General features: G+C 37.1%; 3 protein-coding genes and 1 long non-coding RNA gene across 7 annotated transcripts; all 4 read left to right on the top strand.

Moving 5' to 3' along the window:
* The first annotated feature begins 14,470 nt into the window (after window positions 1-14,470).
* On the top strand, window positions 14,471-16,913 carry LOC145821024 (uncharacterized). Of its 2 annotated transcripts, none has more exons than XR_014363062.1 (5): window positions 14,471-14,822; window positions 16,007-16,080; window positions 16,186-16,281; window positions 16,358-16,453; window positions 16,826-16,913. It is a non-coding gene; the product is annotated as an uncharacterized LOC145821024 (long non-coding RNA). The 2 variants fall into 2 exon arrangements; XR_014363061.1 differs by having other exon boundaries at window positions 14,471-14,837.
* Window positions 16,914-17,041: 128 nt separating this feature from the next.
* On the top strand, window positions 17,042-19,811 carry LOC114307274 (FRIGIDA-like protein 4a). Of its 3 annotated transcripts, XR_014364033.1 has the most exons (5): window positions 17,042-17,270; window positions 17,390-17,565; window positions 18,165-18,713; window positions 19,283-19,375; window positions 19,483-19,811. XR_014364033.1 is itself a non-coding variant. In XM_082919919.1 (3 exons), exons 2-3 carry the CDS (start codon window positions 17,392-17,394, stop codon window positions 18,648-18,650), a joined length of 660 nt encoding a protein of 219 aa, XP_082776045.1. In that variant the 5' UTR covers window positions 17,042-17,270; window positions 17,390-17,391; the 3' UTR covers window positions 18,651-18,861. The 3 variants fall into 3 exon arrangements, 1 of the variants encoding a protein (XP_082776045.1); XR_014364034.1 differs by lacking the exon at window positions 19,483-19,811 and having other exon boundaries at window positions 19,283-19,392; XM_082919919.1 differs by lacking the exons at window positions 19,283-19,375; window positions 19,483-19,811 and having other exon boundaries at window positions 18,165-18,861.
* A 19,017-nt stretch (window positions 19,812-38,828) lies between these two features.
* Window positions 38,829-64,829, top strand: LOC145821574 (topless-related protein 4-like). The gene is made up of 7 exons (XM_082918100.1): window positions 38,829-39,117; window positions 63,251-63,324; window positions 63,430-63,525; window positions 63,602-63,697; window positions 64,070-64,197; window positions 64,280-64,514; window positions 64,634-64,829. Exons 1-7 carry the CDS (start codon window positions 38,829-38,831, stop codon window positions 64,637-64,639), a joined length of 924 nt encoding a protein of 307 aa, XP_082774226.1. The 3' UTR covers window positions 64,640-64,829.
* A 20,160-nt stretch (window positions 64,830-84,989) lies between these two features.
* On the top strand, window positions 84,990-113,317 carry LOC114273897 (topless-related protein 4-like). The gene is made up of 7 exons (XM_082918099.1): window positions 84,990-85,278; window positions 111,735-111,808; window positions 111,914-112,009; window positions 112,086-112,181; window positions 112,554-112,681; window positions 112,764-112,998; window positions 113,118-113,317. Exons 1-7 carry the CDS (start codon window positions 84,990-84,992, stop codon window positions 113,121-113,123), a joined length of 924 nt encoding a protein of 307 aa, XP_082774225.1. The 3' UTR covers window positions 113,124-113,317.
* Window positions 113,318-144,179: the final 30,862 nt, after the last annotated feature.

Raw genomic sequence — 144,179 nt, 5'->3', positions numbered from 1 at the left:
ACAAAATGAGCGGTTCAAATCATAAAAATAAGCCCATAATGCATTTCAAAATGAGACACAACAAAGGCACAGCAGTGACCCCGAGTCCTTTAAGGTCTCGTTTAGTTTTAAAGTCACATATTCTCAAAATTTGTGTCTTATTGACTTTTTTTTTTAATTTGTATAAAATAAATTAATTTTTTCGGCTCATCTAGTGTATAACAATTTAAAATGTAAAAGATCAAAAAATAAAAAAAAAAAGTTCACTAAAGGCAAAAAAAATTAAAAAGTAAAATATTAATTTAATTTTTTTGTCTTTAATAGACTTTTTATTTTTTGTTTTTTTTGGGATTTGTCTATTCCAGTAGATCCCAAGTCTAAATTTTTTAAATTTTGAAAAAAAAGGGCCACTAAAGATGAAAACAAATCAATAAAAAAATCAATTTCAAACACCCTCTAAATAGTGGTATCGAGTGCCGTATCGGCATTGGTCTCTAGGTAATGGTTTCTAAAGTATTGATCGATGCATATGAAGAATAAGGTGCTACAATTATGTTTTTTTTGAAATCATTAAAAAAAAAAAAAAATCTACCAACCGACTCATGTCCATATGTCAGATAAACGAAAAATTATTGAGTAATTTTAATTTGCCACCTCACATCTTACTAGCTCAACCAATAACATGTAATTAGAGCATTATATGACAATGCTCCAACACCACCCAAAAACTTGTCGAGAGAAACATGTCTCGAGTGAAAGCAATCGTGTGTAGCAGACAGATTGGTGGTATCGTGCTAGCAAACCAGTGAAACAGCCAGGTTGCAACCACTGGGTTAGACTAACCGACAAAGTCATAAAATGGTTTAAGTTATAGTTAGTTGCGGCAACAGCTAAAACTAGGGGAGAACGTGAGTAACAAGAATTAGTTAAGCAACTTATTAGTGTTTGGCTGTTGACCCTCTTTTCACAACCAAAAAAAAAAAAAAAAAAAAGTTTGTAACATTTTTAATATCACACACATTCAAAAATTCCACTCTAATCGATCCATGCATATCCATATTTATGAAACTAAAAAATGAAAACTAATAAATACGCCTTCTGAGATTTATTTAAAATAAATTATCTTATGTAGTTTGAAAAATTATAAATACTCTATTATTAGAATTTTTTATTTAACAAAATTTACTGCAAAAATAAAATTTCTAACAGTTCTCCTATGTAATAATAAAATTACATGAATTATTAATTAAAATAAAATTTTGACATTATTACAAATTATTAATTAACTTGATGATTTATTAATAAACCCAGTTGTTATGAAATTCGGAATGTCAATGATGGGATGTAATTTCTAGAACTATAAGGCACTACAACAAATGGCACTTTTGACGACTAAATTTTTAGTCCAAAAGTCAATTTTTAGTCACTGAAACTTTTTAGTGACTAAAAGTTTTAGCCTCCAGATTAGTCGTTGAGTAGTTGTCGGAAAAGGTAATTGGCAACTGAAAAAAGTTTAGTCGCCAAAAGTCCTCAATTGCCGACTAATTTCTTAGTCGCCAAAATCTTTCATAAAAAATTAATATCGTATTTTCAACGACTAAAACATTTCGTCGCCAAAAGTCCTCAATTGCCGACTAATGTTTTAGTTGCCAAAAACTTTCAAAAAAAATTAATATCGTATTTTCAGCGACTAAAACATTTAGTCACCAAAAACTGAAATTATTTAGGACGAAAAAAGTTTTAGTCGCCAAAAGGTTGTGTTGTTCACCTTATTTTTTTTAGCTACTAATGTTTAGTCACCTAAAGTCTAAATGTTTTTAGCTACTAAATGTTTTAGTTGCCTAAAGTATAATTTTTTGGTTTGGCTACTAAAGTTTTAGTCGCTTTTTTTTTTTCATTTTATTTATTTTTTAGCTACTAACTATTTCGTCGCTAAAAATATTTACTTTCTTTTTGGCTATCAATTGTTTAGTAGCCAAAAACATGATTTTAGGTCTTTTTTCTTCTTATTAATTTGTCCACAACCTATATGCATTCCATGCAACCTGTACCGTTTATATAAACAAAACAATACATATATTATTAACCATTCTGCAATTTGCATCCATTTCACTTCTAACCATTTAAAAAGGAATAACTTTTAATGTCAAGTTTCATAAAACAACTTGTACCATGTATACAAACAAAACAATACATATATATGCCAGTCGCCAAAGACTAAAAGTAAAATTATTGCTATTATTTGACGACTAAATTTATTGTAGTCGGAAAAAATTAGCATACCACAACTAAAACAGACTTTAGGAGCCTAAAAACTAGACTAATGCCAACTAATATTTGTTTTGGTTGCCTATTATGGCATATTTAGCGACTAAATTTTTTTTAGTCGCCAATAAATAATATACCCCGACTAAAAAAATTTAGTAGCTAAATCCTAAACCAACGCCGACTAATACATTTTTTTGTCACCAAAAATTGCACTTTTGGCGACTAAATTCGTTTTAGTCGCCAAATTTAATAGCTAAAAGTGAAAATTGTTGTAGTGAGGGATAATTCATATTTTAATCAAACCTATTTATAATTTACCCCCTCCCCCCCCCCAAAAAAAAAAAAAGAAAGAAAAGGAAGGTAAGTTTGTATTGAGTAATGTAGATCTCCATAAGTACAAGATTATTGGGTCCAAAAAGTGGACTTGTACATTATTTTTTTTAATTAAGTTTGAGTGTACAGAGTATTAAACACATAATAGGACATATGTCTCATAAGGGCTATACATGATATGAGACGCACATGTGGGACTCACTATTTGTGAAACATTTGTATTCGATTTTGTGTTTAATATCTTTATTCCTAACATTGTTGTACTACGCATATTATGGCTTATTTTGAAAGGAAAATGCTATCGGCCCTAAATTTTCTACTAAATAAATGACCACATGTCTCACATGGGTGTGGGGCTCATTTGGTCATTTCTCACATAGGTGTGGGGTCCATTTGGTCATTTATTTTCTTTTGTGAACCCCACACCCATGTGAGACATTTGGTCATTTATTTGGTAGAAAATTTGGTATCCCTAGCATTACTCATTTTGAAAACTTAATATTTTAGTTTAAAAGTTAAAAAGTCACTACAAAATTTTTCTCTCCAATTTTTTATACGTCTTTTCGTAAAAAATTTTAAAAAATTATTAGAAAGTCAATTTTGAAAACGACTAGTTGGGAGGGTTTTGTAGTTTTCTTTAATTATTATTATTATCATCACCTTTAGATACTGCAGCAATTACGGACATAAACTTCATTTTAGAGTAAACGACATAAATCTTGCATTATATTAATATTTATGTTTTTCATATTTCACTGTATGAGGGAGAAATATTCGTCGTCTTACGTAAGCCTTGCTACCAAGCTCGTCTCATTTTCGAATGGACTCTGATTAACTAAGAACAAAACAAGGGTGAGCTACCCAGCAGATGGTTTTGTTGAAAAACCCCTCCGACGACCAAGTTAGCTTTCTTAGAGAAGAAGGGAGAATGCAAAGCACTGTAGAGAGAGAGAGAGAGAGAGAGAGAGAGAGAGAGAGAGAGAGAGAGAGAGAGAGAGAGAGAGAGTTGTTAAAGTTTGCTTACCCCCTCAGAGTCTGTTCGCGCCTCCTTATCTAGGCTGGCCATGCAACTCCAGATTGTGCACGCACTACCTTTGTTATCCTTCGCTGGACGCGTGTTAGTGCTATCCTCTCCATTCCTTACGCGTGTATATGTCAATATTGCCAAACAACATCAACAAAAGGCCAAACGGTATTGACACGTATTATTGACGAGTTTTCCTCTTCGCACTCCAATTGGGCGACGTAGTATACGGCCGCCTAGCTACCTTCGACTGAGCTAATTTCAACCTGTTAAGCCCTAGGCCGCTTCATGTCCAAGCTAGCTTTGGCCAGTTGGCTCTCGAAGAATTCTACAAGCACAGTCCGTTGTGCTCTTCTCAGTTAAGCATTGTTTACTCATTGCTCGAACAGACTTTGCACTCTTCGCCTTGACTAAGATTCTCAGTTCAGTCAAGAGTCGCCCTCGTCATCTTAGCTTGGTCACTCTCCACTATGCATACTTAGCTCGATCGAGATCCTTTGCCTTGTCTATGTTCGATGTGTGGACTTATCTCGGCCGATAGGACAAGTTCATTCAGCTTGGCTCAATGCCCATTTCATGTTAACTCGGTTGCACAGTCAAAGGCCCACATGGAATTTAGGTCAGTACAAATTACCCTCTCACTCACCTATTCTGAATAAGTGTTTTGCGATTCTCAATAAAAAAAAAAGTCTTGAAACAAAAAAAATAATTAATAAATCGAACACAACTTTCTCATATCCAAAACCATTTGGATCCATGGTAGAGAGGGTAAAGGATGTGATAGATTCCACAACCAAGAGCTGGAAGGTTGAAGTGCTCAGAAATTTGGTATCCGAATTTGAAGTCCAAGTGATTAGTTCAATCCCTATCTCATTAGTTCCTAAAGGCAATACTTTGATTTGGCATTTTGAGTCAAAGGGGAATATTCAGTTAGGTCTCGGTATCATGTTGCCATGTCTCATATGCAAGACGCGCTGGTTCAGAGGCTATCTAGCTCTTTCTGTCTTCCGAGCAAATTTTGAAAACTGCTTTGGTTCTCAAAGTGCCTCCGAAGATTCGCCACTTCTGATAGAGGGTATGGAAAAGTTTGTTAGCATCGAAGAACCTGTTTCATAGAAAGTGTGCTCACTCAGATTTATGCCCAATTTGTCAAATTGAATCAAAGTCAGTGGAACACATTATCTTTAGTGTGGATGGGTTAGAGCTGTCTGGTTTGAAAGTGATTTAAACTATAAAGTTGAGTGTGGTGTAATTCATTCGGTTGTGAAATGGTCTTATAATGATTTAATAGATCACTTTAAAAATGATAAAGAACGTGTTGCTTGTCTTGGCAAGGTGGCATGGATTGGATGGTTTATTTGGAAGGAACATAATGATTTTGTTTTTAATCATCATCCCGTGGAGCCCTCATTAGCTTGACATCGAGTTCGAGTGGCTGTGGCAGAATTTGATAATGTTGTTGTTCATTATATGGACATAAAAAAAAAAATTACATACTTGATAATGAAAAAATTCAATGAAAAAGATGATTAGAACCTCCACGTAACCGCCATCTACAACTCCCCTAGTCGTTGAATGGCCAGAGGTCTTCCGACACCCAAGTTAGTCCTCTTATATTATAATAATATTTAATGGACAAATTAAATACATAAAACAATGTACTTCAACCCATGGGGTATTGCCTATTTATAATATCAATGACTTGCCTATTTATAATATCCCAAACAATCTCCGGTTGTTTAGAACTTCTATATCAATAATATTTCATCTGTTGATGAGTTTTGCATAACATAAAACACTAATGTAGTGTTTGACAACTGTCATACACGTGATAACTCATAATTCTGCCACGTGGCAATTTCGGGATCCAAAAAATTCTTGTCGTTATTTTTATTCCCTTTTAATTACCCCCAAGCTGTCATTCTCTTTAATCCCGGTGAAAGAGTAAAAGCTTTCTTTTGTTGGTCTAATAAAAAAAACTGTATAATACTACTTGGCTAGGGCTTTTTTCTTGGCAAGCAAAATCAACTTAATAAGGAATCTCAAAGTTGGACAAACTACTAACTTCTTCTTGACGAGCAAAATTAGCTCAGTAAGGAATCCCAATGTTGGTGAGCAAAACCAACTCGACAACTTACTTTTTTGTCGAGCAAAATTAGCTCAGCAAGAAATTCCAAAGTTGGACAAACCACTAACTTCCTTCTTGGCGAGTAACTTCCTTCTTGGCGAGTAAAATCGGCTCAACAACTTACTTCTTGTTGAGCAAAATCAACTCGACAAAGAATTTCAAAGTTGGCAAGCAAAATCAGCTCGGCAACTAACTTTTTGTGGAGCAAAATCAGTTTAGTAAGGAATTTCAATGTTGGACAAATCACCAACTTTCTTCTTAGCAATAAGAAAATCAGCTTGACAAAGAATCCCAAAATTGGACAAACCACCAACTTTTTTTTTTTGGCGAGCAAAATAAACTCAGCAACTTACTTCTTGTCGAGGAAAATTAGCTTGGCAAGGAATCTCAAAGTTGGACAAACCACCAACTTCTTTCTTAGCGAGCAAAATTGGCTTGGCAATGAATTTCAAAGTTAGCGAGTAAAATCAGCTCGGCAACATACTTCTTGGCGAACAGAATCAGCTCGGTGAGGAATCCTAAAGTTGAAAAACCACCAACTACTTAACAAGCAAAATCAGCTCAGTAAAGAATTCCAAAGTTGGCAAGCAAAATTAACTCGGTAAGAAATCCCAAAGTTGGACAAACACTAACTTTCTTCTTAGCAAGCAAAATTACCTTGGCAATGAATTTAAATTAGCGAGCAAATCAACTTGGCAACTTACTTCTTGGTGAGCAAAATCAGCTCCGTAAGGAATTCCAGAGTTAAACAAACCACTAACTTCCTTCTTGACAAGCAAAAATAGCTTAACAAGGAATCTCAAAGTTGGACAAAGTTGGACAAACTGCCAACTTCTTTCTTGGCAAGCAAAATCAACTCGACAATGAATTCCAAAGTTGGACAATCCACCAATTTAGTCCTCCGAGCAAAATCAGCTTGGCGAGGAGATAAAATTTAACCAAGAGATGGCGTAATTCATCTTCATGTGATCCATAAAGTACGGACTCTATCTCAGCATATTTGATCAAAATAATTTATTGAGACATATTCTAGCTTATCTACTCCTCAACCCTCAAATTTTAGTGTTCTATAATCACGGTAAAGTTTCTTACTCTACCAGTTAAAAGATTGCTAGGTAATCAACTCCACTACGTGGCTGCATTATATGGATCACTTAATTACCATCCACGAACCCCACACAAAATGCCACTGTTAATAACATATAACTGAATATAATTCTCATAATTGAGGAGCCTTTGATTTCTTTGTGGTAAATTTGTAAGTCATGAGAAGTGGGTTTCCGACCAATGTCTTCAAGCTCAACCCACACAAACCAATTGAACTCGATGAAAATGATTTTTGTAATCGATTAGTCTACAGCATTGCCGAGCTCCACTTTGTCAGGCTCGCACGAAACTTCATTTTTCATTGCGGTTCTTAATTGAATTTGTCGTTTAGCAGTGGTCTTGCGGTTGCTGTGCAATCAATGGTTTGCATGGTTAGTTGTTATCATCTAGCTCAGTTGGAGAAATATGCCTAGTGGTCAGCTCACTACAAGAAAAAACACATTTGGCGACTAAATTTTTAGTCCCCAAAAGTCGATTTTTAGTCGCCAAAAGTCGATTTTTAAGTTTCTCTGACTAAATTTTTTAGTCGCCGGTTTGGTCGCTGGAAAACAGTCGGGAAAGGTATTGGCGACTAAAAAACTTTTAGTCGCCAAAAAGCAAGTCTTTAGGGACTAAAACTTTGGTTGCCAATAGTCAATTATATTTTTTAAATTATACATTTGGCGACTAAATTTTTAGTTGCCAATAGTCAATTATATTTTTTTAAATTATACATTTATTGACTAATGTTTTAGTCACCAATACTCAAGGAATCGGCGACCAAACAGATTTAGTCGCCAAAAGCTCATTCCGAAAAAAAATAAAATTTACACCCTACTCTTGTGGAGATTTGAACCATCAACCTCCCACACCATAAACCTTATACAACACACTCTTTCCACTACGCCTCCACAACATCATATGATTATATATGCAACATATATTATTTATATAGTACTTAGACCTGTATTAAACATAAAAGTATATATATAAACATAATTATTTTTTATTGAACATAATTTATGTAAAAATAAATTATTTAGTAGGAAAAAAAAAGGACACCACTTTTGGCGACTAAACATAATTTTAGTCGCCAATTCTATATTTTTGGCTACTAATTATTTTTTAGTCGTAAAAAAAAATTTCCCGCGCTAAAATTACCACTTTTGGCGGCTAAACTTCTTTTTAGTCGCCAAAAAGCGTCACTTTCGGCTACTAAACATGTTTTTAGTCGCCGAATGCTTCACTTTTGGCTACTATTTTTTTTTGGGTAAATTACATTTACCTCCCCTCAGGTTTCTGACAAATACAGGAACCTCCCCTGTAGTTTGAATAATTACAGTAACCTCCCCTACTTTACCTGACAATGTCAAGATTCCCCCAAACCGTCAATTTTGCACAAACAACGTTACTTTCCTATACAAAATGACCATATTACCCTTTTATTTAAGCGCGAAAAGACAAAAATACCCTTGATTGTTAACTATCTCTTCACCATATTCAAAATTTTTTTTTAATTTGTTTTTCGTTTTTGTTCTCTCTCGTCAGATCAAAACGAGAGAGAAAAGCTCCTCCTCGCCGGCGCCATTGGGGCATCTTCCTTCTCTTCTCCTTGCCGTCGTCTGTCATTTTCTATCCTCCACCTCCGCTTTTCCTCATTCTCCTTCCTCCACTCCCTCTCCTCCGCCGTTCGTCGCCCACTTTTCTTCTCTCTCTCCTCTTCTTCTTCTTCTTTCAAAACCCTAATCCTAGATCTATGGTTTTGAGAGTGGTGGTGGGCAGTGATAGAAGCAGTGATGGAAACATTGTTGGGTCACAATCTGGGTTTGTGGCAGTTGGTTGCAATATGGATTGGGATCAAAAAAAAGAAAAAGAAGAGGAGTAGGAGAAAGATGAGGAGAGAAAGGGGGTAAGTTGTTTAACAGATTTGTGTGGTGGGTTTAGTCATTTATGTAATATATATATATACATATATATATGTGTGTGTGTGTGTATGTGTGTGTGTGTGTTTGATTGAATAAAAAAAAAAAACAGAGAATTAAAAAAAAAAAAGAAGAGTTGAATCAATATATATATATCAAACATATATTTATCACACACCTATATATACATAAATATCTTACATATATATACCTTTATGTATTTATATATATATATGTTTGATTGAATAATAAATAAAAAAAAACAACAACAGAGAATTGAATCAAATATATATATATATATATACTTCAAATATGTATATATATATATATATGTTTGTTTGAATGAAAAAATAAAAAAAAAAGCAGAGAATTGAATTAATATATATCTCTCACAAACACACACACATATATATGTATACATAAATATATGTATGTATATATAAATATCTTACATATATATATATATATATATTCCTTTATGTATATTTCTGATTTTGTGGGAGGTGTTGTAATGGTGAATGGGTTGTTGTAATGCTGCTGTTGGAGTTGAAGGTAAATTAGAAGGTAATGAAGCTGTGGAACTTAGATGAATTAGAAGGTAGTGAGGGCATTTTTGACATTTCATAATTTATAATGAGTGACATCAGCATTATCTGTTAGATCTTTTAACGGCAGTCACGGTTTGGGGGAATCTTGACATTGTCAGGTAAAGTAAGGGAGGTTACTGTAATTATTCAAACCACAGGGGAGGTCCCTGTATTTGTCAGAAACCTGAGGGGAGGTAAATGTAATTTACCCTTTTTTTTTTAGTCACCAAAGGGCCTTACTTTTTGGCTACTAAAATTTTTTTAGTCGGTAAAAGCCTCGCTTTTGGCGACCAAACAGATTTTTAGTCGCCGAATGCCTCACTTTTGGCTACTAAAATTTTTTTAGTCGCTAAAAGCCATATATCGGCGACCAAACAGATTTTTAGTCGCCAAAACCTATACTTTTGGCTACTAAATTTTTTTAGTCGCCAAAAATCTTTACTTTTGGCTACTAATGCATTTTTAGTCGCCAAATACTATACTTTCAACGACGAAATGTGAATTTTTAGTCGCCAATAGTACTTTTTCTTGTAGTGGCTATTGTTTTAGTTTTCTGAAGCAGCCATTGATTGCTCCAATGTGTTGCGGCAATGCTCTAGCGAGAGAATGTAGAGGCTGAACGACATGACCGTGAGACATTCTAACTTTTTTCGGCCAAAAATTCATGAATGCCTCTTAATAGCTTGTAAGTTAAAGCTCCAAGGTTGGTGTGTATTTGCATGGGTCCAAGCCCCAAATAGATGAAACTGTGTTGACTAGATAGAGTCTTAGTTTCGGCGGCGATATCGGGATGCAGAGGGCCTTCCAATATAATTAGTCTGTTGGGCATGCAAATAACCATGAAAAAAAGTCTTCTGAGATCGAAGTAGTAGCTCGATGATTGAAATAATATCGTGTGGGCTGCTCGGCTACAACAATGATGCTCTATCAGTATGTTCTTTTGTTGTTGCTCGGTCAAATCATCTCACATAAAAGCTTGTGCCGAGAAGCACTCATAATAAAAGATAGGGCAAATTACATATACACCCCTTCAGGTTTGACAAAATTACAGATACCCCTGAGGTTTGAGAAATTACGAATTTTCTCCTGAATGCTATATTTACATAAGAAATTATGGGGTAATTTGTTATGAAATATAAACCTCAGGGGGTAAATTGTTATGAAAATACAAACCTCAGGGGGCGGGATGTAATTTCCGAAACCTCAGGGGTATTTGTAATTTAATCAAACCTGGAGGGGTGTATATGTAATTTGCCCTAAAAGGATATGACTGGTTGAGAATTCCATTGACCGAGCTACTAGTCGTGAATTTTGTTAGACCAATTAAACTGTGGTGTCACAATGTACAGAGGTAACACGTTTTTGAAATTATCAATAATAGTTTATTCAGATATTCACGTCATGGGTTTATATACATAAATCTATATATGGCACCATCATACATGACAATCATTGAAAAATCTTTGATCAGAAAACTCAAGCGAATGAAATTAATAATTATCAAAAGGATATCTTATCTTATTGATGTGCTTGTTCATTAATTTATTTCGTTGAGATAAGTTGATTCTCATATACGGCGTCAATTATACAGACATAATTTTTTTTTTTATAAACTTGATGATGAAGAAATCTAAAAAATAGATAATCAGAATCTTCATGTGATTGTCATCTACAAGATAGAGAACTCCCTCAGCCGTTGAACGGTCGGGAGTCCTTCGACGTCCAAGTTAGTCCTCCAATATTATAAAAATATTTAATACACAAATTAAATACATAAAACAGAATACCTTAACTCACGGAGTGCGGCCTATTTATAATATTAGTGACTTGCCTAGCAAGTAGTTTAAATGTTTTAAAAATCCTATCCTAAACAATCTCCGGTTGTTTAGGACCTTTATATCGTTCATCTTTCAATGAATTTTGCATAACATAAAATATTAATGTAGTGTTTGACAAGTGTAATATACGTGATAACTCATAATTCCGCTACATGGCAATATTAGGACTCACATAATTCATGTGATTATTTTTATTCCCTCTCATTCATCAAGGAGGTGTAAAACCCCAAATTCATGCTAGGGACCAATCTAATGTGGATTTGTGATCCTCGAGGTCCAGGGAAGTTCAAAATTAACTGTTATGTTGCTGAAAAAAAGGTTCGAACAAGGCATCTATTGCGGTGGTTTTGACACATTTGAGAATGGTTCAAAAGCAAGTAGTTTAAATTATTTGAGTTCGATTCATATTCAATTAAATTAAAACTCATTTGAGAATGGTTCAAAAGCTAAATAAGATAAACTTAAACATAATTCAATTATATTTCATTCACATTTTTCATTTTTCTCTTTTCCTTTTAATTATTATTATTTTTTTTAAATTTATAATTTGTTATCTCAGGTAAGCAACTCAAGAGGGGAGTGAATTGGGTTATTAAACAATAATTTTACAATATTAAAAATAATAATCGAAATATTTAAATTTTAATAAATAAAAACTAGAGTAATAATTATCAATATAAAAGTAAGAGAGATAAGGAGAGAAAATCAAACATAGGGATTTGTAGTGGTTCAGCACGTCGGACCTACATACACTTCTCAAGAATCTTCCTTGAGAATTTATTCACTATCAAAATGAATCAATATACCACCAAAGTTTCACCAAACTTGGGATTTTACAGATCTTACTCTTATCTATTGATAGGGGTGAGCATGGTCCGGATTGGTTCAGATTAACTAGCACCAATCCGTTATCTACAGTTTCTGAAAAATTGGACCCAATCTAATCCATTTAAATCGTGGAACCCATCCGAACCAATCCATTTAAACACGGATTGAATCGGTTTAGGACTACGGATTCACATAATTAAATAACAAATATATATATATATATATAATATTTTAATTTCATAAAAATATAAACATAGTATCATATTAGTTTCACAATAACAACATGTCTTTCTATAATAGCGACATACTGTTCTAAAATTTAAATAATTGTAAAAAAACTGGTTTCACTATAAGTATTTAAACCATTATAAATTAAAACTATAAAGGAACAAACAAAAGTAATAAAAGAAGATACTATGCGGTTTTGGGTTTTATATAGAATAAGAGAAGATACTATATGGGATGATGTATAATATAAATATAAGCTATTTGTATACAGTCCGGATCGGTTCCAATCCGGAACCGTGGAGTTCAATCCGGAACCAATCCGTGGACTACAGATTTTTAATTTTTCAATCCGGAACCGAACCACGAATTTAAAAACCAATCCAAACCTACTGGATTGGACTGGATTAGATCGGATTAGGGATTTTCACAGATTTCTTACTCAGCCCTATCGATTGAGCCTCACTCAACAATAAATGTCTGACTCTTACAAAATTCTTTCATAAATTAATGAATAAAGATAAGAGGTATTTCAACCCTCTTTTATAATAATTTTCTCACAAAGGGTAGATATGAAAATGTAAAAATAAAGATAATATTTAGATCAAAAAGTAAAAGAGCAGAATGAAAAATGCAATCACAATTTCAAAACACAATTTTTTTTTTCTATTTAAATTCTTAATTTTTCTTCACACAAAACACTTCTATTTATATTAAAAATTCTTTCCGTCGAGGGAGACAGGTGTTTCTCGAGGCGTCGGCTGAAACCACGTGGAAGGAAAATCTACAATCTTGAAAATTTGAGCACTTTTAAGCTTTCTTGATTTAGTCAAATTTGCACTAAAAAAACAAGAAAAAGAAAGCTAATGGAAATGATAGGTCATGTATGCCTTTGCACATGTCAATATACATACATGTAACATGATATAATTAATATAATGTAAACTTAATCAAAAGTCTAATTATCCACACGGATAGGTTTCTATATTCCATTTATATTATATACATTATATATAATATTCTAATCAAATATTCATATATTCATACATATATATACAAGCATGCAGATCATGTTATTTGTTCACATGTCGGAAGAATTTTTCAAACAATAAGGTGTCGTTTGGTAATATTTACGTTTTCAGTTTATATTTACAAAAATTTAAAAAACTCAAAAAAAAACTTGTTTGGTAAATTTTCGATTTATAAATCAGTGGTTTCAGTTTATAAATTTGGCCAAAAAATATAAACTCAAAAAATCTGTTTTCGTTTTGAGTTTTTTCTTTTTTTACCACCCAACACTAGCTGCCATTCGCCACCATTTTCTGCCACCGTCTTCCCCCACCACCACTTACCACCACCCCCACCACCACTTACCACCACCACCCACCTGCCACCACCAGTCACCACCCGCCACCACCAGCCACCCACCAGCCACCTGCCACCCACTCGCCACCACCACCCACTCTTCTCCGCCACCACCACCACTACCACTACCACTACCAACCACCACCCACCTGCCATCCACCCGCCACCCGCCATCCGCCACTACCATCCACCGCCCGTCACCAACCCACCACCACCACTCACCAGCCATCTGTCACCACCAGCCACCACCAGCCACCCACCACCACCAGCCACCCACCCACTACCACCACCACCACCACCACCACCATCACCCACCACCTACTCGCCATCCACCTGCCTCACCACCTACCTGCCACCACCATCCACCCACCACCACCAGCCACCTGGCACCCACCCGCCGCCACCACCACCACCACTACCACCACCACCACCACCATCACTCACCACCTACTCGCCACCCACTTGCCACCACTAACCACCCACCACCACCTGCCACCTGCCACCCACCCGCCACAACCACCACCACCCATCACCACCACCACCACCACCATCACCCACCACCCACCTGCCACCACCACCACCCACCACCACCACTAACCACCACCACCATCACCCACCACCTACTCGCCATCCACCTGCCACCACCACCACCTACCACTACAAGAAATTAGTGATTTAGGGACTAATATTTAGAGACCAACTGAATTTAGTCTCTAAAAACCATCATTTAGAGACCAAAATAAATTTGAAGAAAAAATTATACAAACACCGTATATTCTTTTATGATAGCCCAAAAAAAATTATTTGAAGACTTTTAGGGACCAAAAAAGTTAAAGTTTATGTTGATTTGATCAGTTGACCCCGTATGTGAGGTAGGCAAAGCTAGAGACGAATTAATTTGGTTGCTAAAGGTCGTCAAATACGCGCTTCACTCAATTGATCCCTCCTTCAGTTGTCAAATACGTGCATTCTTAAGCTGGATTCCTTCCTTCACTACAATCGGTCTCAGTTAGGGCTCAATCAATCTCAGCTATTTCCTCTGTCTAGGACTCAATCAATCGATCTTGAGCTTCGATTGATCAATCGACTCAATCAATTGATCTTCAGCTTCGATCGATCTCAGCTAGGACTCAATCGATCTTCAGCTTCAATCCGAATCGATCTTTGTGCCGTCTCGTATCAGAATCGATCTTCACCTCATTTCTGAATCGATCTGAGTTCTTTGGCTTCAATCCGAAGGTAAATAGCGATTTGGTATGTTTTCAATCTCTTTCTCTCTGCACAGACACATCATATATACATGTACATATCTATATATATACTCCTCTGTATTCATTCAAATTGCTTGAATTTGAAATTCTGTATTCATTCAGAGCTATATAGGTACTTGATTTCATATATATATATATATATATTGTGGTACATGCATATGTATACTAGATTTGTGCTTTTGATTTTGGTGGTGAAGATTCTTGCTATAATATGTGACTGTCAATGAATTGTGGAGAAAGATGCTATGATGTTACATATAGAAGCTGAATAATGAAAACAATGGCAGAAAATAAACAAAGAAGAACAAGTTCTACAATTGTCACCAACTTTAATGAATTCTAAAGGAGTCCAGAAGTTTTTTTTTTTTTTTTTTTTTTTTTTTTTTTTTTTTTTTTTGAGAAGAATTTTTTGATCATACTACAACAAAGGAGAATTAAGTAGAAAAAAGAAAACTACTATACTCAATTGCACTAATTCATCTCTCCTAAGAATTAAATTATTTTCAAAAGTCTAGATAGAATGAATTGGGATTAATGCTTTCTTGAATTCAGCAAAAAAGTGAACAGTCATTTGTAATTGGACAATGCATATTGGGCCACAAATAATAAGCAAGAGTTTAGTATAAACATGCATGCATTTGCTTGATGTTTCTGTAGTTTAACGGCTCTACCAAAGGTATATTAGGCACTAAAGAACTTTGGACCATAGATATTAACACACCATAAATCATAACACATGCATCTAATGCATGACAGAGGGAAACAAGCCTTAATCACATGAGAGCACAAATTAGTAGATAAAGTTTGAAGAAAACTCAGGGACAGAAGAGATTAATAAAGTAAAGGGGGAAAGAAAAAAGAAACTTGCTCAGAATAATCATATGCAGGGTTTGAGAAATAAGAAAAACCCACAAAAGGAGTAAAAATCACCTCATTTTACTGGATGTTGAACATGAAAGAATATGTAAATTTCAACATTTATAGTTATCCTGACATTAAATGTAGTTTTGTTTCTGCATGTAAACTGTGTTTTCTTTCTGCATGTAAGCTGTGTTTTCTTTCAAGAAAAGATAAGGACAAAAGGGATGGAATTGTTAAGAAATATGTTGGGTTTAAGATATTCTGTTTTGATTGTTTCATCCTCTGTTCCAGGTGTCGCATACTCCAAGCATATTGTGCACCTATATACGTATCATGGTGGTGAAGATATACGGAATCACTTGGAGGTATACTTTGTGATTGGCGGACCTTGTATGCCTTGTGTATATTCCGTGTCTTTTTCTGTCAATAAAGGAAGAATGACGACTTGGTTGCCTTCATGGTTTTGACAGATTGATGCTCATACTGGTAATGTTAGCGAGTTTGCTTTCTCTCACCCAAACAAACAACTATGCGTTATAACTTGTGGGGAGGACAAGACTATTAAGGTTTGGGTTTATTGGGTATTTTCTTTCATGGAATGGTGAAACTGTGGACTGCAATCATAAAATCTCATGTCTGCAGGTCTGGGATGTTGCCACTGGTTCTAAGCAGTATACTTTTGAGGGTCATCAGTTACCTGTTTATTCTGTGTGCCCACATACTAAGGAAAACATTCAGGTATCCTTTTTGTTCAAGGCTTACTTTGTGACTTTCCGTACAAGGGACCTCGACCGAAAAAAGGGCTACCCAAAGAGTTCAAAGTTAGAACTCCTTAGTTCTTTTTTCTTTTTCTAATTCAGAATAACCCGTATTCATTTTTTATATTAATGAATTATTACTTCGTTTCAAATGTTTTGGAATTAGAAACTTTCTTGCATGTTTGAACTATTTTACAATGCTATTCCAATTTGTTCTGTAACATCTGTTATCTATCTAAAAATATGAGGAATGTCACACTCAAATCCTCACTTTATGAGTGGTGTTCTACGCGGTCGTTAGACCTTTCCAATCTGTTTCTTATAATTAAGGATCTTTCTTTTTCTCTATCAGTTCATCTTTTCGACGGGTATTGATGGGAAGATTAAGGCATGGTTGTATAATAATTTGGGTTCAAGAGTTGATTAGGATGCCCCAGGACATTCTTGCATAACAATGGCTTACAGTGCTGATGGGACAAGGTATATATAGGATAGGCTGTTAATTCACAAGAGGATCTGTGCTTCATTTGCATCTTTTCTGATCATGTTGAAAACTCTGTATGTTGTTCTCATGTGGGACTAGCAAGGAAGGAGAATCATACATTGTAGAATGGAATGAAAGTGAAGGAGCTGTCAAGCAGACATATCATGGTCTTGGGAAGCGGTCTGTTGGGGTTGTGCAATTTGATACAACAAAAAACAGATTTCTGGCTGCTGGTGACGAGTTTGTAATCAAATTTTGGGACATGGATAATGTTAACCTCTTGACAACTACTGATGCAGAGGGTGGATTACCGGTAATAATCAAATTGCATCTCTTTTAGATTTGCTTCCCATCTTTCTGGATTACCGGTAATGATAAAACTAGAGGTGAATACTGGAGGATTTATGATTGAATTGGAGTGCTTATGTATAGATATGATTGAAGAATTAATCAACAGGGGACAGCAGGTTGATGCGGTCCACTTTACTTTCGAAGTTGGTCTTGAGGGCAAGTTCCCCCCTGTTCCACTGCTGAAGGCTTTCCTAAATGATGCCAAAAAGGCTGCAGATTCCATTTTGGAGGATCCTAACAATTCTGATCGAGCTGCGGTATTTATTTATTTTGTTCTTCATGACTTTTTTTTTTGTTGTATTGGTTTATATGCCTATAACTGTATGTTACAAAAGCAAATTTCGTATATCATTTCCAGTTTTTTCTTCTTTGTGTTGCATGTGATATGCCTCTGCCTTCAACCCCCAACACACACACACACACACACACACACACACACACACACACACACACACACACACACTTGCTATGTTTCTGTACTAGTGGTGCATGGACATTTAGTTTAATTTTTTTGAGTAGCATATCTTTTTCAATCTGTGTGCAATTTCTATGTCCTGTTGATTGGCACCAAGTCTTGATCCACCACTACCTGAAAAATTTCAAAATATGATTTAATAATATGTTGTTCATGCAAAGGGAGGAGAAATATTTTCCACTGCACAAAGTTTCTCTGTTGAGAGAGAACTTGCATTTATGATTCTTGGATTCCTCACAATTGATGCATTATATCTCCCTATTTGCATTAAATGTCCTTACGGTGCTCGATCTTGTTTCTCACCAAAGGGTCCTGATCTTGTTCTCTTTGATTAAAGGGGTTACATGCTCTAAAACGCTGGTAATTCTTTTTATTTCGCAGCATCTTGCTGCACGCAAGGAGCAGTCTGCACTCCGGGCTGTCATCAAGTGCGTTGAAGAGTACAAACTTGAGGCCGAATTCCCTTCAAAAAATCTCAAGAAGCGCCTTGACCAATTAGAGAAATCCAAGACTGAGAAGAAAAAGCCAGCTGCTATCCCTGCCAACAAAAGAACACGAGTGAACAGTGGTGGCCCAATGCCACCAGCAAAGGTTGGCCGCTCTACAAATGCTTACGTGTCATCTTTCCCTGCGGCCCCCGCATATGTCAGGTCCCCGTCACATGCTCAATACCCTGTTGGCGTTCCATCGTATCCTGCTGGTCCTGCCATGTATGGCAGCAGAAGCCCTCCAACCAACCCTTATGCATACTCACCTGAAGCAGCCCCTCCTCTTGCTGGGTCTTATCAAGTAGCTCCAGTGAACTACTCTCCTTATGGAGGCTATGGAAACGTTGCACCAACTTATCAGCAAGCCTACTACCGATAGACTTGACTCTGGAGATGGTGAAACACTGATATGATGACCCTGATCTCGAATGTTCTCTAAATGGTTTGTAATCACTAACCTTTTAATGGTAGCAATATCTGTGTGTGTTAATCCTTAATACTGATCTTTAATCTGCATCTTGACTCTTGACTTGACTTGACTTTGTCAAGGACAGGTTCTCTTTCTAATGTTGATTAAACTTGTAGTACTAGGTGAATGTGGAAAAGTAATTAAGAAAAAAGCTTCTTAACAAAAGACATGGGGTACTAGTACTACCACTGATGTCATGTCATCACATGAGAGATGCTTAATATTTATTCATTTTTGTATGGCAGATAAGTTTGGGTTTTCTCCTTATTCAAAGTTTATTGTTATTTAGGTTGTATTTGGTGGATGGAGTTGGATAGGCATTTGGAAAGGGGAAGGGAAATGGTGTGAAATGTAGTAATATTTCACTTACTTTTTTTCTGTCTCTTTTTAAATTTCTACCTAAATCTATGAACAAAACACAAAGAACACGTTTCCTAATAACAATGTCACAAAAGTTGGATAGGTATATAGCTGCTGCTATTACTAAGCATTTGGGCATATGGACTTGATTTCTTTTGAATATATTTTTACACTTCATGCAGGAGAAATGTCAGAAAAACAAGGAAAATCGGTTTGAGCTTAAAGTCCTCCATACAGCTGGCTCAAAGGCATTTAGAAAGGTGCAATACGATGAGGTAAATAACTGACCTTTAAATCATAGGGTCTACATGGTACTTTTTTTATTTCTTTTATTTGGTGATGTATGTACTCCATAGGATACTAACTATAAAGGTTTTGACAGCGAGACAAGGATGGAAAGGAGCTTGGACTTGTTGATTCTTATTATTTGATTTTTCTTTTTGAATTTTGGATTGCAGGGATGTCCAAAGGGTGTCACACCTAAGTACAGCTTGAAGCCTCTTGTGCCAAGGCTGTCTGATATAAAGCCTGATATTGATGTTGAGAAAATGTTTTTTTAGAGATTCTCTTTGAAGAAACTATTGCTATTCTTCATTTAAATTGTTACTACTTTGATTTGAATTTGGAAGCTTTCAGTTTTAATTTTTGTAAAATTTTACTTTCTATATACTCATTATGGTTTGGGAATAGAGTGCGTTTGATATGTGAATGTCAATTTTTTTTTAATATGATTTGATGACATTTAATTTTGTGCATTTTAAGCTATGAGATTAAATGATTACAAAATTTTAATTTTGATTTTTAGCGACGAAAATATGTTGTAGAGAAAGTTATGTCTTTTAGCGACCAAATATCATTGTCGTTAAAAATGTCATTATTTTGTTTTTTGCGACCAAATTGGGACATTTTCTGATGAAGTATTAGCGACTAAATGTTTAGTCTTGTAAAATTAAACATTTTGTGACAATATAAAATTGGTCGCTAATTGTCATTTTTAGTGACATTTTCAAAAATTTGTCGCTAAAGACTTTCCTAGACGCACTTTTAGTGACTGTTTTAGTGACGGAATTAATTTTGTCACAAAAACTATTTAGAGACCAAAATAATAGTTTTAGGGACCAAAATAATTGGTCGCCAAAAGTCTTATATGTTGTAGTGTACCACCACCACCCACTACCCGTCACCGTCACCCACCCACCCGCCACCACCACCACCTGCCACCTACTCGCCACCACCCATCACCACCTGCCATTAGCCATCCGCCACCCACCTACCACCACCACCCGCCACCACCACCACCACCACCACCACCACCACCACCCACTCGCTACCACCCACTCGTTACCACCCACCACCCACCACCCACCTGTCACTACCACCCGCCACCAGCACCACCACCGCCACCCACTCGCTACCACACGCCACCGTCACCCACCCACCCACCACCACCACCCACCACCTACCCGCCACCACCACCCACTCGCCACCACCCCACCACCACCCATCATCCGCCACCCATCTGCCACCACCACCCACCACCCGCCGCCACCACCCCACTCGCTACCACCCGCCACTGTCACGCACCCACCCACTACCACTACCACTACCACCCACTCGCCACCACCCACCACCACCCGCTACCCACCACCCACCGTCACCACTTTTCACCACCGTCTTCCTCTGCCACTTGCCACCACTTGTCATTTCTCACTCTTTTTTATATTTTTAAATTTTTTTAAACATTTTGTCAATTACCAAATGCGTTTGTAGTTTATGTTTTTCTAAAAATAAACAAAAATCAGTTTATAAAATTTTGTAAATATAAACTGAAAACGTAAACGTTACCAAAGAGACCCTAAATAATTTATTATTTGTTATACATTAAAATTCAACGCTCTATTTATCAAGAAATCTGCATAAATCCAAAAGTAAAAGATAAAAATGACAAAGTGGATTCAAATGATGTAAGATCATGGCACATGACACATATAATTAAACTATTAAAATATACATACTAAATTTATTTAGTTTAAATTCGGTACAACATATAAAAGAAAGATAGAATATATTTTTATATTTGTGGGAGCCAGAAAAAATATAGATTAGCTTATTGGGGTTAACTTAAAGAAGGCCTACAATGGGTCCAACCCAAATAAATATCCCCCCATCTATATATAGGGGGCATCCCAGAAGATGGGGTATGCCTTATCTCTCTCTGCCATATATCACACAAACACTTCTTTCTCTAGAGATGTCTTCTCAGATTTCAGTGACTAATTTCATCATTAGAGTGTCTCCGGCCGGTAACCCCGGTTGGGTGGCGCCGAATACGTTCATCTTTGCAGATATACAGGGGCAAAGCTCATCTCTTCGTTGGATCTCTACAATCCATGTGAGAGGATTTTTCTGGCCTCACAATTGGCGTCGTCTGTGGGAAATGTCTGCAAGAGTTCAACGAAGAGATGAGCAAACATGTTCTTGTAAGTAAAAATTTGATCTTACTCTCTGCAAATTGGTTCTTGGATTAGATATACATATGTTTGTGCTTACAAAATAGAACTTTTTGTTCACCGTGCATCTCATCAAAAAGTTTTAAAACAACATGGAATTTATGGTCTACTTTTGCATCTCCATTTTCTCTCTCTACCAATGGGTTTCACTTTTCTTAAAAGAGGGCATCTTTTCGGCAATTCAACAAGGTTGTTCGGCCATATTCAATTTATTTCTTCTATCTATGTATACTTAGACTCACAGGTGTCCAACCTTTATTGAATGACTTGACCAAGTTTATAGATATATATGTAGATATTTGTTGCTTACATTTATTAAAAAAAATAAAAAATAAAAATAAATAAATAAATAAAAGATAAATTAATTAATGAATATAAATCAACATAAAAATAAATAAATAAAATCCAATACAACAGCCGTGAGGACACCAAATTGTTCGGCACACTCAAGGATGGATGCATCAAATTTGCCTCTGCTATACCATCAAACTTCTCTATTACCTACATTGAATCAGCTCGGTATCATTATTCGGCCAACATTGCTTACCTGGCAAGACTTCTCGGTGCCTAATTATCTTCATATTTGGGCTTGCTTTTGAAGAAATATTGCTCCATAATTGATTATTTTCTCCCAAAAAAATTGAGATTCAACGGGTTGCAGTAAAACTCGAAAATTAACATTTTTTGGAGTTTGTTTATATATTATACATTGCATGTATTAGTGCTAGAGACTTGTGATAGTTTCTTAGAGTTCAAATAGTGTGGAAGATAATATGAACCAACATGAACCACGCTAATTGTGCCAAAGTGAGGCTCTGCCGAAGTAATGCGAAAGGAATCGCCAGAGCACCAAAGGATGACTCTGCAATTCGACAACATCATTACCAAGCAACATTACTCGGCACAATCCCTTACTCGGCATCACAATTGCCCAACTTGCCAGTTCATTGCAGCTCATCCATCGCTCTCGGCAGCACATTGGTTATTACAGACTTGCTGATCATAAGTTTACGAACAATGGAGTTGTTCGACAATTCAACGAGGCTGGTTGGCAGCGTTACAACGTTTGAGACCATGCGTATGCATCTCGGCACTGCCGCAACTCAGCACATTGCTCGACAAAGCTACGAACCTACTCGGTAGCTCTCTAACCACCGTGGCCACGAGAACGGCTTCAATTTCTCGCTGCCAAATGCATAGCCAACAATGTGCACCAAGCTCTTTTGCTAAATACATTCCCCTATCCATCCAACACATTCATTATTCATCAACATTATTCGGCTTCGGAAATTTATTTGGGAACACATACCATAATATTGCTGAACTTTGCAATTCGGCTTTTCATTTGGTATATTATCAATTGATTAAAAATTATCAACTTTGTATATTATCTACTTATCAACGCCACATATTATCAACTTGACTTTAGCAATATTATTCGGCTTTGGTAAACTTTATTCGGTACACGTACATTAACTGCAAACCACAATCTTGCTTGGCACTACTATCTCGGTGTAAAACTAGCATCTCGGCTTACCGAAATCCATATCTGAACCTACCACAGGTTTCGTATCAGCTCAAAAAGTCCAAAATCACTGACTAGAAGATACACGAACGAAACACAGGCCACCGACAATTGCGAAATAGACTAAATTTCCAGCAATTGACATTTTTCAGAATTGTCAAACTCAAGCTTTGACTATACCAATGTGAAGTCCTCGTCGAGACGAGTCCAACGTCACAAACCGCGTCAAAATCGGAGCTCAAACGAAGCCATACGAACCTATCAAAGTTTGCCTAGAAAATAAGTTACTTCGCTGGAGAAGACAACCCAGCCAGCCCATGCAAAAATTATCCTGTACTTCACGGCTGAATTACACCCTGTTGATCTGAGCTCTCAGTTTGATCTGAGCTCTCAGTTTTATTTTGGCTATAACTATGCCATCAAGAGTTCGATTGTAGCGATCCCATAGTCATTTCTAACTAGTTGGACCCTTCTGAACACATCCGTATGGTCTAATTCTGTAAATTTTGAGTCGCATATTGAGCTCAATACATCGGCCAATCGGGAATATTAAATGCAAAATCAACAGTCACATGACACTCGATCGGCATGCACTTTCAGTAGCAGGATCTTGGAGCTAGGAAATAATCCTCTGTCTTCCCCGATCACTCATTTCATTACCTTGGCCATTTATTGCCCCACTGGGACATTTTAGTCAATTTTCCGCTCTCTAATTGGGGCACATCAATCGATCATCATCTCGGCACCTTTGATATGCATGCATACTCGGCCAACTTGGTATAAACATTATAAGGAAATTTACTTGAGTTACAAACTCCCGCTTCTTTTCACACTGCTCCAAGCAAACGCCAGTTTTGGGGCAATACATTACACGCTTGGCAGTCGACCGTTTGCATTTGGCAATCGGCAATCCACATATTTCTGCGCGCCATCATTTTCCCAAAGATGAATCTTCCCCGCAACATCAGGCAATGGGCCAAGTCCAATCTGCATTTCTTTCAACTAACATTTGTCATTCAAAAGCAATAGGGCTAGTGTACATTGGACTAAACACAAACCGAGCAATGCTAATTGACCCAAATTTTACTCGGCAATTAAATAGTTGGCCCAATATCTAAAAAAATCCTTGCAATATTGGCACCTGATCGCCACTTAAAATCAACAAAAGCCTCCGAGTATAGCGTAATCTTCGCACTCGGCACAGAGCGCCATCAACAGAGACCTTCACCCTCACCTGGGGGTTAGAATACCGCGGCCTACACCTACGCCCAAAGGTTAGAATACTACGGTCTGCACCTACGCCCGGAGGTTAGAATACCGAGGCCTACACCCTCACCCGGGGGTTATAATACTGCAGGTCTACACCTTCGCCCGGGGGTAATAATACCGTGGTCCATTTTTTGGCTAATATATCTCCCTTATTTAATCTACATTATTTGGTTCAGGCAATCATTTTCGTGCTCGACACATAGAAATATCTTTAGCTCGGCACGAAAGTCCATATTTTGAAGCGCTCTTCGCGATTGGCAATATACTATACCCTCGCCCGGGAGTTATAATACCGCGGCCCACACCTTTTCCCGGGGGTCATAATACCGCGGCTTACGACTTTTGCCTGGGGGTAACAATACCGTGGCCTATCGTTATGATTTGTTTGGAATTCATGTGATATAATTTCATACTATGATCGCCAACATTTATTTAATCTCTCTTCCTTATATACAAATAGTTATACATATATTCGTACATTCATCCATACATACATTCCTATTTACATGCATTCATCCAGTCATTCATTCATGTTACTCATTTTCAAATGTATTATTTGTCATGAGATCTAACATCTATTTGAACAGCATAACTCGGCAATAAAAACTCTCATTCTTTCTACCGCAGACAATGAAAGTTTTGGGGCAATTGTGGGAGCCAGAAAAATTATAGATTAGCTTATTGGGGTTAACTTAAAGAAGGCCTACAATGGGTCCAACCCAAACAAATATCACCCCTAATCTATATAAAAGGGGCATCCCAGAAGATGGGGTATGCGTTATCTCTCTCTGCCATATATCACACAAACACTTCTTTCTCTAGAGATGTCTTCTCAGATTTCAGTGACTAATTTCATCATCGGAGTGTCTCCGGTCGGTAACCTCAGTTGGGTGGCACCGACTACATTCATTTTTGCAGATATATAGGGACAAAGCTCATCTCTTCGTTGGATCTCTACGATCCATGTGAGAGGATTTTCCTGGTCTCACAATATTTTATATCAAAATGTTAAAATATATATATATATATATATAATCACAATTTATTTCATAATATTTTAGATATTATCAAAATTAAATCATATGATTAACATAATCTAAACACAATCTCAACATCCAAAATATGTTAACAAATGGACAAATAGACCTCGAGGATACCAATCATATTGGTGTCGAATTATCATTTTGTACTTATTGATAACTAGCACGTTACTCATGCTATGCACGAGATAAAATAATATATTTTTTAGATAATTATTTTAATTTTTTATATTTTATCTCTCATAAATAAAATTATATATATAAGTTTAAGAGTTTTGTTTTAAATATTCCTTACCTATAATATATAGTACAGATAAATTAACATTATTGTATTGATAATTAACAATTAAAATTATTCTTTGCTATAAAAAAAATGACATAGTTCTAATACTTCACTATTTTAGAATAAAAATATATGAATTTTAAAAAATTGTTATATTGGTTTTTGAAAGGGAAATAATTAAAGAAATTTTAAAAACTTAATGAGTAAGAAAGAATTATCATAACATGTAATTTAAAATATTAAAAAAAAAATTAAAAAATGAATAAAGATGTGATTACAACTAAAACTAATGTCATATTTATTAATAAGTATAATTTTATTTGGATATCTACTTATACTTTAACATGCTTATTTAAAACAAAAATAAAAATAAATAAAAATATTAATAATTTTGAGTTTTAAAATATGATTTTGTGGACTTGCTATATTAACTTTTGAAAGGAATATATTGGAATATTTTTACAAAAATTGAATATTAGTCATTGAACAAATCTTATAAGATTTAAAATAAAATTTATAATAGGAAGAAATTAATGCTATCGCAACATATGTATTTTAACAATTTTAAATTTTGAAAAAAAAAAATAGATTAGGACTTTGAATTTCCATTATCGTACAATATTTTTATTTGTATAATAATATAAATAAGGATAGGTAATAGATAGATTAAAATTAATTATAAATATAGCTATATTTAAAAGGATATGATTTTGTATAGCTATATTTTAAATTCTAACATTTATTTTTTAATTTCCTATATAAAAAGATTCAAAATTTTAAATTACATAGGAGTATAATTTTTTTCTAAAAACATATGAACTCATAGTGGAGTATAGAGAGAAGTACCATAAAGGAATAGATGAGTTGCACATATTAAAGACGAATAATTAAATAATTGACTAATACCTTTAATCGTTTTGAAAAAATTGATTAGAATCAATTTTTTTTTTTATAGCTTTGAAAAATTATTATATGCTTTTGAAGTAATGATGTGCACCAACTGTCAATTAACACATATCATGATATCAAAAAAATATTAAAGAATATATTTTTTTAAAGTAACATACAAACATAAAATCAATGCAAAAAATTAATAATGATTTTTTTTGGATTTTGATCTATCACTGTTGGTTTTTTGGCTTTCGAAGGTTAATAATGTAATTTTAAGCATGCCAACAAGGATCAATTAGTCTTTACAGAATATTAATTGCCAACCAATTATCAGATGATTGTGTTATAGTTCTCTTAGCCTCAATGAAGATGACTTTTACTGGTGGCTTGTTTAGGAGAAATTAGTAAATAACAACAGGTGAAGAACAATTTCAGAATCTGAATTTCATTATGTAAATGAAAACTTACAATGATCTAACCCAGTCTCGTAGAGGTTCATAGCAACAAACTATTTGAAACTACTCCTAGGAAATGAAGTGTAGTACATGAATTGAAGTGCAGAAATGTAAAGAACTATAAAACTGAAAGGAAAACGAAGTAAATAAATTGGTTTTTTTTTTATCAGAGTCTGGGCCCTTCGTTTTGGGGCTTTCTCTGCTATTTATACTCTTCAATGATAATCGTCGAAGTGGGCTTCCAACCGTCGAAATGTCCTTCCATGATTGCTGAACATGCTCTTTCACAGTCAGTCCCACTATGCCACTCTATAAACATCCCATTTTTGACCGTCCTCGAAACTTGGACGTCATCGTTTGAACACTCAATGATTTTGTATGCTCGTGTTTGTGTTAAGTGCCCAAAGATCTTGGCCGAGCACCTCGTTTTTGAGCCTTCGAACCTTATTTGTTTTGTGCTTAGTTGTGGACCAAGAGCTTGTTGTTTCAAATCTGGAGGAGAGGGTGGCCTGTCGGCCATTCCTATAGCTTATCGGCCATGACTTGTGCCTATCGGCCACCAGTGGTGGCCGGTTAGCTACATTGATGGCCGGTCGGCCACATGTGGTGGCCGATGGCCATTTTTCTCATTTTTCAGATATTTGTTTGCCAGCTGTGCCAGTTGTTGTTCACTGAAGTGCATCTCCATACACGTGTATGGTAGGATAATTTCAAGCCTTAATCTTGTTTTTCTATATATAGGAGGTGCTCTCCCCTATTTGGAGGGGTTAGAAAATTTGGATCTAATTTCTCTCTCTCTCTCTCTCTTTAGAATTCTCTCTCTCTCTTTTTGTTTTGTGCCTTAAACTCTAGTTTCTCTACACTTTTGCACATGGAGCCTTAACCAAACTTGACCACCTTGGAGCTGAGGTCCCTTGGAGCCTAGTTTGAGCTTTGGAAGGAGGTTTGAGCCTGAAATTGTGGCTATTTTATGCTGTACTTCAAAGGTAGAGAACTTACCTTATTTAAGCTTGTCTTGACTACTCATTTTGCCATCTTTTTGTATTGTTTTTGAGCTGGTTTTCAACTACAAAAAAAAAAACTCTGTTTTTTTAGGCTTAACATGATGGTTTGAGGTCATTTTGTGTTAAGGGGTGAACCACCATTCTTGTTGCTTAATTATGTGAGCTTTTGTACCATCTTTTAGCATATTCAAATCAAATTTTTTGGGCCTTTAAATCACTGAAATTTAGAGTTATTTCAGTGGCAAAAACCTTGTTTTGAAGTCCAAAATTGGAGGGGGTAGCATCTCCTCCTTGTGTCTTGTTTGCATGCCTAGATAGCTTAACATGTGAGCTTGTTTTTCTAGCATTTTGTACCTTAATCTCAGCATGTTTTTGCTACTATTTTGACTGGTTTCAGCTCTGTTTTAGCTGGTTTGGTCCTTTGAGGCTTGTATTGTGTGGTTGTAGTGCGATTTCCTTCATTAGCTTAATGTTTTAGGCTTTTAAACATGAATTGCATGAGTTGCTTGCATGTTTTAATATCACTTTGAACTCCATTTCAGCACTGAAATCTCTGCAACCTCTCTCTATTCTTCACTCTTTCATTTGTTTTGAAAGTGGCTTTGAACCCCTTGAGGGCTTGAGTGTGAAATTGAGACATTCATGCCTAATGGTTTAATTCCTTCGGGAGTTCATTACCAACAACGTGAGGTCTCTTTCATGCTCAAGGTACTTGTGGTTTAGGCCTCATTTCCATTAGAGGACATTCACCTTTTGGACTAATCAATTAAAGAATGGATTGGTAAGTTAAAATGTATAAATAAAATGAACAAAGTAAAAGAGGCAAGATTAAGCATCTTCGTGTTGCATTGCATGTGTTCGGATCGGACGTTAATTCGAACACGAGAAAAATGGGACGTTTCATACTCAAAGTGATGAAACGTGTCACTTTTCTTGGTCACCATCAGCCTTGATCATGCATGATAGGGTTATGGTTTTGTCGAGTCTTATTTTGCATTCATTAACTTGTGCAAGCTTGGCTCCTTAGTCATCATGCATTAAAAATGCTTGGTTGATGGTTTGAGGGCCGAGAATTACACTCCTTTGAACTTGTGTAATGATAAGGAGAGTAGCAATGCACACAAACCTTGAGAATACACTGCTTTGCCTCTGTTTGCTCTCTGTTGCAGCAAAAAAGGAAAGTTTAGGGAAGGGGTGGCCGATCGGCCACTAGCAGCAGCCGACCGGCCAGAAACGAAATTTTGCACAAATGTGTTCCTAAGTTAGAGCAGAGGTGTTCTAGAAGTTGGCAGCACTGTTGGTGTTTAAGCATGTTCAAACAGAGACTGCAAAGGCAAGGTGGTGGCATTTTCAGGAGGAGATTTCGGGCATGCATGCGTCCCTCGCCCTCGAGGCCGTTTAATTGCTTTAGTTAGCTTAGAATAGCTAGTTAATTCAAATGCTGTAATTATTTAGTTAATTAATTCATTTTGTAATTAATTAGCTTAATTCGATCTGTAATATTTAGCTAGCTTAGAATAGTTAGTTAATTTGTTTCAATTGTTGTAATTGGTTCACTAGAGTAGTTAATTAGTTCTGGTTTGTAATAGCTTAGCTTAATTAGCATACCTAGTTAGCTTTAGCTTATTTATTCGGACCCTCCTTCGCGAGGGCATAATGTTGTAATAAGTGTGCGTGCGTGTGTGCATGTCTTCCAACCCCACGTCTTTCTCCTTTTTATTTAATCGCTTTTGATGGTTAGATTAGGGACATATTGTAATTAGCATACCTTATGCTTGCATGTTTGCATCCATTCATTTGTCTTGCATGCACCGAGGCTCGGCGCATCATTCAAATTGTATTGCAATTTCAATACTTCCTCGAATACGTGTTTCAAAGCATGCTATCAAAGTGTTGCAAATACCATGATTAAGTAGCCGAACCTATTTAGTTGCATTATTGCATGCGTTGCATTAGGCATCTTGTATAATAAAGATCATGCATTTTTCTAACTAGTTTTTGTTTTGACTTGGAGTACTCGGTAAGTTTTTATGCTTTAGCATACTTGCATGAGTGTGATTGCCATATTGCTATGTTTTGCATGCTTGCCATGAGGCTATGTGCTTATATGCTAAATTGCATGAATACCTGTGGATGAAGGCTTTGTTATTTGAATTGGAACAATTTAACAAGTGTATATTTTAAGCCCACTTTGCGAAGTGGCAAAACAATGTTTTAAGCCCACTTGAGGTAGAAAATCCGTATCTTTAAGCCCATTTGAGGGTGTCAAATTCAAACCATTTTCGAAAGCAAACACGAGTTGAGTTGTTCTAATTCTTGCGATTTAGTCTATATTTGCTAGTGCGCACCACATAGTAAGGTTAGATTAATAACCGGAATAAGAACATATAAGGTTTATAAAACATCATATCATGATTAGTAGAGGCCGATCTTTGATCGGGCGAGCGGGGGTGCTCATTTCAGGACCTTCCCCTCTCGTACCCAAGTTCCCAAGCCGAGGCAACTTTGGTGATGACAGACACGTGGTCTTTGGCACGAGTCAATGTTTTCTAAATTTTTCCAAAATAAAATATTTAGGTGGCGACTCTGTAATCTGGTAAAGCAGTCTAATTTTGCCATTATTTGATTTAAAATTGTTTTTCCAAAAAGATTTTTCGGATTGGACTATTTGGTGATTATCAGTTTTACATTGCACTTGTGAGACTAGATTTAGAACCGCGGGAGTCCGAACTGTGAGGCCTTTTTTTCAAACCCTTTTTCGAAAGGCAGGGGCGTGGAAAAAGGCAAGCCCACAGACTCTTGCAGTTAGGCTTCCCTCCTGATTTTGAATTTAAACTTTGTGAGTAACCGTTAGGCCATATCATCTTGTATCTCTCGATTGTTCCAGTGCTACGCAAATCTATTATTACCAATACAGACTATCACATGTTTGACTTTGGTTGGCAACTTGTATTAATTCCCCAAATTGACCTCTTCGTGCCATATGCTAAATTGTGATTGGCTTTTACAAATTATATAGCCAACATTGCCCCCGCACTAATATACCCAATACTTGGTGATATTAGTGAACTAGTGCAATCCACACACATTCTAGGACGTGCATGGACTCTGTGTATTCTGGTAGTATAACCGCTTTTTGAATAATGAAGCAGTGTACTTTATTAAATCCTTGTATGTTGTAGTTCCATTTTTTGAGTAGACGAAAAGACTGGTACATCCCCAATGTCCAATCACACTTTCTCTTATATTGATCGAGCATATGAGGAGTCTATGGAAGATGATTGCAAGCCTCGAAAGAACCTCAATACATTTATTGGTTACACCTATCCGCCTCTATTTATACAAGTCATGGAAGCTTTTGCAAATTACTAACCTTTAGACCAAAAATTTGCCAACTACAAACCCTTGGACCAAGCATTTGCAAAAGTGGATCTTGGAAGCTCCTTTTTTGCCCCACCACTCTCTGCATGGGACACAGCTGCTTCTTCTTCCTCCAGGTCTCCTGGGTGGGAAAGCTGGCCAAAACCTGATGAACCCAAATTAAGGGAGCGCATTCACCATCGATTTGTTAAATTCGATGATCCTATTTTTATTCCCCCTTCTGCTCGTAGCTCAGTGGTTTACCCCTATGTACCCATTGATCACTGACGCAGTCTAGAGGATAGCTTGCTTTTGGCATGGTATATGTCCTCCATGCCAACGAAGATAGTGTGAGAAACTCCTCATCCTAACGAAGCACAGGGATACAATCTGTCATTTTTGGCTAAGAGGGCAAAACTTTGCTCTTCTGACTGGCTCAAATGAGTGAATAACCCCCAGTTCCCCTCTTCTTTCGGGATGGATCCCTCTGCACCTCTTCTTCCTTAGAATCCTCATTGAATGGAAGAATTGAAACTTACTCTTTTCGAGAATCAGTTTCTTCCTTCCTACCAACCTCTAGCTCTTCCAACCACATTTGAGCGATACCAAGCTCAACTTCTGCTTGTTACCTTCTCTCACTTGCCCTTCAATGTTCTTGAAGATGAGACTCCTCTCAAGAACTTCCAATGGGCCTGTGATATTATAACTTGGGTCATGTCCTCAACCCCATTGTCCAGGCAGAGCTTCAAGGTTTTTTGGATCAACTCCCACTCCTTTTTCATTGGTACCAAATTTCTTTGACTACCAGTAACTCTTCGGACGAAATCTCAGCCAATCAAATTCAGACTTAGTACGAAATAGATAACCTTATTGAAGAATATAATGACTTCATGAATAAGGATTCAGCGTACTGGGATGATGTAGATATGAATGAAATAGAACAAGGCTTGAAAAAGATAGAGTTCGAAATGAAAGCTGAACAACTTTTTCACCATATAAGAGCATACCAGCTGCAACAACCTAGCTTTGATAGGATAGAAGATAGAATAAAGAAAGAACATACGTTCATTGAACACTGTTAGGTCAAATTTAATGAACTTGTTACATTTTTCATTCCTTACTTTTATGAAATCGAATTCGTAGCCAAGTAGGCTTTCTAATGTAATTACTTACATATCAATAAAACTAGGTTTTTCTTTCTCTATTTGGCATGATCTGTTTTTATGTTCCAATTGCATGTTTGTGACAATTTTATTTGCATAATTCAAATAAAATTAGAGCTTCATATTTACCAATTTTTTCTTCGAAGCCTGATTTGAACATTTCCAATGGAATACTTGAAACTTGATTTGAATATCTCCAAAATATGGAGTACAATTGACAATCTTTACCCTAGGTCTTCTCATTCCAATCGCATGGTCAATATAATTTTAACAGCTTTGAATTGACCAACCTTTGTATCAAAGTTACTTTCAAGTGCTTCGAAGTACTTTTAAATGTAACAATGCTGCTTTCCAAAAAGGTTTACTTTGACAGAGAATCCCAAAAGGAATCTTTCATGTTCGGGAAAGTCTTTTTGGATCTTGATCTTTTACTTGACTTAGTACAGGCCCTGCAACTTTGAAGTCTAAAACATTAAATAAGAATCAAATTCTAGCTACAGAATACTTCAAAGTTCACTTCGAAGGATTTTGTCCTTTATAAGAAATCTAAGAGCAAGTGCCCAATCCCTTTGAAGCAGACCAAACCTAAACATTCCTGCATTCTCAGGAATAAAATGTGCTTCGAAGTCAACTTCCTGCTCTTCAAGCCTTAGTTGGTTGTTTGACATCTGGCTTTGGAGCCAAATCTTGACTTTGAAGCCAAATATTTGTTTTCGAAGCCAATTTGATTGTTGAGATATGTTTCCCGCCCAAACAATCACCCTTGAGAGAAGTTTTTCATGTTGTACTCTCAGGACTCCTATGAATTTTAAGACAAAGTCTTAAACTCATATGGGTTCCAAAATCAGCCAAACAATTATCTCGGGTCTTTTTACCCATTTAGACTAATTGGGCATCTTTCGGGCAGAAAGGTTTAAAAAACCCTTTCCCTTCGCGCTTTTAACTTACTTGATTGCTCACAACATAAACCCTTCATTTCTATTGCTCTCTCATTCTCTTTACTTTTTTTCTTAGTTTTGTCCTTCGAAAGCTTCTGTTAATGGCTTCTTCTTCCTTGAAAGTACCAATTGTGGAACGTGTGAGCCCATCCGTAGCTTTGAAGAGGGTCATTGCTGAAGAGTGTGAGAAATACAAAGCTGGAGAACAAAGTGCCATCGATGGGCTCATTTTCATTCCCCGTCGCCACGAGCAACAAGAATATGTGCTTGGGCCCATTTTTAGGGAGGCTCCTGCTCAGCTTCTTTCTTTATACCTGCGTTTAGAGAACCACTGTCTCCTCTACGAAGGTGGTCTGGATTGGGGAAGCTGGAGGATGAACCGACCCTATCGCCAGAATAGGAAGAGTGGTACGATCGAGTTATTCCCACCAGGTCATTGGATCTCCAAGAACTCTGTCTCTTCGACGCCCTTCAACTATCCAGGTTCACTATTTCGGAGGATCCATTTGTAATATCTGCTGCTCTTTGTTTTTGGAACTCTGCTTTTAATTTCTTCCAGTTTAGATGTGTTATGATGGCCCATACTGTCCTTGACATCTGCCACCTTTTAGGGTTATCCCCTACTGGCACTCCCTTTGGCCCAGATTATCCTGACCTTAACGTTCATTTTTCTATTCCTCCTCTAAATTCATCCTATAGTGACTTTGTCAAATCTGAGAACAAAAGGGAAGGTCCTGTAACTGATAAGGAACTCTTTTCTTTTTTATTGTATTGGCTTTGTAAATTCCTCTTCTGTACCTCTTCTTAGAGGATTATGCCTGAGTTTGCCCCTCTCGCTAAAGTTTTTGTTTTGCATAAAAAGTTAGCTTTAGCTCCATATATTTTGGGTCTTGTCTACAAAACTTGCTCCCAATTTTGTGAAAAGCCCATGGATGCCAATCAAGGAGGCCCATTTTAAATACTCCAACTTTGGCTTTTTACATATTTCACTGACTTGCACTCTAAATGCCTAAGATTTCTATCGCCAGACCCTACCTCTTATGGCATGAAGTTTGCTAGGGTCTCTTTTTACCCTTCTAATTTTGCCTTCTACTTTTCTTTTTTCCATCAACTTCCACCTTCCCCTTCTAGCTTCTTTTTTTGTCCTTTCGAAACCAACCTTGGACCAGCCTAGCTGAAGGCCTTTTTGGGTGACAAATCCTACTCCAGGTCCCAACAAAAAGATATAGGGGCTTCTATTATGATTTCGAGGGAACTTTTCATTAGCACTATGAATCCTAGAGCTTACAAGTGTATTTCTGAGCCTTACTGCCCTGCCCAATTTGCTAGGCAATTTGGATTTACTCAGGGGATTCCTATCCCTCTCTGCACCCAATCCAACTCAAATCTTATAAGCAGAGACCTAAAGGTTCCAAAGTCCAGACTGGAGGAAACAACCTCAAAGTTGATCCAAGACTTAATTGATTTTGAATACTTACCCTTCATTCCTCAAGGTAATACATTGAAAAGATACCAGAATTGGTGGATGGCCAATATGGAGGTGCATTTGGCCATCCCTCCTCAAGATTTGTTAGTTGGGCTAGATGTGCCTCAAGCCAAGCCCAAGGGAACTAGGCTTGTTACTCCTTCTACTACTACTACTATCCCAGCTCCTACTCCTGCTGTCACAGAGACTACTCATGCTGCCACAGAGACTACTCCTATTGCCTCTCCTCCTTCTCCTAGAGTCACCAGGGCTGCTTCGAAGAGAGACATGAATTTTTATTTTTTTCCTTCTCTTCTCTCTATGATGCTTATAATGCCTTGCTTATCTACTTATGGCTTTCTTTTTGATGTAGGAGCTTCACAAGTAGAGTCTCCTCAAAGGGCTCAAGCCCTAAGCATTCTTAAAGACAAGCAACAACAGCAAAAGAAAAGAAAACTTGTGCTTGGTCTTGAAGAGGAGGTGGTACCTGAAGAAACACCACTTAAGAGGAAGAAGAAAATAACAGTCTCCCTCTCTGATTTCAATGATGACCCTACTCATCAGGCAGCCGCCAAGGCAGTAGAGAGGGACCAATCCAAGGAATTGGTGGTTTCCAGAGATAATGAAAAAAGGAGGCAGCAACAGATATTAATGAATGAAGCTGCTGCTGTTGATACACTTCAAAGGGAAACTACAAGGAGGCAACAAATTGCTGAACATTATGCTCTTCGCAGTTCTCCAACAATTACCACCACTACTTTGAGATTGGTAATTTTCTTTAGTTTCTATAGTAATTTCCTTTCCCAAGTTTTCAGCAATAAAACTTAACATTGCTTCTTATTTCTTGTGTTACAACAACAGTTACCTTACATCCTCCTTCGATAGTGGCTTCTTCAGTCTTATCTTGTAACGCCCTCAAAATAATAACATTAAACCCATCAATATAGACATACATTGATATATATAAAAGTTCCACATTCTTGTATTCATCAGAGTTTCATTACAACAAGTATTACATGTTAACGACAAAAGCAAATGCCCTAAAGGCCTACAGTTTTCCAAGCTAACACTTGGTTACAACAAAAGAGTACTAACTCATTTACACATTAAGCCCTTGGCTTGAATATACATGTAATACATCAAAAGGGAAAAGACAACAAAAGTCTGCCCGCCTCTAGCCTCCCAAGCTACGTCCTTGGAGGTGGCATGCTACCTATACCTGAAAATGATGTTCCCATATAGGGTGAGCCACAGTCCAGCAGAGACATACTAAACCAACTATGAGCAATGACTAAAAGATTAGCAATTGATAGATGGCCAACACCGAGACATCCGCATATATCACGTCATAATTTCATAACATACGAGTCTATGTCACTTTCCATTTTCCATCCTTATTTAATAGATAAGCATATTAGCTATATCAACACATCAACAGATAAACATCTTACGCATCAACAGATAAGCATATAAGCTGTATCCACACTTCACTAGACAAGCATATGAGCTGTATCTACACTTCACTAGACAAGCATATGAGCTGTATCTACACTTCTCAAAGATAAGCCTATGAGCTGCATCTTCATTTCTCTAGACAAGCATATGAGCTGTGTCTACGGAGTTCATCCCCCATCTCCTCCTAATCCTATCCGGTTTAGAGGTACATCCCCCATCTTCCCCTAAACCGCGGAGTACATCCCCCATCTCCTCCTCTACACACAATGCATATAAACACAAGGGTTCTATACACAATCAATCAATACATAGAATTAATGTATTCAATTCACCGTCATACTCTAATGACACATTCACTCGATTGGTTTTAGTTTGCCTAATCATCATGCATTGTCTACAACAATCAAGACTATCCTCCACCGATAGCCCAAAGAAGTTATTTCTAAATAGAAAATAAATGCACAAAATGGATATTAAATCGACATTTCAATTAGGTGAGCAATAAATGATCCAACCACACTCTTTAGTCCCATACATTCCCGATTTCAACATTCTTAATTCAATTCCTCATTTCCAACAATTAATTATACAAATTAATTAACCAATGTAATTAGGGCATATTCCATAATTAACATCACAACCCATAGGTTCCATTTCCATTAATGTTTTAACATTAATTTCACTTTTCCATGCCAAACATGCATTTAGGTTTTATATGATTAAAACCCCAACTTTTGTAAAATTACACAAAGGCCCGAACTTTCTCAAAATTACCCAACAACTCCCAACATATCGAAATGTCAAAATTTAAAGACAAAACTCATAAAGAGGAGTAGGATATCCCTACCTCAAATTCGGAGCTCAAGGGAAGAAGGTGAGGAAACTCAACGTGCTCCAAAACTCAAAATTTTCGGATCAATGTAAAGCCCTCGACGATCAACACAACTTTTTTAAAGGCCAAAGGTGAGGAAACAACTCTAACTAGATCAATACCTAAAGAGAAGGCAAGGTTCTAGAGAGAGAGGCTCAACAATGGAGGTTTTGAAAAGTAAGAGAGAGAAAAGGAGTTGAAAAAGTGATCCAAAAGTCGGATCTCGGATTTATATAAAAGTCGGCCCGCTCGAGCGTCCAAACCCCCGCTCGAGCGTCAGTCACAGACTCTCGCTCGAGCGTCAACAATCTCGCTTGAGCGGCGGATACACACTTCCAGAACTTTTACAGAACCATATCTCCGCTCGAGCGTCAACCCTCACTGCTCGTGCGTCCCACACAACATCCCGCTCGAGCGTCAAAACTCCCGCTCGAGCGCACAACACTGCAGAGGAGATACTGGAAGATGGAAAACTACGCTCGAGCGTCGGAAACCCCGCTTGAGCGGACAGACAACAACGAAGGGCTCGCTCGAGCTTCAAAATCCTCGCTCGAGCGTGAAGGCCAAAATCTGGGCAACTACTCTTGGTTTCTAAGTCCAACCAACCTGTTTCAAACTCGCCCAACACAACCCAAGACTCGAATGCAAGGAGTAAAGGATGTAAACAAGACATATACAACAACCAACTCCATGGAACCTAAGTCCGGGTACAACAGTTAAAGAAAAGGGGAAACCGGGATCGCTATATATCTGAAGTTAAAAGACCATTAGAGGCAGCCTCGGAAAGGAAGAAGAAAATCAACACCAAAGTGCCCTTAAGTGTAGAGCCCATCCAGACAATACTTCCACTTCCCAGCTCTACATTTTCCATACCTTTTTTGAGGTAAGACATTCCTATTTCTTTATCCTTGGGCTTAACTCCATATTTACCTCATCTAACCTTTACCTCAGCTCAATTTACTCTCTCTACAATCCTAGCTACTCCTTCATCACTTGAGAAGGCCCCAGTTGTCACCTCATCAGTGATAGCTGGTGTTTCCAGAGAAGATACTGGTAGCTTACCAATTTCTTTTTCGCCACCACCATCCAGCTCCAGTCCCTCTTCTCTTGATCTACTGGTGGCCAGGACTATAGACACTGCTAGGGACACTTCAACCTCTTCTCCTATCCCTGTGCAACCACCTCTTTCAGACCTCTCTGTACCTCTAATGTCAGTGGAAGAGATGGACATTTTTGAAGCTCGGCTGGCTAGCCTTTTTGACACATCTTCAACCACTCTAGCAGCCAGCAGTGAAGCTGAGCCATTGGCCCTTGCTGACTCCCTCTTGAAAATTTTTGAGAGCTCTCCAACTATCAACAGAGTTTCCTTGCCTCCATTACACTCAGGCATTTGTTTGGAATTGCTGACATCATTTTCAAGGATCCCATTCTAAGCCTTACAAAGACCCGTACTTAAGAATGGTTTCCTCCAATGCTGCAAAGTCATTGAGCAATCCAACATGGCCATTTCAAGCCACTTATCCCAGACAGTAGCTACCATAGATTTCTATGTCAATAGTTGCCACATTGCTAAAGCTGCAGAGGAGAAGCTTTTGAAAGACAAGGAATTTGTTTGCCATATACATACTAAGATATTTGAATTGAAGGGACAACATTCCTTTGCTTCTCAGTTTCACATTCAGCTCTTGGAGAAAAAGGCCCAATTGGAAGAGGAGTTAGCAGTAATTAACCTAGCCTTGGATCGAACTGCTACAAAGCTGCAGATTACCAATCAAGGGCTAGCTGACTGTAGATAAGACACGGCTACAGCCATTCAGTTGTTTCCATCCCTTATGAGTAGAGAATCAATTATAAGGGAACAACTAAAGCATTGTACTGATTTTTGGGCCAATCTATGGCTGCATGTACTTAACTCTTTATGAAATGAAATCCTTATTTATCATTTGAGTGTTTTCATACTTCTTTTGTTTAGCATTTCTCACACTTCTTGTGTTTCCCACACAGTTGGATAACAAGGCTTCAAATACCTGCCATTGATTTTCTTGGGATGTACATAACCATTTAGATTTTTCAGATGGTATGCTCCCCCAGGTAAAACTCTATGGACTTGATATGGTCCTTCCCAATTAGGTGACCACTTACCAAATTTATGGCTTTTAATTCCTATTAGGAGTATTGTTTTCCACACCAAATCACCTTTATCAAAGCTAATATGCTTAACCATCGTATTATAGTTTTTGGCTGCCTTTGCCTTTTGGAACAGAATATTATTTAATGCCAAAATTCTAACTTCATCTATATTCTCTAATTCCAAAAACATGCTCTAATGATATTTCTCAGGAGTTAACTGGTCTTGGGACTTCACCCTTAAGGACCTAATGTTAATCTCCACAAGCAACACTGCATCATGCCCATATACTAAGGCATAAGGAGTGACTCTAGTACTTGATCTTGGAGAAGTCCTATAAGCCCATAATACATCCAACAACAAGTTATGTCAATCCCTAAGATTATCTTTCACAACTCTCTATATTCCCTTTTTCAAGGACTTGTTGGATGATTCTGCCTGACCATTTGCTTGTGCATAATAAGGAGTGAAATTAATAGGACTAATTCCAAATTCTGCTGTGAAAGACTTTACCATCTTTCCATCAAATACAGTCCCATTATCTATAGTTATGGTCTGTGAGATGCCAAATCTGTGAATCAGATCTTTAATAACTTCAGTTTGACCTACAGTCTTATATGGTTTAGCTTCGACCCACTTAATGAAGTAACCTGTGGCCACTAGGATGAAACAATGATGCTTTGAAGAGGGCGGATGTATTTTCCCTATCATATCCCTAGCCTAACCTCTAAATGGCCAAGGCTTCACAACTGTATGCAAATCAGTTATTGGTACATGTCTTATCATGCCATGCTTTTGGCATGCCTAGTAACCTCTAGCATACTCTATACAATCTTTATGGATGGTTGGCCAATAGTAGGAATGCCTTTGAAGCAACCATCTCATCTTCACACCAGACTGATGAGCACCACAAATGCCTTCATGGACTTCAACCATGGCTGTCAATGCCTTTTTCGGCCCTAGACATTCCAATAACAACCCATCTACTCCCCTTTTGTAAAGAGCATTACCGTACACTATGTACTGCATAGACTGTAATTTAATCTTTCTGCTGGCCTTCGAAAATGGGCCAGTTAAGTACTACATGATTGGATGCCTCCAATCTTGATCTTGTAAGTCATTATGATTGACTTCCAACACAACATTCCTTTTAGCTAAATGTGGTATTAATTTTTGATATGTTGGTTGACTTATGAGCAATTGAGTGTCATCCCTCCTTTTGAAATTCAAAGCCTTCTGAGCTATATCATTGGCTTTGTTATTCATGAACCTTGGGATATAAGTCACATTTGCTATCTAAAACTGAGAAAGAAAATGTAATGCGATAACATAATATGGTAGCATGCTTGTACTTTGACATTTGAAAATTCCTTTCGCTTGGTTGACTACCAATTGAGAATCTCCAAATATATCAACTGCATGAACTTGTAATCCAATAAGTATTTCAGTTCCATTATTAAAGCTTCATATTCAGCTTGATTATTGGAACAAGTAATTTCATCAACCCTGATACCATGTGTGGTTTCTACCCCTTGTGGTGACTTAATTACAACACTAATTCCAATTAGACCATTGCCTTTGATCCATCAAACTGCATCTGACATGGCTCAACATTGACCATACCAAGATCCATTATCTCCTGGCTTTCTGTTTGACATGCCAAGAAGTTAGCCAAAACTTGTCCTTTTACTGCCTTTTCTAGATGAAATTCTAATAAAGCTAATATCCATTTGCCAATTCTTCCTCTCAACATGGGTCTAGATAACATGTACTTAACCAAGTCTGTGGTTGTGATTACCAAGACAACAGTAGGCAAAAGATAATATCTTAATTTCATTGCTACAAAGTACAATGCAAGGCACATCTTTTCTACAGCTGAGTATTTATATTCATAAGAATTAAAAAACCTACTAAGGTAATAAACTGCTTGCTCCTTACCTTCGTCATTGTCCTGGGCTAGGAAAACTCCCAATGAATCTTCTGCTGTAGCAATGTATAACTTCAAGGGCTTGTTGCTCCTTGGCAGCATCAATACTGGAGGCTTAGCCAAGTAGGCTTTAATTCCTTCAAAAGTAGCTTGATGCTCTACTGTCCACACAAACTCCTCTTCATCTTTCAACTATAACAAAGAAGAAAATACTTTAATTTTTCCTGCAGTGTTAGAAATAAATCTTCGAAGAAAATTAACCTGACTAAGGAACTTTTGTACTTCTTTCTTACTTGATGGAGGTTTGGCTTCAATGATGGCTTTGGCTTTATTCTGATCAATCTGTATTCCTTTCTTGTGCACAACATACCCCAAGAAGTTTCCAACTGATACACCAAAAGCACATTTGAGAGGATTAAGCTTCAACTTGAACTTTCTCATTCTTTCGAAAGCTGCTACCAAGTGAACTAAGTGTTCCTCCATAGACTAGGACTTCACAACGATATCATCAATGTAACACTCTAGGTATCCTCTAATGAGATCATGAAAGATAGTATTCATTGCCCTCTGATATGTTGCCCCCGCATTCTTTAGACCAAATGGAATTTTTACCCATTCGAAGGTGCCAATATTCCCAGGATACCTGAATACTGTCTTATCGACATTCTTCTCTGCAATGCAGATCTGATTGTAACCAGAATGCCCATCTATCATAGACAAAATCCTGTGTCGTGCTGAACTGTCTACCAATAGATCCACTATAGGCATGGGGTATTCATCCTTTGGAGTGGCCAAGTTCAGATTTCTAAAATGGATGCATACCTTCATCTGATGTCCCGCAGTCGCGTTGACCAATAGATCTATCATAGGAAGTGGGTAGCTATCCTTGGGGCAGGCTCGGTTGAGGTCGGAGTAATCGACGTATAGTCATCATTTGCCATTATTTTTGCAGACCAAGACTACATTAGAAAACCATCTGGGATAGTCCACGTTTCTGATGAACTTGCCTTTAACAGCTTGTCCACCTCAGTAGCAATGAGGTTGTTGTGCTCTGGATAAAAAATGTGTTTCTTTTGGCAGAATGGTCAGAACTGGGGTTCAATACTGAGGCGATGAGTGATAAAAGCGGGGTCAATGCCTGGCATGTCCGCATGAGTCCAAGCAAAGACGTTCCTGTGCTCGATTAGGAGAGTTGTGAGGTCGGTGTTGACTTGAGAAGACAGCTGACTACCAATCTTAGACGTCTCTGTTGGATCGTTAGAGTTGGTGGACACTTCAATTAATTCTTCCACTGGTTCCCCCTTGATTAGTTCCTCCTCATCCCTGCACCAAGACCTTCTATATCATAGTTTCTTTTATTTTTACTTCTTTTAGCGAAGCGACATAGCATTCTCTAGCCACGGTTTGTTCATCTCTTACAGTGCCCACCCCATGATCGGTCGAAAATTTGAGTTCCAGGTGATAAGTGGACATCACGGTTTGGAAAACATTGAGTGCTGTGCATCCAAGGATGACGTTGTAGGCAGAGGAGCAGTCGACAACTAGAAAGGTAAAAATCTTTGTATTTTGCCTTAGGTACTCACCGATAGTGATTGGTAGGTCAATAGACCTTATAGAAATTACTCGGTCTCCAATGAAGCCAACTAAAGGCGTTTGTAGAGGCAATAACTTTTCTTCACCAATCTGGAGCAGCTTGAAAACATTGAGGAAGATAATGCTTGAGGAGTTGCTATTGTCGACGAGCACATGCCGAACCTTGTAGTTGGAAAGGAGAGAGGAAATGACAAGTGGGTCATCGTGGGGGTATCGAATGCCTTCACAATCTGCATTTGTGAAGGTAATTGGATCCGACCATTGCTTGGGTTGTTTAGGGGTCCGGTAGACCAGCGTCACTTTCTTGTCTGCCCCCTACCTGATTCGTCGGAGCTCGGTCCGCTGTACTGACCACGACGATCCACCGTGCACGAGTCCAGCTGCAATGACCCTTATTTCACCAGCTGGGGGAGCAGGGGTTCCCAGAGCTCAAGGTTGGTATTGGGCCCTGTTACCCTCTCGCCGGGGTTGGTCGCCCGGTTGTGGTGGGGTGCGTTTGTCGTTTCACTTTGGGGGTCAGTTCTAGCCTTTTTGTGAGATCGGGGTGAAGTGAAACGAGTCAAGTGTCCTTGACGGACCAGATCCTCGACCTGATCCTTAAGGTTGACGCATTCATCCGTGTTATTGCCATGGTCGCTGTAGAAACGACAATATTTAGACTGATCCCATCGACTGGAAGGAAACTTGGAAGGTTGGGGCTATTTCAAGTTATAATCCTGTTGGATTTGGTTTAGGACATGCTCCATGGTTGTATTGAGAGGGGTGTACCACTCAAAGCGGCCGAGTGGTCGAGGAGGAACCGCTCAGTCGGGGCGTGGAGACCGGTCAGGATGAGCATATTGGGGATGTTTGGGTTTCGACTATTTTCTCTTGTCTTTGGGTTGTGAGGGTTTAGGTGTAGAATCTTGGCAAGCTGCTAAAGAGTCTTCAGCGTTCATGTATTTCTGGGCTTTAGTAAGGAGAGTGGCCATGGTTGTTAGAGGGTTTTTTGAGAAAGACAAAAGGAAATCCGATGGGCGTAGATCGGCCATGAAGGCTGTTAAGATGACATTATCATCATTCTCTTCAACCTAGAAGGCTTTTGAATTAAAGCGAGTGACAAAACTGCGCAATGACCCCCTGAAGTTGGAGCTTCATGGCTCGTAGTTCTATATCCTAAATGGGGCCATTGTCACCGCCGGATAGGAATGGAGGTTGAGCATTACTAGTTTCACCTTCGGGGATGAGGGGTGGTGTGAGGGATGGGAACCCTGAGGTGGAGGGAGCGGTTCCTGAGGCGGGGGTTGTAGACCCTCCGAATTTGACGGGTGAGCTTGGGGGATGAAAGGCAGGGAAGAGGTCTTCAAGGAGCATGTGGTTAGAGTGGGTGGCTTGGAGTTTGTTCTTGGTTTGGAGGGATGGCTAGTTGTGGTAGAGGAGAAACGGGGAGGTCTCCTTAGAGCAAGACATTGATCAGGGCCTGGTTTTGCTCGGTTAAACGGTTGATGCTATTGGTGAGTTCGGCGAAATATAGAGGTGGGTTATTTGTATTAGAGGACTCAGCTTCAAGGTTACCAGCACTGTGTTGGGAAGCCATGGACCTGGTCGTGACTATCTACCCTAAAGTAAGAGAGGGGTGATAACAGGGTTCCTTCCGGTGACAGTGAACACAATTGTCTTTGTGAAAAAGGCTTCCCATATACGGCGCCAACTGATGATGCAACGATTCTAGCTGGAGGATGGATCGGATTGATCCACGCTTCCAACGGGTTTGCTAACCTCGGTGTTTCTCAGATAAGCCTGCAAAAAGGTCCGGAGGGGGAAAAGATTCCCCGACGGACTCTCCGACGATCAATTTAGGTTAGGAGAAGAGTGATTATAGATAGATAGAAGAGACAGAGGAAGAACTTAACCTTTGACGTATCTCGAAGGCTTCCTTATATCCTTTGCTTATCTTTTCCTTGTCCATTCCAGACTGTCTTGTTGGCCGAAAGTCTATATTCTAGCTCACATCGTTCATGGTGAGTTTGCCCTCTCCGACGTGAAGGGTTGTCACATTTAATGCTAAAAGAGCATCATTAATGGCTGATGTGCGAGTGTAATAACTTTGCAGCATCTTTGTTTGCCTACATGGCTAATTCCCTGCCCGATAAGTGTTTGAATGCTATTGGTCCTGATCCATGATTGGTTTCTCAAGGTTATTGGGCTTTAATATCTAATCTGTGGACTGGGTCTTGAGTCGTGGGCTAGACCCTTTTGGGTGCCCATTATGTTATTAGTCCTGGTCCAGTATTGCCCAGACCGTGGGCTGGGCTCCCTTGGATGCCCATCAGTATCATTACTCATTTTTTTATATTCGTAATACAACTATTTTGCTTAGGGAAAAAGTAAGTGTAGCAAAATAAAAGTAAGCTAATTTCTTGCAAAATACTAATTTTTGTATATAAGTATTATGAAAAATTATTAAATTTATATCGGTTATTCTTAACAATTATTTTAATTATTTTATATAATTTTAATGTGATTTTATTTATTAGATAATTATTTTAAGGAATTTAATGGTTAATGGAATAATTTAAATAAAATTTAAAAATCTATTTCTAGGTATTTTAAAATAAAAAATAGATAACACTTACACATCTAATCAATATAATTGATAATATTACGTAATAATCCTCCCCTTTTAAATTGTTTGTCTATTTTTTATATTTGTGCCTTTTAATTGAGTTAATGAATAATGTATTTTCGTAATAATTTTTTTAAAAAAAATCACAAATAAAAATATCTTAAGTACTTCTTCTAGATATTGTCTTCAAAATGGTTGTAAAAAGAATAAATTAAAAAGGGTAAATTATTATTTGAAATAATATAGCAAATCTCACGATTTTAATATAATTACACTGATCTCCTTTTTAGTAAGAATAAAGAGATCAGAACTTATACAAATGGTGTAAAGACTCAGTTAAGAAGATAAAATATTCATCTTAGTGTAAAAGAGATGGTAAGTTGGCAACATTATTTTATGGCTAACAAATTTTTGATTAAAATATGAGACTAAAATCTCCTAATATAATTATGTCATACTTGTGAGGTCTACTATATATATATATATATATTCTCAAATCTTAGGAGACTTCTATATAATTTATCCAATTAAAAAATATAAAAAAAATTAAATCTCTTAAATAATAAAAATGAACGAACAATTCGAGACAAAAGGAATATGTGAAATAGTTAGAAGTCATATGTTGTGCGCGCTGGTTTCCACACTAGATGAATGAGTTGGGTCTCTCTGATTACATCGAACTATCCAAGAATCGAAGATCTACAAAGGGGAAAGAATCGTGAGAGCTGTTTGACTGGGGTTGGCAGGAAAACCCTTCTGGTGTGGAAGTTAGGAGTCGATGAAGATGATGAAGCCTCGCTAGATGTAGAGAGGGAAATTGAGAGAGTGTATGTATGTGTGATAGCTAATCAGATGAGATTGTACTAGATTGAATACCTTCCAATGAGATGGGTGTGTTGCTTATATAGATGACTTGACTTTCTCTCCAAGTTGATGGTGAGGGAGCTTTGGTGCCTCTTGGTGCTCTCTATCATGGCTCATATGGGAGACCATTGAGCTGGCCATCCATAGTTGTACATGCCCACTTAAATCATATATACATCATTGCACATTCTTTCTCCTAACTATTTCTTTGATTATTAGAGGGGGAACTAGCTGAGGTGGCATTTGCACATGTGTACTCACAGCTTAGACGCCTGCCACAAGAGGCCTCTGTTTGGTTCCTCAGCCAACCTTGTTCGACCTTCTTGCAAAGTAGTTTGTAGAGATGGGTTGGTCCATACGGATCACTTCATGTGAGCCCGGCTCACGTCAGTTCTGCGGATGAGCTCGGTCCATGTAGTTCTGCTTATGGGTTCAGTCCATATGGTTCGGTTTATAGGTTCGACCCATCTCAGTACCTTGTCTGCTGGCCTCATCTTGATTGGTTTGGCCTAAGTGCTTGAGGACTTGGGGGATGATCCATGAGGATCTGAACTTAATCTGGTTGGCCCGTGTTGGTATTTTGCCAATTGGGTTTGGGCTTGATGAGTTGAACCGATCCAATAACTTTGACCCACTTCATTTATGTTTAGCCTCTTTCATTTGGTTTATATGGTAAGAATATTGACTGCGTGCTTTTAAGGTCGGAATTGGGGTCACTGCTGTGCCTTTGGCACAGCAATGACTGTTATGCCTCATTTTGTGGTACATTATGGGTTTATTTTTATGATCTGAACCGTTATGTTGTAAGGTTTGTTGAGTACTTCATGCCTATCAAAAATCATATTAATCGGATACTAATAACTATATGATTGATAATCAAAAAAATAAACAAGGAATTTTTCTTTTGAAAAATAGTATAAAAATATGCAATTCGATAATATAGTTATTGATATCTGATTAATATGATTTTTGGTAGGTTTGAAGTACTTAACAAATTCTACAAAATGAACGGTTCAAATCATAAAAATAAGCCCATAATGCATTTCAAAATGAGACACAACAGTCACTGCTATGCCAAAGGCACAGCAGTGACCCCAAGTCCTTTAAGGTCTCGTTTAGTTTTAAAGTCACATATTCTCAAAATTTGTGTCTTATTGACTTTTTTTTTTTAATTTGTATAAAATAAATTAATTTTTTCGGCTCATCTAGTGTATAACAATTTAAAATGTAAAAGATCAAAAAAAAAAAAAAAAAAAGTTCACTAAAGGCAAAAAAAATTAAAAAGTCAAATATTAATTTAATTTTTTTGTCTTTAATAGACTTTTTATTTTTTGTTTTTTTTGGGATTTGTCTATTCCAGTAGATCCCAAGTCTAAATTTTTTAAATTTTGAAAAAAAAGGGCCACTAAAGATGAAAACAAATCAATAAAAAAATCAATTTCAAACACCCTCTAAATAGTGGTATCGAGTGCCGTATCGGCATTGGTCTCTAGGTAATGGTTTCTAAAGTATTGATCGATGCATATGAAGAATAAGGTGCTACAATTATGTTTTTTTTGAAATCATTAAAAAAAAAAAAAAATCTACCAACCGACTCATGTCCATATGTCAGATAAACGAAAAATTATTGAGTAATTTTAATTTGCCACCTCACATCTTACTAGCTCAACCAATAACATGTAATTAGAGCATTATATGACAATGCTCCAACACCACCCAAAAACTTGTCGAGAGAAACATGTCTCGAGTGAAAGCAATCGTGTGTAGCAGACAGATTGGTGGTATCGTGCTAGCAAACCAGTGAAACAGCCAGGTTGCAACCACTGGGTTAGACTAACCGACAAAGTCATAAAATGGTTTAAGTTATAGTTAGTTGCGGCAACAGCTAAAACTAGGGGAGAACGTGAGTAACAAGAATTAGTTAAGCAACTTATTAGTGTTTGGCTGTTGACCCTCTTTTCACAACCAAAAAAAAAAAAAAAAAAAAGTTTATAACATTTTTAATATCACACACATTCAAAAATTCCACTCTAATCGATCCATGCATATCCATATTTATGAAACTAAAAAATGAAAACTAATAAATACGCCTTCTGAGATTTATTTAAAATAAATTATCTTATGTAGTTTGAAAAATTATAAATACTCTATTATTAGAATTTTTTATTTAACAAAATTTACTGCAAAAATAAAATTTCTAACAGTTCTCCTATGTAATAATAAAATTACATGAATTATTAATTAAAATAAAATTTTGACATTATTACAAATTATTAATTAACTTGATGATTTATTAATAAACCCAGTTGTTATGAAATTCGGAATGTCAATGATGGGATGTAATTTCTAGAACTATAAGGCACTACAACAAATGGCACTTTTGACGACTAAATTTTTAGTCCAAAAGTCAATTTTTAGTCACTGAAACTTTTTAGTGACTAAAAGTTTTAGCCTCCAGATTAGTCGTTGAATAGTTGTCGGAAAAGGTAATTGGCAACTGAAAAAAGTTTAGTCGCCAAAAGTCCTCAATTGCCGACTAATTTCTTAGTCGCCAAAATCTTTCATAAAAAATTAATATCGTATTTTCAACGACTAAAACATTTCGTCGCCAAAAGTCCTCAATTGCCGACTAATGTTTTAGTTGCCAAAAACTTTCAAAAAAAATTAATATCGTATTTTCAGCGACTAAAACATTTAGTCACCAAAAACTGAAATTATTTAGGACGAAAAAAGTTTTAGTCGCCAAAAGGTTGTGTTGTTCACCTTATTTTTTTTAGCTACTAATGTTTAGTCACCTAAAGTCTAAATGTTTTTAGCTACTAAATGTTTTAGTTGCCTAAAGTATAATTTTTTGGTTTGGCTACTAAAGTTTTAGTCGCTTTTTTTTTTTCATTTTATTTATTTTTTAGCTACTAACTATTTCGTCGCTAAAAATATTTACTTTCTTTTTGGCTATCAATTGTTTAGTAGCCAAAAACATGATTTTAGGTCTTTTTTCTTCTTATTAATTTGTCCACAACCTATATGCATTCCATGCAACCTGTACCGTTTATATAAACAAAACAATACATATATTATTAACCATTCTGCAATTTGCATCCATTTCACTTCTAACCATTTAAAAAGGAATAACTTTTAATGTCAAGTTTCATAAAACAACTTGTACCATGTATACAAACAAAACAATACATATATATGCCAGTCGCCAAAGACTAAAAGTAAAATTATTGCTATTATTTGACGACTAAATTTATTGTAGTCGGAAAAAATTAGCATACCACAACTAAAACAGACTTTAGGAGCCTAAAAACTAGACTAATGCCAACTAATATTTGTTTTGGTTGCCTATTATGGCATATTTAGCGACTAAATTTTTTTTAGTCGCCAATAAATAATATACCCCGACTAAAAAAATTTAGTAGCTAAATCCTAAACCAACGCCGACTAATACATTTTTTTGTCACCAAAAATTGCACTTTTGGCGACTAAATTCCTTTTAGTCGCCAAATTTAATAGCTAAAAGTGAAAATTGTTGTAGTGAGGGATAATTCATATTTTAATCAAACCTATTTATAATTTACCCCCTCCCCCCCCCCCCCAAAAAAAAAAAGAAAGAAAAGGAAGGTAAGTTTGTATTGAGTAATGTAGATCTCCATAAGTACAAGATTATTGGGTCCAAAAAGTGGACTTGTACATTATTTTTTTTAATTAAGTTTGAGTGTACAGAGTATTAAACACATAATAGGACATATGTCTCATAAGGGCTATACATGATATGAGACGCACATGTGGGACTCACTATTTGTGAAACATTTGTATTCGATTTTGTGTTTAATATCTTTATTCCTAACATTGTTGTACTACGTATATTATGGCTTATTTTGAAAGGAAAATGCTATAGGCCCTAAATTTTCTACTAAATAAATGACCACATGTCTCACATGGGTGTGGGGCTCATTTGGTCATTTCTCACATAGGTGTGGGGTCCATTTGGTCATTTATTTTCTTTTGTGAACCCCACACCCATGTGAGACATTTGGTCATTTATTTGGTAGAAAATTTGGTATCCCTAGCATTACTCATTTTGAAAACTTAATATTTTAGTTTAAAAGTTAAAAAGTCACTACAAAATTTTTCTCTCCAATTTTTTATACGTCTTTTCGTAAAAAATTTTAAAAAATTATTAGAAAGTCAATTTTGAAAACGACTAGTTGGGAGGGTTTTGTAGTTTTCTTTAATTATTATTATTATCATCACCTTTAGATACTGCAGCAATTACGGACATAAACTTCATTTTAGAGTAAACGACATAAATCTTGCATTATATTAATATTTATGTTTTTCATATTTCACTGTATGAGGGAGAAATATTCGTCGTCTTACGTAAGCCTTGCTACCAAGCTCGTCTCATTTTCGAATGGACTCTGATTAACTAAGAACAAAACAAGGGTGAGCTACCCAGTAGATGGTTTTGTTGAAAAACCCCTCCGACGACCAAGTTAGCTTTCTTAGAGAAGAAGGGAGAATGCAAAGCACTGTAGAGAGAGAGAGAGAGAGAGAGAGAGAGAGAGAGAGAGTTGTTAAAGTTTGCTTACCCCCTCAGAGTCTGTTCGCGCCTCCTTATCTAGGCTGGCCATGCAACTCCAGATTGTGCACGCACTACCTTTGTTATCCTTCGCTGGACGCGTGTTAGTGCTATCCTCTCCATTCCTTACGCGTGTATATGTCAATATTGCCAAACAACATCAACAAAAGGCCAAACGGTATTGACGAGTTTTCCTCTTCGCACTCCAATTGGGCGACGTAGTATACGGCCGCCTAGCTACCTTCGACTGAGCTAATTTCAACCTGTTAAGCCCTAGGCTGCTTCATGTCCAAGCTAGCTTTGGCCAGTTGGCTCTCGAAGAATTCTACAAGCACAGTCCGTTGTGCTCTTCTCAGTTAAGCATTGTTTACTCATTGCTCGAACAGACTTTGCACTCTTCGCCTTGACTAAGATTCTCAGTTCAGTCAAGAGTCGCCCTCGTCATCTTAGCTTGGTCACTCTCCACTATGCATACTTAGCTCGATCGAGATCCTTTGCCTTGTCTATGTTCGATGTGTGGACTTATCTCGGCCGATAGGACAAGTTCATTCAGCTTGGCTCAATGCCCATTTCATGTTAACTCGGTTGCACAGTCAAAGGCCCACATGGAATTTAGGTTAGTACAAATTACCCTCTCACTCACCTATTCTGATTAAGTGTTTTGCGATTCTCAATAAAAAAAAAAGTCTTGAAACAAAAAAAATAATTAATAAATCGAACACAACTTTCTCACATCCAAAACCATTTGGATCCATGGTAGAGAGGGTAAAGGATGTGATAGATTCCACAACCAAGAGCTGGAAGGTTGAAGTGCTCAGAAATTTGGTATCCGAATTTGAAGTCCAAGTGATTAGTTCAATCCCTATCTCATTAGTTCCTAAAGGCAATACTTTGATTTGGCATTTCGAGTCAAAGGGGAATATTCAGTTAGGTCTCGGTATCATGTTGCCATGTCTCATATGCAAGACGCGCTGGTTCAGAGGCTATCTAGCTCTTTCTGTCTTCCGAGCAAATTTTGAAAACTGCTTTGGACTCTCAAAGTGCCTCCGAAGATTCGCCACTTCTGATAGAGGGTATGGAAAAGTTTGTTAGCATCGAAGAACCTGTTTCATAGAAAGTGTGCTCACTCAGATTTATGCCCAATTTGTCAAATTGAATCAAAGTCAGTGGAACACATTATCTTTAGTGTGGATGGGTTAGAGCTGTCTGGTTTGAAAGTGATTTAAACTATAAAGTTGAGTGTGGTGTAATTCATTCGGTTGTGAAATGGTCTTATAATGATTTAATAGATCACTTTAAAAATGATAAAGAACGTGTTGCTTGTCTTGGCAAGGTGGCATGGATTGGATGGTTTATTTGGAAGGAACATAATGATTTTGTTTTTAATCATCATCCCGTGGAGCCCTCATTAGCTTGACATCGAGTTCGAGTGGCTGTGGCAGAATTTGATAATGTTGTTGTTCATTATATGGACATAAAAAAAAAATTACATACTTGATAATGAAAAAATTCAATGAAAAAGATGATTAGAACCTCCACGTAACCGCCATCTACAACTCCCCTAGTCGTTGATTGGCCAGAGGTCTTCCGACACCCAAGTTAGTCCTCTTATATTATAATAATATTTAATGGACAAATTAAATACATAAAACAATGTACTTCAACCCATGGGGTATTGCCTATTTATAATATCAATGACTTGCCTATTTATAATATCCCAAACAATCTCCGGTTGTTTAGAACTTCTATATCAATAATATTTCATCTGTTGATGAGTTTTGCATAACATAAAACACTAATGTAGTGTTTGACAACTGTCATACACGTGATAACTCATAATTCTGCCACGTGGCAATTTCGGGATCCAAAAAATTCTTGTCGTTATTTTTATTCCCTTTTAATTACCCCCAAGCTGTCATTCTCTTTAATCCCGGTGAAAGAGTAAAAGCTTTCTTTTGTTGGTCTAATAAAAAAAACTGTATAATACTACTTGGCTAGGGCTTTTTTCTTGGCAAGCAAAATCAACTTAATAAGGAATCTCAAAGTTGGACAAACTACTAACTTCTTCTTGACGAGCAAAATTAGCCCAGTAAGGAATCCCAATGTTGGTGAGCAAAACCAACTCGACAACTTACTTTTTGTCGAGCAAAATTAGCTCAGCAAGAAATTCCAAAGTTGGACAAACCACTAACTTCCTTCTTGGCGAGTAACTTCCTTCTTGGCGAGTAAAATCGGCTCAACAACTTACTTCTTGTTGAGCAAAATCAACTCGACAAAGAATTTCAAAGTTGGCAAGCAAAATCAGCTCGGCAACTAACTTTTTGTGGAGCAAAATCAGTTTAGTAAGGAATTTCAAAGTTGGACAAATCACCAACTTTCTTCTTAGCAATAAGAAAATCAGCTTGACAAAGAATCCCAAAATTGGACAAACCACCAACTTTTTTTTTTTGGCGAGCAAAATAAACTCAGCAACTTACTTCTTGTCGAGGAAAATTAGCTTGGCAAGGAATCTCAAAGTTGGACAAACCACCAACTTCTTTCTTAGCGAGCAAAATTGGCTTGGCAATGAATTTCAAAGTTAGCGAGTAAAATCAGCTCGGCAACATACTTCTTGGCGAACAGAATCAGCTCGGTGAGGAATCCTAAAGTTGAAAAACCACCAACTACTTAACAAGCAAAATCAGCTCAGTAAAGAATTCCAAAGTTGGCAAGCAAAATTAACTCGGTAAGAAATCCCAAAGTTGGACAAACACTAACTTTCTTCTTAGCAAGCAAAATTACCTTGGCAATGAATTTAAATTAGCGAGCAAATCAACTTGGCAACTTACTTCTTGGTGAGCAAAATCAGCTCAGTAAGGAATTCCAGAGTTAAACAAACCACTAACTTCCTTCTTGACAAGCAAAAATAGCTTAACAAGGAATCTCAAAGTTGGACAAAGTTGGACAAACTGCCAACTTCTTTCTTGGCAAGCAAAATCAACTCGACAATGAATTCCAAAGTTGGACAATCCACCAATTTAGTCCTCCGAGCAAAATCAGCTTGGCGAGGAGATAAAATTTAACCAAGAGATGGCGTAATTCATCTTCATGTGATCCATAAAGTACGGACTCTATCTCAGCATATTTGATCAAAATAATTTATTGAGACATATTCTAGCTTATCTACTCCTCAACCCTCAAATTTTAGTGTTCTATAATCACGGTAAAGTTTCTTACTCTACCAGTTAAAAGATTGCTAGGTAATCAACTCCACTACGTGGCTGCATTATATGGATCACTTAATTACCATCCACGAACCCCACACAAAATGCCACTGTTAATAACATATAACTGAATATAATTCTCATAATTGAGGAGCCTTTGATTTCTTTGTGGTAAATTTGTAAGTCATGAGAAGTGGGTTTCCGACCAATGTCTTCAAGCTCAACCCACACAAACCAATTGAACTCGATGAAAATGATTTTTGTAATCGATTAGTCTACAGCATTGCCGAGCTCCACTTTGTCAGGCTCGCACGAAACTTCATTTTTCATTGCGGTTCTTAATTGAATTTGTCGTTTAGCAGTGGTCTTGCGGTTGCTGTGCAATCAATGGTTTTCATGGTTAGTTGTTATCATCTAGCTCAGTTGGAGAAATATGCCTAGTGGTCAGCTCACTACAAGAAAAAACACATTTGGCGACTAAATTTTTAGTCCCCAAAAGTCGATTTTTAGTCGCCAAAAGTCGATTTTTAAGTTTCTCTGACTAAATTTTTTAGTCGCCGGTTTGGTCGCTGGAAAACGGTCGGGAAAGGTATTGGCGACTAAAAAACTTTTAGTCGCCAAAAAGCAAGTCTTTAGGGACTAAAACTTTGGTTGCCAATAGTCAATTATATTTTTTAAATTATACATTTGGCGACTAAATTTTTAGTTGCCAATAGTCAATTATATTTTTTTAAATTATACATTTATTGACTAATGTTTTAGTCACCAATACTCAAGGAATCGGCGACCAAACAGATTTAGTCGCCAAAAGCTCATTCCGAAAAAAAATAAAATTTACACCCTACTCTTGTGGAGATTTGAACCATCAACCTGCCACACCATAAATCTTATACAACACACTCTTTCCACTACGCCTCCACAACATCATATGATTATATATGCAACATATATTATTTATATAGTACTTAGACCTGTATTAAACATAAAAGTATATATATAAACATAATTATTTTTTATTGAACATAATTTATGTAAAAATAAATTATTTAGTAGGAAAAAAAAAAGGACACCACTTTTGGCGACTAAACATAATTTTAGTCGCCAATTCTATATTTTTGGCTACTAATTATTTTTTAGTCGTAAAAAAAAATTTCCCGCGCTAAAATTACCACTTTTGGCGGCTAAACTTCTTTTTAGTCGCCAAAAAGCGTCACTTTCGGCTACTAAACATGTTTTTAGTCGCCGAATGCTTCACTTTTGGCTACTATTTTTTTTTGGGTAAATTACATTTACCTCCCCTCAGGTTTCTGACAAATACAGGAACCTCCCCTGTAGTTTGAATAATTACAGTAACCTCCCCTACTTTACCTGACAATGTCAAGATTCCCCCAAACCGTCAATTTTGCACAAACAACGTTACTTTCCTATACAAAATGACCATATTACCCTTTTATTTAAGCGCGAAAAGACAAAAATACCCTTGATTGTTAACTATCTCTTCACCATATTCAAATTTTTTTTTTAATTTGTTTTTCGTTTTTGTTCTCTCTCGTCAGATCAAAACGAGAGAGAAAAGCTCCTCCTCGCCGGCGCCATTGGGGCATCTTCCTTCTCTTCTCCTTGCCGTCGTCTGTCATTTTCTATCCTCCACCTCCGCTTTTCCTCATTCTCCTTCCTCCACTCCCTCTCCTCCGCCGTTCGTCGCCCACTTTTTTTCTCTCTCTCCTCTTCTTCTTCTTCTTTCAAAACCCTAATCCTAGATCTATGGTTTTGAGAGTGGTGGTGGGCAGTGATAGAAGCAGTGATGGAAACATTGTTGGGTCACAATCTGGGTTTGTGGCAGTTGGTTGCAATATGGATTGGGATCAAAAAAAAGAAAAAGAAGAGGAGTAGGAGAAAGATGAGGAGAGAAAGGGGGTAAGTTGTTTAACAGATTTGTGTGGTGGGTTTAGTCATTTATGTAATATATATATACATATATATATGTGTGTGTGTGTGTGTATGTGTGTGTGTGTGTTTGATTGAATAAAAAAAAAAAAACAGAGAATTAAAAAAAAAAAAAGAAGAGTTGAATCAATATATATATATCAAACATATATTTATCACACACCTATATATACATAAATATCTTACATATATATACCTTTATGTATTTATATATATATATATATATGTTTGATTGAATAATAAATAAAAAAAAAACAACAACAGAGAATTGAATCAAATATATATATATATATCAAACATAAAACAGAGAATTGAATCAAATATATATATATATATATACATCAAATATGTATATATATATATATATATGTTTGTTTGAATGAAAAAATAAAAAAAAAAGCAGAGAATTGAATTAATATATATCTCTCACAAACACACACACATATATATGTATACATAAATATATGTATGTATATATAAATATCTTACATATATATATATATATATATATATTCCTTTATGTATATTTCTGATTTTGTGGGAGGTGTTGTAATGGTGAATGGGTTGTTGTAATGCTGCTGCTGGAGTTGAAGGTAAATTAGAAGGTAATGAAGCTGTGGAACTTAGATGAATTAGAAGGTAGTGAGGGCATTTTTGACATTTCATAATTTATAATGAGTGACATCAACATTATCTGTTAGATCTTTTAACGGCAGTCACGGTTTGGGGGAATCTTGACATTGTCAGGTAAAGTAAGGGAGGTTACTGTAATTATTCAAACCACAGGGGAGGTCCCTGTATTTGTCAGAAACTTGAGGGGAGGTAAATGTAATTTACCCTTTTTTTTTTAGTCACCAAAGGGCCTTACTTTTTGGCTACTAAAATTTTTTTAGTCGGTAAAAGCCTCGCTTTTGGCGACCAAACAGATTTTTAGTCGCCGAATGCCTCACTTTTGGCTATTAAAATTTTTTTAGTCGCTAAAAGCCATATATCGGCGACCAAACAGATTTTTAGTCGTCAAAACCTATACTTTTGGCTACTAAATTTTTTTAGTCGCCAAAAATCTTTACTTTTGGCTACTAATGCATTTTTAGTCGCCAAATACTATACTTTCAACGACGAAATGTGAATTTTTAGTCGCCAATAGTACTTTTTCTTGTAGTGGCTATTGTTCTAGTTTTCTGAAGCAGCCATTGATTGCTCCAATGTGTTGCGGCAATGCTCTAGCGAGAGAATGTAGAGGCTGAACGACATGACCGTGAGACATTCTAACTTTTTTCGGCCAAAAATTCATGAATGCCTCTTAATAGCTTGTAAGTTAAAGCTCCAAGGTTGGTGTGTATTTGCATGGGTCCAAGCCCCAAATAGATGAAACTGTGTTGACTAGATAGAGTCTTAGTTTCGGCGGCGATATCGGGATGCAGAGGGCCTTCCAATATAATTAGTCTGTTGGGCATGCAAATAACCATGCAAAAAAGTCTTCTGAGATCGAAGTAGTAGCTCGATGATTGAAATAATATCGTGTGGGCTGCTCGGCTACAACAATGATGCTCTATCAGTATGTTCTTTTGTTGTTGCTCGGTCAAATCATCTCACATAAAAGCTTGTGCCGAGAAGCACTCATAATAAAAGATATGACTGGTTGAGAATTCCATTGACCGAGCTACTAGTCGTGAATTTTGTTAGACCAATTAAACTGTGGTGTCACAATGTACAGAGGTAACACGTTTTTGAAATTATCAATAATAGTTTATTCAGATATTCACGTCATGGGTTTATATACATAAATCTATATATGGCACCATCATACATGACAATCATTGAAAAATCTTTGATCAGAAAACTCAAGCGAATGAAATTAATAATTATCAAAAGGATATCTTATCTTATTGATGTGCTTGTTCATTAATTTATTTCGTTGAGATAAGTTGATTTTCATATACGGCGTCAATTATACAGACATAACTTTTTTTTTTATAAACTTGATGATGAAGAAATCTAAAAAATAGATAATCAGAATCTTCATGTGATTGTCATCTACAAGATAGAGAACTCCCTCAGCCGTTGAACGGTCGGGAGTCCTTCGACGTCCAAGTTAGTCCTCCAATATTATAAAAATATTTAATGCACAAATTAAATACATAAAACAGAATACCTTAACTCACGGAGTGCGGCCTATTTATAATATTAGTGACTTGCCTAGCAAGTAGTTTAAATGTTTTAAAAATCCTATCCTAAACAATCTCCGGTTGTTTAGGACCTTTATATCGTTCATCTTTCAATGAATTTTGCATAACATAAAATACTAATGTAGTGTTTGACAAGTGTAATATACGTGATAACTCATAATTCCGCTACATGGCAATATTAGGACTCACATAATTCATGTGATTATTTTTATTCCCTCTCATTCATCAAGGAGGTGTAAAACCCCAAATTCATGCTAGGGACCAATCTAATGTGGATTTGTGATCCTCGAGGTCCAGGGAAGTTCAAAATTAACTGTTATGTTGCTGAAAAAAAGGTTCGAACAAGGCATCTATTGCGGTGGTTTTGACACATTTGAGAATGGTTCAAAAGCAAGTAGTTTAAATTATTTGAGTTCGATTCATATTCAATTAAATTAAAACTCATTTGAGAATGGTTCAAAAGCTAAATAAGATAAACTTAAACATAATTCAATTATATTTCATTCACATTTTTCATTTTTCTCTTTTCCTTTTAATTATTATTATTTTTTTTAAATTTATAATTTGTTATCTCAGGTAAACAACTCAAGAGGGGAGTGAATTGGGTTATTAAACAATAATTTTACAATATTAAAAATAATAATCGAAATATTTAAATTTTAATAAATAAAAACTAGAGTAATAATTATCAATATAAAAGTAAGAGAGATAAGGAGAGAAAATAAAACATAGGGATTTGTAGTGGTTCAGCACGTCGGACCTACATACACTTCTCAAGAATCTTCCTTGAGAATTTATTCACTATCAAAATGAATCAATATACCACCAAAGTTTCACCAAACTTGGGATTTTACAGATCTTACTCTTATCTATTGATAGGGGTGAGCATGGTCCGGATTGGTTCAGATTAACTAGCACCAATCCGTTATCTACAGTTTCTGAAAAATTGGACCCAATCTAATCCATTTAAATCGTGGAACCCATCCGAACCAATCCATTTAAACACGGATTGAATCGGTTTAGGACTACGGATTCACATAATTAAATAACAAATATATATATATATATATATATATAATATTTTAATTTCATAAAAATATAAACATAGCATCATATTAGTTTCACAATAACAACATGTCTTTCTATAATAGCGACATACTGTTCTAAAATTTAAATAATTGTAAAAAAACTGGTTTCACTATAAGTATTTAAACCATTATAAATTAAAACTATAAAGGAACAAACAAAAGTAATAAAAGAAGATACTATGCGGTTTTGGGTTTTATATAGAATAAGAGAAGATACTATATGGGATGATGTATAATATAAATATAGGCTATTTGTATACAGTCCGGATCGGTTCCAATCCGGAACCGTGGAGTTCAATCCGGAACCAATCCGTGGACTACAGATTTTTAATTTTTCAATCCGGAACCGAACCACGAATTTAAAAACCAATCCAAACCTACTGGATTGGACTGGATTAGATCGGATTAGGGATTTTCACAGATTTCTTACTCAGCCCTATCGATTGAGCCTCACTCAACAATAAATGTCTGACTCTTACAAAATTCTTTCATAAATTAATGAATAAAGATAAGAGGTATTTCAACCCTCTTTTATAATAATTTTCTCACAAAGGGTAAATATGAAAATGTAAAAATAAAGATAATATTTAGATCAAAAAGTAAAAGAACAGAATGAAAAATGCAATCACAATTTCAAAACACAATTTTTTTTTTCTATTTAAATTTTTAATTTTTCTTCACACAAAACACTTCTATTTATATTAAAAATTCTTTCCGTCGAGGGAGACAGGTGTTTCTCGAGGCGTCGGCTGAAACCACGTGGAAGGAAAATCTACAATCTTGAAAATTTGAGCACTTTTAAGCTTTCTTGATTTAGTCAAATTTGCACTAAAAAAACAAGAAAAAGAAAGCTAATGGAAATGATAGGTCATGTATGCCTTTGCACATGTCAATATGCATACATGTAACATGATATAATTAATATAATGTAAACTTAATCAAAAGTCTAATTATCCACACGGATAGGTTTCTATATTCCATTTATATTATATACATTATATATAATATTCTAATCAAATATTCATATATTCATACATATATATACAAGCATGCAGATCATGTTATTTGTTCACATGTCGGAAGAATTTTTCAAACAATAAGGTGTCGTTTGGTAATATTTACGTTTTCAGTTTATATTTACAAAAATTTAAAAAACTCAAAAAAAAACTTGTTTGGTAAATTTTCGATTTATAAATCAGTGGTTTCAGTTTATAAATTTGGCCAAAAAATATAAACTCAAAAAATCTGTTTTCGTTTTGAGTTTTTTCTTTTTTTACCACCCAACACTAGCTGCCATTCGCCACCATTTTCTGCCACCGTCTTCCCCCACCACCACTTACCACCACCCCCACCACCACTTACCACCACCACCCACCTGCCACCACCAGTCACCACCCGCCACCACCAGCCACCCACCAGCCACCTGCCACCCACTCGCCACCACCACCCACTCTTCTCCGCCACCACCACCACTACCACTACCACTACCAACCACCACCCACCTGCCATCCACCCGCCACCCGCCATCCGCCACTACCATCCACCGCCCGTCACCAACCCACCACCACCACTCACCAGCCATCTGTCACCACCAGCCACCACCAGCCACCCACCACCACCAGCCACCCACCCACTACCACCACCACCACCACCACCACCATCACCCACCACCTACTCGCCATCCACCTGCCTCACCACCTACCTGCCACCACCATCCACCCACCACCACCAGCCACCTGGCACCCACCCACCCGCCGCCACCACCACCACCACTACCACCACCACCACCACCATCACTCACCACCTACTCGCCACCCACTTGCCACCACTAACCACCCACCACCACCAGCCACCTGCCACCCACCCGCCACAACCACCACCACTCATCACCACCACCACCACCACCATCACCATCACCCACCACCCACCTGCCACCACCACCACCCACCACCACCACCCACCACCACCACCATCACCCACCACCTACTCGCCATCCACCTGCCACCACCACCACCTACCACTACAAGAAATTAGTGATTTAGGGACTAATATTTAGAGACCAACTGAATTTAGTCTCTAAAAACCATCATTTAGAGACCAAAATAAATTTGAAGAAAAAATTATACAAACACCGTATATTCTTTTATGATAGCCCAAAAAAAATTATTTGAAGACTTTTAGGGACCAAAAAAGTTAAAGTTTATGTTGATTTGATCAGTTGACCCCGTATGTGAGGTAGGCAAAAGCTAGAGACGAATTAATTTGGTTGCTAAAGGTCGTCAAATACGCGCTTCACTCAATTGATCCCTCCTTCAGTTGTCAAATACGTGCATTCTTAAGCTGGATTCCTTCCTTCACTACAATCGGTCTCAGTTAGGGCTCAATCAATCTCAGCTATTTCCTCTGTCTAGGACTCAATCAATCGATCTTGAGCTTCGATTGATCAATCGACTCAATCAATTGATCTTCAGCTTCGATCGATCTCAGCTAGGACTCAATCGATCTTCAGCTTCAATCCGAATCGATCTTTGTGCCGTCTCGTATCAGAATCGATCTTCACCTCATTTCTGAATCGATCTGAGTTCTTTGGCTTCAATCCGAAGGTAAATAGCGATTTGGTATGTTTTCAATCTCTTTCTCTCTGCACAGACACATCATATATACATGTACATATCTATATATATACTCCTCTATATTCATTCAAATTGCTTGAATTTGAAATTCTGTATTCATTCAAAGCTATATAGGTACTTGATTTCATATATATATATATATATATTGTTGTACATGCATATGTATACTAGATTTGTGCTTTTGATTTTGGTGGTGAAGATTCTTGCTATAATATGTGACTGTCAATGAATTGTGGAGAAAGATGCTATGATGTTACATATAGAAGCTGAATAATGAAAACAATGGCAGAAAATAAACAAAGAAGAACAAGTTCTACAATTGTCACCAACTTTAATGAATTCTAAAGGAGTCCAGAAGTTTTTTTTTTTTTTTTTTTTTTTTTTTTTTTTTTTTTTTTTTTTTTGAGAAGAATTTTTTGATCATACTACAACAAAGGAGAATTAAGTAGAAAAAAGAAAACTACTATACTCAATTGCACTAATTCATCTCTCCTAAGAATTAAATTATTTTCAAAAGTCTAGATAGAATGAATTGGGATTAATGCTTTCTTGAATTCAGCAAAAAAGTGAACAGTCATTTGTAATTGGACAATGCATATTGGGCCACAAATAATAAGCAAGAGTTTAGTATAAACATGCATGCATTTGCTTGATGTTTCTGTAGTTTAACGGCTCTACCAAAGGTATATTAGGCACTAAAGAACTTTGGACCATAGATATTAACACACCATAAATCATAACACATGCATCTAATGCATGACAGAGGGAAACAAGCCTTAATCACATGAGAGCACAAATTAGTAGATAAAGTTTGAAGAAAACTCAGGGACAGAAAAGATTAATAAAGTAAAGGGGGAAAGAAAAAAGAAACTTGCTCAGAATAATCATATGCAGGGTTTGAGAAATAAGAAAAACCCACAAAAGGAGTAAAAATCACCTCATTTTACTGGATGTTGAACATGAAAGAATATGTAAATTTCAACATTTATAGTTATCCTGACATTAAATGTAGTTTTGTTTCTGCATGTAAACTGTGTTTTCTTTCTGCATGTAAGCTGTGTTTTCTTTCAAGAAAAGATAAGGACAAAAGGGATGGAATTGTTAAGAAATATGTTGGGTTTAAGATATTCTGTTTTGATTGTTTCATCCTCTGTTCCAGGTGTCGCATACTCCAAGCATATTGTGCACCTATATACGTATCATGGTGGTGAAGATATACGGAATCACTTGGAGGTATACTTTGTGATTGGCGGACCTTGTATGCCTTGTGTATATTCCGTGTCTTTTTCTGTCAATAAAGGAAGAATGACGACTTGGTTGCCTTCATGGTTTTGACAGATTGATGCTCATACTGGTAATGTTAGCGAGTTTGCTTTCTCTCACCCAAACAAACAACTATGCGTTATAACTTGTGGGGAGGACAAGACTATTAAGGTTTGGGTTTATTGGGTATTTTCTTTCATGGAATGGTGAAACTGTGGACTGCAATCATAAAATCTCATGTCTGCAGGTCTGGGATGTTGCCACTGGTTCTAAGCAGTATACTTTTGAGGGTCATCAGTTACCTGTTTATTCTGTGTGCCCACATACTAAGGAAAACATTCAGGTATCCTTTTTGTTCAAGGCTTACTTTGTGACTTTCCGTACAAGGGACCTCGACCGAAAAAAGGGCTACCCAAAGAGTTCAAAGTTAGAACTCCTTAGTTCTTTTTTCTTTTTCTAATTCAGAATAACCCGTATTCATTTTTTATATTAATGAATTATTACTTCGTTTCAAATGTTTTGGAATTAGAAACTTTCTTGCATGTTTGAACTATTTTACAATGCTATTCCAATTTGTTCTGTAACATCTGTTATCTATCTAAAAATATGAGGAATGTCACACTCAAATCCTCACTTTATGAGTGGTGTTCTACGCGGTCGTTAGACCTTTCCAATCTGTTTCTTATAATTAAGGATCTTTCTTTTTCTCTATCAGTTCATCTTTTCGACGGGTATTGATGGGAAGATTAAGGCATGGTTGTATAATAATTTGGGTTCAAGAGTTGATTATGATGCCCCAGGACATTCTTGCATAACAATGGCTTACAGTGCTGATGGGACAAGGTATATATAGGATAGGCTGTTAATTCACAAGAGGATCTGTGCTTCATTTGCATCTTTTCTGATCATGTTGAAAACTCTGTAGGTTGTTCTCATGTGGGACTAGCAAGGAAGGAGAATCATACATTGTAGAATGGAATGAAAGTGAAGGAGCTGTCAAGCAGACATATCATGGTCTTGGGAAGCGGTCTGTTGGGGTTGTGCAATTTGATACAACAAAAAACAGATTTCTGGCTGCTGGTGACGAGTTTGTAATCAAATTTTGGGACATGGATAATGTTAACCTCTTGACAACTACTGATGCAGAGGGTGGATTACCGGTAATAATCAAATTGCATCTCTTTTAGATTTGCTTCCCATCTTTCTGGATTACCGGTAATGATAAAACTAGAGGTGAATACTGGAGGATTTATGATTGAATTGGAGTGCTTATGTATAGATATGATTGAAGAATTAATCAACAGGGGACAGCAGGTTGATGCGGTCCACTTTACTTTCGAAGTTGGTCTTGAGGGCAAGTTCCCCCCTGTTCCACTGCTGAAGGCTTTCCTAAATGATGCCAAAAAGGCTGCAGATTCCATTTTGGAGGATCCTAACAATTCTGATCGAGCTGCGGTATTTATTTATTTTGTTCTTCATGACTTTTTTTTTGTTGTTGTATTGGTTTATATGCCTATAACTGTATGTTACAAAAGCAAATTCCGTATATCATTTCCAGTTTTTTCTTCTTTGTGTTGCATGTGATATGCCTCTGCCTTCAACCCCCAACACACACACACACACACACACACACACACACACACACAGTATATCATTTCCAGTTTTTTCTCTTTCTAATGTTGATTAAACTTGTAGTACTAGGTGAATGTGGAAAAGTAATTAAGAAAAAAGCTTCTTAACAAAAGACATGGGGTACTAGTACTACCACTGATGTCATGTCATCACATGAGAGATGCTTAATATTTATTCATTTTTGTATGGCAGATAAGTTTGGGTTTTCTCCTTATTCAAAGTTTATTGTTATTTAGGTTGTATTTGGTGGATGGAGTTGGATAGGCATTTGGAAAGGGGAAGGGAAATGGTGTGAAATGTAGTAATATTTCACTTACTTTTTTTCTGTCTCTTTTTAAATTTCTACCTAAATCTATGAACAAAACACAAAGAACACGTTTCCTAATAACAATGTCACAAAAGTTGGATAGGCATATAGCTGCTGCTATTACTAAGCATTTGGGCATATGGACTTGATTTCTTTTGAATATATTTTTACACTTCATGCAGGAGAAATGTCAGAAAAACAAGGAAAATCGGTTTGAGCTTAAAGTCCTCCATACAGCTGGCTCAAAGGCATTTAGAAAGGTGCAATACGATGAGGTAAATAACTGACCTTTAAATCATAGGGTCTACATGGTACTTTTTTTATTTCTTTTATTTGGTGATGTATGTACTCCATAGGATACTAACTATAAAGGTTTTGACAGCGAGACAAGGATGGAAAGGAGCTTGGACTTGTTGATTCTTATTATTTGATTTTTCTTTTTGAATTTTGGATTGCAGGGATGTCCAAAGGGTGTCACACCTAAGTACAGCTTGAAGCCTCTTGTGCCAAGGCTGTCTGATATAAAGCCTGATATTGATGTTGAGAAAATGTTTTTTTAGAGATTCTCTTTGAAGAAACTATTGCTATTCTTCATTTAAATTGTTACTACTTTGATTTGAATTTGGAAGCTTTCAGTTTTAATTTTTGTAAAATTTTACTTTCTATATACTCATTATGGTTTGGGAATAGAGTGCGTTTGATATGTGAATGTCAATTTTTTTTTTAATATGATTTGATGACATTTAATTTTGTGCATTTTAAGCTATGAGATTAAATGATTACAAAATTTTAATTTTGATTTTTAGCGACGAAAATATGTTGTAGAGAAAGTTATGTCTTTTAGCGACCAAATATCATTGTCGTTAAAAATGTCATTATTTTGTTTTTTGCGACCAAATTGGGACATTTTCTGATGAAGTATTAGCGACTAAATGTTTAGTCTTGTAAAATTAAACATTTTGTGACAATATAAAATTGGTCGCTAATTGTCATTTTTAGTGACATTTTCAAAAATTTGTCGCTAAAGACTTTCCTAGACGCACTTTTAGTGACTGTTTTAGTGACGGAATTAATTTTGTCACAAAAACTATTTAGAGACCAAAATAATAGTTTTAGGGACCAAAATAATTGGTCGCCAAAAGTCTTATATGTTGTAGTGTACCACCACCACCCACTACCCGTCACCGTCACCCACCCACCCGCCACCACCACCACCTGCCACCTACTCGCCACCACCCATCACCACCCGCCATTAGCCATCCGCCACCCACCTACCACCACCACCCGCCACCACCACCACCACCCACTCGCTACCACCCACTCGTTACCACCCACCACCCACCACCCACCTGTCACTACCACCCGCCACCAGCACCACCACCGCCACCCACTCGCTACCACACGCCACCGTCACCCACCCACCCACCACCACCACCCAACACCTACCCGCCACCACCACCCACTCGCCACCACCCCACCACCACCCACCATCCGCCACCCATCTGCCACCACCACCCACCACCCGCCGCCACCACCCCACTCGCTACCACCCGCCACTGTCACGCACCCACCCACTACCACTACCACTACCACCCACTCGCCACCACCCACCACCACCCGCTACCCACCACCCACCGTCACCACTTTTCACCACCGTCTTCCTCTGCCACTTGCCACCACTTGTCATTTCTCACTCTTTTTTATATTTTTAAATTTTTTTAAACATTTTGTCAATTACCAAATGCGTTTGTAGTTTATGTTTTTCTAAAAATAAACAAAAATCAGTTTATAAAATTTTGTAAATATAAACTGAAAACTTAAACGTTACCAAAGAGACCCTAAATAATTTATTATTTGTTATACATTAAAATTCAACGCTCTATTTATCAAGAAATCTGCATAAATCCAAAAGTAAAAGATAAAAATGACAAAGTGGATTCAAATGATGTAAGATCATGGCACATGACACATATAATTAAACTATTAAAATATACATACTAAATTTATTTAGTTTAAATTCGGTACAACATATAAAAAAAAGATAGAATATATTTTTATATTTGTGGGAGCCAGAAAAAATATAGATTAGCTTATTGGGGTTAACTTAAAGAAGGCCTACAATGGGTCCAACCCAAATAAATATCCCCCCCATCTATATATAGGGGGCATCCCAGAAGATGGGGTATGCCTTATCTCTCTCTGCCATATATCACACAAACACTTCTTTCTCTAGAGATGTCTTCTCAGATTTCAGTGACTAATTTCATCATTAGAGTGTCTCCGGCCGGTAACCCCGGTTGGGTGGCGCCGAATACGTTCATCTTTGCAGATATACAGGGGCAAAGCTCATCTCTTCGTTGGATCTCTACAATCCATGTGAGAGGATTTTTCTGGCCTCACAATTGGCGTCGTCTGTGGGAAATGTCTGCAAGAGTTCAACGAAGAGATGAGCAAACATGTTCTTGTAAGTAAAAATTTGATCTTACTCTCTGCAAATTGGTTCTTGGATTAGATATACATATGTTTGTGCTTACAAAATAGAACTTTTTGTTCACCGTGCATCTCATCAAAAAGTTTTAAAACAACATGGAATTTATGGTCTACTTTTGTATCTCCATTTTCTCTCTCTACCAATGGGTTTCACTTTTCTTAAAAGAGAGCATCTTTTCGGCAATTCAACAAGGTTGTTCGGCCATATTCAATTTATTTCTTCTATCTATGTATACTTAGACTCACAGGTGTCCAACCTTTATTGAATGACTTGACCAAGTTTATAGATATATATGTAGATATTTGTTGCTTACATTTATTAAAAAAAATAAAAAATAAAAATAAATAAATAAATAAAAGATAAATTAATTAATGAATATAAATCAACATAAAAATAAATAAATAAAATCCAATACAACAGCCGTGAGGACACCAAATTGTTCGGCACACTCAAGGATGGATGCATCAAATTTGCCTCTGCTATACCATCAAACTTCTCTATTACCTACATTGAATCGGCTCGGTATCATTATTCGGCCAACATTGCTTACCTGGCAAGACTTCTCGGTGCCTAATTATCTTCATATTTGGGCTTGCTTTTGAAGAAATATTGCTCCATAATTGATTATTTTCTCCCAAAAAAATTGAGATTCAACGGGTTGCAGTAAAACTCGAAAATTAACATTTTTTTGGAGTTTGTTTATATATTATACATTGCATGTATTAGTGCTAGAGACTTGTGATAGTTTCTTAGAGTTCAAATAGTGTGGAAGACAATATGAACCAACATGAACCACGCTAATTGTGCCAAAGTGAGGCTCTACCGAAGTAATGCGAAAGGAATCGCCAGAGCACCAAAGGATGACTCTGCAATTCGGCAACATCATTACCAAGCAACATTACTCGGCACAATCCCTTACTCGGCATCACAATTGCCCAACTTGCCAGTTCATTGCAGCTCATCCATCGCTCTCGGCAGCACATTGGTTATTACAGACTTGCTGATCATAAGTTTACGAACAATGGAGTTGTTCGACAATTCAACGAGGCTGGTTGGCAGCGTTACAACGTTTGAGACCATGCGTATGCATCTCGGCACTGCCGCAACTCAGCACATTGCTCGACAAAGCTACGAACCTACTCGGTAGCTCTCTAACCACCGTGGCCACGAGAACGGCTTCAATTTCTCGCTGCCAAATGCATAGCCAACAATGTGCACCAAGCTCTTTTGCTAAATACATTCCCCTATCCATCCAACACATTCATTATTCATCAACATTATTCGGCTTCGGAAATTTATTTGGGAACACATACCGTAATATTGCTGAACTTTGCAATTCGGCTTTTCATTTGGTATATTATCAATTGATTAAAAATTATCAACTTTGTATATTATCTACTTATCAACGCCACATATTATCAACTTGACTTTAGCAATATTATTCGGCTTTGGTAAACTTTATTCGGTACACGTACATTAACTGCAAACCACAATCTTGCTTGGCACTACTATCTCGGTGTAAAACTAGCATCTCGGCTTACCGAAATCCATATCTGAACCTACCACAGGTTTCGTATCAGCTCAAAAAGTCCAAAATCACTGACTAGAAGATACACGAACGAAACACAGGCCACCGACAATTGCGAAATAGACTAAATTTCCAGCAATTGACATTTTTCAGAATTGTCAAACTCAAGCTTTGACTATACCAATGTGAAGTCCTCGTCGAGACGAGTCCAACGTCACAAACCGCGTCAAAATCAGAGCTCAAACGAAGCCATACGAACCTATCAAAGTTTGCCTAGAAAATAAGTTACTTCGCTGGAGAAGACAACCCAGCCAGCCCATGCAAAAATTATCCTGTACTTCACGGCTGAATTACACCCTGTTGATCTGAGCTCTCAGTTTTATTTTGGCTATAACTATGCCATCAAGAGTTCGATTGTAGCGATCCCATAGTCATTTCTAACTAGTTGGACCCTTCTGAACACATCTGTATGGTCTAATTCTGTAAATTTTGAGTCGCATATTGAGCTCAATACATCGGCCAATCGGGAATATTAAATGCAAAATCAACAGTCACATGACACCCGATCGGCATGCACTTTCAGTAGTAGGATCTTGGAGCTAGGAAATAATCCTATGTCTTCCCCGATCACTCATTTCGTTACCTTGGCCATTTATTGCCCCACTGGGACATTTTAGTCAATTTTCCGCTCTCTAATTGGGGCACATCAATCGATCATCATCTCGGCACCTTTGATATGCATGCATACTCGGCCAACTTGGTATAAACATTATAAGGAAATTTACTTGAGTTACAAACTCCCGCTCCTTTTCACACTGCTCCAAGCAAACGCCAGTTTTGGGGCAATACATTACATGCTTGGCAGTCGACCGTTTGCATTTGGCAATCGGCAATCCACATATTTCTGCGCGCCATCATTTTCCCAAAGCTGAATCTTCCCCGCAACATCAGGCAATGGGCCAAGTCCAATATGCATTTCTTTCAACTAACATTTGTCATTCAAAAGCAATAGGGCTAGTGTACATTGGACTAAACACAAACCGAGCAATGCTAATTGACCCAAATTTTACTCGGCAATTAAATAGTTGGCCCAATATCTAAAAAAATCCTTGCAATATTGGCACCTGATCGCCACTTAAAATCAACAAAAGCCTCCGAGTATAGCGTAATCTTCGCACTCAGCACAGAGCGCCATCAACAGAGACCTTCACCCTCACCTGGGGGTTAGAATACCGCGGCCTACACCTACGCCCAAAGGTTAGAATACTACGGTCTGCACCTACGCCCGGAGGTTAGAATACCGAGGCCTACACCCTCACCCGGGGGTTATAATACTGCAGGTCTACACCTTCGCCCGGGGGTAATAATACCGTGGTCCATTTTTTGGCTAATATATCTCCCTTATTTAATCTACATTATTTGGTTCAGGCAATCATTTTCGTGCTCGACACATAGAAATATCTTTAGCTCGGCACGAAAGTCCATATTTTGAAGCGCTCTTCGCGATTGGCAATATACTATACCCTCGCCCGGGAGTTATAATACCGCGGCCCACACCTTTTCCCGGGGGTCATAATACCGCGGCTTACGACTTTTGCCTGGGGGTAACAATACCGTGGCCTATCGTTATGATTTGTTTGGAATTCATGTGATATAATTTCATACTATGATCGCCAACATTTATTTAATCTCTCTTCCTTATATACAAATAGTTATACATATATTCGTACATTCATCCATACATACATTCCTATTTACATGCATTCATCCAGTCATTCATTCATGTTACTCATTTTCAAATGTATTATTTGTCATGAGATCTAACATCTATTTGAACAGCATAACTCGGCAATAAAAACTCTCATTCTTTCTACCGCAGACAATGAAAGTTTTGGGGCAATTGTGGGAGCCAGAAAAATTATAGATTAGCTTATTGGGGTTAACTTAAAGAAGGCCTACAATGGGTCCAACCCAAACAAATATCACCCCTAATCTATATAAAAGGGGCATCCCAGAAGATGGGGTATGCGTTATCTCTCTCTGCCATATATCACACAAACACTTCTTTCTCTAGAGATGTCTTCTCAGATTTCAGTGACTAATTTCATCATCGGAGTGTCTCCGGTCGGTAACCTCAGTTGGGTGGCACCGACTACATTCATTTTTGCAGATATATAGGGACAAAGCTCATCTCTTCGTTGGATCTCTACGATCCATGTGAGAGGATTTTCCTGGTCTCACAATATTTTATATCAAAATGTTAAAATATATATATATATATATATATAATCACAATTTATTTCATAATATTTTAGATATTATCAAAATTAAATCATATGATTAACATAATCTAAACACAATCTCAACATCCAAAATATGTTAACAAATGGACAAATAGACCTCGAGGATACCAATCATATTGGTGTCGAATTATCATTTTGTACTTATTGATAACTAGCACGTTACTCATGCTATGCACGAGATAAAATAATATATTTTTTAGATAATTATTTTAATTTTTTATATTTTATCTCTCATAAATAAAATTATATATATAAGTTTAAGAGTTTTGTTTTAAATATTCCTTACCTATAATATATAGTACAGATAAATTAACATTATTGTATTGATAATTAACAATTAAAATTATTCTTTGCTATAAAAAAAATGACATAGTTCTAATACTTCACTATTTTAGAATAAAAATATATGAATTTTAAAAAATTGTTATATTGGTTTTTGAAAGGGAAATAATTAAAGAAATTTTAAAAACTTAATGAGTAAGAAAGAATTATCATAACATGTAATTTAAAATATTAAAAAAAAATTAAAAAATGAATAAAGATGTGATTACAACTAAAACTAATGTCATATTTATTAATAAGTATAATTTTATTTGGATATCTACTTATACTTTAACATGCTTATTTAAAACAAAAATAAAAATAAATAAAAATATTAATAATTTTGAGTTTTAAAATATGATTTTGTGGACTTGCTATATTAACTTTTGAAAGGAATATATTGGAATATTTTTACAAAAATTGAATATTAGTCATTGAACAAATCTTATAAGATTTAAAATAAAATTTATAATAGGAAGAAATTAATGCTATCGCAACATATGTATTTTAACAATTTTAAATTTTGAAAAAAAAAAATAGATTAGGACTTTGAATTTCCATTATCGTACAATATTTTTATTTGTATAATAATATAAATAAGGATAGGTAATAGATAGATTAAAATTAATTATAAATATAGCTATATTTAAAAGGATATGATTTTGTATAGCTATATTTTAAATTCTAACATTTATTTTTTAATTTCCTATATAAAAAGATTCAAAATTTTAAATTACATAGGAGTATAATTTTTTTCTAAAAACATATGAACTCATAGTGGAGTATAGAGAGAAGTACCATAAAGGAATAGATGAGTTGCACATATTAAAGACGAATAATTAAATAATTGACTAATACCTTTAATCGTTTTGAAAAAATTGATTAGAATCAATTTTTTTTTTTATAGCTTTGAAAAATTATTATATGCTTTTGAAGTAATGATGTGCACCAACTGTCAATTAACACATATCATGATATCAAAAAAATATTAAAGAATATATTTTTTTAAAGTAACATACAAACATAAAATCAATGCAAAAAATTAATAATGATTTTGTTTGGATTTTGATCTATCACTGTTGGTTTTTTGGCTTTCGAAGGTTAATAATGTAATTTTAAGCATGCCAACAAGGATCAATTAGTCTTTACAGAATATTAATTGCCAACCAATTATCAGATGATTGTGTTATAGTTCTCTTAGCCTCAATGAAGATGACTTTTACTGGTGGCTTGTTTAGGAGAAATTAGTAAATAACAACAGGAGAAGAACAATTTCAGAATCTGAATTTCATTATGTAAATGAAAACTTACAATGATCTAACCCAGTCTCGTAGAGGTTCATAGCAACAAACTATTTGAAGCTACTCCTAGGAAATGAAGTGTAGTACATGAATTGAAGTGCAGAAATGTAAAGAACTATAAAACTGAAAGGAAAACGAAGTAAATAAATTGGTTTTTTTTTATCAGAGTCTGGGCCCTTCGTTTTGGGGCTTTCTCTGCTATTTATACTCTTCAATGATAACCGTCGAAGTGGGCTTCCAACCGTCGAAATGTCCTTCCATGATTGCTGAACATGCTCTTTCACAGTCAGTCCCACTATGCCACTCTATAAACATCCCATTTTTGACCGTCCTCGAGACTTGGACGTCATCGTTTGAACACTCAATGATTTTGTATGCTCGTGTTTGTGTTAAGTGCCCAAAGATCTTGGCCGAGCACCTCGTTTTTGAGCCTTCGAACCTTATTTGTTTTGTGCTTAGTTGTGGACCAAGAGCTTGTTGTTTCAAATCTGGAGGAGAGGGTGGCCTGTCGGCCATCCCTATAGCTTATCGGCCATGACTTGTGCCTATCGGCCACCAGTGGTGGCCGGTTAGCTACATTGATGGCCGGTCGGCCACATGTGGTGGCCGATGGCCATTTTTCTCATTTTTCAGATATTTGTTTGCCAGCTGTGCCAGCTGTTGTTCACTGAAGTGCATCTCCATACACGTGTATGGTAGGATAATTTCAAGCCTTAATCTTGTTTTTCTATATATAGGAGGTGCTCTCCCCTATTTGGAGGGGTTAGAAAATTTGGATCTAATTTCTCTCTCTCTCTCTCTCTCTTTAGAATTCTCTCTCTCTCTTTTTGTTTTGTGCCTTAAACTCTAGTTTCTCTACACTTTTGCACATGGAGCCTTAACCAAACTTGACCACCTTGGAGCTGAGGTCCCTTGGAGCCTAGTTTGAGCTTTGGAAGGAGGTTTGAGCCTGAAATTGTGGCTATTTTATGCTGTACTTCAAAGGTAGAGAACTTACCTTATTTAAGCTTGTCTTGACTACTCATTTTGCCATCTTTTTGTATTGTTTTTGAGCTGGTTTTCAACTACAAAAAAAAACTCTATTTTTTTAGGCTTAACATGATGGTTTGAGGTCATTTTGTGTTAAGGGGTGAACCACCATTCTTGTTGCTTAATTATGTGAGCTTTTGTACCATCTTTTAGCACATTCAAATCAAATTTTTTGGGCCTTTAAATCACTGAAATTTAGAGTTATTTCAGTGGCAAAAACCTTGTTTTGAAGTCCAAAATTGGAGGGGGTAGTATCTCCTCCTTGTGTCTTGTTTGCATGCCTAGATAGCTTAACATGTGAGCTTGTTTTTCTAGCATTTTGTACCTTAATCTCAGCATGTTTTTGCTACTATTTTGACTGGTTTCAGCTCTGTTTTAGCTGGTTTGGTCCTTTGAGGCTTGTATTGTGTGGTTGTAGTGCGATTTCCTTCATTAGCTTAATGTTTTAGGCTTTTAAACATGAATTGCATGAGTTGCTTGCATGTTTTAATATCACTTTGAACTCCATTTCAGCACTGAAATCTCTGCAACCTCTCTCTATTCTTCACTCTTTCATTTTTTTTTGAAAGTGGCTTTGAACCCCTTGAGGGCTTGAGTGTGAAATTGAGACATTCATGCCTAATGGTTTAATTCCTTCGGGAGTTCATTACCAACAACGTGAGGTCTCTTTCATGCTCAAGGTACTTGTGGTTTAGGCCTCATTTCCATTAGAGGACATTCACCTTTTGGACTAATCAATTAAAGAATGGATTGGTAAGTTAAAATGTATAAATAAAATGAACAAAGTAAAAGAGGCAAGATTAAGCATCTTCGTGTTGCATTGCATGTGTTCGGATCGGACGTTAATTCGAACACGAGAAAAATGGGACGTTTCATACTCAAAGTGATGAAACGTGTCACTTTTCTTGGTCACCATCAGCCTTGATCATGCATGATAGGGTTATGGTTTTGTCGAGTCTTATTTTGCATTCATTAACTTGTGCAAGCTTGGCTCCTTAGTCATCATGCATTAAAAATGCTTGGTTGATGGTTTGAGGGCCGAGAATTACACTCCTTTGAACTTGTGTAATGATAAGGAGAGTAGCAATGCACACAAACCTTGAGAATACACTGCTTTGCCTCTGTTTGCTCTCTGTTGCAGCAAAAAAGGAAAGTTTAGGGAAGGGGTGGCCGATCGGCCACTAGCAGCAGCCGACCGGCCAGAAACGAAATTTTGCACAAATGTGTTCCTAAGTTAGAGCAGAGGTGTTCTAGAAGTTGGCAGCACTGTTGGTGTTTAAGCATGTTCAAACAGAGACTGCAAAGGCAAGGTGGTGGCATTTTCAGGAGGAGATTTCGGGCATGCATGCGTCCCTCGCCCTCGAGGCCGTTTAATTGCTTTAGTTAGCTTAGAATAGCTAGTTAATTCAAATGCTGTAATTATTTAGTTAATTAATTCATTTTGTAATTAATTAGCTTAATTCGATCTGCAATATTTAGCTAGCTTAGAATAGTTAGTTAATTTGTTTCAATTGTTGTAATTGGTTCACTAGAGTAGTTAATTAGTTCTGGTTTGTAATAGCTTAGCTTAATTAGCATACCTAGTTAGCTTTAGCTTATTTATTCGGACCCTCCTTCGCGAGGGCATAATGTTGTAATAAGTGTGCGTGCGTGTGTGCATGTCTTCCAACCCCACGTCTTTCTCCTTTTTATTTAATCGCTTTTGATGGTTAGATTAGGGACATATTGTAATTAGCATACCTTATGCTTGCATGTTTGCATCCATTCATTTGTCTTGCATGCACCGAGGCTCGGCGCATCATTCAAATTGTATTGCAATTTCAATACTTCCTCGAATACGTGTTTCAAAGCATGCTATCAAAGTGTTGCAAATACCATGATTAAGTAGCCGAGCCTATTTAGTTGCATTATTGCATGCGTTGCATTAGGCATCTTGTATAATAAAGATCATGCATTTTTCTAACTAGTTTTTGTTTTGACTTGGAGTACTCGGTAAGTTTTTATGCTTTAGCATACTTGCATGAGTGTGATTGCCATATTGCTATGTTTTGCATGCTTGCCATGAGGCTATGTGCTTATATGCTAAATTGCATGAATACCTGTGGATGAAGGCTTTGTTATTTGAATTGGAACAATTTAACAAGTGTATATTTTAAGCCCACTTTGCGAAGTGGCAAAACAATGTTTTAAGCCCACTTGAGGTAGAAAATCCGTATCTTTAAGCCCATTTGAGGGTGTCAAATTCAAACCATTTTCGAAAGCAAACACGAGTTGAGTTGTTCTAATTCTTGCGATTTAGTCTATATTTGCTAGTGCGCACCACATAGTAAGGTTAGATTAATAACCGGAATAAGAACATATAAGGTTTATAAAACATCATATCATGATTAGTAGAGGCCGATCTTTGATCGGGCGAGCGGGGGTGCTCATTTCAGGACCTTCCCCTCTCGTACCCAAGTTCCCAAGCCGAGGCAACTTTGGTGATGACAGACACGTGGTCTTTGGCACGAGTCAATGTTTTCTAAATTTTTCCAAAATAAAATATTTAGGTGGCGACTCTGTAATCTGGTAAAGCAGTCTAATTTTGCCATTATTTGATTTAAAATTGTTTTTCCAAAAAGATTTTTCGGATTGGACTATTTGGTGATTATCAGTTTTACATTGCACTTGTGAGACTAGATTTAGAACCGCGGGAGTCCGAACTGTGAGGCCTTTTTTTCAAACCCTTTTTCGAAAGGCAGGGGCGTGGAAAAAGGCAAGCCCACAGACTCTTGCAGTTAGGCTTCCCTCCTGATTTTGAATTTAAACTTTGTGAGTAACCGTTAGGCCATATCATCTTGTATCTCTCGATTGTTCCAGTGCTACGCAAATCTATTATTACCAATACAGACTATCACATGTTTGACTTTGGTTGGCAACTTGTATTAATTCCCCAAATTGACCTCTTCGTGCCATATGCTAAATTGTGATTGGCTTTTACAAATTATATAGCCAACATTGCCCCCGCACTAATATACCCAATACTTGGTGATATTAGTGAACTAGTGCAATCCACACACATTCTAGGGCGTGCATGGACTCTGTGTATTCTGGTAGTATAACCGCTTTTTGAATAATGAAGCAGTGTACTTTATTAAATCCTTGTATGTTGTAGTTCCATTTTTTGAGTAGACGAAAAGACTGGTACATCCCCAATGTCCAATCACACTTTCTCTTATATTGATCGAGCATATGAGGAGTCTATGGAAGATGATTGCAAGCCTTGAAAGAACCTCAATACATTTATTGGTTACACCTATCCGCCTCTATTTATACAAGTCATGGAAGCTTTTGCAAATTACTAACCTTTAGACCAAAAATTTGCCAACTACAAACCCTTGGACCAAGCATTTGCAAAAGTGGATCTTGGAAGCTCCTTTTTTGCCCCACCACTCTCTGCATGGGACACAGCTGCTTCTTCTTCCTCCAGGTCTCCTGGGTGGGAAAGCTGGCCAAAACCTGATGAACCCAAATTAAGGGAGCGCATTCACCATCGATTTGTTAAATTCGATGATCCTATTTTTATTCCCCCTTCTGCTCGTAGCTCAGTGGTTTACCCCTATGTACCCATTGATCACTGACGCAGTCTAGAGGATAGCTTGCTTTTGGCATGGTATATGTCCTCCATGCCAACGAAGATAGTGTGAGAAACTCCTCATCCTAACGAAGCACAGGGATACAATCTGTCATTTTTGGCTAAGAGGGCAAAACTTTGCTCTTCTAACTGGCTCAAATGAGTGAATAACCCCCAGTTCCCCTCTTCTTTCGGGATGGATCCCTCTGCACCTCTTCTTCCTTAGAATCCTCATTGAATGGAAGAATTGAAACTTACTCTTTTCGAGAATCAGTTTCTTCCTTCCTACCAACCTCTAGCTCTTCCAACCACATTTGAGCGATACCAAGCTCAACTTCTGCTTGTTACCTTCTCTCACTTGCCCTTCAATGTTCTTGAAGATGAGACTCCTCTCAAGAACTTCCAATGGGCCTGTGATATTATGACTTGGGGTCATGTCCTCAACCCCATTGTCCAGGCAGAGCTTCAAGGTTTTTTGGATCAACTCCCACTCCTTTTTCATTGGTACCAAATTTCTTTGACTACCAGTAACTCTTCGGACGAAATCTCAGCCAATCAAATTCAGACTTAGTACGAAATAGATAACCTTATTGAAGAATATAATGACTTCATGAATAAGGATTCAGCGTACTGGGATGATGTAGATATGAATGAAATAGAACAAGGCTTGAAAAAGATAGAGTTCGAAATGAAAGCTGAACAACTTTTTCACCATATAAGAGCATACCAGCTGCAACAACCTAACTTTGATAGGATAGAAGATAGAATAAAGAAAGAACATACGTTCATTGAACACTGTTAGGTCAAATTTAATGAACTTGTTACATTTTTCATTCCTTACTTTTATGAAATCGAATTCGTAGCCAAGTAGGCTTTCTAATGTAATTACTTACATATCAATAAAACTAGGTTTTTCTTTCTCTATTTGGCATGATCTGTTTTTATGTTCCAATTGCATGTTTGTGACAATTTTATTTGCATAATTCAAATAAAATTAGAGCTTCATATTTACCAATTTTTTCTTCGAAGCCTGATTTGAACATTTCCAATGGAATACTTGAAACTTGATTTGAATATCTCCAAAATATGGAGTACAATTGACAATCTTTACCCTAGGTCTTCTCATTCCAATCGCATGGTCAATATAATTTTAACAGCTTTGAATTGACCAACCTTTGTATCAAAGTTACTTTCAAGTGCTTCGAAGTACTTTTAAATGTAACAATGCTGCTTTCCAAAAAGGTTTACTTTGACAGAGAATCCCAAAAGGAATCTTTCATGTTCGGGAAAGTCTTTTTGGATCTTGATCTTTTACTTGACTTAGTACTGGCCCTGCAACTTTGAAGTCTAAAACATTAAATAAGAATCAAATTCTAGCTACAGAATACTTCAAAGTTCACTTCGAAGGATTTTGTCCTTTATAAGAAATCTAAGAGCAAGTGCCCAATCCCTTTGAAGCAGACCAAACCTAAACATTCCTGCATTCTCAGGAATAAAATGTGCTTCGAAGTCAACTTCCTGCTCTTCAAGCCTTAGTTGGTTGTTTGACATCTGGCTTTGGAGCCAAATCTTGACTTTGAAGCCAAATATTTGTTTTCGAAGCCAATTTGATTGTTGAGATATGTTTCCCGCCCAAACAATCACCCTTGAGAGAAGTTTTTCATGTTGTACTCTCAGGACTCCTATGAATTTTAAGACAAAGTCTTAAACTCATATGGGTTCCAAAATCAGCCAAACAATTATCTCGGGTCTTTTTACCCATTTAGACTAATTGGGCATCTTTCGGGCAGAAAGGTTTAAAAAACCCTTTCCCTTCGCGCTTTTAACTTACTTGATTGCTCACAACATAAACCCTTCATTTCTATTGCTCTCTCATTCTCTTTACTTTTTTTCTTAGTTTTGTCCTTCGAAAGCTTCTGTTAATGGCTTCTTCTTCCTTGAAAGTACCAATTGTGGAACGTGTGAGCCCATCCGTAGCTTTGAAGAGGGTCATTGCTGAAGAGTGTGAGAAATACAAAGCTGGAGAACAAAGTGCCATCGATGGGCTCATTTTCATTCCCCGTCGCCACGAGCAACAAGAATATGTGCTTGGGCCCATTTTTAGGGAGGCTCCTGCTCAGCTTCTTTCTTTATACCTGCGTTTAGAGAACCACTGTCTCCTCTACGAAGGTGGTCTGGATTGGGGAAGCTGGAGGATGAACCGACCCTATCGCCAGAATAGGAAGAGTGGTACGATCGAGTTATTCCCACCAGGTCATTGGATCTCCAAGAACTCTGTCTCTTCGACGCCCTTCAACTATCCAGGTTCACTATTTCGGAGGATCCATTTGTAATATCTGCTGCTCTTTGTTTTTGGAACTCTGCTTTTAATTTCTTCCAGTTTAGATGTGTTATGATGGCCCATACTGTCCTTGACATCTGCCACCTTTTAGGGTTATCCCCTACTGGCACTCCCTTTGGCCCAGATTATCCTGACCTTAACGTTCATTTTTCTATTCCTCCTCTAAATTCATCCTATAGTGACTTTGTCAAATCTGAGAACAAAAGGGAAGGTCCTGTAACTGATAAGGAACTCTTTTCTTTTTTATTGTATTGGCTTTGTAAATTCCTCTTCTGTACCTCTTCTTAGAGGATTATGCCTGAGTTTGCCCCTCTCGCTAAAGTTTTTGTTTTGCATAAAAAGTTAGCTTTAGCTCCATATATTTTGGGTCTTGTCTACAGAACTTGCTCCCAATTTTGTGAAAAGCCCATGGATGCCAATCAAGGAGGCCCATTTTAAATACTCCAACTTTGGCTTTTTACATATTTCACTGACTTGCACTCTAAATGCCTAAGATTTCTATCGGCAGACCCTACCTCTTATGGCATGAAGTTTGCTAGGGTCTCTTTTTACCCTTCTAATTTTGCCTTCTACTTTTCTTTTTTCCATCAACTTCCACCTTCCCCTTCTAGCTTCTTTTTTTGTCCTTTCGAAACCAACCTTGGACCAGCCTAGCTGAAGGCCTTTTTGGGTGACAAATCCTACTCCAGGTCCCAACAAAAAGATATAGGGGCTTCTATTATGATTTCGAGGGAACTTTTCATTAGCACTATGAATCCTAGAGCTTACAAGTGTATTTCTGAGCCTTACTGCCCTGCCCAATTTGCTAGGCAATTTGGATTTACTCAGGGGATTCCTATCCCTCTCTGCACCCAATCCAACTCAAATCTTATAAGCAGAGACCTAAAGGTTCCAAAGTCCAGACTGGAGGAAACAACCTCCAAGTTGATCCAAGACTTAATTGATTTTGAATACTTACCCTTCATTCCTCAAGGTAATACGTTGAAAAGATACCAGAATTGGTGGATGGCCAATATGGAGGTGCATTTGGCCATCCCTCCTCAAGATTTGTTAGTTGGGCTAGATGTGCCTCAAGCCAAGCCCAAGGGAACTAGGCTTGTTACTCCTTCTACTACTACTACTATCCCAGCTCCTACTCCTGCTGTCACAGAGACTACTCATGCTGCCACAGAGACTACTCCTATTGCCTCTCCTCCTCCTCCTAGAGTCACCAGGGCTGCTTCGAAGAGAGACATGAATTTTTATTTTTTTCATTCTCTTCTCTCTATGATGCTTATAATGCCTTGCTTATCTACTTATGGCTTTCTTTTTGATGCAGGAGCTTCACAAGTAGAGTCTCCTCAAAGGGCTCAAGCCCTAAGCATTCTTAAAGACAAGCAACAACAGCAAAAGAAAAGAAAACTTGTGCTTGGTCTTGAAGAGGAGGTGGTACCTGAAGAAACACCACTTAAGAGGAAGAAGAAAATAACAGTCTCCCTCTCTGATTTCAATGATGACCCTACTCATCAGGCAGCCGCCAAGGCAGTAGAGAGGGACCAATCTAAGGAATTGGTGGTTTCCAGAGATAATGAAAAAAGGAGGCAGCAACAGATATTAATGAATGAAGCTGCTGCTGTTGATACACTTCAAAGGGAAACTACAAGGAGGAAACAAATTGCTGAACATTATGCTCTTCGCAGTTCTCCAACAATTACCACCACTACTTTGAGACTGGTAATTTTCTTTAGTTTCTATAGTAATTTCCTTTCCCAAGTTTTCAGCAATAAAACTTAACATTGCTTCTTATTTCTTGTCTTACAACAACAGTTACCTTACATCCTCCTTCGATAGTGGCTTCTTCAGTCTTATCTTGTAACGCCCTCAAAATAATAACATTAAACCCATCAATATAGACATACATTGATATATATAAAAGTTCCACATTCTTGTATTCATCAGAGTTTCATTACAACAAGTATTACATGTTAACGACAAAAGCAAATGCCCTAAAGGCCTACAGTTTTCCAAGCTAACACTTGGTTACAACAAAAGAGTACTAACTCATTTACACATTAAGCCCTTGGCTTGAATATACATGTAATACATCAAAAGGGAAAAGACAACAAAAGTCTGCCCGCCTCTAGCCTCCCAAGCTACGTCCTTGGAGGTGGCATGCTACCTATACCTGAAAATGATGTTCCCATATAGGGTGAGCCACAGTCCAGCAGAGACATACTAAACCAACTATGAGCAATGACTAAAAGATTAGCAATTGATAGATGGCCAACACCGAGACATCCGCATATATCACGTCATAATTTCATAACATACGAGTCTATGTCACTTTCCATTTTCCATCCTTATTTAATAGATAAGCATATTAGCTATATCAACACATCAACAGATAAACATCTTACGCATCAACAGATAAGCATATAAGCTGTATCCACACTTCACTAGACAAGCATATGAGCTGTATCTACATTTCACTAGACAAGCATATGAGCTGTATCTACACTTCTCAAAGATAAGCCTATGAGCTGCATCTTCACTTCTCTAGACAAGCATATGAGCTGTGTCTACGGAGTTCATCCCCCATCTCCTCCTAATCCTATCCGGTTTAGAGGTACATCCCCCATCTTCCCCTAAACCGCGGAGTACATCCCCCATCTCCTCCTCTACACACAATGCATATAAACACAAGGGTTCTATACACAATCAATCAATACATAGAATTAATGTATTTAATTCATCGTCATACTCTATGACACATTCACTCGATTGGTTTTAGTTTGCCTAATCATCATGCATTGTCTACAACAATCAAGACTATCCTCCACCGATAGCCCAAAGCAGTTATTTCTAAATAGAAAATAAATGCACAAAATGGATATTAAATCGACATTTCAATTAGGTGAGCAATAAATGATCCAACCACACTCTTTAGTCCCATACATTCCCGATTTCAACATTCTTAATTCAATTCCTCATTTCCAACAATTAATTATACAAATTAATTAACCAATGTAATTAGGGCATATTCCATAATTAACATCACAACCCTTAGGTTCCATTTCCATTAATGTTTTAACATTAATTTCACTTTTCCATGCCAAACATGCATTTAGGTTTTATATGATTAAAACCCCAACTTTTGTAAAATTACACAAAGGCCCGAACTTTCTCAAAATTACCCAACAACTCCCAACATATCGAAATGTCAAAATTTAAAGACAAAACTCATAAAGAGGAGTAGGATATCCCTACCTCAAATTCGGAGCTCAAGGGAAGAAGGTGAGGAAACTCAACGTGCTCCAAAACTCGAAATTTTCGGATCAATGTAAAGCCCTCGACGATCAACACAACTTTTTTAAAGGCCAAAGGTGAGGAAACAACTCTAACTAGATCAATACCTAAAGAGAAGGCAAGGTTCTAGAGAGAGAGGCTCAACAATGGAGGTTTTGAAAAGTAAGAGAGAGAAAAGGAGTTGAAAAAGTGATCCAAAAGTCGGATCTCGGATTTATATAAAAGTCGCCCCGCTCGAGCGTCCAAACCCCCGCTCGAGCGTCAGTCACAGACTCTCGCTCGAGCGTCAACAATCTCGCTTGAGCGGCGGATACACACTTCCAAAACTTTTACAGAACCATATCTCCGCTCGAGCGTCAACCCTCACTGCTCGAGCGTCCCAAACAACATCCCGCTCGAGCGTCAAAACTTCCGCTCGAGCGCACAACACTGCAGAGGAGATACTGGAAGATGGAAAACTACACTCGAGCGTCGGAAACCCCGCTTGAGCGGACAGACAACAACGAAGGGCCTGCTCGAGCGTCAAAATCCTCGCTCGAGCGTGAAGGCCAAAATCTGGGCAACTACTCTTGGTTTCTAAGTCCAACCAACCTGTTTCAAAGTCGCCCAACACAACCCAAGACTCGAATGCAAGGAGTAAAGGATGTAAACAAGACATATACAACAACCAACTCCATGGAACCTAAGTCCGGGTACAACAGTTAAAGAAAAGGGGAAACCAGGATCGCTATATATCTGAAGTTAAAAGACCATTAGAGGCAGCCTCGGAAAGGAAGAAGAAAATCAACACCAAAGTGCCCTTAAGTGTAGAGCCCATCCAGACAATACTTCCACTTCCCAGCTCTACATTTTCCATACCTTTTTTGAGGTAAGACATTCCTATTTCTTTATCCTTGGGCTTAACTCCATATTTACCTCATCTAACCTTTACCTCAGCTCAATTTACTCTCTCTACAATCCTAGCTACTCCTTCATCACTTGAGAAGGCCCCAGTTGTCACCTCATCAGTGATAGCTGGTGTTTCCAGAGAAGATACTGGTAGCTTACCAATTTCTTTTTCGCCACCACCATCTAGCTCCAGTCCCTCTTCTCTTGATCTACTGGTGGCCAGGACTATAGACACTGCTAGGGACACTTCAACCTCTTCTCCTATCCCTGTGCAACCACCTCTTTCAGACCTCTCTGTACCTCTAATGTCAGTGGAAGAGATGGACATTTTTGAAGCTCGGCTGGCTAGCCTTTTTGACACATCTTCAACCACTCTAGCAGCCAGCAGTGAAGCTGAGCCATTGGCCCTTGCTGACTCCCTCTTGAAAATTTTTGAGAGCTCTCCAACTATCAACAGAGTTTCCTTGCCTCCATTACACTCAGGCATTTGTTTGGAATTGCTGACATCATTTTCAAGGATCCCATTCTAAGCCTTACAAAGACCCGTACTTAAGAATGGTTTCCTCCAATGCTGCAAAGTCATTGAGCAATCCAACATGGCCATTTCAAGCCACTTATCCCAGACAGTAGCTACCATAGATTTCTATGTCAATAGTTGCCACATTGCTAAAGCTGCAGAGGAGAAGCTTTTGAAAGACAAGGAATTTGTTTGCCATATACATACTAAGATATTTGAATTGAAGGGACAACATTCCTTTGCTTCTCAGTTTCACATTGAGCTCTTGGAGAAAAAGGCCCAATTGGAAGAGGAGTTAGCAGTAATTAACCTAGCCTTGGATCGAACTGCTACAAAGCTGCAGATTACCAATCAAGGGCTAGCTGACTGTAGATAAGACACGGCTACAGCCATTCAGTTGTTTCCATCCCTTATGAGTAGAGAATCAATTACAAGGGAACAACTAAAGCATTGTACTGATTTTTGGGCCAATCTATGGCTGCATGTACTTAACTCTTTATGAAATGAAATCCTTATTTATTATTTGAGTGTTTTCATACTTCTTTTGTTTAGCATTTCTCACACTTCTTGTGTTTCCCACACAGTTGGATAACAAGGCTTCAAATACCTGCCATTGATTTTCTTGGGATGTACATAACCATTTAGATTTTTCAGATGGTATGCTCCCCCAGGTAAAACTCTATGGACTTGATATGGTCCTTCCCAATTAGGTGACCACTTACCAAATTTATGGCTTTTAATTCCTATTAGGAGTATTGTTTTCCACACCAAATCACCTTTATCAAAGCTAATATGCTTAACCATCGTATTATAGTTTTTGGCTGCCTTTGCCTTTTGGAACAGAATATTATTTAATGCCAAAATTCTAACTTCATCTATATTCTCTAATTCCAAAAACATGCTCTAATGATATTTCTCAGGAGTTAACTGGTCTTGGGACTTCACCCTTAAGGACCTAATGTTAATCTCCACAAGCAACACTGCATCATGCCCATATACTAAGGCATAAGGAGTGACTCTAGTACTTGATCTTGGAGAAGTCCTATAAGCCCATAATACATCCAACAACAAGTTATGTCAATCCCTAAGATTATCTTTCACAACTCTCTGTATTCCCTTTTTCAAGGACTTGTTGGATGATTCTGCCTGACCATTTGCTTGTGCATAATAAGGAGTGAAATTAATAGGACTAATTCCAAATTCTGCTGTGAAAGACTTTACCATCTTTCCATCAAATACAGTCCCATTATCTATAGTTATGGTCTGTGAGATGCCAAATCTGTGAATCAGATCTTTAATAACTTCAGTTTGACCTACAGTCTTATATGGTTTAGCTTCGACCCACTTAATGAAGTAATCTGTGGCCACTAGGATGAAACAATGATGCTTTGAAGAGGGCGGATGTATTTTCCCTATCATATCCCTAGCCTAACCTCTAAATGGCCAAGGCTTCACAACTGTATGCAAATCAGTTATTGGTACATGTCTTATCATGCCATGCTTTTGGCATGCCTAGTAACCTCTAGCATACTCTATACAATCTTTATGGATGGTTGGCAATAGTAGGAATGCCTTTGAAGCAACCATCTCATCTTCACACCAGACTGATGAGCACCACAAATGCCTTCATGGACTTCAACCATGGCTGTCAATGCCTCTTTCGGCCCTAGACATTCCAATAACAACCCATCTACTCCCCTTTTGTAAAGAGCATTACCATACACTATGTACTGCATAGACTGTAATTTAATCTTTCTGCTGGCCTTCGAAAATGGGCCAGTTAAGTACTACATGATTGGATGCCTCCAATCTTGATCTTGTAAGTCATTATGATTGACTTCCAACACAACATTCCTTTTAGCTAAATGTGGTATTAATTTTTGATATGTTGGTTGACTTATGAGCAATTGAGTGTCATCCCTCCTTTTGAAATTCAAAGCCTTCTGAGCTATATCATTGGCTTTGTTATTCATGAACCTTGGGATATAAGTCACATTTGCTATCTAAAATTGAGAAAGCAAATGTAATGCGATAACATAATATGGTAGCATGCTTGTACTTTGACATTTGAAAATTCCTTTCGCTTGGTTGACTACCAATTGAGAATCTCCAAATATATCAACTGCATGAACTTGTAATCCAATAAGTATTTCAGTTCCATTATTAAAGCTTCATATTCAGCTTGATTATTGGAACAAGTAATTTCATCAACCCTGAAACCATGTGTGGTTTCTACCCCTTGTGGTGACTTAATTACAACACTAATTCCAATTAGACCATTGCCTTTGATCCATCAAACTGCATCTGACATGGCTCAACATTGACCATACCAAGATCCATTATCTCCTGGCTTTCTGTTTGACATGCCAAGAAGTTAGCCAAAACTTGTCCTTTTACTGCCTTTTCTAGATGAAATTCTAATAAAGCTAATATCCATTTGCCAATTCTTCCTCTCAACATGGGTCTAGATAACATGTACTTAACCAAGTCTGTGGTTGTGATTACCAAGACAACAGTAGGCAAAAGATAATATCTTAATTTCATTGCTACAAAGTACAATGCAAGGCACATCTTTTCTACAGCTGAGTATTTATATTCATAAGAATTAAAAAACCTACTAAGGTAATAAACTGCTTGCTCCTTACCTTCGTCATTGTCCTGGGCTAGGAAAACTCCCAATGAATCTTCTGCTGTAGCAATGTATAACTTCAAGGGCTTGTTGCTCCTTGGCAGCATCAATACTGGAGGCTTAGCCAAGTAGGCTTTAATTCCTTCAAAAGTAGCTTGATGCTCTACTGTCCACACAAACTCCTCTTCATCTTTCAACTATAACAAAGAAGAAAATACTTTAATTTTTCCTGCAGTGTTAGAAATAAATCTTCGAAGAAAATTAACCTGACTAAGGAACTTTTGTACTTCTTTCTTACTTGATGGAGGTTTGGCTTCAATGATGGCTTTGGCTTTATTCTGATCAATCTGTATTCCTTTCTTGTGCACAACATACCCCAAGAAGTTTCCAACTGATACACCAAAAGCACATTTGAGAGGATTAAGCTTCAACTTGAACTTTCTCATTCTTTCGAAAGCTGCTACCAAGTGAACTAAGTGTTCCTCCATAGACTAGGACTTCACAACGATATCATCAATGTAACACTCTAGGTATCCTCTAATGAGATCATGAAAGATAGTATTCATTGCCCTCTGATATGTTGCCCCCGCATTCTTTAGACCAAATGGAATTTTTACCCATTCGAAGGTGCCAATATTCCCAGGATACCTGAATACTGTCTTATCGACATTCTTCTCTGCAATGCAGATCTGATTGTAACCAGAATGCCCATCTATCATAGACAAAATCCTGTGTCGTGCTGAACTGTCTACCAATAGATCCACTATAGGCATGGGGTATTCATCCTTTGGAGTGGCCAAGTTCAGATTTCTAAAATGGATGCATACCTTCATCTGATGTCCCGCAGTCGCGTTGACCAATAGATCTATCATAGGAAGTGGGTAGCTATCCTTGGGGCAGGCTCGGTTGAGGTCGGAGTAATCGACGTATAGTCATCATTTGCCATTATTTTTGCAGACCAAGACTACATTAGAAAACCATCTGGGATAGTCCACGTTTCTGATGAACTTGCCTTTAACAGCTTGTCCACCTCAGTAGCAATGAGGTTGTTGTGCTCTGGATAAAAAATGTGTTTCTTTTGGCAGAATGGTCAGAACTGGGGTTCAATACTGAGGCGATGAGTGATAAAAGCGGGGTCAATGCCTGGCATGTCCGCATGAGTCCAAGCAAAGACGTTCCTGTGCTCGATTAGGAGAGTTGTGAGGTCGGTGTTGACTTGAGAAGACAGCTGACTACCAATCTTAGACGTCTCTGTTGGATCGTTAGAGTTGGTGGACACTTCAATTAATTCTTCCACTGGTTCCCCCCTGATTAGTTCCTCCTCATCCCTGCACCAAGACCTTCTATATCATAGTTTCTTTTATTTTTACTTCTTTTAGCGAAGCGACATAGCATTCTCTAGCCACGGTTTGTTCATCTCTTACAGTGCCCACCCCATGATCGGTCGAAAATTTGAGTTCCAGGTGATAAGTGGACATCACGGTTTGGAAAACATTGAGTGCTGTGCATCCAAGGATGACGTTGTAGGCAGAGGAGCAGTCGACAACTAGAAAGGTAAAAATCTTTGTATTTTGCCTTAGGTACTCACCGATAGTGATTGGTAGGTCAATAGACCTTATAGAAATTACTCGGTCTCCAATGAAGCCAACTAAAGGCGTTTGTAGAGGCAATAACTTTTCTTCACCAATCTGGAGCAGCTTGAAAGCATTGAGGAAGATAATGCTTGAGGAGTTGCTATTGTCGACGAGCACATGCCGAACCTTGTAGTTGGAAAGGAGAGAGGAAATGACAAGTGGGTCATCGTGGGGGTATCGAATGCCTTCGCAATCTGCATTTGTGAAGGTAATTGGATCCGACCATTGCTTGGGTTGTTTAGGGGGTCGGTAGACCAGCGTCACTTTCTTGTCTGCCCCCTACCTGATTCGTCGGAGCTCGGTCCGCTGTACTGACCACGACGATCCACCGTGCACGAGTCCAACTGCAATGACCCTTATTTCACCAGCTGGGGGAGCAGGGGTTCCCAGAGCTCAAGGTTGGTATTGGGCCCTGTTACCCTCTCGCCGGGGTTGGTCGCCCGGTTGTGGTGGGGTGCGTTTGTCGTTTCACTTTGGGGGTCAGTTCTAGCCTTTTTGTGAGATCGGGGTGAAGTGAAACGAGTCAAGTGTCCTTGACGGACCAGATCCTCGACCTGATCCTTAAGGTTGACGCATTCATCCGTGTTATTGCCATGGTCGCTGTAGAAACGACAATATTTAGACTAATCCCATCGACTGGAAGGAAACTTGGAAGGTTGGGGCTATTTCAAGTTATAATCCTGCTGGATTTGGTTTAGGACATGCTCCATGGTTGTATTGAGAGGGGTGTACCACTCAAAGCGGTCGAGTGGTCGGGGAGGAACCGCTCAGTCGGGGCGTGGAGACCGGTCTGGATGAGCATATTGGGGATGTTTGGGTTTCGACTATTTTCTCTTGTCTTTGGGTTGTGAGGGTTTAGGTGTAGAATCTTGGCAAGCTGCTAAAGAGTCTTCAGCGTTCATGTATTTCTGGGCTTTAGTAAGGAGAGTGGCCATGGTTGTTAGAGGGTTTTTTGAGAAAGACAAAAGGAAATCCGATGGGCGTAGATCGGCCATGAAGGCTGTTAAGATGACATTATCATCATTCTCTTCAACCTAGAAGGCTTTTGAATTAAAGCGAGTGACAAAACTGCGCAATGACCCCCTGAAGTTGGAGCTTCATGGCTCGTAGTTCTATATCCTAAATGGGGCCATTGTCACCGCCGGATAGGAATGGAGGTTGAGCATTACTAGTTTCACCTTCGGGGATGGGGGGGTGGTGTGAGGGATGGGAACCCTGAGGTGGAGGGAGCGGTTCTTGAGGCGGGGGTTGTAGACCCTCCGAATTTGACGGGTGAGCTTGGGGGATGAAAGGCAGGGAAGAGGTCTTCAAGGAGCATGTGGTTAGAGTGGGTGGCTTGGAGTTTGTTCTTGGTTTGGAGGGATGTCTAGTTGTGGTAGAGGAGAAACGGGGAGGTCTCCTTAGAGCAAGACATTGATCAGGGCCTGGTTTTGCTCGGTTAAACGGTTGATGCTATTGGTGAGTTCGGCGAAATATAGAGGTGGGTTATTTGTATTAGAGGACTCAGCTTCAAGGTTACCAGCACTGTGTTGGGAAGCCATGGACCTGGTCGTGACTATCCACCCTGAAGTAAGAGAGGGGTGATAACAGGGTTCCTTCCGGTGACAGTGAACACAATTGTCTTTGTGAAAAAGGCTTCCCATATACGGCGCCAACTGGTGATGCAACGATTCTAGCTGGAGGATGGATCGGATTGATCCACGCTTCCAACGGGTTTGCTAACCTCGGTGTTTCTCAGATAAGCTTGGAAAAAGGTCCGGAGGGGGAAAAGATTCCCCGACGGACTCTCCGACGATCAATTTAGGTTAGGAGAAGAGTGATTATAGATAGATAGAAGAGACAGAGGAAGAACTTAACCTTTGACGTATCTCGAAGGCTTCCTTATATCCTTTGCTTATCTTTTCCTTGTCCATTCCAGACTGTCTTGTTGGCCGAAAGTCTATATTCTATCTCACATCGTTCATGGTGAGTTTGCCCTCTCCGACGTGAAGGGTTGTCACATTTAATGCTAAAAGAGCATCATTAATGGCTGATGTGCGAGTGTAATAACTTTGCAGCATCTTTGTTTGCCTACATGGCTAATTCCCTGCCCGATAAGTGTTTGAATGCTATTGGTCCTGATCCATGATTGGTTTCTCAAGGTTATTGGGCTTTAATATCTAATCTGTGGACTGGGTCTTGAGTCGTGGGCTAGACCCTTTTGGGTGCCCATTATGTTATTAGTCCTGGTCCAGTATTGCCCAGACCGTGGGCTGGGCTCCCTTGGATGCCCATCAGTATCATTACTCATTTTTTTATATTCGTAATACAACTATTTTGCTTAGGGAAAAAGTAAGTGTAGCAAAATAAAAGTAAGCTAATTTCTTGCAAAATACTAATTTTTGTATATAAGTATTATGAAAAATTATTAAATTTATATCGGTTATTCTTAACAATTATTTTAATTATTTTATATAATTTTAATGTGATTTTATTTATTAGGTAATTATTTTAAGGAATTTAATGGTTAATGGAATAATTTAAATAAAATTTAAAAATCTATTTCTAGGTATTTTAAAATAAAAAATAGATAACACTTACACATCTAATCAATATAATTGATAATATTACGTAATAATCCTCCCCTTTTAAATTGTTTGTCTATTTTTTTATATTTGTGCCTTTTAATTGAGTTAATGAATAATGTATTTTCGTAATAATTTTTTTAAAAAAAATCACAAATAAAAATATCTTAAGTACTTCTTCTAGATATTGTCTTCAAAATGGTTGTAAAAAGAATAAATTAAAAAGGGTAAATTATTATTTGAAATAATATAGCAAATCTCACGATTTTAATATAATTACACTGATCTCCTTTTTAGTAAGAATAAAGAGATCAGAACTTATACAAATGGTGTAAAGACTCAGTTAAGAAGATAAAATATTCATCTTAGTGTAAAAGAGATGGTAAGTTGGCAACATTATTTTATGGCTAACAAATTTTTGATTAAAATATGAGACTAAAATCTCCTAATATAATTATGTCATACTTGTGAGGTCTACTATATATATATATATATATATTCTCAAATCTTAGGAGACTTCTATATAATTTATCCAATTAAAAAATATAAAAAAAATTAAATCTCTTAAATAATAAAAATGAACGAACAATTCGAGACAAAAGGAATATGTGAAATAGTTAGAAGTCATATGTTGTGCGCGCTGGTTTCCACACTAGATGAATGAGTTGGGTCTCTCTGATTACATCGAACTATCCAAGAATCGAAGATCTACAAAGGGGAAAGAATCGTGAGAGCTGTTTGACTGGGGTTGGCAGGAAAACCCTTCTGGTGTGGAAGTTAGGAGTCGATGAAGATGATGAAGCCTCGCTAGATGTAGAGAGGGAAATTGAGAGAGTGTATGTATGTGTGATAGCTAATCAGATGAGATTGTACTAGATTGAATACCTTCCAATGAGATGGGTGTGTTGCTTATATAGATGACTTGACTTTCTCTCCAAGTTGATGGTGAGGGAGCTTTGGTGCCTCTTGGTGCTCTCTATCATGGCTCATATGGGAGACCATTGAGCTGGCCATCCATAGTTGTACATGCCCACTTAAATCATATATACATCATTGCACATTCTTTCTCCTAACTATTTCTTTGATTATTAGAGGGGGAACTAGCTGAGGTGGCATTTGCACATGTGTACTCACAGCTTAGACGCCTGCCACAAGAGGCCTCTGTTTGGTTCCTCAGCCAACCTTGTTCGACCTTCTTGCAAAGTAGTTTGTAGAGATGGGTTGGTCCATACGGATCACTTCATGTGAGCCCGGCTCACGTCAGTTCTGCGGATGAGCTCGGTCCATGTAGTTCTGCTTATGGGTTCAGTCCATATGGTTCGGTTTATAGGTTCGACCCATCTCAGTACCTTGTCTGCTGGCCTCATCTTGATTGGTTTGGCCTAAGTGCTTGAGGACTTGGGGGATGATCCATGAGGATCTGAACTTAATCTGGTTGGCCCGTGTCGGTATTTTGCCAATTGGGTTTGGGCTTGATGAGTTGAACCGATCCAATAACTTTGACCCACTTCATTTATGTTTAGCCTCTTTCATTTGGTTTATATGGTAAGAATATTGACTGCGTGCTTTTAAGGTCGGAATTGGGGTCACTGCTGTGCCTTTGGCACAGCAATGACTGTTATGCCTCATTTTGTGGTACATTATGGGTTTATTTTTATGATCTGAACCGTTATGTTGTAAGGTTTGTTGAGTACTTCATGCCTATCAAAAATCATATTAATCGGATACTAATAACTATATGATTGATAATCAAAAAAATAAACAAGGAATTTTTCTTTTGAAAAATAGTATAAAAATATGCAATTCGATAATATAGTTATTGATATCTGATTAATATGATTTTTGGTAGGTTTGAAGTACTTAACAAATTCTACAAAATGAACGGTTCAAATCATAAAAATAAGCCCATAATGCATTTCAAAATGAGACACAACAGTCACTGCTATGCCAAAGGCACAGCAGTGACCCCAAGTCCTTTAAGGTCTCGTTTAGTTTTAAAGTCACATATTCTCAAAATTTGTGTCTTATTGACTTTTTTTTTTTAATTTGTATAAAATAAATTAATTTTTTCGGCTCATCTAGTGTATAACAATTTAAAATGTAAAAGATCAAAAAAAAAAAAAAAAAAAGTTCACTAAAGGCAAAAAAAATTAAAAAGTCAAATATTAATTTAATTTTTTTGTCTTTAATAGACTTTTTATTTTTTGTTTTTTTTGGGATTTGTCTATTCCAGTAGATCCCAAGTCTAAATTTTTTAAATTTTGAAAAAAAAGGGCCACTAAAGATGAAAACAAATCAATAAAAAAATCAATTTCAAACACCCTCTAAATAGTGGTATCGAGTGCCGTATCGGCATTGGTCTCTAGGTAATGGTTTCTAAAGTATTGATCGATGCATATGAAGAATAAGGTGCTACAATTATGTTTTTTTTGAAATCATTAAAAAAAAAAAAAAATCTACCAACCGACTCATGTCCATATGTCAGATAAACGAAAAATTATTGAGTAATTTTAATTTGCCACCTCACATCTTACTAGCTCAACCAATAACATGTAATTAGAGCATTATATGACAATGCTCCAACACCACCCAAAAACTTGTCGAGAGAAACATGTCTCGAGTGAAAGCAATCGTGTGTAGCAGACAGATTGGTGGTATCGTGCTAGCAAACCAGTGAAACAGCCAGGTTGCAACCACTGGGTTAGACTAACCGACAAAGTCATAAAATGGTTTAAGTTATAGTTAGTTGCGGCAACAGCTAAAACTAGGGGAGAACGTGAGTAACAAGAATTAGTTAAGCAACTTATTAGTGTTTGGCTGTTGACCCTCTTTTCACAACCAAAAAAAAAAAAAAAAAAAAGTTTATAACATTTTTAATATCACACACATTCAAAAATTCCACTCTAATCGATCCATGCATATCCATATTTATGAAACTAAAAAATGAAAACTAATAAATACGCCTTCTGAGATTTATTTAAAATAAATTATCTTATGTAGTTTGAAAAATTATAAATACTCTATTATTAGAATTTTTTATTTAACAAAATTTACTGCAAAAATAAAATTTCTAACAGTTCTCCTATGTAATAATAAAATTACATGAATTATTAATTAAAATAAAATTTTGACATTATTACAAATTATTAATTAACTTGATGATTTATTAATAAACCCAGTTGTTATGAAATTCGGAATGTCAATGATGGGATGTAATTTCTAGAACTATAAGGCACTACAACAAATGGCACTTTTGACGACTAAATTTTTAGTCCAAAAGTCAATTTTTAGTCACTGAAACTTTTTAGTGACTAAAAGTTTTAGCCTCCAGATTAGTCGTTGAATAGTTGTCGGAAAAGGTAATTGGCAACTGAAAAACGTTTAGTCGCCAAAAGTCCTCAATTGCCGACTAATTTCTTAGTCGCCAAAATCTTTCATAAAAAATTAATATCGTATTTTCAACGACTAAAACATTTCGTCGCCAAAAGTCCTCAATTGCCGACTAATGTTTTAGTTGCCAAAAACTTTCAAAAAAAATTAATATCGTATTTTCAGCGACTAAAACATTTAGTCACCAAAAACTGAAATTATTTAGGACGAAAAAAGTTTTAGTCGCCAAAAGGTTGTGTTGTTCACCTTATTTTTTTTAGCTACTAATGTTTAGTCACCTAAAGTCTAAATGTTTTTAGCTACTAAATGTTTTAGTTGCCTAAAGTATAATTTTTTGGTTTGGCTACTAAAGTTTTAGTCGCTTTTTTTTTTTTCATTTTATTTATTTTTTAGCTACTAACTATTTCGTCGCTAAAAATATTTACTTTCTTTTTGGCTATCAATTGTTTAGTAGCCAAAAACATGATTTTAGGTCTTTTTTCTTCTTATTAATTTGTCCACAACCTATATGCATTCCATGCAACCTGTACCGTTTATATAAACAAAACAATACATATATTATTAACCATTCTGCAATTTGCATCCATTTCACTTCTAACCATTTAAAAAGGAATAACTTTTAATGTCAAGTTTCATAAAACAACTTGTACCATGTATACAAACAAAACAATACATATATATGCCAGTCGCCAAAGACTAAAAGTAAAATTATTGCTATTATTTGACGACTAAATTTATTGTAGTCGGAAAAAATTAGCATACCACAACTAAAACAGACTTTAGGAGCCTAAAAACTAGACTAATGCCAACTAATATTTGTTTTGGTTGCCTATTATGGCATATTTAGCGACTAAATTTTTTTTAGTCGCCAATAAATAATATACCCCGACTAAAAAAATTTAGTAGCTAAATCCTAAACCAACGCCGACTAATACATTTTTTTGTCACCAAAAATTGCACTTTTGGCGACTAAATTCCTTTTAGTCGCCAAATTTAATAGCTAAAAGTGAAAATTGTTGTAGTGAGGGATAATTCATATTTTAATCAAACCTATTTATAATTTACCCCCTCCCCCCCCCCCAAAAAAAAAAAAAAGAAAGAAAAGGAAGGTAAGTTTGTATTGAGTAATGTAGATCTCCATAAGTACAAGATTATTGGGTCCAAAAAGTGGACTTGTACATTATTTTTTTTAATTAAGTTTGAGTGTACAGAGTATTAAACACATAATAGGACATATGTCTCATAAGGGCTATACATGATATGAGACGCACATGTGGGACTCACTATTTGTGAAACATTTGTATTCGATTTTGTGTTTAATATCTTTATTCCTAACATTGTTGTACTACGTATATTATGGCTTATTTTGAAAGGAAAATGCTATAGGCCCTAAATTTTCTACTAAATAAATGACCACATGTCTCACATGGGTGTGGGGCTCATTTGGTCATTTCTCACATAGGTGTGGGGTCCATTTGGTCATTTATTTTCTTTTGTGAACCCCACACCCATGTGAGACATTTGGTCATTTATTTGGTAGAAAATTTGGTATCCCTAGCATTACTCATTTTGAAAACTTAATATTTTAGTTTAAAAGTTAAAAAGTCACTACAAAATTTTTCTCTCCAATTTTTTATACGTCTTTTCGTAAAAAATTATAAAAAATTATTAGAAAGTCAATTTTGAAAACGACTAGTTGGGAGGGTTTTGTAGTTTTCTTTAATTATTATTATTATCATCACCTTTAGATACTGCAGCAATTACGGACATAAACTTCATTTTAGAGTAAACGACATAAATCTTGCATTATATTAATATTTATGTTTTTCATATTTCACTGTATGAGGGAGAAATATTCGTCGTCTTACGTAAGCCTTGCTACCAAGCTCGTCTCATTTTCGAATGGACTCTGATTAACTAAGAACAAAACAAGGGTGAGCTACCCAGTAGATGGTTTTGTTGAAAAACCCCTCCGACGACCAAGTTAGCTTTCTTAGAGAAGAAGGGAGAATGCAAAGCACTGTAGAGAGAGAGAGAGAGAGAGAGAGAGAGAGAGAGAGAGAGAGAGTCGTTAAAGTTTGCTTACCCCCTCAGAGTCTGTTCGCGCCTCCTTATCTAGGCTGGCCATGCAACTCCAGATTGTGCACGCACTACCTTTGTTATCCTTCGCTGGACGCGTGGCAGTGCTATCCTCTCCATTCCTTACGCGTGTATATGTCAATATTGCCAAACAACATCAACAAAAGGCCAAACGGTATTGACACGTATTATTGACGAGTTTTCCTCTTCGCACTCCAATTGGGCGACGTAGTATACGGCCGCCTAGCTACCTTCGACTGAGCTAATTTCAACCTGTTAAGCCCTAGGCCGCTTCATGTCCAAGCTAGCTTTGGCCAGTTGGCTCTCGAAGAATTCTACAAGCACAGTCCGTTGTGCTCTTCTCAGTTAAGCATTGTTTACTCATTGCTCGAACAGACTTTGCACTCTTCGCCTTGACTAAGATTCTCAGTTCAGTCAAGAGTCGCCCTCGTCATCTTAGCTTGGTCACTCTCCACTATGCATACTTAGCTCGATCGAGATCCTTTGCCTTGTCTATGTTCGATGTGTGGACTTATCTCGGCCGATAGGACAAGTTCATTCAGCTTGGCTCAATGCCCATTTCATGTTAACTCGGTTGCACAGTCAAAGGCCCACATGGAATTTAGGTCAGTACAAATTACCCTCTCACTCACCTATTCTGATTAAGTGTTTTGCGATTCTCAATAAAAAAAAAAAAAGTCTTGAAACACAAAAAATAATTAATAAATCGAACACAACTTTCTCACATCCAAAACCATTTGGATCCATGGTAGAGAGGGTAAAGGATGTGATAGATTCCACAACCAAGAGCTGGAAGGTTGAAGTGCTCAGAAATTTGGTATCCGAATTTGAAGTCCAAGTGATTAATTCAATCCCTATCTCATTAGTTCCTAAAGGCAATACTTTGATTTGGCATTTCGAGTCAAAGGGGAATATTCAGTTAGGTCTCGGTATCATGTTGCCATGTCTCACATGCAAGACGCGCTGGTTCAGAGGCTATCTAGCTCTTTCTGTCTTCCGAGCAAATTTTGAAAACTGCTTTGGACTCTCAAAGTGCCTCCGAAGATTCGCCACTTCTGATAGAGGGTATGGAAAAGTTTGTTAGCATCGAAGAACTTGTTTCATAGAAAGTGTGCTCACTCAGATTTATGCCCAATTTGTCAAATTGAATCAAAGTCAGTGGAACACATTATCTTTAGTGTGGATGGGTTAGAGCTGTCTGGTTTGAAAGTGATTTAAACTATAAAGTTGAGTGTGGTGTAATTCATTCGGTTGTGAAATGGTCTTATAATGATTTAATAGATCACTTTAAAAATGATAAAGAACGTGTTGCTTGTCTTGGCAAGGTGGCATGGATTGGATGGTTTATTTGGAAGGAACATAATGATTTTGTTTTTAATCATCATCCCGTGGAGCCCTCATTAGCTTGACATCGAGTTCGAGTGGCTGTGGCAGAATTTGATAATGTTGTTGTTCATTATATGGACATAAAAAAAAAATTACATACTTGATAATGAAAAAATTCAATGAAAAAGATGATTAGAACCTCCACGTAACCGCCATCTACAACTCCCCTAGTCGTTGAATGGCCAGAGGTCTTTCGACACCCAAGTTAGTCCTCTTATATTATAATAATATTTAATGGACAAATTAAATACATAAAACAATGTACTTCAACCCATGGGGTATTGCCTATTTATAATATCAATGACTTGCCTATTTATAATATCCCAAACAATCTCCGGTTGTTTAGAACTTCTATATCAATAATATTTCATCTGTTGATGAGTTTTGCATAACATAAAACACTAATGTAGTGTTTGACAACTGTCATACACGTGATAACTCATAATTCTGCCACGTGGCAATTTCGGGATCCAAAAAATTCTTGTCGTTATTTTTATTCCCTTTTAATTACCCCCAAGCTGTCATTCTCTTTAATCCCGGTGAAAGAGTAAAAGCTTTCTTTTGTTGGTCTAATAAAAAAAACTGTATAATACTACTTGGCTAGGGCTTTTTTCTTGGCAAGCAAAATCAACTTAATAAGGAATCTCAAAGTTGGACAAACTACTAACTTCTTCTTGACGAGCAAAATTAGCTCAGTAAGGAATCCCAATGTTGGTGAGCAAAACCAACTCGACAACTTACTTTTTGTCGAGCAAAATTAGCTCAGCAAGAAATTCCAAAGTTGGACAAACCACTAACTTCCTTCTTGGCGAGTAACTTCCTTCTTGGCGAGTAAAATCGGCTCAACAACTTACTTCTTGTTGAGAAAAATCAACTCGACAAAGAATTTCAAAGTTGGCAAGCAAAATCAGCTCGGCAACTAACTTTTTGTGGAGCAAAATCAGTTTAGTAAGGAATTTCAAAGTTGGACAAATCACCAACTTTCTTCTTAGCAATAAGAAAATCAGCTTGACAAAGAATCCCAAAATTGGACAAACCACCAACTTTTTTTTTTTGGCGAGCAAAATAAACTCAGCAACTTACTTCTTGTCGAGGAAAATTAGCTTGGCAAGGAATCTCAAAGTTGGACAAACCACCAACTTCTTTCTTAGCGAGCAAAATTGGCTTGGCAATGAATTTCAAAGTTAGCGAGTAAAATCAGCTCGGCAACATACTTCTTGGCGAACAGAATCAGCTCGGTGAGGAATCCTAAAGTTGAAAAACCACCAACTACTTAACAAGCAAAATCAGCTCAGTAAAGAATTCCAAAGTTGGCAAGCAAAATTAACTCGGTAAGAAATCCCAAAGTTGGACAAACACTAACTTTCTTCTTAGCAAGCAAAATTACCTTGGCAATGAATTTAAATTAGCGAGCAAATCAACTTGGCAACTTACTTCTTGGTGAGCAAAATCAGCTCAGTAAGGAATTCCAGAGTTAAACAAACCACTAACTTCCTTCTTGACAAGCAAAAATAGCTTAACAAGGAATCTCAAAGTTGGACAAAGTTGGACAAACTGCCAACTTCTTTCTTGGCAAGCAAAATCAACTCGACAATGAATTCCAAAGTTGGACAATCCACCAATTTAGTCCTCCGAGCAAAATCAGCTTGGCGAGGAGATAAAATTTAACCAAGAGATGGCGTAATTCATCTTCATGTGATCCATAAAGTACGGACTCTATCTCAGCATATTTGATCAAAATAATTTATTGAGACATATTCTAGCTTATCTACTCCTCAACCCTCAAATTTTAGTGTTCTATAATCACGGTAAAGTTTCTTACTCTACCAGTTAAAAGATTGCTAGGTAATCAACTCCACTACGTGGCTGCATTATATGGATCACTTAATTACCATCCACGAACCCCACACAAAATGCCACTGTTAATAACATATAACTGAATATAATTCTCATAATTGAGGAGCCTTTGATTTCTTTGTGGTAAATTTGTAAGTCATGAGAAGTGGGTTTCCGACCAATGTCTTCAAGCTCAACCCACACAAACCAATTGAACTCGATGAAAATGATTTTTGTAATCGATTAGTCTACAGCATTGCCGAGCTCCACTTTGTCAGGCTCGCACGAAACTTCATTTTTCATTGCGGTTCTTAATTGAATTTGTCGTTTAGCAGTGGTCTTGCGGTTGCTGTGCAATCAATGGTTTGCATGGTTAGTTGTTATCATCTAGCTCAGTTGGAGAAATATGCCTAGTGGTCAGCTCACTACAAGAAAAAACACATTTGGCGACTAAATTTTTAGTCCCCAAAAGTCGATTTTTAGTCGCCAAAAGTCGATTTTTAAGTTTCTCTGACTAAATTTTTTAGTCGCCGGTTTGGTCGCTGGAAAACGGTCGGGAAAGGTATTGGCGACTAAAAAACTTTTAGTCGCCAAAAAGCAAGTCTTTAGGGACTAAAACTTTGGTCGCCAATAGTCAATTATATTTTTTAAATTATACATTTGGCGACTAAATTTTTAGTTGCCAATAGTCAATTATATTTTTTTAAATTATACATTTATTGACAAATGTTTTAGTCACCAATACTCAAGGAATCGGCGACCAAACAGATTTAGTCGCCAAAAGCTCATTCCGAAAAAAAATAAAATTTACACCCTACTCTTGTGGAGATTTGAACCATCAACCTCCCACACCATAAACTTTATACAACACACTCTTTCCACTACGCCTCCACAACATCATATGATTATATATGCAACATATATTATTTATATAGTACTTAGACCTGTATTAAACATAAAAGTATATATATAAACATAATTATTTTTTATTGAACATAATTTATGTAAAAATAAATTATTTAGTAGGAAAAAAAAAAGGACACCACTTTTGGCGACTAAACATAATTTTAGTCGCCAATTCTATATTTTTGGCTACTAATTATTTTTTAGTCGTAAAAAAAAATTTCCCGCGCTAAAATTACCACTTTTGGCGGCTAAACTTCTTTTTAGTCGCCAAAAAGCGTCACTTTCGGCTACTAAACATGTTTTTAGTCGCCGAATGCTTCACTTTTGGCTACTATTTTTTTTTGGGTAAATTACATTTACCTCCCCTCAGGTTTCTGACAAATACAGGAACCTCCCCTGTAGTTTGAATAATTACAGTAACCTCCCCTACTTTACCTGACAATGTCAAGATTCCCCCAAACCGTCAATTTTGCACAAACAACGTTACTTTCCTATACAAAATGACCATATTACCCTTTTATTTAAGCGCGAAAAGACAAAAATACCCTTGATTGTTAACTATCTCTTCACCATATTCAACTTTTTTTTTTTAATTTGTTTTTCGTTTTTGTTCTCTCTCGTCAGATCAAAACGAGAGAGAAAAGCTCCTCCTCGCCGGCGCCATTGGGGCATCTTCCTTCTCTTCTCCTTGCCGTCGTCTGTCATTTTCTATCCTCCACCTCCGCTTTTCCTCATTCTCCTTCCTCCACTCCCTCTCCTCCGCCGTTCGTTGCCCACTTTTCTTCTCTCTCTCCTCTTCTTCTTCTTCTTTCAAAACCCTAATCCTAGATCTATGGTTTTGAGAGTGGTGGTGGGCAGTGATAGAAGCAGTGATGGAAACATTGTTGGGTCACAATTTGGGTTTGTGGCAGTTGGTTGTAATATGGATTGGGATCAGAAAAAAGAAAAAGAAGAGGAGTAGGAGAAAGATGAGGAGAGAAAGGGGGTAAGTTGTTTAACAGATTTGTGTGGTGGGTTTAGTCATTTATGTAATATATATATATACATATATATATGTGTGTGTGTGTGTGTGTATGTGTGTGTGTGTGTTTGATTGAATAAAAAAAAAAAAACAGAGAATTAAAAAAAAAAAAGGGAAGAGTTGAATCAATATATATATATCAAACATATATTTATCACACACCTATATATACATAAATATCTTACATATATATACCTTTATGTATTTATATATATATATGTTTGATTGAATAATAAATAAAAAAAAAAACAACAACAGAGAATTGAATCAAATATATATATATATATACATCAAATATGTATATATATATATGTTTGTTTGAATGAAAAAATAAAAAAAAAAGCAGAGAATTGAATTAATATATATCTCTCACAAACACACACACACATATATATGTATACATAAATATATGTATGTATATATAAATATCTTACATATATATATATATATATTCCTTTATGTATATTTCTGATTTTGTGGGAGGTGTTGTAATGGTGAATGGGTTGTTGTAATGCTGCTGCTGGAGTTGAAGGTAAATTAGAAGGTAATGAAGCTGTGGAACTTAGATGAATTAGAAGGTAGTGAGGGCATTTTTGACATTTCATAATTTATAATGAGTGACATCAGCATTATCTGTTAGATCTTTTAACGGCAGTCACGGTTTGGGGGAATCTTGACATTGTCAGGTAAAGTAAGGGAGGTTACTGTAATTATTCAAACCACGGGGGAGGTCCCTGTATTTGTCAGAAACCTGAGGGGAGGTAAATGTAATTTACCCTTTTTTTTTAAGTCACCAAAGGGCCTTACTTTTTGGCTACTAAAATTTTTTTAGTCGTTAAAAGCCTCGCTTTTGGCGACCAAACAGATTTTTAGTCGCCGAATGCCTCACTTTTGGCTATTAAAATTTTTTAGTCGCTAAAAGCCATATATCGGCGACCAAACAGATTTTTAGTCGCCAAAACCTATACTTTTGGCTACTAAATTTTTTTAGTCGCCAAAAATCTTTACTTTGGCTACTAATGCATTTTTAGTCACCAAATACTATACTTTCAACGACGAAATGTGAATTTTTAGTCGCCAATAGTACTTTTTCTTGTAGTGGCTATTGTTCTAGTTTTCTGAAGCAGCCATTGATTGCTCCAATGTGTTGCGGCAATGCTCTAGCGAGAGAATGTAGAGGCTGAACGACATGACCGTGAGACATTCTAACTTTTTTCGGCCAAAAATTCATGAATGCCTCTTAATAGCTTGTAAGTTAAAGCTCCAAGGTTGGTGTGTATTTGCATGGGTCCAAGCCCCAAATAGATGAAACTGTGTTGACTAGATAGAGTCTTAGTTTCGGCGGCGATATCGGGATGCAGAGGGCCTTCCAATATAATTAGTCTGTTGGGCATGCAAATAACCATGCAAAAAAGTCTTCTGAGATCGAAGTAGTAGCTCGATGATTGAAATAATATCGTGTGGGCTGCTCGGCTACAACAATGATGCTCTATCAGTATGTTCTTTTGTTGTTGCTCGGTCAAATCATCTCACATAAAAGCTTGTGCCGAGAAGCACTCATAATAAAAGATATGACTGGTTGAGAATTCCATTGACCGAGCTACTAGTCGTGAATTTTGTTAGACCAATTAAACTGTGGTGTCACAATGTACAGAGGTAACACGTTTTTGAAATTATCAATAATAGTTTATTCAGATATTCACGTCATGGGTTTATATACATAAATCTATATATGGCACCATCATACATGACAATCATTGAAAAATCTTTGATCAGAAAACTCAAGCGAATGAAATTAATAATTATCAAAAGGATATCTTATCTTATTGATGTGCTTGTTCATTAATTTATTTCGTTGAGATAAGTTGATTCTCATATACGGCGTCAATTATACAGACATAATTTTTTTTTATAAACTTGATGATGAAGAAATCTAAAAAATAGATAATCAGAATCTTCATGTGATTGTCATCTACAAGATAGAGAACTCCCTCAGCCGTTGAACGGTCGGGAGTCCTTCGACGTCCAAGTTAATCCTCCAATATTATAAAAATATTTAATGCACAAATTAAATACATAAAACAGAATACCTTAACTCACGGAGTGCGGCCTATTTATAATATTAGTGACTTGCCTAGCAAGTAGTTTAAATGTTTTAAAAATCCTATCCTAAACAATCTCCGGTTGTTTAGGACCTTTATATCGTTCATCTTTCAATGAATTTTGCATAACATAAAATACTAATGTAGTGTTTGACAAGTGTAATATACGTGATAACTCATAATTCCGCTACATGGCAATATTAGGACTCACATAATTCATATGATTATTTTTATTCCCTCTCATTCATCAAGGAGGTGTAAAACCCCAAATTCATGCTAGGGACCAATCTAATGTGGATTTGTGATCCTCGAGGTCCAGGGAAGTTCAAAATTAACTGTTATGTTGCTGAAAAAAAGGTTCGAACAAGGCATCTATTGCGGTGGTTTTGACACATCAGGGCAGATTTTGGATAGTTTTGCCAAGGCAACGTGTATCTCCTCTTCTTTTCAGGGTGACGCTCTGGCTTGTAGGTGGGCCTGCCAGTTTGCTCTCGCAAGCAACCTTTCAAATGATAGTAGGGGATACCAAAACTGTAATTTCCCTTAGCATTTCGGAGACGGTTCCATCATGGGAGTATGGGGCGATTTTTGAGGACATTAAAAGTATGACATCTCTTGGAAGGCTATCGCTCCTTTGGAGTCCAAGTCAGCTAACAGAGTAACTCATTGGGTGGCACAAGCTTTCCTCCATGGAAGTGTCTTCCTCTCGATTGGATTTCAAACCCCCATGCTGCCTTAGCTGCCTTGGTTGGGGCTGCTTAGTTTCTGCTTGTTGCTTTTTGCTTTGCTTCTTTGTTTGCCTTATTTCCTCTGTTCAAAAAAAAAAAAAAAGAAGAAAAAGTAAAATTACTCTCATCTTTTTGTGAGTCTTGTATTCATGTAAAAAAGTCCAATTATATGATTAGTTTTTGTCAAAATAAAAAAAGTAATAGACTACAACTCAATGGAAATTTTAAAGTTACAAAGTAATTAATTGAATCCAATTCAATAGAATTGTAATTCAATCATTGATAATATATTTAAGATGAATAAAGTAGGAGACGAGCAATTTAAGGTTGGATATAGTGTGATACTGAATGTTTGGCTAATTTTAGTCTGAGTAAGCTGTGGTGTGGCTAAAACTATGGGGAATTTAGGTGTCAGTCTTATTAATTAGATTTTTTTTTTACCTAAAATTTTACTCTTTTATTTATCTATCAATATACTTAAAGAGTATTGAAAAAAAAAAAAAATTAGAGTTATTGTTACATTAAAAACATATATCTTTCTCATTTTAAATTAAATATATATATATATATATATATATATGTATATCTGACTTATAAATATTTAAGTCCATTACATACGACTGTTCATAATTTACCTAGATTTAGGTTGGTTACTTGTAGGGCTACAATTGAATAGAATCATTCGTAAACAGGCTTGAACTCGACTCAATAAGGATTCGCTTAAACTCAATTCGTTAAATTTTTATTGAGTTCAAACTTATTAAAATCTTAATAAACAAGCTCAAATATACTAAAATTTGACTCGTTTAACATTTATTTAAATAATAGAATAATTATATTATTTATATCTTAAATAATGTAAAAATATGTATAAAAGAAAATAGGATACATATGTTATTTATATATTTAAATAATGTAAATAATAGCTAAATTTATTTATGTATAAATAATAGCTAACTATAGATAATACATTTATATAATAGTGGTGGTAGATATTATTTTTGTAAGATATTGACTTTTCTTTTTTCTTTTAGTATGTTTATATGTATTATATATATAATTGTATAATCAAATTTTTAATTGTAATTTTAGTTTTATTCGCAAGTATAAATTTATAATTTTTTTGACTTGTTAAAATTTGTAAACAGATTCAAACTCGAGTCCACTCTAAACTACTTAGGCTCAAACTCAGATCATTAAATTTTTATTGAATTCAAATTCAAAGTCGTTAAAATTTTAATAAATAAATTTAAATATATTAAAACTTGACTCGACTTCGCCTAACTCGTTTTCAGCCCAAGTTACTTGGATTGGTGCCCCTTTTACTCAGGCCAGGCTTTGCAGCATGCCACAGAGGCAGCTATTGGGCCCTAATTTTTCAACAAAAATAAGGCCTTCAGACTATTCAAAGCCCTATAATATCTATAAAAAAATTAAAAAAATATGACCGAATCTAACTTATTGAGGCCCAAATCCCTCTTTATATAAATTAAAAGGCCCAAAAAATTTGGGATCAAAACAAATTATGTAAAATTTGGGTCTAAATTGGAAAAACAAATTCTTATAGATACAAATAATAATGGCAATTTGTCCCACACCATATCCTCTGCTCCAATTCGTACTGGTTCAAGCCCTGATAAAAAAAATTGGCGAGGGTGCGGTATTTGTTTTCCCATCTCATTTTTCCCGTTCTTGCCATAATTATATTAAATAAATAACTTATAAAAATATATATCTTTATATAACATAATTTGTTAAATACCTCAAAATATTAATATATTTCTTATTTGATCTCTCATTTTTAATCTTTTTAGCCCTCATTTGTTATCAATATTAGTTATGTCATATGCTATAACATTTCTTTCTCATTAATACCATCTCATTTTAAAAGTAAAAAATTATCTTGACACTTTCCAACTCATGTATTGTTCTGTCCTTACCCTATCAAAGTAGGGGACAGGAACGAGAACGAGAACGAGGACGAGGACAGAGAACTACAAACATAACTCCATGTTATTACTACAACTATCAACGAGTTGTGCATTGTGAAAAAGAAGTTGGTGTGAGCTATGTAAAAATTAAATTATTTGAGTTCGATTCATATTCAATTAAATTAAAACTCATTTGAGAATGGTTCAAAAGCTAAATAAGATAAACTTAAACATAATTCAATTATATTTCATTCACATTTTTCATTTTTCTCTTTTCCTTTTAATTATTATTATTTTTTTTTAAATTTATAATTTGTTATCTCAGGTAAGCAACTCAAGAGGGAAGTGAATTGGGTTATTAAACAATAATTTTACAATATTAAAAATAATAATCGAAATATTTAAATTTTAATAAATAAAAACTAGAGTAATAATTATCAATATAAAAGTAAGAGAGATAAGGAGAGAAAATCAAACATAGGGATTTATAGTGGTTCAGCACGTCGGACCTACATACACTTCTCAAGAATCTTCCTTGAGAATTTATTCACTATCAAAATGAATCAATATACCACCAAAGTTTCACCAAACTTGGGATTTTACAGATCTTACTCTTATCTATTGATAGGGGTGAGCATGGTCCGGATTGGTTCAGATTAACTAGCACCAATCCGTTATCTACAGTTTCTGAAAAATTGGACCCAATCTAATCCATTTAAATCGTGGAACCCATCCGAACCAATCCATTTAAACACGGATTGAATCGGTTTAGGACTACGGATTCACATAATTAAATAACAAATATATATATATATATATAATATTTTAATTTCATAAAAATATAAACATAGCATCATATTAGTTTCACAATAACAACATGTCTTTCTATAATAGCGACATACTGTTCTAAAATTTAAATAATTGTAAAAAAACTGGTTTCACTATAAGTGTTTAAACCATTATAAATTAAAACTATAAAGGAACAAACAAAAGTAATAAAAGAAGATACTATGCGGTTTTGGGTTTTATATAGAATAAGAGAAGATACTATATGGGATGATGTATAATATAAATATAGGCTATTTGTATACAGTCCGGATCGGTTCCAATCCGGAACCGTGGAGTTCAATCCGGAACCAATCCGTGGACTACAGATTTTTAATTTTTCAATCCGGAACCGAACCACGAATTTAAAAACCAATCCAAACCTACTGGATTGGACTGGATTAGATCGGATTAGGGATTTTCACAGATTTCTTACTCAGCCCTATCGATTGAGCCTCACTCAACAATATATGTCTGACTCTTACAAAATTCTTTCATAAATTAATGAATAAAGATAAGAGGTATTTCAACCCTCTTTTATAATAATTTTCTCACAAAGGGTAGATATGAAAATGTAAAAATAAAGATAATATTTAGATCAAAAAGTAAAAGAGCAGAATGAAAAATGCAATCACAATTTCAAAACACAATTTTTTTTTCTATTTAAATTCTTAATTTTTCTTCACACAAAACACTTCTATTTATATTAAAAATTCTTTCCGTCAAGGGAGACAGGTGTTTCTCGAGGCGTCGGCTGAAACCACGTGGAAGGAAAATCTACAATCTTGAAAATTTGAGCACTTTTAAGCTTTCTTGATTTAGTCAAATTTGCACTAAAAAAACAAGAAAAAGAAAGCTAATGGAAATGATAGGTCATGTATGCCTTTGCACATGTCAATATGCATACATGTAACATGATATAATTAATATAATGTAAACTTAATCAAAAGTCTAATTATCCACACGGATAGGTTTCTATATTCCATTTATATTATATACATTATATATAATATTCTAATCAAATATTCATATATTCATACATATATATACAAGCATGCAGATCATGTTATTTGTTCACATGTCGGAAGAATTTTTCAAACAATAAGGTGTCGTTTGGTAATATTTACGTTTTCAGTTTATATTTACAAAAATTTAAAAAACTCAAAAAAAAACTTGTTTGGTAAATTTTCGATTTATAAATCAGTGGTTTCAGTTTATAAATTTGGCCAAAAAATATAAACTCAAAAAATGTGTTTTCGTTTTGAGTTTTTTCTTTTTTTACCACCCAACACTAGCTGCCATTCGCCACCATTTTCTGCCACCGTCTTCCCCCACCACCACTTACCACCACCCCCACCACCACTTACCACCACCACCCACCTGCCACCACCAGTCACCACCCGCCACCACCAGCCACCCACCAGCCACCTGCCACCCACTCGCCACCACCACCCACTCTTCTCCGCCACCACCACCACTACCACTACCACTACCAACCACCACCCACCTGCCATCCACCCGCCACCCGCCATCCGCCACTACCATCCACCGCCCGTCACCAACCCACCACCACCACTCACCAGCCATCTGTCACCACCAGCCACCACCAGCCACCCACCACCACCAGCCACCCACCCACTACCACCACCACCACCACCACCACCATCACCCACCACCTACTCGCCATCCACTTGCCTCACCACCTACCTGCCACCACCATCCACCCACCACCACCACCAGCCACCTGGCACCCACCCGCCGCCACCACCACCACCACTACCACCACCACCACCACCATCACTCACCACCTACTCGCCACCCACTTGCCACCACTAACCACTCACCACCACCAGCCACCTGCCACCCACCCGCCACAACCACCACCACCCATCACCACCACCACCACCACCATCACCCACCACCCACCTGCCACCACCACCACCCACCACCACCACCATCACCCACCACCTACTCGCCATCCACCTGCCACCACCACCACCTACCGCTACAAGAAATTAGTGATTTAGGGACTAATATTTAGAGACCAACTGAATTTAGTCTCTAAAAACCATCATTTAGAGACCAAAATAAATTTGAAGAAAAAATTATACAAACACCGTATATTCTTTTATGATAGCCCAAAAAAAATTATTTGAAGACTTTTAGGGACCAAAAAAGTTAAAGTTTATGTTGATTTGATCAGTTGACCTCGTATGTGAGGTAGGCAAAAGCTAGAGACGAATTAATTTGGTTGCTAAAGGTCGTCAAATACGCGCTTCACTCAATTGATCCCTCCTTCAGTTGTCAAATACGTGCATTCTTAAGCTGGATTCCTTCCTTCACTACAATCGGTCTCAGTTAGGGCTCAATCAATCTCAGCTATTTCCTCTGTCTAGGACTCAATCAATCGATCTTGAGCTTCGATTGATCAATCGACTCAATCAATTGATCTTCAGCTTCGATCGATCTCAGCTAGGACTCAATCGATCTTCAGCTTCAATCCGAATCGATCTTTGTGCCGTCTCGTATCAGAATCGATCTTCACCTCATTTCTGAATCGATCTGAGTTCTTTGGCTTCAATCCGAAGGTAAATAGCGATTTGGTATGTTTTCAATCTCTTTCTCTCTGCACAGACACATCATATATACATGTACATATCTATATATATACTCCTCTATATTCATTCAAATTGCTTGAATTTGAAATTCTGTATTCATTCAGAGCTATATAGGTACTTGATTTCATATATATATATATATATATATATTGTTGTACATGCATATGTATACTAGATTTGTGCTTTTGATTTTGGTGGTGAAGATTCTTGCTATAATATGTGACTGTCAATGAATTGTGGAGAAAGATGCTATGATGTTACATATAGAAGCTGAATAATGAAAACAATGGCAGAAAATAAACAAAGAAGAACAAGTTCTACAATTGTCATCAACTTTAATGAATTCTAAAGGAGTCCAGAAGTTTTTTTTTTTTTTTTTTTTTTTTTTTTTTTTTTTTTGAGAAGAATTTTTTGATCATACTACAACAAAGGAGAATTAAGTAGAAAAAAGAAATCTACTATACTCAATTGCACTAATTCATCTCTCCTAAGAATTAAATTATTTTCAAAAGTCTAGATAGAATGAATTGGGATTAATGCTTTCTTGAATTCAGCAAAAAAGTGAACAGTCATTTGTAATTGGACAATGCATATTGGGCCACAAATAATAAGCAAGAGTTTAGTATAAACATGCATGCATTTGCTTGATGTTTCTGTAGTTTAACGGCTCTACCAAAGGTATATTAGGCACTAAAGAACTTTGGACCATAGATATTAACACACCATAAATCATAACACATGCATCTAATGCATGACAGAGGGAAACAAGCCTTAATCACATGAGAGGACAAATTAGTAGATAAAGTTTGAAGAAAACTCAGGGACAGAAGAGATTAATAAAGTAAAGGGGGAAAGAAAAAAGAAACTTGCTCAGAATAATCATATGCAGGGTTTGAGAAATAAGAAAAACCCACAAAAGGAGTAAAAATCACCTCATTTTACTGGATGTTGAACATGAAAGAATATGTAAATTTCAACATTTATAGTTATCCTGACATTAAATGTAGTTTTGTTTCTGCATGTAAACTGTGTTTTCTTTCTGCATGTAAGCTGTGTTTTCTTTCAAGAAAAGATAAGGACAAAAGGGATGGAATTGTTAAGAAATATGTTGGGTTTAAGATATTCTGTTTTGATTGTTTCATCCTCTGTTCCAGGTGTCGCATACTCCAAGCATATTGTGCACCTATATACGTATCATGGTGGTGAAGATATACGGAATCACTTGGAGGTATACTTTGTGATTGGCGGACCTTGTATGCCTTGTGTATATTTCGTGTCTTTTTCTGTCAATAAAGGAAGAATGACGACTTGGTTGCCTTCATGGTTTTGACAGATTGATGCTCATACTGGTAATGTTAGCGAGTTTGCTTTCTCTCACCCAAACAAACAACTATGCGTTATAACTTGTGGGGAGGACAAGACTATTAAGGTTTGGGTTTATTGGGTATTTTCTTTCATGGAATGGTGAAACTGTGGACTGCAATCATAAAATCTCATGTCTGCAGGTCTGGGATGTTGCCACTGGTTCTAAGCAGTATACTTTTGAGGGTCATCAGTTACCTGTTTATTCTGTGTGCCCACATACTAAGGAAAACATTCAGGTATCCTTTTTGTTCAAGGCTTACTTTGTGACTTTCCGTACAAGGGACCTCGACCGAAAAAAGGGCTACCCAAAGAGTTCAAAGTTAGAACTCCTTAGTTCTTTTTTCTTTTTCTAATTCAGAATAACCCGTATTCATTTTTTATATTAATGAATTATTACTTCGTTTCAAATGTTTTGGAATTAGAAACTTTCTTGCATGTTTGAACTATTTTACAATGCTATTCCAATTTGTTCTGTAACATCTGTTATCTATCTAAAAATATGAGGAATGTCACACTCAAATCCTCACTTTATGAGTGGTGTTCTACGCGGTCGTTAGACCTTTCCAATTTGTTTCTTATAATTAAGGATCTTTCTTTTTCTCTATCAGTTCATCTTTTCGACGGGTATTGATGGGAAGATTAAGGCATGGTTGTATAATAATTTGGGTTCAAGAGTTGATTATGATGCCCCAGGACATTCTTGCATAACAATGGCTTACAGTGCTGATGGGACAAGGTATATATAGGATAGGCTGTTAATTCACAAGAGGATCTATGCTTCATTTGCATCTTTTCTGATCATGTTGAAAACTCTGTAGGTTGTTCTCATGTGGGACTAGCAAGGAAGGAGAATCATACATTGTAGAATGGAATGAAAGTGAAGGAGCTGTCAAGCAGACATATCATGGTCTTGGGAAGCGGTCTGTTGGGGTTGTGCAATTTGATACAACAAAAAACAGATTTCTGGCTGCTGGTGACGAGTTTGTAATCAAATTTTGGGACATGGATAATGTTAACCTCTTGACAACTACTGATGCAGAGGGTGGATTACCGGTAATAATCAAATTGCATCTCTTTTAGATTTGCTTCCCATCTTTCTGGATTACCGGTAATGATAAAACTAGAGGTGAATACTGGAGGATTTATGATTGAATTGGAGTGCTTATGTATAGATATGATTGAAGAATTAATCAACAGGGGACAGCAGGTTGATGCGGTCCACTTTACTTTCGAAGTTGGTCTTGAGGGCAAGTTCCCCCCTGTTCCACTGCTGAAGGCTTTCCTAAATGATGCCAAAAAGGCTGCAGATTCCATTTTGGAGGATCCTAACAATTCTGATCGAGCTGCGGTATTTATTTATTTTGTTCTTCATGACTTTTTTTTTTTGTTGTATTGGTTTATATGCCTATAACTGTATGTTACAAAAGCAAATTCCGTATATCATTTCCAGTTTTTTCTTCTTTGTGTTGCATGTGATATGCCTCTGCCTTCAACCCCCAACACACACACACACACACACACACACACACACACAGTATATCATTTCCAGTTTTTTCTCTTTCTAATGTTGATTAAACTTGTAGTACTAGGTGAATGTGGAAAAGTAATTAAGAAAAAAGCTTCTTAACAAAAGACATGGGGTACTAGTACTACCACTGATGTCATGTCATCACATGAGAGATGCTTAATATTTATTCATTTTTGTATGGCAGATAAGTTTGGGTTTTCTCCTTATTCAAAGTTTATTGTTATTTAGGTTGTATTTGGTGGATGGAGTTGGATAGGCATTTGGAAAGGGGAAGGGAAATGGTGTGAAATGTAGTAATATTTCACTTACTTTTTTTCTGTCTCTTTTTAAATTTCTACCTAAATCTATGAACAAAACACAAAGAACACGTTTCCTAATAACAATGTCACAAAAGTTGGATAGGCATATAGCTGCTGCTATTACTAAGCATTTGGGCATATGGACTTGATTTCTTTTGAATATATTTTTACACTTCATGCAGGAGAAATGTCAGAAAAACAAGGAAAATCGGTTTGAGCTTAAAGTCCTCCATACAGCTGGCTCAAAGGCATTTAGAAAGGTGCAATACGATGAGGTAAATAACTGACCTTTAAATCATAGGGTCTACATGGTACTTTTTTTATTTCTTTTATTTGGTGATGTATGTACTCCATAGGATACTAACTATAAAGGTTTTGACAGCGAGACAAGGATGGAAAGGAGCTTGGACTTGTTGATTCTTATTATTTGATTTTTCTTTTTGAATTTTGGATTGCAGGGATGTCCAAAGGGTGTCACACCTAAGTACAGCTTGAAGCCTCTTGTGCCAAGGCTGTCTGATATAAAGCCTGATATTGATGTTGAGAAAATGTTTTTTTAGAGATTCTCTTTGAAGAAACTATTGCTATTCTTCATTTAAATTGTTACTACTTTGATTTGAATTTGGAAGCTTTCAGTTTTAATTTTTGTAAAATTTTACTTTCTATATACTCATTATGGTTTGGGAATAGAGTGCGTTTGATATGTGAATGTCAATTTTTTTTTAATATGATTTGATGACATTTAATTTTGTGCATTTTAAGCTATGAGATTAAATGATTACAAAATTTTAATTTTGATTTTTAGCGACGAAAATATGTTGTAGAGAAAGTTATGTCTTTTAGCGACCAAATATCATTGTCGTTAAAAATGTCATTATTTTGTTTTTTGCGACCAAATTGGGACATTTTCTGATGAAGTATTAGCGACTAAATGTTTAGTCTTGTAAAATTAAACATTTTGTGACAATATAAAATTGGTCGCTAATTGTCATTTTTAGTGACATTTTCAAAAATTTGTCGCTAAAGACTTTCCTAGACGCACTTTTAGTGACTGTTTTAGTGACGGAATTAATTTTGTCACAAAAACTATTTAGAGACCAAAATAATAGTTTTAGGGACCAAAATAATTGGTCGCCAAAAGTCTTATATGTTGTAGTGTACCACCACCACCCACTACCCGTCACCGTCACCCACCCACCCGCCACCACCACCACCTGCCACCTACTCGCCACCACCCATCACCACCCGCCATTAGCCATCCGCCACCCACCTACCACCACCACCCGCCACCACCACCACCACCCACTCGCTACCACCCACTCGTTACCACCCACCACCCACCACCCACCACCCACTTGTCACTACCACCCGCTACCAGCACCACCACCGCCACCCACTCGCTACCACACGCCACCGTCACCCACCCACCCACCACCACCACCCAACACCTACCCGCCACCACCACCCACTCGCCACCACCCCACCACCACCCACCATCCGCCACCCATCTGCCACCACCACCCACCACCCGCCGCCACCACCCCACTCGCTACCACCCGCCACTGTCACGCACCCACCCACTACCACTACCACTACCACCCACTCGCCACCACCCACCACCACCCGCTACCCACCACCCACCGTCACCACTTTTCACCACCGTCTTCCTCTGCCACTTGCCACCACTTGTCATTTCTCACTCTTTTTTATATTTTTAAATTTTTTTAAACATTTTGTCAATTACCAAATGCGTTTGTAGTTTATGTTTTTCTAAAAATAAACAAAAATCAGTTTATAAAATTTTGTAAATATAAACTGAAAACGTAAACGTTACCAAAGAGACCCTAAATAATTTATTATTTGTTATACATTAAAATTCAACGCTCTATTTATCAAGAAATCTGCATAAATCCAAAAGTAAAAGATAAAAATGACAAAGTGGATTCAAATGATGTAAGATCATGGCACATGACACATATAATTAAACTATTAAAATATACATACTAAATTTATTTAGTTTAAATTCGGTACAACATATAAAAGAAAGATAGAATATATTTTTATATTTGTGGGAGCCAGAAAAAATATAGATTAGCTTATTGGGGTTAACTTAAAGAAGGCCTACAATGGGTCCAACCCAAATAAATATCCCCCCATCTATATATAGGGGGCATCCCAGAAGATGGGGTATGCCTTATCTCTCTCTGCCATATATCACACAAACACTTCTTTCTCTAGAGATGTCTTCTCAGATTTCAGTGACTAATTTCATCATTAGAGTGTCTCCGGCCGGTAACCCCGGTTGGGTGGCGCCGAATACGTTCATCTTTGCAGATATACAGGGGCAAAGCTCATCTCTTCGTTGGATCTCTACAATCCATGTGAGAGGATTTTTCTGGCCTCACAATTGGCGTCGTCTGTGGGAAATGTCTGCAAGAGTTCAACGAAGAGATGAGCAAACATGTTCTTGTAAGTAAAAATTTGATCTTACTCTCTGCAAATTGGTTCTTGGATTAGATATACATATGTTTGTGCTTACAAAATAGAACTTTTTGTTCACCGTGCATCTCATCAAAAAGTTTTAAAACAACATGGAATTTATGGTCTACTTTTGCATCTCCATTTTCTCTCTCTACCAATGGGTTTCACTTTTCTTAAAAGAGAGCATCTTTTCGGCAATTCAACAAGGTTGTTCGGCCATATTCAATTTATTTCTTCTATCTATGTATACTTAGACTCACAGGTGTCCAACCTTTATTGAATGACTTGACCAAGTTTATAGATATATATGTAGATATTTGTTGCTTACATTTATTAAAAAAAATAAAAAATAAAAATAAATAAATAAATAAAAGATAAATTAATTAATGAATATAAATCAACATAAAAATAAATAAATAAAATCCAATACAACAGCCGTGAGGACACCAAATTGTTCGGCACACTCAAGGATGGATGCATCAAATTTGCCTCTGCTATACCATCAAACTTCTCTATTACCTACATTGAATCGGCTCGGTATCATTATTCGGCCAACATTGCTTACCTGGCAAGACTTCTCGGTGCCTAATTATCTTCATATTTGGGCTTGCTTTTGAAGAAATATTGCTCCATAATTGATTATTTTCTCCCAAAAAAATTGAGATTCAACGGGTTGCAGTAAAACTCGAAAATTAACATTTTTTGGAGTTTGTTTATATATTATACATTGCATGTATTAGTGCTAGAGACTTGTGATAGTTTCTTAGAGTTCAAATAGTGTGGAAGATAATATGAACCAACATGAACCACGCTAATTGTGCCAAAGTGAGGCTCTACCGAAGTAATGCGAAAGGAATCGCCAGAGCACCAAAGGATGACTCTGCAATTCGGCAACATCATTACCAAGCAACATTACTCGGCACAATCCCTTACTCGGCATCACAATTGCCCAACTTGCCAGTTCATTGCAGCTCATCCATCGCTCTCGGCAGCACATTGGTTATTACAGACTTGCTGATCATAAGTTTACGAACAATGGAGTTGTTCGACAATTCAACGAGGCTGGTTGGCAGCGTTACAACGTTTGAGACCATGCGTATGCATCTCGGCACTGCCGCAACTCAGCACATTGCTCGACAAAGCTACGAACCTACTCGGTAGCTCTCTAACCACCGTGGCCACGAGAACGGCTTCAATTTCTCGCTGCCAAATGCATAGCCAACAATGTGCACCAAGCTCTTTTGCTAAATACATTCCCCTATCCATCCAACACATTCATTATTCATCAACATTATTCGGCTTCGGAAATTTATTTGGGAACACATACCGTAATATTGCTGAACTTTGCAATTCGGCTTTTCATTTGGTATATTATCAATTGATTAAAAATTATCAACTTTGTATATTATCTACTTATCAACGCCACATATTATCAACTTGACTTTAGCAATATTATTCGGCTTTGGTAAACTTTATTCGGTACACGTACATTAACTGCAAACCACAATCTTGCTTGGCACTACTATCTCGGTGTAAAACTAGCATCTCGGCTTACCGAAATCCATATCTGAACCTACCACAGGTTTCGTATCAGCTCAAAAAGTCCAAAATCACTGACTAGAAGATACACGAACGAAACACAGGCCACCGGCAATTGCGAAATAGACTAAATTTCCAGCAATTGACATTTTTCAGAATTGTCAAACTCAAGCTTTGACTATACCAATGTGAAGTCCTCGTCGAGACGAGTCCAACGTCACAAACCGCGTCAAAATCGGAGCTCAAACGAAGCCATACAAACCTATCAAAGTTTGCCTAGAAAATAAGTTACTTCGCTGGAGAAGACAACCCAGCCAGCCCATGCAAAAATTATCCTGTACTTCACGGCTGAATTACACCCTGTTGATCTGAGCTCTCAGTTTGATCTGAGCTCGCAGTTTTATTTTGGCTATAACTATGCCATCAAGAGTTCGATTGTAGCGATCCCATAGTCATTTCTAACTAGTTGGACCCTTCTGAACACATCTGTATGGTCTAATTCTGTAAATTTTGAGTCGCATATTGAGCTCAATACATCGGCCAATCGGGAATATTAAATGCAAAATCAACAGTCACATGACACCCGATCGGCATGCACTTTCAGTAGTAGGATCTTGGAGCTAGGAAATAATCCTATGTCTTCCCCGATCACTCATTTCGTTACCTTGGCCATTTATTGCCCCACTGGGACATTTTAGTCAATTTTCCGCTCTCTAATTGGGGCACATCAATCGATCATCATCTCGGCACCTTTGATATGCATGCATACTCGGCCAACTTGGTATAAACATTATAAGGAAATTTACTTGAGTTACAAACTCCCGCTCCTTTTCACACTGCTTCAAGCAAACGCCAGTTTTGGGGCAATACATTACACGCTTGGCAGTCGACCGTTTGCATTTGGCAATCGGCAATCCACATATTTCTGCGCGCCATCATTTTCCCAAAGCTGAATCTTCCCCGCAACATCAGGCAATGGGCCAAGTCCAATCTGCATTTCTTTCAACTAACATTTGTCATTCAAAAGCAATAGGGCTAGTGTACATTGGACTAAACACAAACCGAGCAATGCTAATTGACCCAAATTTTACTCGGCAATTAAATAGTTGGCCCAATATCTAAAAAAATCCTTGCAATATTGGCACCTGATCGCCACTTAAAATCAACAAAAGCCTCCGAGTATAGCGTAATCTTCGCACTCGGCACAGAGCGCCATCAACAGAGACCTTCACCCTCACCTGGGGGTTAGAATACCGCGGCCTACACCTACGCCCAAAGGTTAGAATACTACGGTCTGCACCTACGCCCGGAGGTTAGAATACCGAGGCCTACACCCTCACCCGGGGGTTATAATACTGCAGGTCTACACCTTCGCCCGGGGGTAATAATACCGTGGTCCATTTTTTGGCTAATATATCTCCCTTATTTAATCTACATTATTTGGTTCAGGCAATCATTTTCGTGCTCGACACATAGAAATATCTTTAGCTCGGCACGAAAGTCCATATTTTGAAGCGCTCTTCGCGATTGGCAATATACTATACCCTCGCCCGGGGGTTATAATACCGCGGCCCACACCTTTTCCCGGGGGTCATAATACCGCGGCTTACGACTTTTGCCTGGGGGTAACAATACCGTGGCCTATCGTTATGATTTGTTTGGAATTCATGTGATATAATTTCATACTATGATCGCCAACATTTATTTAATCTCTCTTCCTTATATACAAATAGTTATACATATATTCGTACATTCATCCATACATACATTCCTATTTACATGCATTCATCCAGTCATTCATTCATGTTACTCATTTTCAAATGTATTATTTGTCATGAGATCTAACATCTATTTGAACAGCATAACTCGGCAATAAAAACTCTCATTCTTTCTACCGCAGACAATGAAAGTTTTGGGGCAATTGTGGGAGCCAGAAAAATTATAGATTAGCTTATTGGGGTTAACTTAAAGAAGGCCTACAATGGGTCCAACCCAAACAAATATCACCCCTAATCTATATAAAAGGGGCATCCCAGAAGATGGGGTATGCGTTATCTCTCTCTGCCATATATCACACAAACACTTCTTTCTCTAGAGATGTCTTCTCAGATTTCAGTGACTAATTTCATCATCGGAGTGTCTCCGGTCGGTAACCTCAGTTGGGTGGCACCGACTACATTCATTTTTGCAGATATATAGGGACAAAGCTCATCTCTTCGTTGGATCTCTACAATCCATGTGAGAGGATTTTCCTGGTCTCACAATATTTTATATCAAAATGTTAATATATATATATATATATAATCACAATTTATTTCATAATATTTTAGATATTATCAAAATTAAATCATATGATTAACATAATCTAAACACAATCTCAACATCCAAAATATGTTAACAAATGGACAAATAGACCTCGAGGATACCAATCATATTGGTGTCGAATTATCATTTTGTACTTATTGATAACTAGCACGTTACTCATGCTATGCACGAGATAAAATAATATATTTTTTAGATAATTATTTTAATTTTTTATATTTTATCTCTCATAAATAAAATTATATATATAAGTTTAAGAGTTTTGTTTTAAATATTCCTTACCTATAATATATAGTATAGATAAATTAACATTATTGTATTGATAATTAACAATTAAAATTATTCTTTGCTATAAAAAAAATGACATAGTTCTAATACTTCACTATTTTAGAATAAAAATATATGAATTTTAAAAAATTGTTATATTGGTTTTTGAAAGGGAAATAATTAAAGAAATTTTAAAAACTTAATGAGTAAGAAAGAATTATCATAACATGTAATTTAAAATATTAAAAAAAAATTAAAAAATGAATAAAGATGTGATTACAACTAAAACTAATGTCATATTTATTAATAAGTATAATTTTATTTGGATATCTACTTATACTTTAACATGCTTATTTAAAACAAAAATAAAAATAAATAAAAATATTAATAATTTTGAGTTTTAAAATATGATTTTGTGGACTTGCTATATTAACTTTTGAAAGGAATATATTGGAATATTTTTACAAAAATTGAATATTAGTCATTGAACAAATCTTATAAGATTTAAAATAAAATTTATAATAGGAAGAAATTAATGCTATCGCAACATATGTATTTTAACAATTTTAAATTTTGAAAAAAAAAAATAGATTAGGACTTTGAATTTCCATTATCGTACAATATTTTTATTTGTATAATAATATAAATAAGGATAGGTAATAGATAGATTAAAATTAATTATAAATATAGCTATATTTAAAAGGATATGATTTTGTATAGCTATATTTTAAATTCTAACATTTATTTTTTAATTTCCTATATAAAAAGATTCAAAATTTTAAATTACATAGGAGTATAATTTTTTTCTAAAAACATATGAACTCATAGTGGAGTATAGAGAGAAGTACCATAAAGGAATAGATGAGTTGCACATATTAAAGACGAATAATTAAATAATTGACTAATACCTTTAATCGTTTTGAAAAAATTGATTAGAATCAATTTTTTTTTTATAGCTTTGAAAAATTATTATATGCTTTTGAAGTAATGATGTGCACCAACTGTCAATTAACACATATCATGATATCAAAAAAATATTAAAGAATATATTTTTTTAAAGTAACATACAAACATAAAATCAATGCAAAAAATTAATAATGATTTTGTTTGGATTTTGATCTATCACTGTTGGTTTTTTGGCTTTCGAAGGTTAATAATGTAATTTTAAGCATGCCAACAAGGATCAATTAGTCTTTACAGAATATTAATTGCCAACCAATTATCAGATGATTGTGTTATAGTTCTCTTAGCCTCAATGAAGATGACTTTTACTGGTGGCTTGTTTAGGAGAAATTAGTAAATAACAACAGGTGAAGAACAATTTCAGAATCTGAATTTCATTATGTAAATGAAAACTTACAATGATCTAACCCAGTCTCGTAGAGGTTCATAACAACAAACTATTTGAAGCTACTCCTAGGAAATGAAGTGTAGTACATGAATTGAAGTGCAGAAATGTAAAGAACTATAAAACTGAAAGGAAAACGAAGTAAATAAATTGGTTTTTTTTTATCAGAGTCTGGGCCCTTCGTTTTGGGGCTTTCTCTGCTATTTATACTCTTCAATGATAACCGTCGAAGTGGGCTTCCAACCGTCGAAATGTCCTTCCATGATTGCTGAACATGCTCTTTCACAGTCAGTCCCACTATGCCACTCTATAAACATCCCATTTTTGACCGTCCTCGAGACTTGGACGTCATCGTTTGAACACTCAATGATTTTGTATGCTCGTGTTTGTGTTAAGTGCCCAAAGATCTTGGCCGAGCACCTCGTTTTTGAGCCTTCGAACCTTATTTGTTTTGTGCTTAGTTGTGGACCAAGAGCTTGTTGTTTCAAATCTGGAGGAGAGGGTGGCCTGTCGGCCATCCCTATAGCTTATCGGCCATGACTTGTGCCTATCGGCCACCAGTGGTGGCCGGTTAGCTACATTGATGGCCGGTCGGCCACATGTGGTGGCCGATGGCCATTTTTCTCATTTTTCAGATATTTGTTTGCCAGCTGTGCCAGCTGTTGTTCACTGAAGTGCATCTCCATACACGTGTATGGTAGGATAATTTCAAGCCTTAATCTTGTTTTTCTATATATAGGAGGTGCTCTCCCCTATTTGGAGGGGTTAGAAAATTTGGATCTAATTTCTCTCTCTCTCTCTCTCTCTTTAGAATTCTCTCTCTCTCTTTTTGTTTTGGGCCTTAAACTCTAGTTTCTCTACACTTTTGCACATGGAGCCTTAACCAAACTTGACCACCTTGGAGCTGAGGTCCCTTGGAGCCTAGTTTGAGCTTTGGAAGGAGGTTTGAGCCTGAAATTGTGGCTATTTTATGCTGTACTTCAAAGGTAGAGAACTTACCTTATTTAAGCTTGTCTTGACTACTCATTTTGCCATCTTTTTGTATTGTTTTTGAGCTGGTTTTCAACTACAAAAAAAAAATCTATTTTTTTAGGCTTAACATGATGGTTTGAGGTCATTTTGTGTTAAGGGGTGAACCACCATTCTTGTTGCTTAATTATGTGAGCTTTTGTACCATCTTTTAGCATATTCAAATCAAATTTTTTGGGCCTTTAAATCACTGAAATTTAGAGTTATTTCAGTGGCAAAAACCTTGTTTTGAAGTCCAAAATTGGAGGGGGTAGCATCTCCTCCTTGTGTCTTGTTTGCATGCCTAGATAGCTTAACATGTGAGCTTGTTTTTCTAGCATTTTGTACCTTAATCTCAGCATGTTTTTGCTACTATTTTGACTGGTTTCAGCTCTGTTTTAGCTGGTTTGGTCCTTTGAGGCTTGTATTGTGTGGTTGTAGTGCGATTTCCTTCATTAGCTTAATGTTTTAGGCTTTTAAACATGAATTGCATGAGTTGCTTGCATGTTTTAATATCACTTTGAACTCCATTTCAGCACTGAAATCTCTGCAACCTCTCTCTATTCTTCACTCTTTCATTTGTTTTGAAAGTGGCTTTGAACCCCTTGAGGGCTTGAGTGTGAAATTGAGACATTCATGCCTAATGGTTTAATTCCTTCGGGAGTTCTTTACCAACAACGTGAGGTCTCTTTCATGCTCAAGGTACTTGTGGTTTAGGCCTCATTTCCATTAGAGGACATTCACCTTTTGGACTAATCAATTAAAGAATGGATTGGTAAGTTAAAATGTATAAATAAAATGAACAAAGTAAAAGAGGCAAGATTAAGCATCTTCGTGTTGCATTGCATGTGTTCGGATCGGACGTTAATTCGAACACGAGAAAAATGGGACGTTTCATACTCAAAGTGATGAAACGTGTCACTTTTCTTGGTCACCATCAGCCTTGATCATGCATGATAGGGTTATGGTTTTGTCGAGTCTTATTTTGCATTCATTAACTTGTGCAAGCTTGGCTCCTTAGTCATCATGCATTAAAAATGCTTGGTTGATGGTTTGAGGGCCGAGAATTACACTCCTTTGAACTTGTGTAATGATAAGGAGAGTAGCAATGCACACAAACCTTGAGAATACACTGCTTTGCCTCTGTTTGCTCTCTGTTGCAGCAAAAAAGGAAAGTTTAGGGAAGGGGTGGCCGATCGGCCACTAGCAGCAGCCGACCGGCCAGAAACGAAATTTTGCACAAATGTGTTCCTAAGTTAGAGCAGAGGTGTTCTAGAAGTTGGCAGCACTGTTGGTGTTTAAGCATGTTCAAACAGAGACTGCAAAGGCAAGGTGGTGGCATTTTCAGGAGGAGATTTCGGGCATGCATGCGTCCCTCGCCCTCGAGGCCGTTTAATTGCTTTAGTTAGCTTAGAATAGCTAGTTAATTCAAATGCTGTAATTATTTAGTTAATTAATTCATTTTGTAATTAATTAGCTTAATTCGATCTGCAATATTTAGCTAGCTTAGAATAGTTAGTTAATTTGTTTCAATTGTTGTAATTGGTTCACTAGAGTAGTTAATTAGTTCTGGTTTGTAATAGCTTAGCTTAATTAGCATACCTAGTTAGCTTTAGCTTATTTATTCGGACCCTCCTTCGCGAGGGCATAATGTTGTAATAAGTGTGCGTGCGTGTGTGCATGTCTTCCAACCCCACGTCTTTCTCCTTTTTATTTAATCGCTTTTGATGGTTAGATTAGGGACATATTGTAATTAGCATACCTTATGCTTGCATGTTTGCATCCATTCATTTGTCTTGCATGCACCGAGGCTCGGCGCATCATTCAAATTGTATTGCAATTTCAATACTTCCTCGAATACGTGTTTCAAAGCATGCTATCAAAGTGTTGCAAATACCATGATTAAGTAGCCGAGCCTATTTAGTTGCATTATTGCATGCGTTGCATTAGGCATCTTGTATAATAAAGATCATGCATTTTTCTAACTAGTTTTTGTTTTGACTTGGAGTACTCGGTAAGTTTTTATGCTTTAGCATACTTGCATGAGTGTGATTGCCATATTGCTATGTTTTGCATGCTTGCCATGAGGCTATGTGCTTATATGCTAAATTGCATGAATGCCTGTGGATGAAGGCTTTGTTATTTGAATTGGAACAATTTAACAAGTGTATATTTTAAGCCCACTTTGCGAAGTGGCAAAACAATGTTTTAAGCCCACTTGAGGTAGAAAATCCGTATCTTTAAGCCCATTTGAGGGTGTCAAATTCAAACCATTTTCGAAAGCAAACACGAGTTGAGTTGTTCTAATTCTTGCGATTTAGTCTATATTTGCTAGTGCGCACCACATAGTAAGGTTAGATTAATAACCGGAATAAGAACATATAAGGTTTATAAAACATCATATCATGATTAGTAGAGGCCGATCTTTGATCGGGCGAGCGGGGGTGCTCATTTCAGGACCTTCCCCTCTCGTACCCAAGTTCCCAAGCCGAGGCAACTTTGGTGATGACAGACACGTGGTCTTTGGCACGAGTCAATGTTTTCTAAATTTTTCCAAAATAAAATATTTAGGTGGCGACTCTGTAATCTGGTAAAGCAGTCTAATTTTGCCATTATTTGATTTAAAATTGTTTTTCCAAAAAGATTTTTCGGATTGGACTATTTGGTGATTATCAGTTTTACATTGCACTTGTGAGACTAGATTTAGAACCGCGGGAGTCCGAACTGTGAGGCCTTTTTTTCAAACCCTTTTTCGAAAGGCAGGGGCGTGGAAAAAGGCAAGCCCACAGACTCTTGCAGTTAGGCTTCCCTCCTGATTTTGAATTTAAACTTTGTGAGTAACCGTTAGGCCATATCATCTTGTATCTCTCGATTGTTCCAGTGCTACGCAAATCTATTATTACCAATACAGACTATCACATGTTTGACTTTGGTTGGCAACTTGTATTAATTCCCCAAATTGACCTCTTCGTGCCATATGCTAAATTGTGATTGGCTTTTACAAATTATATAGCCAACATTGCCCCCGCACTAATATACCCAATACTTGGTGATATTAGTGAACTAGTGCAATCCACACACATTCTAGGGCGTGCATGGACTCTGTGTATTCTGGTAGTATAACCGCTTTTTGAATAATGAAGCAGTGTACTTTATTAAATCCTTGTATGTTGTAGTTCCATTTTTTGAGTAGACGAAAAGACTGGTACATCCCCAATGTCCAATCACACTTTCTCTTATATTGATCGAGCATATGAGGAGTCTATGGAAGATGATTGCAAGCCTCGAAAGAACCTCAATACATTTATTGGTTACACCTATCCGCCTCTATTTATACAAGTCATGGAAGCTTTTGCAAATTACTAACCTTTAGACCAAAAATTTGCCAACTACAAACCCTTGGACCAAGCATTTGCAAAAGTGGATCTTGGAAGCTCCTTTTTTGCCCCACCACTCTCTGCATGGGACACAGCTGCTTCTTCTTCCTCCAGGTCTCCTGGGTGGGAAAGCTGGCCAAAACCTGATGAACCCAAATTAAGGGAGCGCATTCACCATCGATTTGTTAAATTCGATGATCCTATTTTTATTCCCCCTTCTGCTCGTAGCTCAGTGGTTTACCCCTATGTACCCATTGATCACTGACGCAGTCTAGAGGATAGCTTGCTTTTGGCATGGTATATGTCCTCCATGCCAACGAAGATAGTGTGAGAAACTCCTCATCCTAACGAAGCACAGGGATACAATCTGTCATTTTTGGCTAAGAGGGCAAAACTTTGCTCTTCTGATTGGCTCAAATGAGTGAATAACCCCCAGTTCCCCTCTTCTTTCGGGATGGATCCCTCTGCACCTCTTCTTCCTTAGAATCCTCATTGAATGGAAGAATTGAAACTTACTCTTTTCGAGAATCAGTTTCTTCCTTCCTACCAACCTCTAGCTCTTCCAACCACATTTGAGCGATACCAAGCTCAACTTCTGCTTGTTACCTTCTCTCACTTGCCCTTCAATGTTCTTGAAGATGAGACTCCTCTCAAGAACTTCCAATGGGTCTGTGATATTATGACTTGGGGTCATGTCCTCAACCCCATTGTCCAGGCAGAGCTTCAAGGTTTTTTGGATCAACTCCCACTCCTTTTTCATTGGTACCAAATTTCTTTGACTACCAGTAACTCTTCGGACGAAATCTCAGCCAATCAAATTCAGACTTAGTACGAAATAGATAACCTTATTGAAGAATATAATGACTTCATGAATAAGGATTCAGCGTACTGGGATGATGTAGATATGAATGAAATAGAACAAGGCTTGAAAAAGATAGAGTTCGAAATGAAAGCTGAACAACTTTTTCACCATATAAGAGCATACCAGCTGCAACAACCTAACTTTGATAGGATAGAAGATAGAATAAAGAAAGAACATACGTTCATTGAACACTGTTAGGTCAAATTTAATGAACTTGTTACATTTTTCATTCCTTACTTTTATGAAATCGAATTCGTAGCCAAGTAGGCTTTCTAATGTAATTACTTACATATCAATAAAACTAGGTTTTTCTTTCTCTATTTGGCATGATCTGTTTTTATGTTCCAATTGCATGTTTGTGACAATTTTATTTGCATAATTCAAATAAAATTAGAGCTTCATATTTACCAATTTTTTCTTCGAAGCCTGATTTGAACATTTCCAATGGAATACTTGAAACTTGATTTGAATATCTCCAAAATATGGAGTACAATTGACAATCTTTACCCTAGGTCTTCTCATTCCAATCGCATGGTCAATATAATTTTAACAGCTTTGAATTGACCAACCTTTGTATCAAAGTTACTTTCAAGTGCTTCGAAGTACTTTTAAATGTAACAATGCTGCTTTCCAAAAAGGTTTACTTTGACAGAGAATCCCAAAAGGAATCTTTCATGTTCGGGAAAGTCTTTTTGGATCTTGATCTTTTACTTGACTTAGTACTGGCCCTGCAACTTTGAAGTCTAAAACATTAAGTAAGAATCAAATTCTAGCTACAAAATACTTCAAAGTTCACTTCGAAGGATTTTGTCCTTTATAAGAAATCTAAGAGCAAGTGCCCAATCCCTTTGAAGCAGACCAAACCTAAACATTCCTGCATTCTAAGGAATAAAATGTGCTTCGAAGTCAACTTCCTGCTCTTCAAGCCTTAGTTGGTTGTTTGACATCTGGCTTTGGAGCCAAATCTTGACTTTGAAGCCAAATATTTGTTTTCGAAGCCAATTTGATTGTTGAGATATGTTTCCCGCCCAAACAATCACCCTTGAGAGAAGTTTTTCATGTTGTACTCTCAGGACTCCTATGAATTTTAAGACAAAGTCTTAAACTCATATGGGTTCCAAAATCAGCCAAACAATTATCTCGGGTCTTTTTACCCATTTAGACTAATTGGGCATCTTTCGGGCAGAAAGGTTTAAAAAACCCTTTCCCTTCGCGCTTTTAACTTACTTGATTGCTCACAACATAAACCCTTCATTTCTATTGCTCTCTCATTCTCTTGACTTTTTTTCTTAGTTTTGTCCTTCGAAAGCTTCTGTTAATGGCTTCTTCTTCCTTGAAAGTACCAATTGTGGAACGTGTGAGCCCATCCGTAGCTTTGAAGAGGGTCATTGCTGAAGAGTGTGAGAAATACAAAGCTGGAGAACAAAGTGCCATCGATGGGCTCATTTTCATTCCCCGTCGCCACGAGCAACAAGAATATGTGCTTGGGCCCATTTTTAGGGAGGCTCCTGCTCAGCTTCTTTCTTTATACCTGCGTTTAGAGAACCACTGTCTCCTCTACGAAGGTGGTCTGGATTGGGGAAGCTGGAGGATGAACCGACCCTATCGCCAGAATAGGAAGAGTGGTACGATCGAGTTATTCCCACCAGGTCATTGGATCTCCAAGAACTCTGTCTCTTCGACGCCCTTCAACTATCCAGGTTCACTATTTCGGAGGATCCATTTGTAATATCTGCTGCTCTTTGTTTTTGGAACTCTGCTTTTAATTTCTTCCAGTTTAGATGTGTTATGATGGCCCATACTGTCCTTGACATCTGCCACCTTTTAGGGTTATCCCCTACTGGCACTCCCTTTGGCCCAGATTATCCTGACCTTAACGTTCATTTTTCTATTCCTCCTCTAAATTCATCCTATAGTGACTTTGTCAAATCTGAGAACAAAAGGGAAGGTCCTGTAACTGATAAGGAACTCTTTTCTTTTTTATTGTATTGGCTTTGTAAATTCCTCTTCTGTACCTCTTCTTAGAGGATTATGCCTGAGTTTGCCCCTCTCGCTAAAGTTTTTGTTTTGCATAAAAAGTTAGCTTTAGCTCCATATATTTTGGGTCTTGTCTACAGAACTTGCTCCCAATTTTGTGAAAAGCCCATGGATGCCAATCAAGGAGGCCCATTTTAAATACTCTAACTTTGGCTTTTTACATATTTCACTGACTTGCACTCTAAATGCCTAAGATTTCTATCGCCAGACCCTACCTCTTATGGCATGAAGTTTGCTAGGGTCTCTTTTTACCCTTCTAATTTTGCCTTCTACTTTTCTTTTTCCATCAACTTCCACCTTCCCCTTCTAGCTTCTTTTTTTGTCCTTTCGAAACCAACCTTGGACCAGCCTAGCTGAAGGCCTTTTTGGGTGACAAATCCTACTCCAGGTCCCAACAAAAAGATATAGGGGCTTCTATTATGATTTCGAGGGAACTTTTCATTAGCACTATGAATCCTAGAGCTTACAAGTTTATTTCTGAGCCTTACTGCCCTGCCTAATTTGCTAGGCAATTTGGATTTACTCAGGGGATTCCTATCCCTCTCTGCACCCAATCCAACTCAAATCTTATAAGTAGAGACCTAAAGGTTCCAAAGTCTAGACTGGAGGAAACAACCTCCAAGTTGATCCAAGACTTAATTGATTTTGAATACTTACCCTTCATTCCTCAAGGTAATACGTTGAAAAGATACCAGAATTGGTGGATGGCCAATATGGAGGTTCATTTGGCCATCCCTCCTCAAGATTTGTTAGTTGGGCTAGATGTGCCTCAAGCCAAGCCCAAGGGAACTAGGCTTGTTACTCCTTCTACTACTACTACTATCCCAGCTCCTACTCCTGCTGTCACAGAGACTACTCATGCTGCCACAGAGACTACTCCTATTGCCTCTCCTCCTTCTCCTAGAGTCACCAGGGCTGCTTCGAAGAGAGACATGAATTTTTATTTTTTTCCCTCTCTTCTCTCTATGATGCTTATAATGCCTTGCTTATCTACTTATGGCTTTCTTTTTGATGCAGGAGCTTCACAAGTAGAGTCTCCTCAAAGGGCTCAAGCCCTAAGCATTCTTAAAGACAAGCAACAACAGCAAAAGAAAAGAAAACTTGTGCTTGGTCTTGAAGAGGAGGTGGTACCTGAAGAAACACCACTTAAGAGGAAGAAGAAAATAACAGTCTCCCTCTCTGATTTCAATGATGACCCTACTCATCAGGCAGCCGCCAAGGCAGTAGAGAGGGACCAATCCAAGGAATTGGTGGTTTCCAGAGATAATGAAAAAATGAGGCAGCAACAGATATTAATGAATGAAGCTGCTGCTGTTGATACACTTCAAAGGGAAACTACAAGGAGGCAACAAATTGCTGAACATTATGCTCTTCGCAGTTCTCCAACAATTACCACCACTACTTTGAGACTGGTAATTTTCTTTAGTTTCTATAGTAATTTCCTTTCCCAAGTTTTCAGCAATAAAACTTAACATTGCTTCTTATTTCTTGTCTTACAACAACAGTTACCTTACATCCTCCTTCGATAGTGGCTTCTTCAGTCTTATCTTGTAACGCCCTCAAAATAATAACATTAAACCCATCAATATAGACATACATTGATATATATAAAAGTTCCACATTCTTGTATTCATCAGAGTTTCATTACAACAAGTATTACATGTTAACGACAAAAGCAAATGCCCTAAAGGCCTACAGTTTTCCAAGCTAACACTTGGTTACAACAAAAGAGTACTAACTCATTTACACATTAAGCCCTTGGCTTGAATATACATGTAATACATCAAAAGGGAAAAGACAACAAAAGTCTGCCCGCCTCTAGCCTCCCAAGCTACGTCCTTGGAGGTGGCATGCTACCTATACCTGAAAATGATGTTCCCATATAGGGTGAGCCACAGTCCAGCAGAGACATACTAAACCAACTATGAGCAATGACTAAAAGATTAGCAATTGATAGATGGCCAACACCGAGACATCCGCATATATCACGTCATAATTTCATAACATACGAGTCTATGTCACTTTCCATTTTCCATCCTTATTTAATAGATAAGCATATTAGCTATATCAACACATCAACAGATAAACATCTTACGCATCAACAGATAAGCATATAAGCTGTATCCACACTTCACTAGACAAGCATATGAGCTGTATCTACACTTCTCAAAGATAAGCCTATGAGCTGCATCTTCACTTCTCTAGACAAGCATATGAGCTGTGTCTACGGAGTTCATCCCCCATCTCCTCCTAATCCTATCCGGTTTAGAGGTACATCCCCCATCTTCCCCTAAACCGCGGAGTACATCCCCCATCTCCTCCTCTACACACAATGCATATAAACACAAGGGTTCTATACACAATCAATCAATACATAGAATTAATGTATTCAATTCATCGTCATACTCTATGACACATTCACTCGATTGGTTTTAGTTTGCCTAATCATCATGCATTGTCTACAACAATCAAGACTATCCTCCACCAATAGTCCAAAGCAGTTATTTCTAAATAGAAAATAAATGCACAAAATGGATATTAAATCGACATTTCAATTAGGTGAGCAATAAATGATCCAACCACACTCTTTAGTCCCATACATTCCCGATTTCAACATTCTTAATTCAATTCCTCATTTCCAACAATTAATTATACAAATTAATTAACCAATGTAATTAGGGCATATTCCATAATTAACATCACAACCCTTAGGTTCCATTTCCATTAATGTTTTAACATTAATTTCACTTTTCCATGCCAAACATGCATTTAGGTTTTATATGATTAAAACCCCAACTTTTGTAAAATTACACAAAGGCCCGAACTTTCTCAAAATTACCCAACAACTCCCAACATATCGAAATGTCAAAATTTAAAGACAAAACTCATAAAGAGGAGTAGGATATCCCTACCTCAAATTCGGAGCTCAAGGGAAGAAGGTGAGGAAACTCAACGTGCTCCAAAACTCGAAATTTTCGGATCAATGTAAAGCCCTCGACGATCAACACAACTTTTTTAAAGGCCAAAGGTGAGGAAACAACTCTAACTAGATCAATACCTAAAGAGAAGGCAAGGTTCTAGAGAGAGAGAGGCTCAACAATGGAGGTTTTGAAAAGTAAGAGAGAGAAAAGGAGTTGAAAAAGTGATCCAAAAGTCGGATCTCGGATTTATATAAAAGTCGCCCCGCTCGAGCGTCCAAACCCCCGCTCGAGCGTCAGTCACAGACTCTCGCTCGAGCGTCAACAATCTCGCTTGAGCGGCGGATACACACTTCCAAAACTTTTACAGAACCATATCTCCGCTCGAGCATCAACCCTCACTGCTCGAGCGTCCCACACAACATCCCGCTCGAGCGTCAAAACTTCCGCTCGAGCGCACAACACTGCAGAGGAGATACTGGAAGATGGAAAACTACGCTCGAGCGTCGGAAACCCCGCTTGAGCGGACAGACAACAACAAAGGGCCCGCTCGAGCGTCAAAATCCTCGCTCGAGCGTGAAGGCCAAAATCTGGGCAACTACTCTTGGTTTCTAAGTCCAACCAACCTGTTTCAAACTCGCCCAACACAACCCAAGACTCGAATGCAAGGAGTAAAGGATGTAAACAAGACATATACAACAACCAACTCCATGGAACCTAAGTCCGGGTACAACAGTTAAAGAAAAGGGGAAACCGGGATCGCTATATATCTGAAGTTAAAAGACCATTAGAGGCAGCCTCGGAAAGGAAGAAGAAAATCAACACCAAAGTGCCCTTAAGTGTAGAGCCCATCCAGACAATACTTCCACTTCCCAGCTCTACATTTTCCATACCTTTTTTGAGGTAAGACATTCCTATTTCTTTATCCTTGGGCTTAACTCCATATTTACCTCATCTAACCTTTACCTCAGCTCAATTTACTCTCTCTACAATCCTAGCTACTCCTTCACCACTTGAGAAGGCCCCAGTTGTCACCTCATCAGTGATAGCTGGTGTTTCCAGAGAAGATACTGGTAGCTTACCAATTTCTTTTTCGCCACCACCATCCAGCTCCAGTCCCTCTTCTCTTGATCTACTGGTGGCCAGGACTATAGACACTGCTAGGGACACTTCAACCTCTTCTCCTATCCCTGTGCAACCACATCTTTCAGACCTCTCTGTACCTCTAATGTCAGTGGAAGAGATGGACATTTTTGAAGCTCGGCTGGCTAGCCTTTTTGACACATCTTCAACCACTCTAGCAGCCAGCAGTGAAGCTGAGCCATTGGCCCTTGCTGACTCCCTCTTGAAAATTTTTGAGAGCTCTCCAACTATCAACAGAGTTTCCTTGCCTCCATTACACTCAGGCATTTGTTTGGAATTGCTGACATCATTTTCAAGGATCCCATTCTAAGCCTTACAAAGACCCGTACTTAAGAATGGTTTCCTCCAATGCTGCAAAGTCATTGAGCAATCCAACATGGCCATTTCAAGCCACTTATCCCAGACAGTAGCTACCATAGATTTCTATGTCAATAGTTGCCACATTGCTAAAGCTGCAGAGGAGAAGCTTTTGAAAGACAAGGAATTTGTTTGCCATATACATACTAAGATATTTGAATTGAAGGGACAACATTCCTTTGCTTCTCAGTTTCACATTCAGCTCTTGGAGAAAAAGGCCCAATTGGAAGAGGAGTTAGCAGTAATTAACCTAGCCTTGGATCGAACTGCTACAAAGCTGCAGATTACCAATCAAGGGCTAGCTGACTGTAGATAAGACACGGCTACAGCCATTCAGTTGTTTCCATCCCTTATGAGTAGAGAATCAATTATAAGGGAACAACTAAAGCATTGTACTGATTTTTGGGCCAATCTATGGCTGCATGTACTTAACTCTTTATGAAATGAAATCCTTATTTATTATTTGAGTGTTTTCATACTTCTTTTGTTTAGCATTTCTCACACTTCTTGTGTTTCCCACACAGTTGGATAACAAGGCTTCAAATACCTGCCATTGATTTTCTTGGGATGTACATAACCATTTAGATTTTTCAGATGGTATGCTCCCCCAGGTAAAACTCTATGGACTTGATATGGTCCTTCCCAATTAGGTGACCACTTACCAAATTTATGGCTTTTAATTCCTATTAGGAGTATTGTTTTCCACACCAAATCACCTTTATCAAAGCTAATATGCTTAACCATCGTATTATAGTTTTTGGCTGCCTTTGCCTTTTGGAACAGAATATTATTTAATGCCAAAATTCTAACTTCATCTATATTCTCTAATTCCAAAAACATGCTCTAATGATATTTCTCAGGAGTTAACTGGTCTTGGGACTTCACCCTTAAGGACCTAATGTTAATCTCCACAAGCAACACTGCATCATGCCCATATACTAAGGCATAAGGAGTGACTCTAGTACTTGATCTTGGAGAAGTCCTATAAGCCCATAATACATCCAACAACAAGTTATGTCAATCCCTAAGATTATCTTTCACAACTCTCTGTATTCCCTTTTTCAAGGACTTGTTGGATGATTCTGCCTGACCATTTGCTTGTGCATAATAAGGAGTGAAATTAATAGGACTAATTCCAAATTCTGCTGTGAAAGACTTTACCATCTTTCCATCAAATACAGTCCCATTATCTATAGTTATGGTCTGTGAGATGCCAAATCTGTGAATCAGATCTTTAATAACTTCAGTTTGACCTACAGTCTTATATGGTTTAGCTTCGACCCACTTAATGAAGTAATCTGTGGCCACTAGGATGAAACAATGATGCTTTGAAGAGGGCGGATGTATTTTCCCTATCATATCCCTAGCCTAACCTCTAAATGGCCAAGGCTTCACAACTGTATGCAAATCAGTTATTGGTACATGTCTTATCATGCCATGCTTTTGGCATGCCTAGTAACCTCTAGCATACTCTATACAATCTTTATGGATGGTTGGCCAATAGTAGGAATGCCTTTGAAGCAACCATATCATCTTCACACCAGACTGATGAGCACCACAAATGCCTTCATGGACTTCAACCATGGCTGTCAATGCCTCTTTCGGCCCTAGACATTCCAATAACAACCCATCTACTCCCCTTTTGTAAAGAGCATTACCATACACTATGTACTGCATAGACTGTAATTTAATCTTTCTGCTGGCCTTCGAAAATGGGCCAGTTAAGTACTACATGATTGGATGCCTCCAATCTTGATCTTGTAAGTCATTATGATTGACTTCCAACACAACATTCCTTTTAGCTAAATGTGGTATTAATTTTTGATATGTTGGTTGACTTATGAGCAATTGAGTGTCATCCCTCCTTTTGAAATTCAAAGCCTTCTGAGCTATATCATTGGCTTTGTTATTCATGAACCTTGGGATATAAGTCACATTTGCTATCTAAAACTGAGAAAGCAAATGTAATGCGATAACATAATATGGTAGCATGCTTGTACTTTGACATTTGAAAATTCCTTTCGCTTGGTTGACTACCAATTGAGAATCTCCAAATATATCAACTGCATGAACTTGTAATCCAATAAGTATTTCAGTTCCATTATTAAAGCTTCATATTCAGCTTGATTATTGGAACAAGTAATTTCATCAACCCTGAAACCATGTGTGGTTTCTACCCCTTGTGGTGACTTAATTACAACGCTAATTCCAATTAGACCATTGCCTTTGATCCATCAAACTGCATCTGACATGGCTCAACATTGACCATACCAAGATCCATTATCTCCTGGCTTTCTGTTTGACATGCCAAGAAGTTAGCCAAAACTTGTCCTTTTACTGCCTTTTCTAGATGAAATTCTAATAAAGCTAATATCCATTTGCCAATTCTTCCTCTCAACATGGGTCTAGATAACATGTACTTAACCAAGTCTGTGGTTGTGATTACCAAGACAACAGTAGGCAAAAGATAATATCTTAATTTCATTGCTACAAAGTACAATGCAAGGCACATCTTTTCTACAGCTGAGTATTTATATTCATAAGAATTAAAAAACCTACTAAGGTAATAAACTGCTTGCTCCTTACCTTCGTCATTGTCCTGGGCTAGGAAAACTCCCAATGAATCTTCTGCTGTAGCAATGTATAACTTCAAGGGCTTGTTGCTCCTTGACAGCATCAATACTGGAGGCTTAGCCAAGTAGGCTTTAATTCCTTCAAAAGTAGCTTGATGCTCTACTGTCCACACAAACTCCTCTTCATCTTTCAACTATAACAAAGAAGAAAATACTTTAATTTTTCCTGCAGTGTTAGAAATAAATCTTCGAAGAAAATTAACCTGACTAAGGAACTTTTGTACTTCTTTCTTACTTGATGGAGGTTTGGCTTCAATGATGGCTTTGGCTTTATTCTGATCAATCTGTATTCCTTTCTTGTGCACAACATACCCCAAGAAGTTTCCAAATGATACACCAAAAGCACATTTGAGAGGATTAAGCTTCAACTTGAACTTTCTCATTCTTTCGAAAGCTGCTACCAAGTGAACTAAGTGTTCCTCCATAGACTAGGACTTCACAACGATATCATCAATGTAACACTCTAGGTATCCTCTAATGAGATCATGAAAGATAGTATTCATTGCCCTCTGATATGTTGCCCCCGCATTCTTTAGACCAAATGGAATTTTTACCCATTCGAAGGTGCCAATATTCCCAGGATACCTGAATACTGTCTTATCGACATTCTTCTCTGCAATGCAGATCTGATTGTAACCAGAATGCCCATCTATCATAGACAAAATCCTGTGTCGTGCTGAACTGTCTACCAATAGATCCACTATAGGCATGGGGTATTCATCCTTTGGAGTGGCCAAGTTCAGATTTCTAAAATGGATGCATACCTTCATCTGATGTCCCGCAGTCGCGTTGACCAATAGATCTATCATAGGAAGTGGGTAGCTATCCTTGGGGCAGGCTCGGTTGAGGTCGGAGTAATCGACGTATAGTCATCATTTGCCATTATTTTTGCAGACCAAGACTACATTAGAAAACCATCTGGGATAGTCCACGTTTCTGATGAACTTGCCTTTAACAGCTTGTCCACCTCAGTAGCAATGAGGTTGTTGTGCTCTGGATAAAAAATGTGTTTCTTTTGGCAGAATGGTCAGAACTGGGGTTCAATACTGAGGCGATGAGTGATAAAAGCGGGGTCAATGCCTGGCATGTCCGCATGAGTCCAAGCAAAGACGTTCCTGTGCTCGATTAGGAGAGTTGTGAGGTCGGTGTTGACTTGAGAAGACAGCTGACTACCAATCTTAGACGTCTCTGTTGGATCGTTAGAGTTGGTGGACACTTCAATTAATTCTTCCACTGGTTCCCCCCTGATTAGTTCCTCCTCATCCCTGCACCAAGACCTTCTATATCATAGTTTCTTTTATTTTTACTTCTTTTAGCGAAGCGACATAGCATTCTCTAGCCACGGTTTGTTCATCTCTTACAGTGCCCACCCCATGATCGGTCGAAAATTTGAGTTCCAGGTGATAAGTGGACATCACGGTTTGGAAAACATTGAGTGCTGTGCATCCAAGGATGACGTTGTAGGCAGAGGAGCAGTCGACAACTAGAAAGGTAAAAATCTTTGTATTTTGCCTTAGGTACTCACCGATAGTGATTGGTAGGTCAATAGACCTTATAGGAATTACTCGGTCTCCAATGAAGCCAACTAAAGGCGTTTGTAGAGGCAATAACTTTTCTTCACCAATCTGGAGCAGCTTGAAAGCATTGAGGAAGATAATGCTTGAGGAGTTGCTATTGTCGACGAGCACATGCCGAACCTTGTAGTTGGAAAGGAGAGAGGAAATGACAAGTGGGTCATCGTGGGGGTATCGAATGCCTTCGCAATCTGTATTTGTGAAGGTAATTGGATCCGACCATTGCTTGGGTTGTTTAGGGGGTCGGTAGACCAGCGTCACTTTCTTGTCTGCCCCCTACCTGATTCGTCGGAGCTCGGTCCGCTGTACTGACCACGACGATCCACCGTGCACGAGTCCAACTACAATGATCCTTATTTCACCAGCTAGGGGAGCAGGGGTTCCCAGAGCTCAAGGTTGGTATTGGGCCCTGTTACCCTCTCGCCGGGGTTGGTCGCCCGGTTGTGGTGGGGTGCGTTTGTCGTTTCACTTTGGGGGTCAGTTCTAGCCTTTTTGTGAGATCGGGGTGAAGTGAAACGAGTCAAGTGTCCTTGACGGACCAGATCCTCGACCTGATCCTTAAGGTTGACGCATTCATCCGTGTTATTGCCATGGTCGCTGTAGAAACGACAATATTTAGACTGATCCCATCGACTGGAAGGAAACTTGGAAGGTTGGGGCTATTTCAAGTTATAATCCTTCTGGATTTGGTTTAGGACATGCTCCATGGTTGTATTGAGAGGGTGTACCACTCAAAGCGGCCGAGTGGTCGGGGAGGAACCGCTCAGTCGGGGCGTGGAGACCGGTCAGGATGAGCATATTGGGGATGTTTGGGTTTCGACTATTTTCTCTTGTCTTTGGGTTGTGAGGGTTTAGGTGTAGAATCTTGGCAAGCTGCTAAAGAGTCTTCAGCGTTCATGTATTTCTGGGCTTTAGTAAGGAGAGTGGCCATGGTTGTTAGAGGGTTTTTTGAGAAAGACAAAAGGAAATCCGATGGGCGTAGATCGGCCATGAAGGCTGTTAAGATGACATTATCATCATTCTCTTCAACCTAGAAGGCTTTTGAATTAAAGCGAGTGACAAAACTGCGCAATGACCCCCTGAAGTTGGAGCTTCATGGCTCGTAGTTCTATATCCTAAATGGGGCCATTGTCACCGCCGGATAGGAATGGAGGTTGAGCATTACTAGTTTCACCTTCGGGATGGGGGGTGGTGTGAGGGATGGGAACCCTGAGGTGGAGGGAGCGGTTCCTGAGGCGGGGGTTGTAGACCCTCCGAATTTGACGGGTGAGCTTGGGGGATGAAAGGCAGGGAAGAGGTCTTCAAGGAGCATGTGGTTAGAGTGGGTGGCTTGGAGTTTGTTCTTGGTTTGGAGGGATGTCTAGTTGTGGTAGAGGAGAAACGGGGAGGTCTCCTTAGAGCAAGACATTGATCAGGGCCTGGTTTTGCTCGGTTAAACGGTTGATGCTATTGGTGAGTTCGGCGAAATATAGAGGTGGGTTATTTGTATTAGAGGACTCAGCTTCAAGGTTACCAGCACTGTGTTGGGAAGCCATGGACCTGGTCGTGACTATCCACCCTGAAGTAAGAGAGGGGTGATAACAGGGTTCCTTCCGGTGACAGTGAACACAATTGTCTTTGTGAAAAAGGCTTCCCATATACGGCGCCAACTGATGATGCAACGATTCTAGCTGGAGGATGGATCGGATTGATCCACGCTTCCAACGGGTTTGCTAACCTCGGTGTTTCTCAGATAAGCCTGCAAAAAGGTCCAGAGGGGGAAAAGATTCCCCGACGGACTCTCCGACGATCAATTTAGGTTAGGAGAAGAGTGATTATAGATAGATAGAAGAGACAGAGGAAGAACTTAACCTTTGACGTATCTCGAAGGCTTCCTTATATCCTTTGCTTATCTTTTCCTTGTCCATTCCAGACTGTCTTGTTGGCCGAAAGTCTATATTCTAGCTCACATCGTTCATGGTGAGTTTGCCCTCTCCGACGTGAAGGGTTGTCACATTTAATGCTAAAAGAGCATCATTAATGGCTGATGTGCGAGTGTAATAACTTTGCAGCATCTTTGTTTGCCTACATGGCTAATTCCCTGCCCGATAAGTGTTTGAATGCTATTGGTCCTGATCCATGATTGGTTTCTCAAGGTTATTGGGCTTTAATATCTAATCTGTGGACTGGGTCTTGAGTCGTGGGCTAGACCCTTTTGGGTGCCCATTATGTTATTAGTCCTGGTCCAGTATTGCCCAGACCGTGGGCTGGGCTCCCTTGGATGCCCATCAGTATCATTACTCATTTTTTTTATATTCGTAATACAACTATTTTGCTTAGGGAAAAAGTAAGTGTAGCAAAATAAAAGTAAGCTAATTTCTTGCAAAATACTAATTTTTGTATATAAGTATTATGAAAAATTATTAAATTTATATCGGTTATTCTTAACAATTATTTTAATTATTTTATATAATTTTAATGTGATTTTATTTATTAGATAATTATTTTAAGGAATTTAATGGTTAATGGAATAATTTAAATAAAATTTAAAAATCTATTTCTAGGTATTTTAAAATAAAAAATAGATAACACTTACACATCTAATCAATATAATTGATAATATTACGTAATAATCCTCCCCTTTTAAATTGTTTGTCTATTTTTTATATTTGTGCCTTTTAATTGAGTTAATGAATAATGTATTTTCGTAATAATTTTTTTAAAAAAAATCACAAATAAAAATATCTTAAGTACTTCTTCTAGATATTGTCTTCAAAATGGTTGTAAAAAGAATAAATTAAAAAGGGTAAATTATTATTTGAAATAATATAGCAAATCTCACGATTTTAATATAATTACACTGATCTCCTTTTTAGTAAGAATAAAGAGATCAGAACTTATACAAATGGTGTAAAGACTCAGTTAAGAAGATAAAATATTCATCTTAGTGTAAAAGAGATGGTAAGTTGGCAACATTATTTTATGGCTAACAAATTTTTGATTAAAATATGAGACTAAAATCTCCTAATATAATTATGTCATACTTGTGAGGTCTACTATATATATATATATATATATATATATATTCTCAAATCTTAGGAGACTTCTATATAATTTATCCAATTAAAAAATATAAAAAAAATTAAATCTCTTAAATAATAAAAATGAACGAACAATTCGAGACAAAAGGAATATGTGAAATAGTTAGAAGTCATATGTTGTGCGCGCTGGTTTCCACACTAGATGAATGAGTTGGGTCTCTCTGATTACATCGAACTATCCAAGAATCGAAGATCTACAAAGGGGAAAGAATCGTGAGAGCTGTTTGACTGGGGTTGGCAGGAAAACCCTTCTGGTGTGGAAGTTAGGAGTCGATGAAGATGATGAAGCCTCGCTAGATGTAGAGAGGGAAATTGAGAGAGTGTATGTATGTGTGATAGCTAATCAGATGAGATTGTACTAGATTGAATACCTTCCAATGAGATGGGTGTGTTGCTTATATAGATGACTTGACTTTCTCTCCAAGTTGATGGTGAGGGAGCTTTGGTGCCTCTTGGTGCTCTCTATCATGGCTCATATGGGAGACCATTGAGCTGGCCATCCATAGTTGTACATGCCCACTTAAATCATATATACATCATTGCACATTCTTTCTCCTAACTATTTCTTTGATTATTAGAGGGGGAACTAGCTGAGGTGGCATTTGCACATGTGTACTCACAGCTTAGACGCCTGCCACAAGAGGCCTCTGTTTGGTTCCTCAGCCAACCTTGTTCGACCTTCTTGCAAAGTAGTTTGTAGAGATGGGTTGGTCCATACGGATCACTTCATGTGAGCCCGGCTCACGTCAGTTCTGCGGATGAGCTCGGTCCATGTAGTTCTGCTTATGGGTTCAGTCCATATGGTTCGGTTTATAGGTTCGACCCATCTCAGTACCTTGTATGCTGGCCTCATCTTGATTGGTTTGGCCTAAGTGCTTGAGGACTTGGGGGATGATCCATGAGGATCTGAACTTAATCTGGTTGGCCCGTGTTGGTATTTTCCCAATTGGGTTTGGGCTTGATGAGTTGAACCGATCCAATAACTTTGACCCACTTCATTTATGTTTAGCCTCTTTCATTTGGTTTATATGGTAAGAATATTGACTGCGTGCTTTTAAGGTCGGAATTGGGGTCACTGCTGTGCCTTTGGCACAACAATGACTGTTATGCCTCATTTTGTGGTACATTATGGGTTTATTTTTATGATCTGAACCGTTATGTTGTAAGGTTTGTTGAGTACTTCATACCTATCAAAAATCATATTAATCGGATACTAATAACTATATGATTGATAATCAAAAAAATAAACAAGAAATTTTTCTTTTGAAAAATAGTATAAAAATATACAATTCGATAATATAGTTATTGATATCTGATTAATATGATTTTTGGTAGGTTTGAAGTACTTAACAAATTCTACAAAATGAACGGTTCAAATCATAAAAATAAGCCCATAATGCATTTCAAAATGAGACACAACAGTCACTGCTATGCCAAAGGCACAGCAGTGACCCCAAGTCCTTTAAGGTCTCGTTTAGTTTTAAAGTCACATATTCTCAAAATTTGTGTCTTATTGACTTTTTTTTTTTTAATTTGTATAAAATAAATTAATTTTTTCGGCTCATCTAGTGTATAACAATTTAAAATGTAAAAGATCAAAAAAAAAAAAAAAAAAAAGTTCACTAAAGGCGAAAAAAATTAAAAAGTCAAATATTAATTTAATTTTTTTGTCTTTAATAGACTTTTTATTTTTTGTTTTTTTTGGGATTTGTCTATTCCAGTAGATCCCAAGTCTAAATTTTTTAAATTTTGAAAAAAAAGGGCCACTAAAGATGAAAACAAATCAATAAAAAAATCAATTTCAAACACCCTCTAAATAGTGGTATCGAGTGCCGTATCGGCATTGGTCTCTAGGTAATGGTTTCTAAAGTATTGATCGATGCATATGAAGAATAAGGTGCTACAATTATGTTTTTTTTGAAATCATTAAAAAAAAAAAAAAATCTACCAACCGACTCATGTCCATATGTCAGATAAACGAAAAATTATTGAGTAATTTTAATTTGCCACCTCACATCTTACTAGCTCAACCAATAACATGTAATTAGAGCATTATATGACAATGCTCCAACACCACCCAAAAACTTGTCGAGAGAAACATGTCTCGAGTGAAAGCAATCGTGTGTAGCAGACAGATTGGTGGTATCGTGCTAGCAAACCAGTGAAACAGCCAGGTTGCAACCACTGGGTTAGACTAACCGACAAAGTCATAAAATGGTTTAAGTTATAGTTAGTTGCGGCAACAGCTAAAACTAGGGGAGAACGTGAGTAACAAGAATTAGTTAAGCAACTTATTAGTGTTTGGCTGTTGACCCTCTTTTCACAACCCAAAAAAAAAAAAAAAAAAAAGTTTATAACATTTTTAATATCACACACATTCAAAAATTCCATTCTAATCGATCCATGCATATCCATATTTATGAAACTAAAAAATGAAAACTAATAAATACGCCTTCTGAGATTTATTTAAAATAAATTGTCTTATGTAGTTTGAAAAATTATAAATACTCTATTATTAGAATTTTTTATTTAACAAAATTTACTGCAAAAATAAAATTTCTAACAGTTCTCCTATGTAATAATAAAATTACATGAATTATTAATTAAAATAAAATTTTGACATTATTACAAATTATTAATTAACTTGATGATTTATTAATAAACCCAGTTGTTATGAAATTCGGAATGTCAATGATGGGATGTAATTTCTAGAACTATAAGGCACTACAACAAATGGCACTTTTGACGACTAAATTTTTAGTCCAAAAGTCAATTTTTAGTCACTGAAACTTTTTAGTGACTAAAAGTTTTAGCCTCCAGATTAGTCGTTGAATAGTTGTCGGAAAAGGTAATTGGCAACTGAAAAAAGTTTAGTCGCCAAAAGTCCTCAATTGCCGACTAATTTCTTAGTCGCCAAAATCTTTCATAAAAAATTAATATCGTATTTTCAACGACTAAAACATTTCGTCGCCAAAAGTCCTCAATTGCCGACTAATGTTTTAGTTGCCAAAAACTTTCAAAAAAAATTAATATCGTATTTTCAGCGACTAAAACATTTAGTCACCAAAAACTGAAATTATTTAGGACGAAAAAAGTTTTAGTCGCCAAAAGGTTGTGTTGTTCACCTTATTTTTTTTAGCTACTAATGTTTAGTCACCTAAAGTCTAAATGTTTTTAGCTACTAAATGTTTTAGTTGCCTAAAGTATAATTTTTTGGTTTGGCTACTAAAGTTTTAGTCGCTTTTTTTTTTTCATTTTATTTATTTTTTAGCTACTAACTATTTCGTCGCTAAAAATATTTACTTTCTTTTTGGCTATCAATTGTTTAGTAGCCAAAAACATGATTTTAGGTCTTTTTTCTTCTTATTAATTTGTCCACAACCTATATGCATTCCATGCAACCTGTACCGTTTATATCAACAAAACAATACATATGTTATTAACCATTCTGCAATTTGCAT

The sequence above is a fragment of the Camellia sinensis genome, chromosome 3, assembly GCF_055761805.1.
Source record: "Camellia sinensis isolate YWXY chromosome 3, ASM5576180v1, whole genome shotgun sequence".
NCBI lineage: Eukaryota > Viridiplantae > Streptophyta > Magnoliopsida > Ericales > Theaceae > Camellia > Camellia sinensis.
The sequence above is the reverse complement of the archived record's forward strand: the minus strand, read 5'-3'. Positions and strand labels throughout refer to the sequence as shown.

Coding starts and splice junctions, on each gene's coding strand:
- LOC145821574 (XM_082918100.1), top strand. CDS start 38,829: ATGGCCATTTCAAGCCACTTATCCCAGACAGTAGCTACCATAGATTTC. Junction 63,698..64,069: donor ATACTAAGGAAAACATTCAG/GTATCCTTTTTG, acceptor TTTCTCTATCAG/TTCATCTTTTCGACGGGTAT. Junction 64,198..64,279: donor TACAGTGCTGATGGGACAAG/GTATATATAGGA, acceptor AAAACTCTGTAG/GTTGTTCTCATGTGGGACTA.
- LOC114273897 (XM_082918099.1), top strand. CDS start 84,990: ATGGCCATTTCAAGCCACTTATCCCAGACAGTAGCTACCATAGATTTC. Junction 85,279..111,734: donor CAATCAAGGGCTAGCTGACT/GTAGATAAGACA, acceptor CCTCTGTTCCAG/GTGTCGCATACTCCAAGCAT. Junction 112,182..112,553: donor ATACTAAGGAAAACATTCAG/GTATCCTTTTTG, acceptor TTTCTCTATCAG/TTCATCTTTTCGACGGGTAT.
- LOC114307274 (XM_082919919.1), top strand. CDS start 17,392: ATGATTGAAGAATTAATCAACAGGGGACAGCAGGTTGATGCGGTCCAC. Junction 17,566..18,164: donor ACAATTCTGATCGAGCTGCG/GTATTTATTTAT, acceptor TTTATTTCGCAG/CATCTTGCTGCACGCAAGGA.